Source organism: Anopheles cruzii, chromosome 3 (assembly GCF_943734635.1).
Source record: "Anopheles cruzii chromosome 3, idAnoCruzAS_RS32_06, whole genome shotgun sequence".
NCBI lineage: Eukaryota > Metazoa > Arthropoda > Insecta > Diptera > Culicidae > Anopheles > Anopheles cruzii.
Window position 1 is genome coordinate 69,614,679 of NC_069145.1, and position 141,992 is coordinate 69,756,670.

A 141,992-nucleotide genomic window follows, 5' to 3' on the forward strand; every position below is an offset into this window, starting at 1 on the left:
ACCCGGCGAACACGTTACGTTGCGGTGAACAGCGACCACACGTATCGATCCGTGTTCGGGTCGGGTTTTCTCGCGCCCCCATTGTCCATTGCTGTTTATGGCCTTCGGTGGATTTGCGCAGAGCACCTACACCTATGCGAAGGGGGGGTTTTGTTTGATGTCCACGCATCCAAGCCCTGTTTCGCTCCTTGTAGCAGTGTTGGGATGTAGCTCAAGAGCGATCCTGTCCCTTCCTCCTTCCCACTAACAAGCAATCGGCCCAACCATCGGCGCCAATCACGGTGCCGGACGGGTGTCCTGTTTGCGACATTCCTTTTTTCCACCTTCACACCGCCGGTGCGGTGCTGTGGTGTCCATAATTCGCAGTCAGGCAATGTGAAAACAACATTGTGTTTGTTTGTTGGTTCAGTGCCTTGGCCAGGCGCGCAGTTGATGGATGTTTGTTTTTGTCGCTCCATATTTTTTTGCCACGGCATTTCCAAGCCATTTTCTTTTTGTTTTAATTTGCTCTTCTATTTTCTCACATTTTGGTCACCCCTCATCTGTGGCACGGTTTGGTGCGGATTTTATATCTGCCTTTTTTTGGGTCAGGATTAGTTATTGTTGGCCTCAATTTGTTGTGTATTGGATCGTTTGCTCTTTTGTTTTGCGTTGTACGTTCTTTCTTTCTAAGTGGATCCAGTCAAACCGTTGGCCGGTACGCGCCCGAGTGGTGTTACGTGTTTCGGTAACGGTCCGCCAGGGGCCCTCAGGGATCTCATCACGCCTGCCTTTTCTACTTCTGACCCAATCCTTGCTGTAGTTGTTGAATTCATGTCAATATGAAACAGCTAAATATTATTTTCTGCATTTTTTTTAAATAAGTTTTTTTGTTGTTTTTCCCATGGTTTGTTTTTTTTTGTTTCGTTTTTATTTTGCCTTCTGCTTTCAGCATTCGGTAGAACGGTAGACCTACAGGGTGTGTCTTTATATATATATATATATGTTTGTATGAATAAATATTTTTGGGTTTTTTTTAGTAGAAAATCGTGTTTGCCAGGGTTCCTCCACGGTGTCAGTGGGAGAAAATATCCAATGTTCATCTTTAACTCTTACAGGTTACAGGTTAAGTTTTAATCATCCTACTCCTTACCTCGCTGGTTTGCCAGGTTTTCTTCAGTGGTACTTATGCCTTATCGACTATTAGTTTTCGGATCCAAGTGGTGTCTTAGTGGGCGCGCCCATCCGCGGACCGATGTTGCTGTGCGGCGGACGGTGCGCGCCGCGCGTTGCTCTTAAACCTACGGTTCACTAGTTCACTAGATTAATTAGTTGGATGAGTTTGGTGATTCACGAGATGATTAGTTTCTTCTTCTCTCCCCCTTTGCTGCTAATATATAACTCTTACACGGTAGTAATAGTATTTAATATTTTATAAGTTTTTCCCTTCTTACTTCTTGCTGCATATTTAGAACTAAACATCCATTATATGTTTCTGTGTATGTGTGAGAGTGTTTGCGTTACGCGTGTACGCTGTATATTTGCTGTGTGTTGTTTCTATTCCTGTGCTAATCGACCCGCCGCTACGAGATAGAGAGCAGGGTTTCGGTTTCGTGGTTCTCTATTTGTCCAAAGTCCAAAAAGTTGGCAATCGGTAGAAGCATCTTAAAGAAGGCAATCAGGGTGCGGGTGGACACGTTCGGCACCACCCGTCCAGCGGCGTGTTACCGAACACACGGCCCCGGAAGAGTGTGCACTCCGAGCGGTCTCACCGTTCCTGTGTCAAGCCCATCGATTTCAAATGTGTTTTTATGTTGTGTAATTGTTGTGGGTTTGGTACTTGTTTTGTTTGTTGTGGCGAGAGTTCATACAATGTTTCGGTTCCAGGGGTCATCAGTGTGCGCCACATCCTCCGTCTCAAAAAGTCTTCAAGTGTACGTGAAACATATCGTCCCGTGCCGTGCTCGGCAGTTTTATTGGTTCGTTTGCTGCACACTGATGCTGGCCACTGGTCGCGGAAAATGGGATGTTTTGTTTACTGTTGCACAACCGTTTTCAAAATTGGTACCATTGTTGTAGGTTCTTGCGGTGCATCCGTGTTGTATTTTGCACTTCCTAAACTTGCGGCGTTGTGCGTGTGTCTTTATCGGAAAGTAAAATGCCGTCGGTTTTGGGTGGAATAGCAATGCACGTTGTGTATTGGATTTGTTCCTCCCTCGTTTTGGTTTGTAATTTAGTACATAATACTATTCCGTACTGTTTGCGGGTATCTGTATGTGTGTTTTTGACGTGGTTTTTTCTCGTTTTCCATTCCGTTTGTAATTAAGAAACTTTTGCAACTCTAAGTCCACTAACGTTTTACATGTATGATCAAGAAACTGCATATTCATATTTGTGTATTATGTATTTTGTGTATGTAATTTTTTGCCTCTCCACCACACAGTCTGCGGTATATTCAATGCCTAGGGTGGTTTTACTTGGAACCATAAAGCATACTTATTTACGTTATCATAAAGCTTGCTTCCTCAACATTATCGTTTATGTCGTATGTTCCGAACGTGAACGTGGAATTTATTGTTTCTTTCCCTTTCCATTATGTTCCTTTCATTCCTCGTGTACCTCGGTACCTTCCAGCCTGTGGACCATTGGTTTTGCTTCTTCTTTCGCTCTTCCAAGCCGACGCTTCCAAGGATACGGAAATAAGCGGCAAAGCAGGCTCTCACTGGTTCGTGTCCAGTGTCACGGGCGATCAATTCAAGACCGTGCCAGCGCTTCGCCATCAGAGCGATAAACTATTGCTGCGTTTACGCACAAATACACCAATGTTGCTGCAACAGTGCGCAACGTGCGCAACACTTATACACAAAAAACGATTGAAGCAAACAACAATATCTGCACTAACAGTGAGTTACACGGGAGCTTCGGTTCCGCTCCGGTTGCACACAGTCGAAAACACAACACACCGGTACACCGGGTTTTTGGTAATTATTCATATCATAGGGCGTTTTTTGAATACATTAACAACACTACGAACGAACGATCTCGATAATGTCAAACATGGATTACACAATTATAGGTGCACGATGGCACGATGACTAATTCATAGTAATGTAAATTCACGTATTGTATTTTGGATACGGTATCCCATTCAATCAATAACGCCGTCCTGTTTGCTTTTGGCTTACCGTAAAACCGAACGAAATCCATTTTGTTTTCCTAACTCGCGCGGAACGGAAACGGTTGTGCGTACGCTGCTGGGAAGTTAGCGCGTGCAATCGGTTCGCTAAAGTAACTACTCAACGGAGGGAACGCATAAAAACCGAAACGGTGCCCACGAACGAGAGTGGCCCCATGGAGTGCAGCTTCACTGGATGTTTGGGACTTACATCCACCCGCTCCTAGAAGAGTACTGACGTTCCAAGGATCTTCGCATCGGAGCATCGACGCGGAACGGTTCACCGTGGCCCGGCACGATGCAGTCCGCCAGCGCGGCAATGCGTGCCCGGTGTTGGCGCTGCGCACGGGGATCTTCACTGCCGGCCTCGAACCACAGTCGCTCGTCGTCAATGTCCTGACGGCGCTCGAACAAGTCGCCCACTATCGCGGTCCGGCCAACGTCACCGGTAGGCGTGTTGCTCTCCGCGACCAGCACCGTCACACAGGACAGCGTGTGGCCCGGTGTGGCCTGCACTTCGATGTCATCCGTCAGCCGGAATGGTGCTGAAGAAGAGAGAGAAAGAGAGAGAGAGAGAGAGAGCAAATGAACAACTGGCCACTGGCTGAAAATGGGTTTTTGAACGACGGCCAAACATGGTAATGATTGTACGCAAGGTCGCAACATCCTGGTCGGTTGGTCGGTCGATTTGGCACGGTCCGCCTGACAACCACCCGACCTGTAACACCGGCCGTACCGACCGGGCTCGGTCGTGCACCGAGGCCTGGGGGTGGCATGTTAATTTGATGTTCTTTGCGGAAATTATTATTGCATTTCGGTGGTGAACTAGGTAATACAGCCCTACACCTGCTGTAACAATACATTCTTCATGCGCCCCTTTGCTCCGAGCCGAGCCGAGATGCCATTAAGTGAAGTTCTTTAATTTATTTTCCTCAAATATTTATCTGCCCCGGCCACGCGAGGAGCCAAACAAAACCGTTGAGTGAAAAAGCCATTACTTACGGCGCTCGGCCGGTGGCTCTCATCAACATGCTCATCGGCCCACTGGCCAGCTAGCGCCGGAAATGAATCACTCAAAATCTCCAAAGAAGAACGCCACCACCAAACCGAAAGAAAAGAAAAACCGCCGCCCGCAGAAAAGCTCTCGTGGAGAAAAACTTTTTAACTTCCACCATTAGGCGCTCGGCTCCGATAAAATTAATCGCTGTTATGGCGCACCTTCACGCGAGTTTGGCCAAATCGATTTCAATCATTTTCACGCAGGTCCTGCAGCGCGCAAACCGGTAGCCTCGACCACCAACACCGCCACCGCCACCAGCACCACCGGAACCAGAAGAACCGTCTATCGGGCAGATTACCATCGCGTCTGGGCCACGCCACAGCATGTAACGGCGAGCCGGCCCACTGTCCGGACCGCGGCACCGCGAGCCGAGCCAGAAAAGTTCATTTCGGCGAACTTTTGCCGGCCGCACTGCAGGGTTTCGTGCTCGCCGTGACCGTGGCACGGCGCCGCGCGTGCGATGGTCGCCCCATATCCTGCAGTGCACATTTGCATAGAAAAGGCACGGACACGGTGGGAGATTTTTCATCAGCCATCCCGCGGTGTGGTCTTGGAGCGCGAAGGTCTCCTCCGGCGCAGCCGAGCGCTTTGTTGCAACAAATTATTACATCGCGCACATTGCACACGGTGGTGATGATGCTGACAGAGGCCGGCCGTTTTTTTTCTCGCCCATGCTGAGCTTGGGATTTTTTTCGCTTTGGAAAATAGAAAATTTGCTCCACTCTACCCGAAAACGTTAAGCAGCCCGCGAACCCGAATGAAGCTGCCACATCAAAGCCCCGGACTTCAAGTGCAGACTGCGACCCCCGACTGCGCGCCACGGCGAGTGTGTGGAAAAGCAATCTCCGGCAATCAGAAAAGGTTTTTGCTGGTGATGATTCGAAATTGAAGCGAAAAGTTAGCGGCCACAGCATTAGCGTCGAGCGTGATGCAGCTTGTGGACCGTTGATGCCTGGTAACGGAAGGCAAATTTTTAGGCAAATTAACCACAAGCTTTTAAGGAATCGGACAAGGAGTGGACAAATAAGATCGAATTTTGTCTCCGGTTTATAACCATTTAAAATCAATCATGAAGTAATTAATAGAGCATATTCCATTGCAACATGAATAAGCGACTTGGAATGAAATATAAAGCATTATTAAAAGATGTGGATCTTTAAATTACACTTAAGATCTGTAATCGTTATTAAATATTATTCGGAACGGCTGAAGGTTTTACCTCGTGTAATTTACTGTATTTCCATTTGTAATATTCATTCTTCCATGGCTCCAAGATTTATATACAAACAAGGCTTACAAACCAGACCATTTTTTTGGCTCGTTTCTTTTGTTTAGTAGAGAAAGTCTGAACATGTAGTATTTAAACCAAACATTTTGAGAGTAGATGGCGAAATAGCCGTGTTAGATATAATGAAAGCTAACAGGATATTTTTATGGCAACAACATGAAACAACATGACAGGCAAGAATTTGTATTGACAATATAAATACCACTGGAAAGAAGTACTCAATTGTAATCTATTTTAAATTATGCTGTCAACACATCTCTATAAAAGTCCTTGCTTAGAATTTTCGAAAAATACTCAAAATGTCTCTATGCGCGTGCCATCGCTGTGCTTTGATGAGTCCGTTGAACCCCCTAAATGATGACGGCTCGTCAATCAGGAAATCAAATTAACACCTTTCAACATCGCAGTGCACTCGTAAGGGCGAAGATGGCGATGGTGCAACCAAACTGCAGCGCGAGCCATCGCACTTGGCGGACCAAAATTAATTTCTCGAGCCCGAGCGCAGCATCGAGGCGACGTAATAATGTAATCCATCGCTTAACGTTTGGGGGGTTTCGGGCTGAAGTGCGTGCTTGATTAATGCTCGGCCTCGGGCTCGGCTGCGGTGGCGTCGTTTGCACCACCCTACAAACGGTCCACCCCTTGGGGTGTTGCCAGGGTGCCAATCATAACCGGCAGGGCCCGGCACGGGAATGCAAATCACGCAGGGCCGCAGGGCCGCTGCCTGATGATGCCCTGTAGCCGGTTCTCGTTTGCATGTCGATTCGAATGTCATCCTCGGGTTGAATTTGATTTGATTTGATTCGTTCGCCGTGATTTGATCGCCGATCGCTGATACGGTTGATATTTCATATTTCGCTCGTCCTCCCGGACACCTTCTGCGCGACCCGAGTCACGTCGGGCCGGGGCCAGGTTATTGCTGTTGGCTCGCTCCCGGGGCGCTTCTGCTCAGAATTTGTAATCAATATCGTCACAGCGAACCGAACCAACAGCCGATAAACGATGCAAAAGCCCGAGAGCAGCGGGACTTGGCGGGTGCCGAGTTCGATGCACAATAATTCCAACCGTTACAGGAACTCCACATCGGGGCCGTAATTAGTTTTGAAAGCCAATCAGAAACAAATCGAGCTGCCCAACTGGCTTGGCACCGTTTTCCATCCGACGACAAATGCCTTTCGACGACTGTGAAAACTTCATTTGTTTAAAAGCCAGGTAAAAATATTGATGGCGCCGATGACAGGTCACGATAAATTCATGTTTCGTCAGGGAAACCGTGGACACTTCCAGTGTATGAAAGGTTAGACGAGCACATCATGGCGCCGCAGAGCGCTTTGATGTAAGGCGATGCGTATCGAATTGTAAATTGCGCGCCGCACTCGACGGTGGCGCGATAGTGGAGAGTGTTGCGCTTGGGTAACAGCAGTAGTTCGGTCACCCGATACCCTTCATGTGGCCCGAGGACAAGGGTGCAATATTAATGTTTCTCTAAAAGCGCCCAAACAACGATTGCATTAATATTTCACACCGCGCACAGCACACGGCTAAAAGTTGTGGCACTCCGGGGAGACCGCACGGAGCCGGGGCCGGGTGGAGGCGACGGTGGAGCACGGCTGGAAACACGGTGGACAAGCTCTCAACATTGTCCTTGCCTTTCTTTTTCCCTCCCTTTTTTCGCGATTCATTTTTCGTTTTTCTCTCCCATCGCCGGGAAAGTCGGGTGTTCCGGCGACTGCCGTGGCAGTGACGACGGCGATGGGGTGTCGGCGATAAATATATGCTACAGACAGAGGGTATTTATGTTACACTGTTCGTCGCCCACCCGCCGTCCTCGGAAGGTCGGAACATACGTGTTGTCGGGGTGCTGCTTACCTGCACCGAAAGCAATACGTTGCCGGTGCCGGCTGGGGGGTGCCCAATCTTGATTACTGTTTGCGCGGAATCGGATAACACCCAATCGGTCGGTATCTTATCGGCGGAACGTACACTCTCGCACTTGGCGCCCTTGGCGGTGGAGGGGCCAAAGATCTGTTTTCGCACAAATTTCGCCCTCCTTACGCAGAACGCACAGAAAAAAACGAGAGTTTCTCTTTGGCTTGTGGGCTTTTCGCAAACTTTTCCTTCGCGCAAAAACGGTTCTATATTTCCCGGGAAATATTTATCGACACAACCGAGTTTCATGGTGGGGCGATATTTTGCGATCACTTTCGTAACACACTCTGCTCTTTGGGCGGCAGCAATCGAAGAAGCAAAACGGGAAAGAAAACCAACTTTCTTGCCGTGGGCGGAGGCTCAGGCTCACGCGCCACGGACTCAGGTGTAAATTAGCAAGCACCGCTCCCGACCGGGATCCGGGGCAACCGAAGCCGCACGGGTAGTTAATATTTTCCAGCGGAATAAATTTGCGCAGATCCCGAACCCCGGCTGTAGGCGGCCGGGCGAGTGAAGCGTAGAGAAATGGACCCCGGACCGAAAGCCTCTTAAAAAAGGGAGAGCTATTAAAAAATGGACAAACCAAAAGGGGCGGAAAAAGCACTACCGCCGATCGGGGAGAAGCACTTGCGTAAGTTTCAACCCCGGAACAACTAACTGATAAAGGTTACCCGGGACGGGCGTTCGAGGAATCAAAAATTCACAACGCTCATCGTGGCCCACCCTGGTAGCAGCGTGTGCGTCTGACAGCCACCACGGTACGGCTCGTGACGGGTAAAAAGGGCTTTTAAAGGCTTCAAAAGAGACAGTTTTAGTGATGAAAATGTTTGCTTTTTATACCAAAAAACACATTCCTGCAGTGTGCGCGTGCAAAACCCGATAACACGATAATAAACCCTTTTCCTCCTTTTACCGTACCATCAGAGCTAGGAAGCCGGAAAAATGCGTATAAAATATTTGACAACCAAACTCGGGCCAAGCATCCGCCTCCGAAATCAATTGGCCATGTAAAACTACTCAATCTCCTATTAGCGCCCCGATGCATCCCAACGCCCAACGGCACCAGGCGTCTCCATCGGCCGCCATCCAACAGCCACCAGGCGCCTCCATCGGACACAATTTTTCATCCACGCCCACTCGGTGGCCCACGGGGAATGATTTATAACACGCGCTAAGCACCGCATTTACCATTTTTTTTTCGGGCCCACCAGAACCACCCGATGATATTTTTTTCCCTTCGGTTCTGTCGGCCGACACCAAGAAACCGATCAATCGATCGTTCAAAACTGTGCTGGATGCGTTCCAAACTTCTGCGCCGGGCTGCGTGTGCTAAGAAATTGCTTTGCAAGCGCAAAATAATGAGCACACAACGTTGCGACGCGCTCGGCCGGCACATTATTTCCAATGAAGCTGCGCGGGTGCTCGGGTGCTCGGGTCCTCGGGTGTGATCAAATTGAATTCTGGGCACTGCTTTTGCTGTTGAAGGAACCGCTCCGAAAGCTCCCTTTAGACGGAATAATATCATCATCCCTTCGCCACCGCGTGGCGACGGAATGGAAATCATCGGAAGCATTGAAAACCGATTTTATGTAATCGATGGCATGACATAAATCGTCGTTAGAGTCCGGCGTCCCGAAGAAAAAAAAAGCAACGGAAGGTGCAAACGAATGCGCGATAGGCAACGAAATTTTCCCAAAAACTCACGCCCAAGTTTTGGGGCGGGCGAATGGAAGCCAAAACCGAACGGCCGATTTCCGATTGAAATGCGCTGCACCCCGGGGAACGCCCGCAGAATCCGGGGTCCGGGCGGTCCGGGGCAGAATGATTAATTATTAGTCGGATGAAAATATCATCCCTTTCAGGCGACGTTCTCCGTAACTCGTGCCCCAACCCCCGGCGGGGTGGCGAGGGGTCTGCTCTACGTGTTCCGCCTGCGAGTCCGAATTCGCCGGCAGATCTGAAATCATATTTTTTCATTACACTTTTATCATGAAAAATTGATACTTCGAGAGTGCCAGGGCCAGGGAGTTCGGGTTAGGGGTCGGAGTTCGGTCCCAGCTCTCCCTGCTGCCCTACCCGGAACCGGTGAGCGAAGCCGGAAATTTTATTTTAAACCAATAGAACACCGAACACTGAGCACGCTTCGGAGCGCACCGAACACGGGCAAAGAAAACCCTCGACTTCCGGGTTTTTTTTTGTTACAGTTTCATAGTTGCAAACCCGACCGTAAGTGGAAGTTTAGTAGTCAAACAAAACCCGATTGTTCGGCGGAACTTTGCGTCTCAATCTCGGGCGTGTCCGTTGAGCTTCGGAGGCCCCAGCAGACAATCGATCCGATCGTGGTGTCGTCCTTGCAAAAAGGCCAAAGTAAGTCGGCGACAAAGGAAACAAAAAACCCACAAACCAGACTCCGGTCCGGTGCAAGAAGTCGAACAAACTCCAACAAGCAGCGGGTCGGATATCTTCATAAGTTGTGCCAACGCCAACGAAACACGGGGCTACGAGGATTGTGGCACGAAAAAGCGGAGCGAAACTTCATCAGGCGGAAGCTTCGGTGGTGGGCGAATAGCAATGTTGAGGCGCGGTGCCTTATGTTTTGCTCTCATTTATTGATCCTTGTATCGCGTAATGTCATGTTTTATTCGATTGCCTTTTAAATAACGCTTTAAAGTGCGCTCCCAACAATTGGGAGCGACGTGGATGTGGCACGTGGCAACGGATGCACCACCCGAAGCCGCATACATCGCTGCGAAGCATAAATATGTGAACGATTTCGTCATTCTCGTTACGCGCGTTCCCGTGCAGAAGTTACCGTTTCGGCACTTTCGGCGCCGCCCAAAGTGATTTCCCTTTTTTCCGGGGTCCCGCGGGGTTCCGCCAGAGGTTAACGTAATAAAGCTTCCGCTTTTTAGCGTGCCAAAAAACGACCGGCATTACGACGGGGACCTCGTAACACAATCGACCTTCCGCGGGCTGAACTCGAACGGGCGGCCTCGGGCTGTGGCCGGCCAGCCGAACCGTACAGCATCACTGTTTCCGGCGACCCGAGCGCGAACTGTGATTGGAATGGTGGCCAGCAAAAAAATGGGGTTTCTCGTTGGGCAGCGAAATAAAAAAAAACCGGAAGGACCACGGTGATATCGTTCTCGAAATAAAATGCACCGAACAGAGTGTTTCAATTTATAGCCCTACCCGGAGGCCCTTTTGCCACCGACGGCCAACGGCACAAAAGGACACAAAATCACTCATTCAATCACACACACACACACGCGGACGTGGACGGGCCATTTTCAGAAACAAATCCGTCGGATTGAGGTTATCGGGGGACGGAAAAGGACAAGGCAAAAATAAAAAAAAGCAACCTGCACACGGCCACCGGAAGGAGCGCCGGACCGGGGATCGATTCATTTCAATTTCGACACTGACGTCGAACCGGCCACTGTGACACTCTCTCTCGCTCTGAATGCACTCGTGAATATTGATTTATGGACCAACACACTGGTCCGGAGTCATCTCGCGCGATCCATGGCGGCACTTCAGCAAAGCATAAATGGGCACCCCATACACACGACGCTAAGGTCAGGTCGGTTAAAGTGGGTTGGTTTGTCGTCCCGGGGGAGATAAAACTAAATTCAAAGCACACCAGGGGCCGGGCCGGGCTGGCGAAACGTGCACTTCCGGTTTTAGCGGCGACCGTGGCCGGGGCCACGCTGGCCCGCAATAAAGAAGTTGGCAATAGGTAATTGCTTGTGAAATGCGAAAACGAACCGGATCGAGTGCACACGGCACTCGGGAGCGGGCACCGGTAACGGCGGGCATCCGCTCCGATTCCGAGTGGCACGTTTCCAAGCCGTTCCGGCGACAGGGAGCGTGAGAGAGAAGGAGAAACTGTTTTGCTGCCTGCTTGTGTGTGGCTCGTTTCCCCCATGTGAAATGACGTTCAGACTCGGCAGATGATATCCGTTTCGGTGCCACCAACGTCGAGCGTCTTCTCGTTCGCCGCCCGCACTCGAAGACGTCCGCAGAAACTAACATCCGCTGCGGCCGGCGCTTTCGATGGACACGCAACGAACACGCCGGAACACGGTACGGTGAGTGGCCGAGTCGTAGCGATAAGGCTCCGAACCCGGGGCGGGCAACTTTGAATATTTATAGAGCACTTGCTACAAGGCAAGGCGTCGATCGGAAGGCAGCCAGCGACCGAGCGAGAGTGCGGCCCGACTGACACATATTGGGTTCATTTTCGACTTGTTGTCGCATTAATTTATCTACCGCAGCATAATCACCCCAATTGTGGACCGGACCGGATGCTGTCGTCGGTTCGTTTGAGTTCGTTTTTTTCTGCTTTGGGCTCCTTTTGTACAAATAACAAGCGATTCATCTTCTGGTCGCCTCCAAGCGCAGCAGTTTGCGACGGAAATGGAGAGCTTGACCGGTCTCACGACTAGTTCTGAGTCGCCTGTGGGAAAATTTATTCACAGCCCAAGGGACGTTATCACTGGTGGGTTCCATCATCCAACACCGGGCACAACGGCGCTGAACTATTCATTTCCAGGAAATTAATTTCTCCCCAAACCGGCCCCGAAGCTTTCAATTCGAAATTCGCAATTAATGTAAACGTGTGCGCGAGAAGTGCGCGAACGAATTGCATTGCCGGCAGCAGCCGGCGAAGTTAATGATTGAAAATGAATTATGCAAAATCATTTACGGTTGCATCGTCATCATCAGCGAAATAGCACAACACACAGAGCCGGAGGCACCTAATGCACACCGAGTTTGCTCCGACCCCTCCCGGTGGCGGCGGCTCGGATATGCATTATGTAATGTACGAGGAAGAGCACACGATTAATCTATCATAATTATCAGCCGGCCAACCGCACAGCAGCCGAGCAGCAGCAGGACAGCGGGGACACATTCCGTGCCGTGCAGAGTTTCGGTCGCGCGGAACGCGGTAAATTAGATTTTGAAGTTGTGTTTCGGGCGCGATGGCGATCGCTCGGCTGTATCCGCTCATTTGGAACTGAAATGTATTCACCGAAGTAGCGGGCCGCTGCAGCTGATGATGGATGGAGTTGCATAGTTGGACACTCGACTGGCTGGCGTTTGCAATTTTGCCTTTGAAGCTCACTGAAGTCTAACAAGGCCAACAGCATGAAAATTCGCGTGAAGCACACCGAAAGCGCCAATGGATGTGTTGAAATTTATGTTCGGAGCAGTCGCTTCGCAAGGACAGAAAACCAGCACACCACACAATGAATTGTGCCAATTCTGGTTGCATGCGATAGTTTATGAAAAAACTTTAATTATAAGTTGTTCGAAAATATACTCAAAAGTACCGTGAAGCTCGTCAGAGTCATGTTTGTTGCATAAAGTGAAGTGGTGCACATTTTATGGAAAATGTTTTTGGAATCGCACCATATTTAGCACGTACGAGAGAAATTTCTCTATACAGTGAAGTGATGTCACTGCATTCGGACATAAAATCGTCGAATTCGTTGAAAAATCAATAATCGTGGATGCTGATAGTTGACTCTCTTGGTCTCGCTGCTTTCTCCGTAGCAGCAATTAGGGTTGTGTTGGTGAAAATACTGCGTAGCGGCTTTCGAACAAGGAATGCATCTATCGTCAGGTATATGGGAAATACAGGGTCACTACACGTGAACAGCGCAGTAAGTTGTGGAAAGTTTTCCCATGTATGATGTGCTTTCTGTTGATAATTGCCTTCTCACTTTCGACTCGCTTTGAAAAGGAAGGGACTCCTATGCTGTGAATCATTCGAGTGCAAAACGAGCTTGGGAAGATGTACGAGTCTTTCCTGATGTTCGAGTCGTATTTAACTTTCGAATAACTTCACTACTTTCGAAGCGTTTTCTGTGTACAGTAAATACCACAACGAACTGAGGGAAAGACTTGGAATCTTTTCACGTTATCGTGGTTCGTGTCAATTATCATATTCTATAGCTAGCAGCAAACGAATGCCGAGCGGCCCAATTAATAGTCTAAGGCAGAAATTATTCACTCTAAGTATATCAAACATCCAATCAACGTGCAGTGATGAAGCTGCAGAAGAACAAGACGAACCTTTGTCGAGTCAAAATAAGCGATCACAAAAATCAAAACTAACGGGAAAATTTGCTGAGCATCCCCACATCCTAAGCACTCAATGTGCAAACCGGTGCCAAGCACGGTTAAAAGAATTTATTGAAACACGATTTTTCTTCCAGAGGTTCCACGATTTCTTGGGTACTACTAAGCTGCTGCCCCAAAGGATCAAACGAGATGCCCGTTACCCAAATTGCTAGGTTGGTTCCATATTTCTTCGTCCCCGTCGGACGTTTAATCTTGAATAAGCTGCTCCATCGGGCACGGGATGGGCCAAACGTTATTAAACGGCCAAAAATAGTCGTGGGCCAGTAAACCAAAAAATATTATACGCCCGTCGACGGGCGGGGGCCCACGCCAATTGCGCGATTCCTATCTCGTACGGTTTTATGAGCAAATACTTATGCACGCATAATTGCACGATAGCGCGCGCAAGATAATGAAATAAATATTCGATAAGCGGAAGAGCCCCGAATACTCGGGAGGCGTCATAAATAAGGGGGCCCCAGTTCCGTGGCCCCGACTGGGTGAGGTTGCGCGTTGTTGCATAAATATGGCATAGCTAAGCGGGCGGGAAAACTATTTTTCCATCACAAAGCTTACCACCCCTTGCCGCTCTTCCAACCGAGATTTATGCCGTAACTGCCGCACCGTAATCTGTCGCCCCGACGACCATTCGGCACACCGTTCGGCACAACATCCGACCCGGATGATCCGACCGGATCTCACGCGGGAAGTGGATGGCCCATTAGTTCCGGCACCGACGGTGTCGTATATCAAACTTAATTACAAACCCATACGGGTACTGCGCCCACACAGACACAAACTCGCCTCGGTTCACGTTCGCTTACGCCACCCAAGGGGCCGCATTAGGGCACAATTAACAGACACACGCAACGCGATGCGAAACGAAAACACTCAACCCTGCCAACACTAACCCCGGGATTGCGTGGATCCGATGGTGGCTTTCCCAAAAACCACAAACACAACGGCGGCCAACTTTCTTCAAGGGCACCGCGCCCACGGTATTATCCCTCGTTTCGCGGTTCCTTCATGGCGCGACCGATGGAGGCGCCTGGTGCCGCACCGGAGCACGGAGTAATTGAAGAAATTATGAGCACCACATTGATCCTTGAGCTCGAAGCGCGAAGCTCGTGTGTGCGCTGCCATTGCACACTGCAATCAGTAAGTACGGACAACGGACCGGAAAAATAAAACCCCCGTAACGCTCCCCGAAACTCTCGACCCGAACCGGGCGCCGGTGGCGCCGGTCGAAAAGAGGGAACGAAAAAAGAAGGTCCTCAAAGCTAAAGAGCTGCGGGAATACGACGCTGGCTGATGTGTGGCCCGTGTGTCTGTCGCGCCGCCGGTCTGCATGCGGCTGGTGCTTCATGGTGGCGGTCCTTTTTGGCAAATAGCTTCGGCTTCGGTCGGCGTCGGTCGGGGGGTTGGAGGACATCGATTCGAATGAATGGTGATTCGGCGGCCCTCGTGTTTTTTTCCCTCCTTCGAACGCGCGATGGAGCGAGTAACAGAGTGGGCCATGACGCTCAGCCCGTCCCCTCTCGCCTACTCGGTGTGTCTCCCGTTTGCTGCCTGTTTCTTTCTTGATAAGAACCGAAGTAGCCCGGTTAAACCGTTTAAAGCCGAGAAGTGTGTTTGCCGCTTGCCTTCGTCCTTCGTGGCGTTCCTTTGTCCCCCGGTGGGGCTTTTCACCACCCGTGTCCGGTGGGGTTTTCTTCTCGCTCACGCTCTTTGTTGTCGCCGGAAGTTTTTGCACCCTTTCTTTCGGAGCGACCAGCTGGAGCGATCTTCTCGCTTTGACCCTTCGCCGGGTGAGTCCTTTTTCATGGCATTTTTACCCCCTTTTTTCGGTGACCACCTTACACTGCAGGTCCCGTCCCCCCCTTCGCCTCTCGGCGTTGGTGGTGGACTGGATAAAAGAATCGTTTTTCTTTACATTTTTCCACACACGAGCACCGAACGCCGAACAACAAAGCGAAAAGCTCCCGTCGTCGTCGCGCCGGGAAAACTTGTTCAGATCACGCGGTGGATAAGCGCGCGGGGTGCGCGCCCGCGCGCCGGGCTGAAACTACTGCCACATCCGGTCGGATCCACAGAGCAATTGCGAGGAGTCATCCTGCGCTCAGAGCCCTTTCGCACGGCACAATCAACGAGGGCAACCAACTATGGAAAGCAGGAAAGGCTGCTGACGCACATGATGATGATGATGATGGCGACGGCGACGACGACGGCGGCCACCGCCACGATGATATGGTAACTAGGCCAACCAGAAACGGGAATTTTGAAAGCACACTGTCTTCAAAGCAATTTCACCCACCAACCGACCGGCGAGTTGCGCGCGGTTCCATCCCGGGCTCCCAATGGAGACGTATCGCTTATGCTGACTGTGATCGTTTCCCCTCTCTCTCTCTCTCTCTCTTTTTCGCCCGACCACCGGCAAACGGATGGACAGATGGAAGACATGACATGACGGAATTAAAATGGCACACAAAAAGGGATACGAAAATGGGACCGACCGAAAGTAACAAAAGATCTCTCTGGCTGGCTGGATGGCTGGCAGGCGACGAGTGCATCTTTGGAGGGGCTCCGAAAATCTTACCCCGGGGATACGGGGTCCGAGAAAAGAGGGCACACCACTTCGCCCTCCGTGAGCGGGATTTGGCGAATAAATCATTTCCAGCGTGCCGTAATGAACTCGGCTCGGGTTGGTGGTGGCCCCTCCGCTGCTGCGCATCGGCGCTTCACGTGAGCTTTGCTGTAAGTTGTTTATGCTGTACCCGAAAGAGCGCGCCCGCCCCGGCTTGGTGTGGTTTGAAAAGCATCCGTTTGGCCAACATCAAGCATATCGCCCGGAAGGCATCACGAAGGCGGAGCGGAGACTATCGTGAAGACTATCGCCACCCATCTGCCAGCCACCGACCGAGAAGGGCAATCGTCTTCTGTGGCCTCCGCCAGCTGGAGATGGTTCTGGAGCAGTTTCGGGAAATGGGTTTGGTGCGATTATTTACAAATAGAATTCCACTTTGCGTAGACTGGCGTAGCGTGACTCGCTTCGTATCTGTCTGAAGTAATTTGCCAACGGCATTTGTAAGCTTTTCACGGTGTTTGTGGTTTTTGTTCGGAATTTCTTTCGGAATTTGTTCATTTCATCATTTCGACGCATATACTCATCAAAGGAGCATACGTTTCGAAACCTTAAAAAATGGCATTACAATTGGCCAACCGCACACAGGTCATATCGAGCAAACCACATGGAACATAATAATTCGGCTCCGATAACGCTTCAGAAGCCACGACCATATTTACCATTGCGTACCAACAAAAAATACACACGGCAAGCTAATTTAAATCAAAATCCGCATCAATTATTGCGCAAAAGAGCGCACCGTCGGTCCGCATTTGGCTTAAGTTCGGTTCGGTGCGTTTGCCGAACCGAGGTTGTTAAACACGCTCCACAAACATCAAACACCCCGTCGAACCAATTAACATGCGCTGCAAACGTTTATTGACACACAGGCATGGCAACGCACGGCACGCCCTGATCGATTTGTGATTGCAACTTAATAAAACAAGGCTAATTTCGATCGATAATCGGTCCATGTTTACAGACACACACGACACGCCACGGTGTGCTATGGCCGGCTGTTACAACACTGAACGTCACAATAAATTGCACCGCCCCGCCGCGGCTGCGGGTCCTTAAGCTGCTGGGGGGCTTGGGAATGCAAATTGTACGCCGGAGGCACTTTGTCAACGAAACTTTTGCAGCCAGCCATGCGCGTATGCGTGTGACATTACTGAAAATATTTTCGTTGCTTTTTACTTATTTCAGCGACCTGCTGTAGTCGTGGTAGAGGGCAGCATCCGGGTAGCGGTAAAGCGCACGGGCTCCACATTTCAGCAAATAGCAAGAAAACAGCAAATTAACATCGACACGGTGGGCGGCGGCGACACAACAGCGAACCCCCAAATGGGAATTTGTTTCTGTTGGCCTACGAGGAAATAGAGGAAAGGTACAATTTCATTCGAAAACCCAGTCCCGGGGCCCAGTGATGAGTTGAAAAATCATTCCTTGCCAATTCGGACCAGCAAAGGTCAGCATAATTTCCAGGAGAACATAACTCATTCCCACGCAGTCCAGGTCAACACCATCGGAAGCTGTTTTCTAAAAAGCTAAGCGAATTCGAAAAAGCTTCGCTTTAATGCTTTTGTGTGCTAAAAGCTCTACGTAAAGTATTCGCATTTCATAAAACTTTCGATGTTTGTTTTATGATGAAAACTTCCGGAAATTGTCCTCTTAAGAAACGATACTCAAGTTGAAAATTCTTTTTCGTAATGTGGCTATGATTTTAAAATATCCTGAGCCACGCTTTATATGCCCTTTGTGCTCAGTAATCTCGACTGTTAATAAAACAAAATTGATAATCCTGTCCTGCATCGAATCGGAAAAATCGGATGTATATTGGAACCGAGCCTTACTGGGGGGAACTTTTCCATGGGCATTTCAGGGTCCTAAAGAGCCTCCCTAATCAGAAAATGAATGCATTGGCAATGAATTGCTCCGGCAGCCGCCGGCAAATGCAACGACCCTTCCCGAATCGAACAGAAAGCCCCTGGAAGCCCCGCAGTAGTCAAGAGTGATCCCTTTCTGTTGGCAATAAATTCCCCATCAAATTACCCGGTGTGCAACAACCCTTTATGCCGAGTGCCTTTCGCACGGCACGGAAACTTTGTTTGATAAGAGTGCGCTTGAAGGGGTGGTGCTGCTGCCACATCGAGTTTCCAATTCCGAAAAGCTTCTTTGTGGTCCCGTTTCCAACTTATTACATCCAATCTCAAATATGCAACAGAATTGCCACAGAAGCCGGCCTGGAGGGGGGGCCTGGGAGCCGCCTGGCACGCCGCATCGCCATCCGGTCGGCTACTAAATACTCGTTCGCAGTGCTAAAGTCGTTTGAAGAAGGTAACGAAATTACAGTGCCAAGCCGAAAATAACGCCCTTGCACGACCACGATCCTGGGACTGGGCTCCGAGTTGGTGCCCAGCCTTGGCTCGGACCAGTGGCGGAGCAGATACTTTGTTAGGGGATTTAACGATTCACTTTATTTGCCAAGACCCCGAAGTGGTGGCACCTGAAGTGGTTTTGGCCAAGGGCAACCACCTCCGGCGGGCAGGCAGGCAGGAGTTACGGCGAAATCGAATGAGCTGAGCCGGATGGCCGATTTGGCACAATGTTGGGCCACCGGCCGTCGAGTCGAGGGGAACGTAATGTTTAATTGCATATGTTGAGTGTGGGTAGAGCCGTGATTGTGCTGTCCGTCGCAGAGATTGCATCAGCACCGACCCGCAGCCGGCGGCCAAACTCGCTTCGCCAAGTCAAGCCAAGTTCCAAGAAACTTGCAACTTTCTACACCACGCTGCTGCATGAAGTTCACCGCCCGGTTCCGGAGGTGCATCGCTGTCGGAGTGATGTTTTTACACATCGTGCCTGCGTTCGGGACGCCCGAGACAGGTTACATAATTTTAATTAAATGACTCCATCGGACCGTTTTGTCTCGAGTCCGTTTTTCATCTCCGCACAGTCTCCGCAAGTTATAGGGGTCTTGCTCCTGCCAGTGACACAATGTACACGAGTCCCCATCGATACCATCGTTGGGCGGGATGCTTCTGGATGCTGATCACCGTCGCCTGATCGAAGGGGATCGGTTTTGGAATCGACAACCCAGGGCTTCGAGCTCACCTTTTCTGCCCACGTCATGGGCAATATTGGAGGTTTTTGTTGCATGCGCATAATCCGGCTACAGGTCCATCGGTGGCTGCTCGGAGCCCGGCCCGGCCACAGCCAATTTCAGTAAAAACGATCACAAATCTAGCCAACTGTGTACGTGTGTGTATGTATGTGTGTGGTCGTACCGAGCCTAATGTCTTCCGCCAGGGACGACTACTAATCGATAGGTTCGCTAGGCCACAGACACATCCGGCCACAGCAGCCATCGGCTCTGCTGTCGAAGCGAGTGTCAAACAAATGTGATAATTGATGTTAAAATTTCCATTTCACAGGATTTTAGATATTCGGCCTTTTTACTCTCTCTCTCTCTCTCTCTCTCTCTCTCTCACACGCTCTCTCTCTGTCACGCTCTCTTTCACTCTGCTGCGAAAGGGATATTTTTTGCTTCATAACAAAAGCCACCATTTGGTCACAAAGTCCCTGCTCCGGGGCTCCGTGAGAGATCGTGCAGGCGGCGAAAGGTGGTCCGAGGGTGGCTCTGCTCTCACCGCATCCACATCCTACCCCCGCTCCACCGGGGCATAGTTAGCGGTTTGCCTGCGCCTGTCGAATGCGTCAGCATATTTATGTTTTTATCGGAAAAATCCTTCCGCTTGCTTGGCAGTGAGCTGGCAAAACCCCCGCTACACACCCCCGGGGTCCCCGGTGTGGTCCACAGACTCCGCCGCCGCCACCGCACACCGACGTTCACAATCCTTTGGCACTCCCAACACCCACGGTCGGGATTTTGCCCCGTTTTTCGATTTTGCAAACGAAGAGATGATGACGGGCGGCAATGGCCGGCCAGCTGGACAACTGCCGCTGGTTGGAGCTGGAATGCGGGCAAATACTGAACACCCGACACGGTCCCCGGTCATCCCATCCCCAGGCCCGCGTTCTAATGGGCCGAGAAAACCGAGTCCTTTTCGAAACGAAACGAAACGGCGACGATTCCGGTGGCTTCGGTTTTTCTTTCGCTGGGAAAATTGACATTTGTTGGGTTGGGTTTACTTTTACCCCTTGCCGCGGCAACCCTTCCCGCACCGGTTCCTGCCAGCTCGCGGCCCGAACTGAGCCGCCACAGTTAAGTGGCAGAGGTTTGTGCCTTTTGCCCGATGGCGCTTGCAGCGAAATTATGGGCCGAATTGCGTAATCGCCGAAAGGAAGGAAAGGATACTCCGGCCGGATGTCCACCCGGATTCCGCTACTGTTCGACACTCCGGTGGGCCAGCATCCACACCCAAACGCTCGGGTTGTTTTTTTATGATTTTATTTTATTGTTGCAAACGGATCACGTTTTTGGAGCGCCGGGCGCGCTTAGCGATAACATTATTTGCCCCGACCGCCATCGCGGTAACCGAAATTCGCCCGGCCCAGCCCCGGCGCGAAATCAATATTTCGTTCCGCCGAAATAACGCCAAATAAATAGGCATCGGGATGTTAGCCTACGATACCCTACGATTGCGTTCCGAGCGGCCGCAACACGGGCGACCGCTATTTATGCGCCCGTGGATCAATCCGTGTTTTTTCGAACCATTTTCGATTATGAAATTCAAACATCGAACCCCACAAGCCGCAACATTATTGTCACCGGGACACCGAGCCGGAGAGATTAATGCGCGCACAATGCTGTCCGCCTCTGGCTATATCCATAGTCATCCGTTTCCGTTTTGGCGGAGCAGAGGGGACATCTTGCGCTGGAAATGAGCGGAACCAAATTGATATTACAATCGAACGCGAACGGTCCGGGGTCCGGAGCTGCACGGAGCTCGCTGAATTATTTATGACATTTGATAGGACGATAATGGTGCCTTTAGCGTCATCTGCGCGCGTTCTCTCGTTCGGTGGACGAAGCGCGTTCGCGCGACTTTGGGCCCACCATCCGATTTTTCCACTTTTGGACCATCCAACACCCGAAGAGGCACACACTAACGAGCCGTTCGTTCGGCGTCCAAACGGATGAAGTGGTTGAAAAGGAAAAAAAGGGAACCGAAAGCCGGATAGCACGACAAAGAGCAGCGCGTGTCCCGTGTCGCTTGGCCACGGGGCTCTCGAGCAGCACGATCATCGATTCCCAATTCGAACACTCGAACACTCGAGGGTCCAAAAGTACACCCAATCCCGGATCCCCACGGAATGGATTCAGAGGCCTCGCGCGCTTCTGAAGGAGCCTTTCGAGCCGGATATTTGGCAAATCTGGCGGCCCAGCCCGACCCGGGCCGGGTGCTCGCATGCGGACGTGAAACACTTGGAAAGTGAGACATTTTGTTGCACGAGACACCATCATTAGCTTCGTCCGGTGGCACGTGATGCTTTTTTCCCGGGTGCGCCCGGTTTCGTTATTTCTTATGTTTCTTCGGCTCCCGCCTCTAAATATGCTCAATCAAGAAGACGGTGGACGGTGCAGTGGCCACGCGCTAGGCGGAAGCAGTCCCGTGCGCACGACACACGAGACGACACGACCACTTGACAAATGGACTCGAGATCCTCCGCCGTGACTCGGACCGTTGTTGGCAAACCGTTGTTCTTACGTGTTCGAAAAGGAACGGCTGAGCAATGCTCCGCTCGCTTCCGTACTTCTTTGCCGGGCAGCAGAGGTCTTTCGTGAACGGAAAGCTGCTTCTTAAATTTCAATCAACGCGATTCCGGCTTCAGGCAGCGTTTCGTGTCTCGGCACCTGTTTTCGTTACGATGGCCCTTAACCCCCAGAACACAGACACTTTGGAATTTTAACAACAATAAAACACGGCCGACACACAAAGATTGACGTAATTGGAGAGTGGAAAACAAAAAGCCAAATAGCGATATCGATAAGTTTTGCTAGAAATGTAAAAGTTAGGATGGAAAACATTAAATGTAAATTATTATCTAGAAACATTGTACAGAAACATAATAATGATTATCAGAGAATAAAATGGTAACAAATTAAGTTATTTCAGCAAAAAATTTTAAACAGCAGCGCTTTCGAAAACTCGTATTTACCTAATTGGTAAATGCCACCATTTGAGCGATTCGCAAAAAGCTGGCTTTAGTGCTTCGCTTGGCCTATCAACCCTTGCCACAAAGCGGAATGCAAATTTCTCATTAAATGCAAAAGTGAATTAAACCGACTCGGCCAAAAGTTCCCAGGTTCGGGTTTGCCGACGTAGACGAATCAGCGTCAAAGTGCACAAAAGGTGCAACCTGCAAACTGCATTAAAATGCAACGTTCCACCTTTCAGCACGGTTCATCAGCATCAGCTACCGTCGGGGGGTGCACATTTTATCTGCAATTTAAATATTTGCTCTTAAAATTCGGCCGACAGGGCTTTCCAACAAACACCATCGCGGCACCGTCTTCAGAATGAGTGAAGATGACATACTCTCCAGGCCGGGAGTTTCGCTGACGTCAGCGAGCGAGAGGCCCTTTAAGCCATCACCCGTCGTCGTCACCGGTGTGTGCAAACGTGCAGCGTCAGCGTTTGGCTCCGGTCCGGAAACCCGAAAAGCCCCGTGCAGGCGCGTTTTGTCGTTATTTTCGTTCGCTCGTTCCCATTTTAATGTACCACTGTCCCACGCGCCCCTTTGGCACGATATATTTGTCATGCGACCACTCCATTCCGTGCAGGGTGAGGGTGCAGCGGTGTGGGTGTGGGCGGTGTGGCCGGTCCCTTAATTTGTTTCCTAACTTTATTGCCGGTCACCGCAATCATTCGGCTCTCGTTCTCCTCTTTCGCGATAATTTATGTCTGTCCGCCCGATAAATAAAGTGATGCCGAGGCGGCAGCACCACCAAACCGGACCCGGCACCGGAACCGGAAGCAGACGAGTCCGGGCCCGGCCCATCCCGGCCCCGGCCGAGGACACCCGAAAACTTCCGTGGCGAAAAGTTTCGCTCTTCACCGAGATAAGAAGCTACATTCTTCACGACAGCGAACTTCTTCTGCTTCGACAGGTCCGTTATGCTTTTTCCGGGCCCGTCCTTCCACCGGGTCCGTCTGCAAGATTTTTATCCTCACTCCTGGCCTGCGTGTTTAGTCAGCCAAGCCCAGTTTTTCCTCGGGCTGATCGATTAGCATGCGTTATGGTTCATCAAAAGTGTAATGAACTGGACACAGCTGCCATTTATTACCTGATCTGGTGCGGTCCCTGCCCAAGTCGACCAAAACACGCCGAACCTTCTGGGAGTCGGTTCTGGTCGGACAGCCAATCGAATTATCTTTCTCGGCCGCTTAATCACCGTCACACGGTCTGCTCGAGGTCGCTTGGTCCCAGGACCAGGGACACTTTGGTATCGACATTTGTCCACAACATCACCATCGGAACTTATCAGCAAGTTTTCGAACGATCCGTCATCGGTATGGAGCGACGCAATAGTGCTGAGATTACACGAATTTCAATATATGGGATTAGTTTCCTGAAGGAGGCACCCGCCTTTGAAGTGGACTGAAGATGGTTACTGAGATTTAGAAAAAGACCCTTCAAAGCCGTAACGTCAGTAATTCGCTTTCCAATGGGCAATCGTAGCAACCCTTTCCTGGGCAAATACAAAACCAAGTTAAAATGGGAACCGAGACTCGCCTAACTAGAAATTAGAAAACTTCCTCCATCTGTAGCGCACCGATGGAGCGAGTGATATTTAAAGACATTTCTTGCCAGGTTCTTTAAGTTTGCCGTTAAATTTCAAACGAAAAAAGGACGCCCGTTCATAAGTTTTTAATTTTTAATCTCTACCAACCGGGACCGAAGCGCGTCGAAGCCTACTCGACGCCAGTCGAGTCACTGGCAAGTTCGTGCTTTGCAATTCGCGAAAACCCGAAGTAGATTGTGTAAAAGCGGTTTCAAACAATTTTCTTTTCCTCGCTGAAATAGTTTTTTGGCACTACTGGATCTGCATTCTCTCATTACATGTTTCGCCATTGAATACACTGCTATTCAATCGTTAGCAATTCAAGGATGATAAGGTTCACTTAGCTTTCAGTGGGTGAAGAGACTACTTCGGGCTACTGTCAAGTAATGAAGCCAGTCTTTTTGCAGGAAAACACTATAAAGTGTTGTTGAATTTAAAGCACATAAATTTATGGGATAAGTTTATAACCTACAAAAGTGTGTTTCCGAATGACACTTCTTCTGCATGGCCCCGGAAGCCTGCAGACTAGCAGTCAGCATAAGCCCTTTCCCAACAGGTACACGGATTAGGTGATAAGATACGGAAACCTTTTCAAACCTTCAAATATTGATAATCAAAACCGGCACACGAAGACTGCTTCGAACCTCGAACCTCGACGAAGAACCTTCGAACGGCATCAAAACTATGCTTTTGAATGCTCAATCAAACATCCTTTTCCGAAAGTAGCAATCTGTATCACTCATCAATTCAAACAAGATTTATGATCCTTCCGATCTGCGCTGTCCCGATTCCACCATGGCGGAAAGCAACGAAAAGCCCACCAGCCCTTCCTTGAGAAGGAAATTAAATCATCTTCGCGGCGCAACAACCATAATGCGCTTTACCATCAGCCATCACCGTGGACCGTGACGGTGCATGGAAATGTTGGTTCTGATGATTTTGCATCTTTCCGTTGCCGTAGCCGGGTTGTCTTTTTCTTCGCCCGCCTAATTTCCCACGGTTTTTCCGGGATCAAATCAAAGCACCGCACTGAAACAATTTTTTTCTTTGCCCCTGTTATACACACTTTTGTAAATATGAAAATATTTACATGACCTACGGCCAACGCAAAACACGATGGGCCGGCGGCGACGGTGAATTGCGTTTTAGCACGATTGATTTTCGCCACACGGCGCGTCTCTTGTGGGGAACCACAAAACTGGGGCCCATCGTTTGTGTGTGGAGTTCTTATTGCTCTTCCATTTCCTTCCCGTTTCCGGTGGAGTTCGAGCGAAATGCGAAAACATTCCAACGAACATCCTTGCCCTATGATCGTGTTTTGCCGGCGTGCTGGTTCGTGTTGTTGCCGCACAAAACGCACGCAAACGGTCGATTTCTTTTATCTACTCGCTGCCGACGGCTACGACGATGACGACGCGGGCACTCCTTTCGGCCGCAAGACTCGGCCTCGGTGGCCTCCATCGCCTGTGGGCCATGGAAGAAGTGGATCAAAACTTTGCCCCGGATGGAACGGATCCTTTCGTGCTGTGTGTGTGTGTGTTAGTTTGTCGGTCCTGGGACCGGAACGCCGTGCCGCAATCAATTAAAAGCTTCTTAGCCTCCACCCATCCACCAACCCATTCGCTTGGGTTATGTAACTTGCTGGCCAATCTTTGGCCGGGAGGATTAAGTTCCACCGAAGCCCCGAGTGTTGAAACTAAAAATAAATCATTTTCGCCCCAAAGGACCTCCCCGTTGGCTCGCGTCTCCTGCTCCCTTGGTCTGGTGTTCCTTTCCGTTAGCGTTGGCCCTCGGGGCGAATCACTGGGGACCACCACGATAAATATCAACATCCTCCTCCTCATCATCATCGTCATCATCATCATCATGCAAACCGACCGTCCATCATTATCTTATTGAACCCAACGAGCACCAGCATCAACAGCGTTTGCCAGCGCGGAGGAGCCCTAATTCCAATTGAGTTCGACCGGAATTTACCTTCCCAGCTCTGGCGCACACACACACACACACGGGGCAACAAATTTCTCTCATTAGCCCCACCATAGGGCCTTTAAATGCTATTTTCAGTCCCCTTCTCGGGTCCGCCAGTACGGTGCCCTATTATCGTCGCCGCGCCATCAGATTTGGCCAGAATCGGTTCTAACGTGGCCACCGGACCGTGAAAGCCAAAACACGTGTCAACCGGATGGATCGACCCCGGAATGCCTGCTTGCGGGCTCTTCCCTTGTCCCTGACCCCTAAACGAGCCACCCTGAACGGCCACCGACACCGAAAATGGCGCTGCTCAACAACGGCCGTGTGTGATCCCGTGAGGCTCCTAAGCGCGCCACCCCGTCTGTGTGTGTGTGTGTGGACCTCTAATAGATAAGCCGCTTCATTAGATGACTCCGTTTTAATTGATTTTTTCTGTCGTCCTCAGCATAGCCCCGCGTCGCGCAGCACATAAACACCGCACGGCGAAATGGCACGGGCTCTGTCGGCTTTATTGTTTCCATTTGGTCAGCATCAACCGGCCCCGAAGACAATGGACTATGATGGTCAGCATGGAGCACTAGGGCCGGCTGTTTCCGACTCGCGGGTCCGGCCCGAGTCACATCTCGCCATCGCAGAGAGCTTTTGCAGCGTGAACTGCACACATTTCGCTGACGACAACGACGATGCCGCCGCCGGACGGACGGACCGGCTCGGCTGCCCCCCGGATCCGGACAAGGGTCCTGAGGCGGTGAGGTGAACTCGAAATGAGAAAATGCCATCTCGCCCTCGGGAGTTTCCAACTTGGACTTGCTGGTGCTGGTGACCGGAAACAAGCGTCCGGGCGAGTGTGTTTGCGCTTCGGCGACAACTAAAAAAAATGGCGAAACAACAAGGATAATAAAAAAAGCTGCACAAAAATCCTTCAAACAGACTCCACCCGGACATCGTGTGGTTCCCCTTACCTTGTGGCCGCGGGACCGGATAAATGTGTTCCAATTTCGTCCTCATCCTCTCGCTCTCGAGGTTCGCCATTAGGTTCGGTGGTGTTTTCTATTTCTTTTCGCCCAGCTCAGGCCGTCGATCCCCGGAGGGGAAGGAAAGGAACGTTCCCGGGTCGGCCCCGATGGCGAACTCCCGCGGGAACGATCCGCCATCTCGTGTGAATCGCCAGCAGAGCAACACACAGACAGACACACACAGCACCACTCATTCATTAAAAGCAATCTGAGTTAAGGGAGCTGGCAGCCAGCAAACCTGGAACCCGTGTATCGCTGCCGGATACAGGGAAATGCTCTTGATGGAAAAATGGGAGCGCCAATGCAGCGTCTGTCCGCCGCGTCCCGACGACCGGCACCATCCGTCACATTAGCGGTGGACGTGGTGGCTCCGGAGGTAAGGCTGTTCCGGCCCAGGGTCCGGCAGCACCGGTCCAAGGTAACGCCCTCCATCGGCGGCGGCATCATCATCGTCATCATCAACAGCAGCAAACCGCCAGCTGAAACCCCGCCGCCGGACTAAGGCCGGGTTTATCGTCTAATGGCTGGCCCCACGCTCGCCTGACCGTGCTCCGCACAGTGGTGCGCACAACTGGCGAGGTTTTATTGCAAAAGGCATTAAATAGTGTTTCGGGTTCATTACTTTCATAAATCTCGGAACATTGCGCGGAACTGAGTGGAGAAAAACGGCACGGAACGTGACTCAGAGGTAACGCAGAGGTTGGCGAAGATATCTTTAAGGAGTTTTGTTGGAAATCTGGAATGTCTTTGTCCCTTTTAAGTTCCGTTCAAGTTTATATATTTAAAAAGTTTAATGTTCTGAATGCAGGCATCAAGGACTCAATTTGGTGCTTCAGGGCTCTAAACACTATTGACGAATAAATTGAGTGGACTCGTTCACACTATAAAATGTGCTTCTATATTTTAAAATAAATTAAGTCAGATAATTCACAAAGCTTTCATTGCGAGCACAACTGTCCGGTTACTCGCCATCCTTCGCAGGAGACGATCGGACACGATGTATCGCACGCTGTAGACCCTTCTCTACCTCGGCTCGGTCCGGTTACACTCAGGGTCACTCTAAAAAGCATTGCTAAACATTTCCCAGTTCCGTTTCACAGCACTCCATGCAGACTGCAGACTTCCGCAAGGCACACAACACTGTCACGGTCACCACCAACACGGTCCGACCCACACACACACACGGACATGTATCCTGCGCGGTGGAGAAAAACACGAAAAAAACACTTCCCGAAGCATGTCCAACATATTTCCCAGCGCTCCGTCGGCTCCGTTCCGGTAATCGGAACGACTCGGACGGATCTCGGAGCGTCGTCTGTTTGTTTGGTGGGAAATTTGATCAACTCTAATTCCTGCGTGCGTTTTCCATTTCGCGGCAAATGAAAAAAGAAACGCAAAACGAGCACGAAATCCAGTCCCAGGACTGCAGGCGGAAAGCTTTGTTTATGTGCTGGGACTCGTGGGAGTTTGTGCTGTTTTTTTTTGTTTTTGGTTTTGCCCCCTTCGGTTCACTTTTCAGTGAGCAATTTTCCAACCAGTACGTGCTCCTCCCTGCGGAAATGGCCGGCTTTATGGTGCAGGTAGCGGATTCACTTTTTTCGGCCGCACAACCCGTCAGACCAAATGTGTACTCACGACGTCGCACCGGGCAGGGCAAGGTATGAATCCGCACTTATTACATTGGTCATTTCCCACGGGGCGAGGACGGGTGAAAACCCGCCCCGCAGGAGGGAATGGGACTGAAGTTAAATTACAAACCGTTTACCGCGAGGGCAGACCGACCGAGCGGACGTGCCTTCCGGTAATGGTATCAATTAAAGGGAAGAGTCGAAAGTGCAGGTGTACCGCTAATGGTTACTATTAAACTTTATGATCCACAACCACACACGGAACGCACGGCGAATGCATAAATGAGGGGTGGGCAAAGGTTTAGTTTCAACGGGGCCCCCAACCTGGGCGCCCAATTTGTGCTGATTCCGGTTGCTAATGACGTCAGTTACGGGAACCGGTAATAATCATCCGGGTCACATCACACATAAACTCCTTATCAGACGCCCGGGAAAGGAATAACTAAGGCCAAGCATTAACCATCGACCTTACACTGCTGAGTTAGGCCGACAGCACAGGGATTGCCATGGGGTGCTCACTTGCGCGACTCACAGTTGCTTAAAATATTCACGATTAATAGCATTTTAATTAAACGCCACCATCCCGCGGCGGAGGAAAAAGGAAAGCTTCGAGCAGAAAGGAGCCAACTGCCCACAAAATAATAATCCAACTCAATCAAACCGTTGAAAAAACATGAAAAACACATTATTACTGTTGTGCCCGCCCGAGGGCGGTCCCGTCGCTGTGTGCGTCCCACGCTGAATTAGAAAAAAAAGACGCCGAGGAAAACAATTCAAAAGTAACCAAACTCTCTGCCGGCGGCAGAGAAATTGGTTCCGCTTCGCTGGCGGCTCAAACCGAGCGTGAAAGTTGCTCACAAAGTCCCCGGCCAGGGCAGTGGGCGCCCACCGGAAGCCAGACCGTGAGCTTTGTGGGTTGGCACGGTTCGCAAAAAGCGATCTTCACAAATTAGTATGACTGTCGCTTCTTGACACACGTCACAAACTTTTGCGGCCGCCACCGTCGGTACAGGAGAGGCAAATGAAACGACCGGCCGAAAGTGAGATAAACGTAAAATCAGCAACGTGTATCGAAAAGTTCGCTCGAAGCGGAGCCGGAAGCTGCACACCGACTCCGGCAAAGTTTCCCGGTAACCAGGGGACCAGCTGGGTTGTCGGGCTATCGTCGGCGGAAAAGGTGGTCGCCCGTGAACCAGGTAATGATTCGATTCGAGTCGATCGATTCCGACTCCGGATGGAGCACATGCTCCGGAAAGACTCCAGAGACACACACACACACAAGTGAAATTCAGTAGCAAGGCAATGAGTAATTTCGTCGATCGTCGAAGCCTTTCCGGGAAGCGGGCCGAGACTGGGTAAACATTAGCAACGGTACCGTGTGTCCTTTGAAGAAGGTTCCAGCAGATACGTGGCACTGATAGAGAAATCAAAGAGCCAGAGAGCACACATTTACCTTCATCCCGTTTGATGATTGATTAAGCTGGAACCGTAACTTTGTCCGGTCGGGTTCGAGAATGCACCTCTCGGCCATCGCATCGCACGAACCGCGTCGTCCGAAGGCGGGCCACTTCATTTTTGACCCTCCGCAGCGATGGAAGATATGGATCGGGCGATAAAAAGAAAGGACACCACCGTCACGACGTCGTCGCTTATGAAGTCTTCTTCGGAATGCACGGCCAATCAACGTCCGTTATTGTGCCCCATACGTGGCTTTATGGAGAGGCGCGCACGTATATCGGACCGCGTCCTTATTTATCAACTTCCGGCCGGTCGGATCGGTCCTGAAGGGCGCGGCGCCATTTTGATGTGGGTTCATCGGGTTTGACGAGACGATAAAACCATCCACCCACGAGTGCGGGTCGTCCCACATCTCTGGAACATTGTACCGGGAGGTTTTATGCATTCATTATGCGTGCCCCAAACGGACGGGGAATTGGACACCACAACATGGGTCATAATTTTTATGAGCATCACATCGATAGATATGCTGGCTGCACATTTCGAAAAACCAAGAGGCTACGGTTCGAGATCGGTCGTCGAGGTCGAGATTGACATGAGCGTCTTCGTTCAAACGAATGCGCAATTAATTTTACGAGAATTAAGCCGCACACAAATGAGCCGTTCCTTGGTTACGTTTGGGGGTACATTTACCGATTATCTGTAGGTTGGACTGCCAAAAATAAGTTGGATTGATGGTGACGAAGATCTGTCCCTGTTTAATCAGCGATTAGTGTATGGAAATATCGGCTCAGCTCGTTCTCGTCTCAAGATAAATTCCAAAGAATCAGCCAGCCCCGACAGAAATCCTGTAACATATTCCCTGCGGTCCCTGTTTCAACAGAAATGCCTTACAATAATCTTTTTCAATTTGTTCGCATGAGTTTCATACTTATAGATACTTATCGTATTTTATCCCCGGTATTGGCAAAATTGAAGAAAATACTTTTAGTCGTCAACAAAGTCTTCTAATATCGGGAGATTTATAAACAATCAGCAACAATGAAATCAATAACAGAAGTAGTAGGCATCATCAAAGCAACATTGCGGTGAAAAGCACGAAAATCATTATCTGACGACGGCCAATTGTTAGTTAATTTTGCATAAATTTTCCTGGAAATTTTATTTATTTTCCACCACCTCTTGGCACGCGCTTTCTCTTCCGTGAGAATGTAAACACCGTCGGAGCTTGTCCGTCACTCACTTTGCCACGGTTTCGCCGGCATAATAACTTACCGTGTCTCAGGCGGCCGCCAGCGAAAGAAACAATTTAACACATTTCACCATCCCCCAACCGGCACCGGTGCTCCAAGCCGGGGCAGGCCAACCGCCCATTCTGCACGCAGCATTAGACGATGCTGTCGGCAACAACAACAACGCGAAACCCAAGCGCGCCAATAAAACGCCACGCCGTCGACGCCGTTTAACCGATAGATGGCTGCGAGCCTGGAGATAGACGGAACGATACAAACGCAACGCCTCCTAGGATGCCTGGAAGCATTTGGGGAGCGAAATGGCAGTTACGGCAGAGCGCTCGCTCTGTGTCTTCCGCGCGAAGGCGGTGGAGGGCAAAAAATGTTCCGGCATAAAATACTGGCAGACGTCAGGTTCACGGTGGCCATTGGTCCCACAGTTCCACCTCGGGCAGCAGCCGCCCCCGGGGAGCCTGAACAGCAATATTCAGCATCTCTTCACCGAGGGCGGGACGTAGGTCGCCATTCACGGTAGTGTCGCCACCGCAACACCGCAATCGCCCACAAGTTGGCTACCTCCGGTGACCCGGTGACGGTATCGCATCGACCGTCGCCCACGGGTTCCGAAACATTACAACGAATGTCTCCTGGGGAACGCCGGCAGCTCTCGGTGACCGAAATGGCTTTATGCCGTTGCCGTTTTGGGGTCGACGGCTGTGGAAAGCACTGAGCACCACCGCATGTGGTGGTCCTCACCTTACGCACGCGCACCACAATGCAGTGCGATGGCGAAATTTATTTGATCAACGTCAACTTAAGACCCCGGTGCCCGGTTGAAGCGACGTCCCATGCGCCTCCATTTCGGGAAAAAATTAGGTTAACCACAATTCCCGCAGCACGCACACACGCAGCGCACCAGAAGTGAGGATGAATAAATGGGAAAGAAGTGAAGTGAGCGAAGCCTGGCAGTCCCAGGCCCTTGTGCCCTAAGACCTAATCCACCTTTTCCGGCCCCGACCCGACTAGTGATTGTGTTTTCATCCCTAGCGCCAAATTTAGGCGTTTAGGTGTGATCGACCCAAGTGCCAACGGCAAGTCCTGGCCGTCCCAGAGAGACACCTCCCGTTAATTTGGTTTTCGGGGGGAGCGCGTCCCGTGCGCGATTGTACACATGCCACACGATCCGCTCGCGAATGCCACACCGTTGTGCGGGGAATTTAAATTAATTTCCTTCCATCAGGGGCTCGGGGCCCGCTTCGGACGCGTGGAAATTGCCACAGCAAACCGGGCCAAGGCGTTCCCGAAAAAGGAAAATCAAAGAATGAATGATGATAATGAAAATGCTCTTTCGCATAATAATGTGAGCCGGCCCGGCCGGACTGGCCAACCTGGTCCGGTCGCGAATCGCACGAAACGCATTTTCTTCCCACTTTCTGCTGGTGGGCGTGTGAGAGGAAGAAGAAGAACCAGAGGTAGAAACCAAACTCCGAAAGTCCGTTTTGATGAAAAGCGCAGAAATTCCTTCGCAGCACCACCGCCGGGGGCATTGGACGCCGGGATGTGGCATCATTGATTCAAATGCCTTTCGGAGCTGTTCCCCCGTTCGTCGTTTTTGCTTCTTTTTTCACTGAAACGATTTTCTTCCACTTTACCGACCACCAGTATCATTTGCTGACCAGTGCCCCAGGTGTCCTTTGGCCACGCTTTTCACACCCAGTGCTGGACCCCGGATCCCGCCGGCAGCGCCGTTTCGCTCGAACACGCACACACTTACTCGAGCAATTATGTCGGATGGTAGGTTAAAGTATTAATGCCTCCGGCGGATTCACGATTCGCTTTTTTCAGTCACTCGCTTTACGACGTCATTTGAATTTTCCTATCATTTTGGCTCCGTGTGTCAGTTGGCGGTCCGGTGCTACAAGAAAAGAGCAGGCAACTGAGCATTTCGACGTGTTTTTATCTACTCCCTACCATAAGCCGACGGGAACGCCTGGAATGCCCATTACGTTCGCTTCCCATTCGTCCGCAACCTTCCGGTGAAGAGCTGTGCGGGTTGCGAAAGAAAACATCCCCGAGGCGAGCGGCAAGCGGAGCGAGTCTGAGAAATGGATACAAATTAATTTCGCCATGTAGCGCCCTCATCTTCCGGCGGCAGAGGCAAGGTTGCTAAACCACAGCAAACAGCCGGTCCCCACTCTGATTGAGACCATCCGTTTTCTGCGGAACCAGGTGAAACGGCATTGGGGCCGGTTCGTCCACCATTCTGCCGGCTTCTTTTTTGCATTCCATTCCATTTCCAAGGGCGACCTTTTGGGCGGCTGTTCCCGGCGGCGGAGCAACCCCAGGAGGGAGACAGGGCAACCAGCAAAACACACCACCATTCGTTTGGCCGAGGAAAAATCGGGAAATTTCTCACGATCCGTCCAAAGGGAGCAAAACAATGGATGGATGGATTGCGCACAATTTTGCTTCGAGCTCGGTCCCAATCTCAATAAATGCCCGGTTTTAGTCACAGTCACTCTCTCTCTCTCTCCGTGGCACGAATATTTGGCGCACTCCAATCCGGGACTTTCCCGGAAGGCCATTTCTTGAGCCGTGGGACTGGGGCGTGCGGTTCGGACGGGCGGCTCTCGAGTGAAATGGCCGCTCAAGTGCGCGCCTCTCGCGGTTATTTGGGGTCGGGTTGTTTTTCAAGTGGCCTCTTCACTTTATTGCCCCTTGTTACATGCCACCGGGCGGGAGGTTTGGCGAAACAGGAAGTGCCACCAGCACTTGGGTGCATCTCATCTTCCCAGCTACTCCTTTTTGGGCGACATCGCGGATCCCGAGGCCCGAGTGTCGTAAGTGTTCTGTTGACGTTTCGTCAACGGTGGTCGGCGGTGGTCCCAATTTAAGGCGAATCGTTTTTATCGTCACACCAAGCACCTACAAAAGTAAGAGAACCGGGTGGCTACAATAAACGCCGGTGGCCATCGTACGCACACGAGGCGACGGGCGATGGCAATAAAAGATTCGCTTAAAAAAACAACTCACCCTCATATAAGGCCGCCGGCCATCTTGTGTGCCGGACATCCATCTTTACTTTGCTTGGTTCTCGTTCGCCGTTCTCCGCAGTCGATCCATTGCTTGGGTCTGGGGTCTTCTGGCCGAAGAAGTCATGCGTGCGCGGCCCGAAATGATGGAGCGACTGTGGAAGGTCGTATATTTTTTGTTGTGGCCCACCGTCAACCCGGTGGCCCACTCAGTACGAGCACCAAAACTCAACGGCTACTTTGTCGGAATGTGGAGGTGACAAGTAAATCTGTTTCTGTACAGGGCCCGACCAGGGCCTGGGTCCGGCGCCAGAAACGGAACAAACACAAAAGCCTTATCAAATTAGCGTATGCTCGGGCCAGTCGAAAGGGTAGTGGCGCACCCAGTGTATGGCCCGGCAGCAACTCGGAATCATAAGTCAAACATAGAGATTAGGCAGCAAACAAAGTGCAAGGCGTGGTGGTGCGCTCCCGTGTACCAGGTGTGCCACCCCCCGGTGGAGGATTATGTTTACCGCTCGCCCAACAGCCCAAGTTGCGCTCGCGGCAGCCACCACATCTGGCACTAATGGTCCTTCGCCAGCCCAACACGGGTACGGGTCGCCCGAAAAGCTGCCACGTCCATCCATCCTGGCAGTAGCAGCTCTCCCATAAAATACTTGACGATTGCTGGCTGCCGGTGGCCCGTTTGTTTGGCCCGGCGTCACGAGCAGGGCCCACTCTTGTTTCTTGTGTTTCTTTTTTGCGAACGGGACTAGTTCCGGTGTGTGCCGGAGCCACCACCCCCCATATGGGGGGACCCTCGGGGAGGGTTCAAGTTTTGCGCCTCTCGGGTGTAACCGGGTGGCCCGGGTCCGTCGTCGGCTGCTGCCGGTACTTCTCCCCGGCTCCGGGTTGAATAATTAATCATGACCATCGGGTCGGAACCGTTGCAGCGGGCCGCGACTAATCCGCTCAAAACGTAAGTTTGTTCGGGCGTCTCCGAATCTCCGGACAACAAACCTCGGGGAATCCATTATTCATCGCTGTCTCGCAACAGTTGAGAGGAGGCTGGTTGTTTGGTTTTTGACTGGTACCACGTGCTGGCCGGTGCCTGGTGCGGCTGGTCAGGCCCAAACATAGACGGCACCCACAGAAATCAGCCGGAAGTCGGCTATTCTCGGCTTGGCGGCGAGTGGTGTCCGATCAGTTCCGTACTTAATTGAAGGCATATTCTTAATTTCTACAGACACGATGAAACAATATAATTTCGTTGACACGACGACGACGATCGGTATAGACCCGTTAATCTTTTGCAAACGAACTTTGTTCTCTGACACAGCGGAGGAGTAATGTAGACCAAGAAGTGTTCTACCAACATTTGCATGCCAAGTTGGAAAAGGCTCTGTAAACGAAGCGCTAATGGTTGATTTTAAAAGTCACAAAGTTATGGCTTGTCCGTGGATCGTTAGAACCGTGACGGTGACATGAGTGGAAATATTTAAATTAGAACTCATAATAAGTCCTATTTAAATATACGAAGCATGCAAATGAATAACTAAATCAATAAAATATAGTTGGCAAAGTTAAAGTACCCGCCGATTGTCAGACTGTGTTGGCAGGTGGCAGAAAATGGTTTACATTTGCCACGGCAGAGTACGGCGGGTAAGCTTTGTCACATTTCGAGCCAAACTAATGGACACAAAGTTAATAAGCACATTATAAAGAGCATTTTTACTCTATTCTTTCGACAGTAATCACACACTCACGCCGGGGCGCCGGGCGTACCGAATGAGTTCCAAACCCATTCTGCCGTTAACCCACCCGAGTTTCGAGAAAAAGCGGGACAACGCAAACCTCGGGCGAGGCACCGTTTTCGGGTCACAGAAAACGGTGCCGTGCGCAGAGCGTGTGCCGTGTCACAAAATGAGCAATACAAAAGGACCGCCGACCGAATTCCGTGCTTTCGATGAACAAAGCTGCCTGCCCAGGAAGCCCAACATTGTACAGAAAGAAAGCATCGCACCAAATTCACGTGCACAATACACCCCCGCACACACACACCCACACCAGCACACAATACAATTTCTATTCAAAACCCCAATCAAAGAAAATTTCCTTTCGGTTCGCTCGCAGCCTCCAATGGCGGGCGGGTGCGTTGCGTTGTGGAAAGGAAGCGCCACACGGTTAAGCAGATAACCGCCCCGGGGAGGTTATGCTTAGTCCTGTCTCTCCGGAGCGGCACCGGGTGCCCCGCGTGACATGCAGCCTGCTTAATTAAGGTAGCTGTCAGCGCGAGCAGAGCGAAGAAGTACCTCCCACCGGCGGGCTCGCTTGGGAGGAAACGGAAACCGGGAACAGAATGGCACAAAAAACAACGGCCGGAAACGAACGAATAAAAGCCCACGCCCGGTACGGTAGGCAAACTGTGCCCGTGACAAGACAGCGAGATACAACAAGGAACCGAGAGAAAGAGAGGGAGACACGCTCGAATCGGATCGTTAATATTGCACCTTTTTTTCGCCATTTGAAATATGACTTGTAAAATTCATAAAGTCACAGCCTAAGACCCGGGCAGACGGCCAAAGATGGCGGCCGCGGCTCAACCATAAACTTATCAAACATTCACCAATCCGCCCTCCCACCTTTAAAGGGCCCCCAAGACGCACACACAAATCTTTCGGCACGCCACAAACTGTCGCCATTTTGGACCCCCATCGTTCGCTCTCTCTCCCTCCCGCTTGCTTGTTATTTTCACCGGGCCAAAAACCACAGAATTTGATTGCCGCAATAAGGGGGTCCCGACCATGAAATGGGCGCTTGGCGTAAAACTTCCCCCACAAAATAACCCCCCCCTAATGCACTCGGTGTGTTGGTTGGAAAACAGGCAATTTCGGTTTGGTTTCTTCATCTCTTTCCATCACCAAGGGCCTCGAAAGGGATCTCGGCCCTCGGCAAGAAGTGACAAATGGTTTCGCAACAGAAGCAAAAAAAACCCATGGACCAGGTAATTTCAAGTGATTCGATAACGACGATCGAATGGCGGACGGCCAAAACGTCAGGGAACGCCAGCCCTCAGGCGGACATTAATTCTGGCCCAGGCCGGCAACACCCGGCCGGGGCTGGGGATGGGGCAAATCGTTAATCGACTGCTAAAAGTTAATTTCCCGGAAAGTCCATAAATATTTTCATAAAACGGACCCGGCTCTGGGTGCCAGGGCCATGCTGGCTGTACCGGAACCGGAACGGCCCAACCGAGCAGCAGCTGCGCCAAATCAAAACGGACACCCGGCCGGCCAAGCTAACGGCCAACAGTAACGACCCCAGCAGGCCTTCACATCGACACCCCAGGGAGCGCGCGCGATGGTGGCCGCTCGAATCGGGCAACACCAAATCTACTTCCGTGCGGACAATTATCTCTCGCTCGCTCGGTCGGTCGCTCGGCGTCACTTCCGTCGTCCGTTGGTGACAGTTATTGTCTTCCGAAAATTGAGTCCATATTTCAGAGTTCAGCAGCTCGCGCAGCAATGACTTCACTGGAACTCGGTGAACCGGACGATAAGGTCCCCGGCCGGTACCGGAGACACATGTCTGGCACGTCCTGGATCGCCCACGGATCGACGGAGGTGCCAGGCCGGTGCTGGCCGTCCTGTAATGTCATTTGGAATCACCCGGGCTGGGCGCGTCACCGCATGATACGAAATCGAATTTTTGCGATAGCGAAAAAGTGTCTGCAGGAGAAACGCCCGGTCGATGATGATGATGGCGATGGTAGGTAGCAGTAATGGCCTCGAGTGAGAGAGAGAGAGAGAGGTAGGCCGACCGTTCGCCAAGTGGGCGCCATTGCCCGGAAGGAAGCCAGTGAGACTCCCAGTGACCGGAAGCCACGCCGTTAAACCTAGCCATCCGGTAAAGGTTAGTCTCACACCGGGGATTGGGATCCCTTCTCAAGGGCAGAAGCACCGGGTAGAAGATTACTTTTGGGCGACTTACGCTGCTCCGTAGGTCCGCGCAGCGGGCTCATCATAAGAGTGCTTGACGAAAACCGTCGTCGGTTAAACCGTTCACTCTGCACTCGGGCTCTGCTTCTCGGCCGCTCAGCCGCGGACACTCGGACACCGAAATTCAATTTCTGTGCGCTCAACGGAACCACATCGAAACAATCTCATTGCCCGGAGCCCGGGATATCCGGGATCTCCAAGACGACACCACCGTCCCGTCCGCATCGTTCCTCACTTTGCCGTATCGTCTTTGCCACAGAAACAGACTGCGGTTGCGGCTCGGAACTCGATTATGGAAATGTCACGTCGTGTGCCGGCGACGGCGACTATCTACGGATTCGTCGGCCGTCGGAGCTCGTCAAAACCGGATCAGCCGGAAGGAAAGTGTAGAATTTCACGCCGTCTCCGATCGGTGCTCCGACCACCGGGCCGAGTGCCGCCGAGACGTGTGCTACTTGCGCGGCGCTGAGCTGGCCGGAGTGTGGCAACTGCGGAAATCAAGCACGGCGAGACCTCCTGCTGAGCCCCCCGCCGAACAGCGAAGCGCCGAACGTGACGGATCGTCGGGCGACCGTCTTACGACGGCGTAACCGAAAACGAGAAAAACAAGGACGCATCAGTGGCGGCAGCATAAAAAAGCAAAGCACCTCCACACACTCGCGCTCGTGGCACACATGTTGACAATGAAATTACCGACCGAACTCCATTGCCGCCGCTGCCGCTGCCGCCGCCGTTGGTTGTCGTTTCCGGTCGGAAAAGAGAAGAATAAAAACCAAAAAGAAGGCGAGAAACATCGTTCGCTACCACCACCGCGTGGCAGGAAGCGGAACCGGAATCCGGTCGCTATTTGCGTGACAAAAAGATGGCACCGACAAGCGGGGCAAGTGTGTGTGCGCGCGGTTGGCTCCGGAATTCGTTTGCGGCCCGCCGGAGGTCCTTGTTCGCACGGCGCAGAGTTTCACGCCTCGCAATCAAAACGAAACCGACGCGAAGAAATTGCATTAGGTGGCTGGTGCTTGTTCCCTCGGGAATAAGAATGGGATCCTTGGGAACTGCACAAACGCTTCCCCGGCACACGTGTTCGATCAGTGCGGGAGAGTGCGCCTTTGTGGTGCTGTTCATTGAACGTTTCGATTAAAAACCAGCGATACATCGGAAACGCAAAAAGAAGGTACAGCAAGGTACAGAAACCAATCGTCCGTTGGAGGAGACACGAGTCAGGTACGCATCTATCATTCGGATATGAGTAGTTCTCCACTGGCCCGTATTATTACCATTTTCTCGAATATTTTCGTCACGAAATATTTAGATTGGGAGTGGTCAATCGGACGAGAGGAGCCAGCCAATCACGTAAGAAGAAGTCGAGTCTAGGATTCATAATAACACGAATCATACCAAAACCTAACTAGAAGCTTACAAGCACCCCAGAAGCACAGGGTTATGGGCGCCGTCGAACCTTCCATGGGTCAGTGTTACCTTGGCGGCTTGACCATGTCTGACCATTTTCATGTGAATCGAATATTCAATTTAGCCAAGCAGTAGAACTCAAAAGGAGTCATGTTACTCCTGCTCTGCCCGCTGTGTTCGTCAGATTTTGGCCTTTCCCGATCGATACTGCTCAAGAGCTTCACTAAAAGGAAAGAAATCAATAAGCAAGTTGTTACAGGTTACAGTTGAAAACAGTTTAAATAAAGCGTATTTTAACACCTCATTTGCAGGCCTGAACTGCACAAATAGCCAACTGCGATGCGGTTGTGTCTTTTAGAAGCATGTCCATCATATTTGCATGACATAAGTACTAGATTAAAGGGATAAATTACATTCTTAATCAAAGCTCGTAACTTGTTGAGAGAAACCATCATTGAAGCCATAGTAACGCTTGTCATCCGCCCGAACAGAAGCTTCTCAATCGGCACCCCATTCCGGCCGGCCTTCGTACACCGAAACTAACGTTCCATCCGCTGTTGGCTTAGCGTGAGCGGGTTCATCGCACTTGCTTTTGAGTAAACATTGAGCCTTTGCTGCGTCCTATCTCTTCCACAAACGTGACACAAGGGGCCAGCATAGCAAACACAAAACAACAACCCGCACGAAAATCAAATATTCCATGCCGCGCCGGGTGCAGTGGCCCGGGCCGCTTTCTTCATAACAATGTAATAAAAACGAAACAATGGCGTGGCGGAAAACGCACGGCGAAACGGGGAACCGCTGGAGTGTTTTCTTCCACCAACATGCGCGCCGCCGCCGTAGCCTCCGCAATCTGTGTGGCCACCAGAAAAAAAGGCACACAAGGGTAAGTCCTCGCCGTGTGGGCCTGATATATGTATATGTATGGATGTCTACCCCATTGTGGGCATGTGCGCCGCAGTGCAACCCGAAAGCTAAGCGGAACTTCTTATGCGGACACGTGGCCGTCGCCGCCGCCGCGGCCCAGCCACGCCGGTCCGCATCAGTCCGCAAACTGTCACCAGCTGACGCGTGTGACGCATTTTGGTCTTCTTCATAAAATTTTATCTAAATCCATCCCCCAAAACGATCGCTTTTGTCGCGCCCACTGGAAAATAATGTTGATCGTTTGCGTTGTAAAGTTTTGACATCGATTCTCGTACGTCCGCCACACCTGCTGATCGCTTCCCCGCTCAGCATTAAGCAAACAAAATGGAGCATTTCGCAAAGCAATATTCATTGGAAAACTTGATAAACACACACTGTGTGAGCGTCGAGCGAGTCGTGCGCTGGCAATCGGGACACAGCGGAGCAAAAAACACAAAAAAGGGCCATTCTGAGGCAGAGATTCGCGCCACAGACCGACGGCCACACGGCGGAAGAGCACAAAAACTCTCGACGCAATCTCGCCAGGAGCCGCTCTTCCCGGGGTGCGACGTGGCGCACATAAAACAAACAAAACCCGGGGGCCACCGTGTGTGGGGGGGAGAAAGCCCGCGTCGCGGCAAGCGCAGCTGCGGGCGGGGCCATTAATTTAAGCGCCACGATCGTTACAGTTTAAATCACTCGCCGCCGGGAGGAAAGTCCCGATGCCGTGGGGCCGCGGCCCAACGAGAAGCACACTTCATAAAAGGCCGGCAGGAGCAGGAGAAAACGGGGGGGGGGGAGGGGCAGAAGGTGTGGTGCGGTGGCCACATTTTCCGCAAAATTACCGCACTATCCGACGCAGTACGGCGGAGCGGCCGGGGCGCTATCGAGTTCCGGGACGTTTACGGCAGATCGAGAAAATTGTGAGTTAAATTAAAATAATCGATTCCTACCGCCAATTTAGGCCCTGGCCCCCGGAACCGGAACCGGATGGTTGGTCTTGGGCCGCTCGGTCCCCTCGTTGTGTATGGCGCCGCGCACAGGACGCTAATGACGCAAATGTAGTTAAAGATTTAAAACACCGCTTCGCATCTCTGGCAGCCCGAGGTCCAAAGGGGGATGAAGGCCCCCGAGGCAACCCGTCTCGGAGAGCGTCGATAGCAGCAGGGCCATTCCTTCGCCGCCCGGAAGCGCAGCGGGCTAATAATTTGTGGCTTCCAAGAAAGGCGCCCGTAGGCGAACCGGAACTTGGCGCACCGAACACCGGTTTGCTGGCTGCCTCCCACCAGCCACCACGACGGATGATGCTCATCTGGCCGGAAAAATAAAGTTCAACTCCCGCGGTCACCGTACCTGGTGTGCCCACGGAGCGCCGCCGGGAAAAAGCACAAAAATGTCATCGGGGAAATGAGGCGAAAAGTGGAAAATAAAAGAGAAAAACCTTGAAACTAGGGCCTCCGGGACTAGCTTCCCGGGTGAAATGAGGGGGCGGGCGGACAGAACGGTTATCTATGTGTGACCTTACGGAAGGGATACATTTCTACCCCAAGCCCAAGCCCTCCATCCTCCGACCGGTGCAAAATCTGTCGCAATCCGAATTCCGGAAAAATGAGAGCAATCGCGGAAAGCATTCCCCGGCCGGCCGGACAAGCGAGCGTCGTCGCCGCCGTGCACGGGGGATGATCTAATTTTGGGGGGATTTTTTTCCACCTCTTTGCTCCTTCTCTCTCTTCACACCCGCGGTGTGATCCACGGCCACGTTCCAGGGACGGGTCGCGGCGTGTCAATTTTCTGTTTATTTATTTCGGTAAATAAGTTTACGAAAGCTACGAAAAGACCGCATCGCGAAGCCGTCGTGGTCTCCGGCCGTGGGCAGGATCCACCAAGTTGGGACCAAGTCGCCTGTTAACCACAGGAAAATTCACTGAAACGAGATATCCATTTCCAGTGAACGACCCCGAGCCGAGAGGACGGCCCTCGGCAGATCGCCATCACTTGAGCCAAATCCTGGAACTACGGCGTGGGGCTTCCAAAACTGATTTAGCATCATTCGGTACTGTGAGGCGTACCCGAACTCCGGCGGTTCCTAATCTCAAACAATCTGGCCCATTCTAGGCGCCTCCGATCCTCACAAAGTAAATCTGTCCGATTGTCTCCTCGTCCGCCTAGGATCCTTGGCGTTTGTTTTAGGCATTTATAGAGATATCGTTCATTTTTGTTTTCTCCGTCCCAACCTCCCGCCGTCCGGAGGGTCGGCCACTCGTCACCGGATCATCGGCGTCATGTCGAACCGTTCCGTGACGGACGTCTGCTTGTCCACTCGCTCCACTTACCGTTTTTGAAATCATGGACGTAGTAACGATTCCGGTGGGAAATGTTAGTCCCAACGATGTGCCGCTTCGCCCGCAGGAAAAGATTATTATTCCCCAGATGGTCGGAGTGTCCATGTGTGCTTACGACGTAGTCGATGTCGTCCGGATGCAGCTGATGCTCCTTCAGCCCTGTTCGAGGGGCGACGATGAGTGACCAGGGCCAGCGAAGGAATGGAAGAAACAAAATGGGACGCATTAGTTTGTGGATTGATGTACGGGATCAAACAATGGCGGGCGGGCTACACCTTGCCCTGGCCGAGCGATACAATGTTGCGAGCCCGGGACTCATAACCCATCCTCTGCAGTAAATCCACAAAGGACCTTGCCGAAGCAAGCAGCGATTCATCAGACCAACAGCACCCGCCCAACTCCCAAGGCGGATCCACTCCACCCCCCGGGGGGACTGGGAGTCACCGGAAAGTAATCCCCGGTCCCGAAACCGGGATGCGTCAGCCCGTGCTGCCGTCTATCGATTTTCCTTCACCAGCCCCGGAGGAGGAAGCATCAGCCCGACACGACACGGTTCCGATTATAAACATGGCCTAGCACCACCCCTCATCGTACCCTTGTCACAGCATCCCCACTGGCAGCCGCTCAGTTACCCGGGTTGGGCGGGTGGTTGGGTAAACACGGCCAAAGCACATAAATCCGACAATTGCTCCGTATCGTGTCTTTTGTGAGCTTAAAAATCTTCACCATTCAACGTTCCCTCCACATCAACAACGTTATCGTCTTTCAGTCCAACCACTCAGCGACCCGACCCGCAGACTGCAGACTCGGCAGAGTGTCGTGCGGCAGAAGCACCATCGCTCTGTGTGTGTCTGTGTGTCAGGTGTCACGTTTCAGCCATCCTTCTCCGGTTACACAAAACCCGAACGGCTACAATTATGAGCCGCAGTTCACTCGAGCTCCGGAGGTTTAACACCTCCACCAGCGGACGTTCGCATTTTGGGACGTAGAGTGGGGTGTGTGGGTGAGGAAAGTGGCACTAAAAACGGAAATCAACCTCACCGTTTGCGGGGTATTGCGTTTTCCAGCATCTTCCGGTGAGCGCGAGCGTATGATAATCGATATACATCTTCTCACGTATCTTCCCATCTCACGCTGTCCATTCATTTTCTCACGTCTCACCACGCCAACACACAGTCGGGCAGGCGGCGTTGCTATAGTGATTGGTCCGCGGTTGGCTCACTGCGGCGAACGCTTTCCCACACACGCCATCCTCTCGATTGGTGAGAAGACTCTCTCACTGAATCACAGCGCAATTCACTGCGGGCCATGTGTTCTTTGTCCCTTTCGGTTCCGGAACAACTCACTCTTACTCACGACTCACTAGCGCACACACACACGCGACGAATCTTGCCAGAACGAAACGGAAACCCCGATCAAACGGAAGTAGAGACAGAAATAGCCAGCCAATCGGCGGAGAGTGCATGGACTGCAGCGTGAGCTGAGTGCCGTACTCCGGAGTCAAGTCAAAAGCCGGACCCGGTTCGCTATGACCGACCGACAAAGGAAGGCTCATCTGACCGGGAACAGGACACCATTTTGCTAAAGGTAAGCCCCCGAGCAACACACTAAAACTCGCCGCGCGCCCGGTACCGGGCAATGGAGCGCCCTTGAGCCTAGAGCGCTAGAGTTGTCGGCTAAATCCGGATTCGGTGAGCTGCACCGAAGGTCCCCGGGGGGGCACTAGATCCCGCAAGGTAAACCAACCGATCCTTTGGGAAGGAAAATTGAATGAAGATATGAAATGAAAACGTAAGCCGCGCAAATCCTGATAATCGGACATCAAAAGGGATTAACCGATGTCCCGAAAACCGGTAAGTCAGCGGGGCTAGCCGGCCCCGCTGGTGAAAGCGATGCCGAGCTGAGGCACCGTTTCTCGACTTCTTTCTTCTGCTGCCGAGCTTTCAGGGCTGGTGCCTGTGACATCATCGGGTCCTCTCTCACCGAGCCAGCGTTTGGCTTCACAATAGCGACGGCACCGGGCGAGATATAAACTGTCATGTTAAAAATATCGATCAACAGCTGAAAACTCAAGACGATGGAGGCGCCTAGTCGGGCACACCACCGTCGGCCAGCCGGCAGCGGAGGGCGATGGAATTAGCATACTTTTGGCCGGTTCGCTGCTATTGTTGGCTCCGGGTAGGGGATGCCGGCGGATGTAGTGCACAATCGACTCATAATACGGTTCAATGGACGACCTGTGCCGCTTATAATCAGCAGTTAATAAGATTATCAGTCTTTTAGGCGTCCCCGCCGGTACGGCAATGCAGATGCCACGGAGCACGGAGCAGGGACCACGGGTTGAAGGTCTTGGAAATACGTCATCTAGATGTGCAAAAATTTAAAACGCCAATGAATATTCATCAACATCGCGCACTTTCTTCGGCAAAGTTAAGACTGTCGATACCATCTTCTTTCGAGGTGACTTTTAAAGCGTCCGATAAGAACCGGGTAAAGTGACTCACAAAAACTAAACTTCATTTAAGCAGGTGAGCCCGACGGGACGGGCCACACTGCAAGGTGTTGGTTTTTTCCAATTTCCCCCGGTACACCATCCGGGCGGTGGAGTGTCCGAAAAAATGGAACGGGCAGATTAAACGGGCCGGATGAACTTTCCAGTAGCCCTCCACTTCAACGACGGTAGTGCCCGAGAGTCCGGCTAAGGAGGAGGAAAAACTTTTGCACGAACCCACAGCTAGTAAAGGCAACGGCGGCGGCGGATGAGGTGGCGGACGTTTGGGATTGTCCGAAACCACTCTCAGCGAAACTACTTCACTCACTGCTCGTTCCATTTCGGTCCGGAAGTCCGGAGGTCGAGCCTCAAGCTGGTAGCTTCTTTGGGGTTTCCGACCCAAGCCACACTGCACGGACTGCATATTCCTGGCCGTACAGCCGTACGGTTAATTGTGGTAAACGTTTTCATTTCTGCGGGATGTGCGCGTGCGGGCGCGCGTCCGCGCACGCGGAACACCCCTTGTGAATGGTTGGCCGCAAAGTTTATGCTCGTTTGGCTTGATTGGCGTCATTATGAAGTTTTGGGAACGCGCCACCGGCAGAGGCGCGGCTGGTCGACTGACTGACGAGTTCGACGTCGGGGAACTTACTAGAAGGCGGTCGGAAGTGACAATCCAGCCCCGGAATGTCGCTCCGGAAGCAAAAGAATCGCATAGTGAGTGCCGGTTACTTATCAACAACAATATTTGAATACTGAATACCGTTGGCCAACAAATCTCGATTGCAAATTTATGAAAGAAACAGCTTCAAAACAGATACGCGAGGTATCGCTGCCAAACTAATTTAGAATAGGAACCAATGACACAGCACAACAAAATCAAAATAAAGTTTCTAAAACGAGCAGTCCTTTAAAAACATTGATAGCAATGCTAGGTACTAACACTATTTTAGATGTTCTTAAACAAACATAAGTTACAAAACTGCTAATAAATGATCATCATTTGCGGCCATTGTTGGTTCGCATCACTATAAAACTAAGTTGGAAGATTGAATTGAAAAATAAAATCGTTTCGTTTCATGCCGATGCATTACTTCTGCTCCGTCCGAAAAGGAACCAAACTGATTCCTTCATAAATTACTCCCCCCAAAAATGGGGAAAACAAAATAAAAGACACATTTTTCTTGCCACAGTCACAAAGGCTGAGTGAAAAATGTGTGACAAAAACTTTCAAAATTAGTTCCGGCCATTTCGTTTTTTTTCTATTTCACTAAATTACTTTTTCTCCGAGCCACTGGCCAGGCGGCCGACCGCCTGGTTCACTGGACCAACCGCGACTCGGTCTCACAGAAACGGAACGGAAACGAAACAAATGAGCTGAGTGGAATTGTTTTTGAGCTATCGTTCGAGTCGACTGCTTTCCAATCGATTCCCGGGTTTTTTTTCCCCCGGTCGGTAGTTACTGTCGGAATCACAAATTTTGCCCCACCCCCGGGGTGGGGCAGGGTGTTTCGAATTATATTTTATGCCGGCCACCACCGCCCCGGACCTTGCAGAGGCGGATGAGCCGAGCGCAAAAGTCAAACGCAAACGACGTCCGATCGGTAATCCGGGCCAGCTCCATTCCTGCTCCTTTGGAACTGCTGGTGATCGACCGGTACACAGGGGGACGACAAAAAAAATCCACTTTAGCCCGCTTCGACTCGATCCAATCCCGATGCGGTCCGCGAAAAGCGATTCAAATGACCACCGAACCGAACCGGCATCGCTGCTCGCTGCCGCCGCGGAAACGCGCAAAACGACAAAAGCTTAATCAAAAGTTCGACGAGAACCCGACTGAAGCAGGAACCCTTGGCCCGAAGGGTTCCCAGTGCAGGGGGAATCGCAGAACTCCGTTTTGTTGCGCGAAACTCCGAACAAACTCGCGTCGCAAACTTGCTCGTCATTGCGTGCTTGGGCGATGTTTTTACCTCATTCCGGAAATGTTCGGTACAAACCGGGCCCCACGATACCGTTCCGGGCGCAGTGTTCAACTTCAGCCCAGGCCCCAGGGGACCGCGTGGAGGTCCTCGCGCGACAACCCGACCGACCCCTCGAGACTGATTTGCTAACCTTCGAGCCCGAACATTGATCGGGCTGCGGGCAAAAAGTTGAAGGGAACTGCGCACCACGCGAATCCACTGTTCGCGCCCTTATCTTGGGCGGCGATTTGGAGCGCAAAGAAAAGTAGGACCGTGTGGGCACCGTGGGACCGCGGCGTTAAACGGGCGGATCGGAGGGAAAACTATTTCCGAAGAAGTACACAACCCACCATCGCCGGAACGCCGGCGGGTTTTTGGAAAATGCGGTTCACGCTGCTATCAGCCGCACAACACGCCCAACATCGGAAAGCCCTAATGGGAAGGGGGGCCGGGTCGACCGACCAGCGAAGCGGATCGTGATGTTTGATGCGTATAACGCGTGTTCTTTTGTCACCAATCGGGGCGTGCGTGCATGGCTATCGGAACCCCATCGACCCGCCGGTGGGTGGGACTGAACCGCCCGCCGACGGAGCGCCGAGAGTCAATGGACGTAGTAAATGCGCATCGAAGTTCGTTTTTTATGTGTAATCCTTTTTATGCGTCCCGATCCGATCCGAAACCGCCAAAACCCCGAGGTGGGCCCAAAAGAGTCTGAAGAAAATGAGAGTTCGATTTGGCGTTTCCTGCGCCGAAAGGGTACGACGGAATCGGGGGCTTGGATCGCATCCAGTGGAAAGTGAAAATGGGGTCCACATACTTGAAACACATCATGAACCAACCCTCGTCGTCGTCGTCGTCGTCGGTTGCCAAGTGGGCCACTGGTATTCGCGGTCGCCGAGGGTCGGCTCGTAATGTCGATTGCGCTATCGTATCGGCGTAAATGGGCCTCTGCCCTTACGCTTATCCTCGTTCGGTCATAAAAATAAATCCGTTTTCCGCCGCCGCTTCAAGGACTTCATCGATGGCCCCTGAAAAGAGGGAGCCAAATATGCTAATCAAAGATACTTACGTTGCAAAAGCAGATCGCCGTCCCAAGGTGTCATCGTGTCCACGATGACGTTGCAATCGCGGCCTTTGATCAAGGTGCAGGTGCAGTTGGCCAGCATCTCCGGAGGTTCCTTTTCCTCCTCCTCGTATCTCGAGTAGCCCTCGTTTAGGACGATGATTTCGTTCATTATTGTTCCACCCGGCAGATTCCGGGATGCGTCCCTAGTGTCCCTTTCCAAGCCGTACGTTTCTAAGAACGGTGCAGAAACGATCGATGAGTCTCCTTGGGCGTTCGTGGGGTGTACCGAACTAATCGACGTGTAAGACGTTAAAAATCGCCAACGCAAGACCGTGTGAATCAAAGCATATTCAAAGCATGTATCCTTTGCATCCCACCGTCCGATTCCTTGGCCGTGCGTAACGACCTAGCGGTTCGATATCGCAACCGCATTTCACACGTTTCGCACACGTGGCAGCGTGCGAAAAGTCTTTCAGGAAGATTACCGACAGGAGCGACCGGACCGCAGCGACCGAGCAGGACGACGCACGTTTGACGACGTCGCAGTACGCGTAGCTTGAATTGACCCCGATGGTGGCCGATTTTTCCGCCGCACGATTTTCTTCACCTTACCAACACCAAACGCACACACACACAGACACCCGCGCGCGCACACGGCCTCCTGCACACTCACGCATCGCCACAGACACACACCGCCACAAACATGCTCGCACACTCACACGCAGGCGGCATCCGTTCCAGCTGTTTTGCGATTTCTTGGCCACCGCGTTTTTCCTCCAGCACCCCCAGTAGGCTGTGCGGTGAACGCGAAAGGATCGATGGCACGATGGGCGGCGTTCGCAGTGTTTGGGACGTTTCCTGCGCTATTTTTGCAAACACAACAGACGCACGGCCGCGTGATTAGCGGCCGCGAGCACCGGAAAGGCGAGCATTGCGTTAATGGCCGGTCACGCACATAAACACGCACGATTTATTATTATTTTCCATCACGCTGCTTCTCTCGCTCTCTCTTTTTCGTTGGACCATTTTCTTCAACGGCACTGGCGGAGGTGGCGTCGTGGTGTTGGCCGACTGTCGAATTGCAGCTTCGGTTTCGTTTTTCACCCCGCCGCCACGAAAGTGCAACGTGCACGCGCGGGAACCGAAATTTTCACGATTTCTGTCACACGCCTTCCGGTGGCGCGGAACAAATTTGTTTGTTGCCTTTTCTTTATCCACACCGCCTGCAACACAACCATCGAAACAAGCTGCTCCGGTTCCGTGAAAACACACCACCATTCCGTATGGTCGTTCCGGGCGTCGGGGGACACAAGCTACGCGTACCGCGGCGTCATCGGCCGGTCATCCGTCCGGAAGTCGCGCTCCGTTCGCTCCTGCCGAGTGATCAACCTTGACTGAACGCACACCGTCGGGCAAGGAAGTCGGCCAAAAAAGCGCTCCCGCTGGTGCTGCGGCCACGCACCGAGCGCATTGCAAAATTTTCCCACGGCCGTGGGGGAGGGCGCAGGACGAATCCCGCGCCACCCCCGATTCCACGGACGTTGGTTCGGACGCCATTCGGTTGCGTTCGGTTCGCTTCGGTCCGCTCCGTCCGGGGAGTGAGAAAGAGAAAGAGAAACAAAAATCACCGTTCACCGGTGGGCAACGGTGATCTGTCCTCACCCACACACACCCCGGTGTGTGAAGAGAACCGGATGCCGGTTCTCTCGCTCGTCCCCGTTCGATCCACATTCGGTGTCGGTCGGTCGGCGTTCGGTTCGGCGGTTTCCGCTCCCTCGCCAGCGACAGGATTTGGTCGATACGAACGCCAGCAGCCGTCGGTGGGTTCGGCAAGGAAAATGCAATGCAGACGTGATCGCTCTCACTCCTGCAATGACTGCGAACTTTCTCGCCCCGGCGCGAACTTCGTACCTCGTGTACACAAATAACTCACCGGCCGCCCGCTCCGGCGTCGGCGACCGGAAGGACCGGGGGGACCGGGGGAACGTTCTACAGTTGCGCAAAAGCTCGCAAAAGCAGCACGGCGCGCTGAGGACGAAGGGTTCCTCTGTTCGATTCCATAGTGCGATAAACTCGTGTCTGGCGGCTGAGGGAAGGCAAAGTCCCCGCCGACCAGTTATGTTACACACCATGAGGTCATTTTGCTTTATGCGTTCCGAGCTTTGGCTGACTAGTTTCAAGGAGCTCTTTCTTGGCGAGCAGCTGGATGCTGGATCTCGGACCATACCCGAATATTTACCAAATTAGTTAGTTAAATAATACTGCAATTAGATTTAGCAAAAATTTACAATCATTACCCGAAAAACGCGAAACAGTAAAAAACACTTTGTCCAAACAAACCCAGTTTGTTTTGGTTCATTTGTATGACAATTTGCGTCATGAACCGTCGAAATGATCCTGAGCTGTCACTTTTTCAGACGTTAAACTTGTTCGCGATACAATCAAGAAAACAATCGGCTATTCTGTACGAACAGTGAAGTCCCACTAAATTTTAGTGTATCCATAAAATAATTAGACCCATAACTTAAACTTTAATAGGTCATTACAGTCAGGTCGAGGTAATATTATAAATGTAAATTCGATTTTAAAAATCCACCAACTTGCATGCAAATTTCACACAGTGAAAAATTTCCGCTCACCAGCAGATGAAACATTTCAAATACTTTCTATTGGATCAACCGATAAAACAAATTTTGCGAACACTACTTTTTACAAATAGACAATAGAATTAGATAGAATTCTAATTCTAAAATTACTAGGGGTGAGGCGTTGTTTTCGAGCCGTACTTTCGTATAAAACTGCAAGCCTCGTATTAAAAGAAATGTAATACAAAGTGAACTTGTAAATGAAATGAAAATACGTGGTTTCGCGACTTTTGATTTTTTCAAAAAATATTGGTTTATTCATGAATATCTATTTTGTTCCCTTCAAAGTAGATTCTATACACTCAGATTTTATACACTTGTGTCATCTAAAGCTCCACACACGCTCAACAGCTGATTAAAGTGATTTAACATGGCAATCAATCAGCCAACCCGTTCAGAACACCAATCGTATCCACCGTGCGCTGTGGTTACCCAATTTTCAAGCATTCAACCCGCAACGACATGTCCAATGTTCGTCCTTCAATAAATTTCGATTATTTGGCCCTTGTCACGTTTGAAGTTCAACAACGAGCCAAGTCTTGGGCACGTTACAACATCGCATCGCTGCCCCTAAGCCTGCCGATAATTTTTACGCCGTGCCCTTGTCCCACCGGTGAGCTCCGTGCGTTGATTGAATGCCCAATGAGACAGTGAATGACTTCAAGAGCCGCCAGTGTCAACAGCCAATAATCGGTTAACCCTATGTACCCCACACCCCCACACGAGGTGTGCCCCTCCGGCCAAATCATAATCTTCGCCGTTCGCCTTTCCGTCGAACCTTACCAACACACGAGCGGCACAGGTGGACTAATTTTTAATTACAGTTTTGCTCCAATGCATCAGCACCGATGCGCGGCGCAACTGAATTCGGTCAACAGACCCTTAGCTTCTGGAGATCGGATGTGTCGCTCCCCTGCCGAATGCACCGCGCTCAACGCAACTGCACTTTACGGATCATGGCCGCGATGGCACGAGCCGATTATGGCTGCATTTACGCTTGGCGATGCGGGCCCGTAGAACCCCTTGCCGACGGTTACGGACCTACGACGAGGTTCCAACGACAGCCTGCAACGGCACTTGCCGCCGTGGCGCCATGTGCAATGCGCATCGAATTAGCGGGTCGATGTGCAACGCTTTCGCAATCCGATCGGAGCCTAAGTCTCCAAATCCGCAACGGCCGGGCGCATCGTGAGACGCCGCCGACTCATCGCGCAATCGTGGCCGCGGCCCGGCCACCATTTCCTGTACGCCACTCGGAGCCCACCACTTGCCAAATGGGGCTCACGTGTTTACGCGCGCACGATTATGGCGCCCTCGGGCGAAGGGTCCGTGCGGACCCTACGCAAATGGACAAAGCCTCGGAACGCGCGCACACTCCGACGGTCCCGATTGCATCACGGTCGTCGTCTCATGAACCCTTCGCCGGGGCAGCGCCTGATATAACTAGACCAGACAATAATCGATCTAAACGTCAACCGATCGCAGGGTCGGGCGGCTGCGAATACACGCTCCGGGCGAGCATATCCTGTTCCTGGCCCACATCTGGGAGACGATCATGCCGCGCCGAAATGCCGTAACCACCCGGCCATCATGGCGCCAAACCCGCCTCCCAGCGAGAAAAAAACGCCCAAAAAACAAACGACAACACAACGGATTCGGCGAAAGTTCAACCTTCGAAAGTTGACCAACCAGCCGCCGGCAATCACGTGCGCCGGTTTGAGGTTAGGTTACGGGTGCGATAATCCAAACATCACCACTCCACGCATCGTCATCGTCGTGAGAGTGATAATGAACGGCTCCAAGCTCTCCTATCCACTGTCACCTGGGCACATCTCGCATCTCAAAGTCTACACGTCGCCGGCATGCACCACCTTCCAGCGGTGCGTTAAACGATATGATGGCGAGCCCGGTGAGTACCTGTTACATAAATGTTGATCACTTTCAGTTTTGCCCGGCGATGGCTTTGCTTCCCAGTGTGCAGGTTACCAGCTGAAGGCGCCGGCCGTACAGCGAGGTACCCCGCAACCGCAAGAGACCGGATTTAGTTTCCTGTTCATAGGCAGGCCTTGCGCTACTCAGTCAGTAGGTTGTGGCAACCGGGGTTGGCATGTGACGCTACGCTTTGGGTGGCTATAAAAGAAAAAACATTACCTCCCATCCATGCATGATCTGGAGCCCCCGCGTGGATCGTTTCGATGTCCCGAAAGCCCGAACTAAACGCCCCCTAATGATGCCGCTTAGATGAATGGCTCATCCTTTTGACAGTTCAGTTGTTCGGGTTGTTGTCGGAATTAGATCATGGCCCCACGCGATGAAGGCAAAAGCCGAGACCACAAATGGCCGACTTTCTTGAATTTAAGAAGGCCATCTCTTTAAGTAGCAATCTGGCTTTTAAAGCAATAAAATGTAAGATTACCACGAAATGATAGGTTTAAAGAGCCACCAGATCGTTGAATAAGCATGCGAAATCCCTCTATTTATCACCCCAAAATTTACATAGCAAGCCAGTATCCTTCAACTTTGGGCAACAGTAAATAGCATTAGCGTCGTGTTAGGCAAAATAAAAAAGTCAAATATTTTTCGATCCGATCACACGCAATTTGGAATCCAGGCTCGGATCATTGTTCGAATCGAAACTACGCTAAACAGCGCTTTGCGAAGCACCCTTCGCAAACGTCTAAATTACGGTAGAGATCCCCCGGTTGGTGACATGAAAAACCATTGCCCAAACATTGCACCATCCAGCTTCCGAGATGTGTTAATTGCTATGGTGCTCCGGCCCGGCAGGAACGAGGAAGCGCCCCCGGAGGCGACCGACCGGCCATCGCACGGCCCTGTCCGTGCGAAACTGTCGCACGTTTCTTGTGCCCATTCAGGGCACATAGTATCGGGCTACCGGGAAAATCCGGTCGCGCAACAGTTGATTGCAGCATCGATTATGGAGGTTAGTCGGTGAGAGCGCAGACCACAGTTGCGGAGCGCGGAGATTAGCGGATCTCGCGGCTCGCAAGTGCCCGTGCTCGTGCAGTGCCTCTTAAGGAGCCACCCGAGACCGGACCCGGCGCCGATCGCAAATTATGCAAAGAAGCCGAAAGGAAACTCCAAAAAATGGATCACCATTAATTTTCGCCGCGTCCAAAGATCAATCTTTCGCCGGACGACAAAACGAAAACGGCCAAAAACGGGCGGAATGCAAATGACCGAACAAAAAGCGGGGCGCCAAGCGAAAGGTTTCCCCCGCGCCACCCACCGGGGGCTTCCTGCTGTCCCATCCAGAAGCCTTGAAACCTCCCTGGTGGCTGGCCAGGGCTCACCAAATCGACACCGCAGCACGAGCATCACTGGTTGCGCAACGTAACGTGCCACTTGGCCACTGATTATGACATTTCTAAATCACATAACCTCATCACCTTCCGCCCCGGCCGATAGTGGCCAACCCGACCCCATCTGGCCCGGGCCCGGGGAACAAGGTGGCCTTTTTCTGCTTCTGCTTCTTCTGCGCCATGGGCCGCATGGGGAGATAAAGTTCAGCGGCTTAACGCGAATTGCCGCGCTCGTTGCCGCGGCCATGCTAGTGGCTGGCTGGAAGTGCTTAAAAACAAAACAACCCCTCGACGATCTCGAACCCCCTGGCAGGCTAGGCACCGAGCAGTAGGCAGTAAGAAACCAAACCACCCCGGGATCGTGAGGCTTGAGGAAACGAATGTGCAACACACTGGCCTTCCATCTCGAGTCACTGCGATCAGCAATCTCCCAGTCCACCGTGGATCCCGATCGCGGTGTTCCGCATTACCAGCGGCAACCGACAACACACCGAAAGCAATTACTTGCGGTTGGCTGTTAATCTGCTTCGTCTTTGCATTCGCTCGGCCCTTTTTTGCCGCCCAGCACCCCCCGGAACATGGGGAAACATGGGACACGGTCGGTTTATGGTCGCCACGCTAACGCTAACACCAGTGACACATAAAACGATGCAGACGATGGGGCGCCCGGGCGGGGGCACGGTTTTATGCCTGGTTATGCGCTCGATCGAGCGCGCATACGAGAGGGCCCTGCTATGTTGCAAGTGAGTGCGCTCACTTGCGCCTTCGCTGCGCATCTTTAGACCGTGTTTATGTTGCCCGGTCCCGGCCCTTCGGTAGCTTTGTCACTTTATTTTCCATTTATTTTTTGCTTCGCTCGCTTAGTTTGCTTCTTTGCTGCCGCTGAAAGGTAGCTTCCTGAACCACTCGCTTCCGCGGTCCGCAGGCTAAGAACGGCTCGGTGGGGAATTCAATCTCAGCCATTTTGTGACGCTTCCATTTCCGTTCAACGTCGTCCGTCGACTTTAATCCCCTTTTTACAATGGGCACTCATTTTGTTGTGAGTTCAGTGTTAAGAAGAACACCGCCAGCTTCCGGGACACAGCTGTCGGTCACGCATGCACTAAAAAATTCACGGCGATGTGACTAATTTGCGAAAAATGTTTAGAAAGACGATCGGAATTGGAATCGGAGGAGAAAGCGAATGGAATCCATGATAGCTATATTATCACGTGCGCACGTGATCATACCTCCTGCGTCAATCGGGATCATCAATCATCAAAGCTCGAAGAAAAGAAAAAGTTATTCGAATACAAAATAAAGGTGCGAAAGGTATACCCTGCGCAGATTGATTCAATTATAATTAAGAATTCAACCATCTAATGGAGCAAAATGGCGATACTAAATCATCAACATCGCCAATTTTAGGCTTTAAATCAAACAAAACCAATGAACGGGGATCGAAACGAGCCCATAACTGCCGTCTCGTGACCACGTGACCACCTGTCGGTGAAATTTGATCGATAACGAACGAACGGAAGAGCCGTCCGAAAATCAGCGATCCATCGAACGGCATTAGATCCGCTTCGCGCATGGCGCAACCGTTACAAAGCGCGACACTCGAAACCGCTCACGTTTCATTAGCGAGTTTAGCATAACACTCGTGAATCAACTGAATATGATGAAACCGCGCTACTCGTGATCGTAACGTGACCGAACGCATTAAGAACGTCACCAAGGACCTAAGGATCTCATCTCGAAAGCCCCCAAAATCGATTGATAAACATGCTACAATCAGCGAGCATCATTCACCAATCAAGCCGCGCCGAAGTGGCCCACATCGAGGTCAAGTTTGATGATGCCGACTGCACCCACAAATCGAAATTATTTATTCAAACGCATAGGAAAGTAAATAAAAACAACTCCTTGTAGAGGCGTGCAAAAACATCTTCGTCCAACTGCTTCGGGCTTTTAGCAACATTAGCCGAACGGCGGCACTGTTAATGCACCGTTGTGCAACTCTCTCCACGGCTCTCTGCCGTTCTCTCTCCCTCTCTCTGCGACGGGTTTGTTATTAATTTTGTGCACACCCGCACGCACACACGCCAGTGGCACCCATTTGGTGGCGTCTTCGGTGCACCAGCGAGACTGGTTTCCGTTCCGGTCCGTGCCCGGCTCCTGAGCTCACTTAGAAGTGGTCACGGTCGATTGGTAGCATCTTTAGTTTTCACACCACCGCATCGGGCCACCGGAGGTCATCGGGGGGTCTGGTCCTTCGGTGTGATTATCATACTGAACTTCTAATCAATTCCACCATAAACTTTTAAGCACATTGCATTTTGCACCAAAACGGCACCGGTTTATCGTCCGGTTCGCGTTAATGCGTTGGAGCTCTTTAAGAGCACACTTTACACAAAAGTTATTGCAAATTTGCATACCGTTGGGACGGTAGCAAACGAAAAACCACAGAACAGGCGTATAATCTTTCCAATTGGTGACCACTGGCGACGTCGCAGCACGAACTTCAGCTAACGTCGCAGCACGAACGTGACACCACATCAAGCATATCTTATCGGTAAATGGGGCCTCGACTCAACCACCGAAGGCAGGATGGGCTGAATTAATTAGAAAACTCTTCATTCACGGTCACACACCTTCGGTAATGATCGATTAAAGTTTAAATGTTAAACAAAAACTGTGCCGCCGCAATTTTGTGGCCAATTTGTGCCATCAGGCTCTGTGTTCCTTGTTTAGATCCACCTCCGGCTCGATGATCCTGTGTCCTTCAGGGCGCACGCACGCAGTCACGTGATCCTTGGGCGTCACCGAAAGAACATTATTTCAACCCCAAAACAACAACCCCACGATCATCTCCCTATGAGCTCCGATCACTCGCCGAAAGCTCCGATCGCATCTTCGAAACTTTCTCCCCCCGCCGGGTCCAGGCACTCAGCGCGAAACTTTCGCGTGGTTTCGTTCGCGCCCGATCCAGCGAAAACCAGTTCGTCGCTTGTGTACGCAACGCGTGGTGCAGTCTTCGAGGTTCGGGGTGCCACTCACGCGCTCCTGGCGCTCGTGGGAGCTCACTTTTGGTTTCATTAAAGCACGATCGGCACCGTCGATCGGTGGTCAGTCGCAGATCAGTCGCTAGGCAGTGTCGAACGTCCGGTCCGTCGAAGCGGTACGCCGTTTTTTGCCAAAGTGGGAAGCTGCCAGCAGCAGCAGCAGCATCCGCAGTGCAGTTAAATTGCAGGGAGCGCGAAAGAAACAACAAAACCGTGCCAGAAACGAGTGGAACGGGTGGTGCAGTCGCGTGCCTCTGGGCGGAAATATTGGTGGATAGGTGATCGTGCACCGCGGATCCGGTTTGCGCAGTGTGTAACGTCTTCGAAATCGTGACTCAACCCCGATCGCGAATTAAGCGAGTGTACAAAATTATCCCCATTCTCAGGATAAGTGTGAATCGCAGTGAATCGTCGAGTCGCGCAAATATTTAGCTGAAAACTAATAGTTCGGTGGTTGATCTCGTGCGGCCCGGAGTGTGCCTTATGTGCTGGTTTGTGCCCACCGTGTGTCCTTAAAGCACACTAAACCAAGTGGCAAAATGATAAAGCCAACCAACAGATGCTCGAGGTGAGTTCAGAGCGTAAAGCATTCGCCGGAAGTTTATGCTGCATTGTGTGAGATAATTTATGTGACAATAAAATTCGGTTACCTTCGGCCACCGGAAAAGCGCAGAATTATGGTTTATTTGGTAAAAAAGGGGCGAACCCGAAAGCCGAAACCATTGCTGGGTGACCAAAAAACAATCGTAATTGTTTGTAAAACAGCCCACCAGACCGTTGCATTCTCGATCGCGACGCACCAAATCGTATTCTTTTGCGAGAATGGCAGTTACAGCCGAGCAGTTGCATAAAGTTGGCGCGATCCACCGTTTCCCAAAGCACTTCTCACCGGAACGAACGAAACCTGACATCTGACAAAAAGTTTTTCTCTCTCTCTCTTTGTGGTCCTATTTTGCGCTTTTAAGGTTTCATAAATTATTACCCACGCAACGTTCCCCAAACGAACAAGGGAAAAACATTAAAATTGAAGATTGTCCAAAAACCTACCATGTGGCAACTTCACTTCTTCACCCACTGGATCATTGTTCAGCCCGGCGGTACGGCCCCCGGGGGTGCGCTTGTTCGCAAAACACGTTCACGAAAATATTTTCACGTCTTTCACACGGCTTCATCGACGGCGACCCCGGTCGGGCTTCGAATGCTGCACGATCCCCACGTTGTTTACACACCCACCAGACACCCATCGGGCCAGACGGGCGACGGACGGGCATTTGGTCATATTTCTGCCGCATCTCGTTTGGCCTCCTGCCGGCGCGCGCCGTTCGTCGGGTTGCGTAAGTTGAAAGGCAATTTTTATTGAAGCCTCGAGCGACTCGGAAGTTTCACCTCGCTCACTGGGGCTAAGACCCAATGCCGGGTCGAGGTTCGGTTCCATGCGCTTCGCATCCGGACACGGGTTTTGGGTACGCGGGACGTCGTACCGGATACCGGACCGCAAATTGCATGCTGTTTTAAAATATGTCATTGTCTTACGATACCTCCGAATACTTCTTGTAACAATCCAAAATGTGCCCCTGGTGATCACTGATTACGTTGCTGACCATCGAACATCGAAGTCTTTCGTTGCTTGTTTCTTCACTGCTTTGTTTTACACCCCGCAAAAGCCCCGTTTTTATTGCATCCAAATGCAGCCAATGGACTGGCTGGAGGATCCCAGCAACCGATGCACCGAGTCCTTTCGAAATCTTGCGTCCATTCGCTTCGTTTCAGTCGGACCAATGTTTTTTCCGGACTGTAGATTTTCGGACGGCCATTCAAGTCAGTCAATTTGCCAGCCATTTCCCTCAATCGAAACCGCTCAGCGAAACAACGGACCGTCCCATACGACAGCAAACCTGTTCGTACCGAGCTCACTTCCTGGAGGATCGGCTGACGAATGGCTCGGGCCGTGGCTCGATTCCGGCAAAGCCTGTTATCCAATTTGATGCAGACCTCCAAAAAAGACCCGTTACACTTGAACACACACACCTGTCTGACCCGAAAGACCTGTCCGTTGGGCGGTTGGGAACAGTTGGGTCCCCGGCTTGCGCTGCGGTTGATGAATCTTCTCTGTCGCCCGAGTCACCATCGCGAGATACGAACCGAGAGGACACAAAGCATAACGACGACTTGTAGCGCCGTGTCGCCTTGGAACCAGGGACCATCCCCCGGCCGGAGTCCTTCCCGGTGACAGTGGTTCATTAATAAAACATAAGCAGTCCCGCAGGTCACAACAACAACAACAACAACAACAACCGCTGGAGCCGGATTTTGCGCGAGTAGACGCGCCTTCCCTTCGGTAAGCCTTCGAGGCGACCGCCGCCGTTACGCCACCTCAGGTGCGCAAAACCGAAAAAAACCACAAGCACACTTCAGCGCAAAACGCCCCGAATGGCTGCCGAAACCGAGCCATTTATTATGCATTCGGACGTTACTCGGTGCTGGCGCATAACCGCGCTCCATGAGCATAGCTTGCCCAACACACACTCCTATGTTACGCGGTGTAACTCTTTGCCAACCCACCCGCAAGCCGACACTGTTGCGGAGGCCCGCGTCTGGCCCACGACTACGTGTGCAACACCGCAGCAACCCGATAAGGATCATCACCCGGACACTGGAACCTAGCGGACGTGACGTTACCCGTGGCACGACGCCCGAAGTGCAAGGGCACGGGCGGGCACGTATCACGGGTGACCCTCCGCGAGGCCTGGTTTGCAATAAAACTGGAAAAGATTTAGGCCAATCGCCATCCTTGCCGCTCGGCTTGGGCGCTCCAGGTCCGTCTGTGGGTTTCAAGTTTGAAGGGCATTCGACACCAGCGAGCCGCGAACTCATTAGCACCATTTTGGTGAACGCCTTCGGGGTGCAGGCCACTATGCCACTTGCCCCGCACGAAGATGTACTTCACGGACCGATCCTCGGGCTATATGATCAGCACGCCGCGCGCGTTTTTATTACAAACCATCATCACCATCGCCATCGTCGTTGGTCATGCGCCGGTGGCTGAAGGATGTGTATTATTACCCGTTGCGGCATCTTTGGTGCCGATAAATCCGATTTCAAATCGTGGACGCACGTGTGTTTTTTTTTCGGCGTGTGTTCCACGGTGTCGATACAAGATACGCACGTCGCGATCAGTCGACTCAAACGATTGTTTTTAATAATTTCGAATGAATTTTCATGAGCCACCGTTAGGCCAGGCGGAAGATCATCAACGCAGATCCATTCCGTTCCGATTGGGCGACGAACAATGCGGGTTCGGGTGCGGGTTCGTCGCTTCATACTCAAGTCTTTCGTTCCATCCGATCGGATGATTGCGAATCTGTTTCCATTTCTTCTCGCACCGGCAAGGGGGCAAAACGTGGCCACCGCCTCACGCACATACGCACACACACACACAAGTGCGCGCTAGCGAATGTGTGTTGGTGTACCGGGGGAAAAAACACACGATCGTGCCGTTAAATTATACACCAAATGAGACGCGGCGAGTGAAAGTTCAACGATGGCAAGATCTGCGCGTGCGTGCGTGGCGGGGGACTTCACTTTCTTTCGGGGGCTGCCCTCCCAACTTGCATGGCTTATCGAACGGGTCATTCTGGTTGTTACCCTGGGGCGTTCTGACGAAAACAGGTTAATTCCAGTGGCCCATTAGTCCCGCCACTTTAGCGAAGGTAAATGAATTCTCCCGATCATCATCATGAGCTGGGTTTTTTTGTGGTACGAAAATCCGCCAACCGGTCCCGGGCACCTGGACGTCGACGACGACGAGTCAGGAAACTAGTTAACCCCCGGGTCGCCGGTAAAGGCGTAACGGATTTGCGGCTTCCCAGCTGCCGTTTGGCAAACGCGAAGCGTCACTGCTGTGAGCCACCTCCCACGGAAGCCAGGCCCGGTGTGTGGCTGCTCCGGCGGCTTAGCCAATTAACATCATTAACCTTTTTCGCGGGCACTCGAGACGCGCCGCAACCTTCTGAGACGCGCGGGCTGTACGTGCGCACGAGTGGCGCGCACGTTAGTGGCACTCCTCGTGATGCTCCCGGATTCTGTTCTCCGTGGTGCCGTGACGTGCGGGCTGTGTGCGTGCCGGTTGAACGTTCGCATAAAGTGGCCGCCGCTTCAAGTGTCGTTGTATATTTCGTTTATGCGATGCGGGGTCGCTGCGGTTATCGCGATACCGACGACGTTGGTTGTCGAAGATCCGGGTTGGTTGTTGAAGATGTGACTCAACGGGGTTTGCGACCCTACCGTCGCAAGCAACGACACAGCCACAGAACTCGGACTACGGGCGGTGGCGGCGAAAAAGCATAATTCGGGAGAGGCACTCAGCAGCGCCGACGGGAACAACCGGCTTCGGAACAGGTATTTTTCGTGCCCAACACACACGCACACACGTTTTGCGGTTTGGTAATACGCGCACGTGGGGACAGGCACCAACCTGCGATGGGAGCCCCGAGACAAACCGGCAAACTGCGGCTCACCACCACCACGGGCCCTGACATCATCGTTGTCGGCGCCGTCGTAGCATCAACCTGCTGCTGGCGGGGCTGGCGGTTTTGTGCCAACGCCAACCCCCCGGGGCCCCAGGGACGTCCAGGCACGGCCGAAGGCTTCCTCACCTTTTGTTCGATTGATTTGTCGCCATATTTCACTTTCTATCGCCAACTCGGCTCGACTCGGCTGAGATCCGATCGCAGCTCCGGCCGTGGATCCAGGGTCCCATCGCCGCCGGAGACACATCATCTGTCGCGCGGCGAATGACAGATGTAGCCTTCGCGTCGCGGCAGCATGGCGTTTTGGAGAGACCATTTCAAACGATGCCTCGGCGACGGCGACGACGGTGATGGCGGTGCATTTCCTCATTCCGTCTCTCATTAGCATACAAACCGGTGCGGGGGGCGGTGTAATGAAGGCTGCAAAAGTAAGTGATCTTCGCACATCAGCCGTACCCAGCGATGGCACTGGGCACTGGGTGATTGATGGCCACGACTCGGCCCACACACACACAGCCAGAAACTCTAGGCAAAGAGGTCTTTACTCTTTCGGTCTTAGCTTTCGGTTAAGTTCGGTTCGGTACAAACGAACCAGGATATTCAAGACTGCACCGCGGTTGCATTCGATGCCCCGATGCCATTCCAGGATCATTCGGGAAACCCAAACCCTCCGAACCTCTGGCCTTTTCCAACCAGCGACGTGAGCGTAGACACATAAATTTGGCGATATAAATAACTGTGTCAGGTTATTGCTCCGTCTGTGTGCTCCGGAATGTTGATTGGCGGCAGCAGGATCGTTCAGGCCAATCGGCATGTTTATCGAACCCGCACGGTATTGCTCAAGGAAAACCGGTCCGCCGAAGATGTGCGACCACGCGCCAAATGTCCCCGGGCTGGGCGACGGACAGCATGGTCTGCTTTTTTTTGGAGGAGTTTCGGAGGAGACATCGCCTGATGTCTTCATCTTTCGGTGCGATTCTTTTTCTTCTGCGGGCCGCAAAGATGCTGCGGGCCGTTGCTTGACTCTGCGATTCCGGATTCTACCGGTGTGTTCTCCGAGCTCCGAACGAATGATAATAATTGGTGATGTTGGTGGTTGCACGGTCGTGCGCCACAACATGGCACGACGATGTGATATATGGGCTACGGCGATGGCAACGTCCAATTAGTGCCATAATGAGACAGTTTAATTTCACTTCTCACCTTCACACCGATCCGAAAAGTGAACCACAGGATAATTCAATATCATTAAGCAAACACCGATAATAAGGGGGTTTCTCGTCTGATTGATCGTTGCTGTCGTTCGATTCCGAATGCATCCAGAACGAGCCCCAACCGATCGACGCTTGTTGATCGACCATCGCAACGTTGTGAGGTTAGCTCTTTCAAAAACCTAACACAACTAACGTAACATGTTTAGCACAACCACTTAATAATGAAATGGTTTGTGTTTTTTGTACATAAAAAATTACTAGTTTAATGTACGTTGATCGATTGATCGAATCGTCGGCAACTCTATATTTTCCACTTACTTCAATCGCCAAATGATGGCCAACATTAAAACGGACAGCATTTTTCTGCAAACGTAACGCAAGCCAATCATTCGCTAATCAATCGATGGGTATTAAAACGGAAGCAAAGGAAAGGAGCAAAATCGCAAAACAATCTCATCGCCAACGCATCCGACCGACTCCGCGTCTGCGGATTCGCTCGCGCGCCTTTCCGATTTCGATTACGACACGTTATTAAATCGCTTAACATAAAACGGCTCCAGCGGCAAACTGAAGAAGCCAACCATCGGCATGGCAACCGGTCTGGATTGAACCGGATCGGGCCGGCCGTCCGGATCGGAAGTGGTACCATTTCTCCGGTGACGTTACCAAATACAACCTTATTTTATTGCTTTCGGCTTTATTAAACGTAAACGTTGTGTCCGAACGGACCAGACGCTGAATGCCGCCGGGTGCTGGTGGTAATAGCAGACGCTGCCTCACACACACACACGAATGCTACCCTTTGGCTAGTGAAAGAAACGGCAATTCATTTACTTTCGCGATCGCTCATCCCTTTCGACATCGGCTTCTCGGCGAGATGAAGTAAGATCGAAAGTGAACGCTGCGGCTGCGAAAGTGTGCGTTGAAGCTTTCGTTTCAACCCTCCCGGGGGGGGTGCAGGTCCGTCCGGGTGTGAAATGTGGCTTTGCGCCACCGTTTGGGTGCTACCACACACGCAGTGTTTGGAAAATGCGTCGCTGTATGCAAATCGCCTCCGTGCCATCAACGGCATTTCATCCAAATGACCTTTCTGGGCGCTCCACCGTGCTGGTGGCCAATTCTACTGTGGCCAAGAAGTGTTAATGGGCACAATTGGTCTGTCTGTTTGATGTGTTTTTGGTAATTTTTTCGTAAAACCGTTTAATGGCTGTCGTTTTCGATCGGCAAATCCTTACCTTAGGGTGGTGGGGCGAAAGAAAGTGGTTAAAGTGCCGAAATGCGCCGTAAATATGCCGCCATAAATTGGTTGCTTACATAAACCAACAACAGCGGACCGGTGTAGGGGTTTTAATTAAAAAAAAAAAATTTCACTTCCTCCGGCCGAAACCGAAAGCTGCCAAGAGCCAAGGAAGACAGTGAGCGGATGAATTAAAAGAAAATAAAATGAATTTCAATTGTGAGCGATGATAATTTAAGCGACCGACTGCTGGTCGCCGTTGCCGGTCCAACGGAACCAACAACGACCCCATGGCGACCCCACCGGACCGCTCTCTACCGCATCGCGAGAGCCACAGCGAAAGAAGAAGCGGCCCAAAAGCCACCCACCAACCAATCAGGAACTGGCGGGAAGCCAATGCTGCCCCGTCGACGGCAGTTTATTGAAAACGAAAGTTTCTCATCCCGAGAAACGAAAGCTCCACTTCTGATCGCTACTTCCTGTGGGTCCCCTCCCGGGCGATGAGGGGGGAAGTACTTTCGGTTTCTGTCCGTCCGAGTGTCGCGAGCCCCGGGCCGGAGATGATCTGCGAAGGGAGGATACCGATTGGTGCCACAACGCACGGTGATGAGATCGGTCCTTGAAACTTTCTCCGCCAACGCGCACACGTCAAGGTATGGCCTCCAGAGGCCTCCCGCTGGAAAGCTGATGCCGATATGCCGATGTTCAATAAACGGTCACGAGGCGCTAGCCCTACAGCATAGCCAGGGCTGCCTTGGCTGGGTGTGTGTGTGGTTTAGACAAAAGTTTTAAGCGAAACCATGCTGGCGGGGTTCCGAGCACGACACTCGTGGCCAAACCCACCACAACAGTTGCCGAAGCGTGGCCGAAGTTCTGCGGTGCTGGGCCCTAACGATACGCGCCTGCCGAAGGTTGTTGGCGCGATGGCGAAATGTGCACGCAAATTTGCGTCAACCTACGGTTGACCGGCTCGCCACTCGGGCTCGGGCTTTTGGGGGGCCCACAACTGCTGATTATGAGCTTGGTGTGGGACAGAGTCGCCAGATTTCACCATGCAGCGCATCCGTTAGAGGTGCACCGAAACCGGTGGCGCAGACGGCACTTAACCCTGACATTATGCGAGCGCTAGTGAGACGCCCTGGTGGTAACCGTGACGTTGTGAAAGCGGTGAGCTACTCCTCTTTAATTAAACCGAAACGCCGCATTGCTCATGCATCGATAAGGTAGCACCGCCGGGCTGGTTTGCTAACAGCTTCTTGAGAACAGCGGCCCGTTTTGGGCAACAAGCCGCTACGGCCCCGACAAAGATGCTGCGGACTAAATTAAGCCGTGAAATCGCCACTCGGAATTTATTCCCAGCCTCCGAGGCAACAGAGCACAACAACCCCAACCGATGACAGTATCGTCATCGATCGCCGTGATCGTCGGGTCGAGCGCCAATTAGACCGGCTCGGCGAGCCTGGGAATGTTGGAGTGCCAGCTAGCAGCCGTGGCGGAAGTTGCGGGAGCCAGCGAGCTGCTAACAATTGCATGTTGGAGCGCACGTGGAGGGTAGATCGCACGATATAAAATATTCAAATACACAGGCCGCGTTTTACGGGCCCGTAGCTTGGCGGGCTGGCAACTTCCTACAATCACCTCTCGAGTCGAGTGAATCTCGCCACGGACCGAACCCCCGGGAAGCCATTGAACCGAGTCTGGGGGGCGAGTTGCCACGTTTATGGCGCCCAAACGGCGCTGTGTCTCGTGGCTCAACTCCCATCCAGTCGAATTCGTCGCAGGCGTTCGTTCGGTGGCGAGGCGAGAAAACTAATTGCGTGGAAAGTGATAAAACCTGAAGCGGATCCCAGGAAGTGGCCGGGCCCGGGTTAACAATGATACTGACATTGCATCTAGATAACGATGGCCTTCGGGCGGCATAAATCGGGTTTGCCACTGATTGCGGATCGTTCGATGAACTCGTCGCGTGATGCTGAATTTTATCCACGTTGTCGAATTTTTTAACGACACCATCAATGCCCATTAATTAGCTAATGGGCTCGATGCAATCTAACGGCTCGTTCAACATACTTGTGATGTAAAGCGGGCTAAGTAGCAGCGTAGCAGCGCCACGTAAGAAAAGTCTGGCCCGGTCCGAGTGGTTATGCTGCGCGTACCGAGCTTCGTGTCTGAATGCGCTTCCTTCTCGCGCGCTAAAGCCAACATATTATTTCACCACAAGCGCCGCTACGTGAAGAATTTACCAACGAACTGGCGGGGGCTGGCCGGGGGGGGCTGTGAGTGAGAGTGAATTGCAGCGCCTCGTTACCCGATCCGACCTACTGCTCCAGAAAAGACCGATGTCATCAAATTGTCACGCGTTGGCCCGAAAAAGGGACGACACATCGGGCCCTGGCGTGACATGATCGCGTGATTAATACTTTGCGCGAAGCCGCGTTGCTTGCTTCTCACCCTTGACGGATGGCACTCGAAAGGGCACTCTCGGGAAGCGCGAGGGGACGTGAAGCACTATTCAAGAGCGGCGGCGTCGCTACATCGGTGACGTCCTCGTCCTCCTCGAGACCGTATGCACCACGAACCGTCGGGCAATTGAGCCGACAATTGAAGACATTAATGATCGATTCCTTTCCACCGCTGGCTCGTTGGCGTCTATCTTGGCGATCGGCACAACTATCGGGGACCACGACCGACACAGTGCCCGCTTAATCCAACTCGGCCCGGGCCGTCCACCAGGCGATAGGAATGCCAACTGAATTCGTAAAACGAGGACAACTACTCACGGGGATGCCGATGATGGTGCTGATGCTGATGATGCTGCTGATGGTGACGGTAAAAAAAATAGTTTCATCATTGAGTTGGCACCCCTCCAATACGGACTTCGGTTCGGTTTTTGATGGCGATGCGAATTCGATCAATCGATCCCTTCGACGTTCATTCCTCATTCGAGTGAGTGGATGCTTTTATTTAAATGAGTTCCCTTGTGTGACGGCCACTTTTGTGTCGATCGCCGATGCGCGGCTCACAATACGCTAAGGTTACAGCCGAAAACCCCAGCCAAGGACCCCAGCTAGTGGGAGCTACATTTTCATCAAAAAAGCTTTCTCGTTACACTTTGTTAATTACCCCGCTGTATCCGGCGGCACCGAACATCGGAACGTTCTGGCCGACCTGAAAGGTCATGAGACAATGTTTCCTCCAATCCGCGGGTGATTATTGACAGAGCGGTGCCACCGATCGGCAGAATGGCTTCCAGGTATTTGGCAATGAACTTTGGGACCATCCCAGAACGTGAGCGCTCGTGTGAACGGCGGTTTGCGCTGCCAACAGTGCGGCGTGGCGTGAAGTGATGAGCAAACACAGAACACGGCGTAAGAAGCACGGCAAACAGCACCGCCGACAGCAACATAACGACCCCCGTCCTTCTGGCGGGTCCGTTCCTCATAAACTGTCTTTGTTTTCATCGATGCTCAAACAAGCGCACGGCTAACGAAAACAAAATCCCCTTATCAAGTTTGCTTATTTGGTTCCCATTCACCATCCCGGCATATTGTTCCATTGTAAAATGTTCGCAGCACCAAAAAAGGAGGTTCGTCGCTTGTTCACCCGGTGGCCGCGGCACAGTCTTTTGTTTGTTTATTTTTAATACAACGCTGATTAACGTCACCCGTTTAATCAGTAAATCATTCGCGCGGACAATGTAACGATACACAAGCGCGGGGCAGCCGGAGATATGATGATTTAATCAAACCGTCGGAACCGTGTCATCGCAGCACGTAGATCTTCCCCACCGAGCGGGCCGGCCGGTGGTGGCGGTGGTAAAAACAAAACGGCAAACACCTTCTGCCAAGAATGTGGCGAATTAGCATTCCGCACCATCGCACCTGTGTGTGGGGACGAAAGTGGGCAGAAGCCGGTCAGGGTCTGCTGAACCACGACGCGGCACGACAGCGGTGGACGATTTACGATGCGCGACGGTGGCGGCGGCACCCTTAACACGAACCACAAGCTCTCCGCAACGTGCGTCCCTTCGGTGGCAGCAGATGACTCTATCGGAGTCGACCAGCCCGCGCTGTGTTAGATAATTATAGTCCTACGGCCGGCCTGCCTTTCTGTGGCACGATCGACCACCGGCCTGGCTATGAGAATTGATAGTCTCATAAGGCGCCGCGCTCGATCGCACTGAAACAGGAGCTGCTGGGATGGGCTGGAGACTTACTTTCACTTTTTACCCCCTCACCGTTTGACCGATCAACGGCGGCGGCCACATTCTTGTCAACTGCACGCTATCCTTAGGCTTATTATTTAGGCCTGCTGCACCTAACGACCGAGTCGGAGTCAAAGCCGACCGGTCGTTCTGGGCAAAGAAAAAGGACGACGATTAGGTGGCAAACGTCCGCACGTAGGAAAGGTCACGGGTGATTGTTGGCGCCTGGGCGTGTACAGATTGAAGTGCTTTCGGATTTAGCGTGGTTCTTTTACTGCACAGGTGCACCTAGACTCCGAAAGCCACCCCGGGTATACCCAGACTTTCGGGGATTTTTTCTACGTCCATTCGACTGAACTGGCGAAAACCGGTGCGTACCCGGTGGTTCCACCGTAACACAATTATCACGCCAATCTTCGCCGCCCATCGGCGCCGTTCGCGCCACCCATCCTGGTAGGCGTCAGGCTAATTTGCGAACCATCTTCGTAATGGCTAACCGATTGGTCGTTTTGCATTCAATCCGCCACGATGACGGAAGAATTTGTTTTCAACCAAAACTACGAACCTTTGAAAAGAATCCCGGGGTCGGACGCACCCCGCGGGGTTCGTCATATCTGCCCGGTCATCGGTCAGCGCACGAAAACACTTCAAACACTCCGAAGGTCGGCGCGGGGTGGTGAGATCACACAGCGCCTGAAAGGGGAACAAAAAGGCCCTGTTGGCCACTACAAATCCGACGGTAACTAGTTTGCACCATGAAAAAAGGATCGAACCAACAACCGGAGATCCGGGTCCTGTTGTGGTGGTCGGGGTTTTGTTTACCATCGCAGTTCTTCTCGTGATGTTGGGTTTTTTTCCGGATCCGGAGGTGGTCGCACGATAATGAGAGATTCGCAAAATCGTCATTCCAAGCCCCGGATGAGCCTGGAAGAAAAATCCGGCTCATTAGCATCGCGATTCTGTATTATTGGACCGGAGATTCCCCCGTGGGCCAAAGTGATGTCCGGAGCGGAAGCGGTTATGTTATTTGTCCACTGATCCGGAAGGACCCGCTCAAGTCAGAGTCAGGCAGGAAGATTGGACTCTGCCAGTTAGGCTGGCAAGTGATCCGATTGACAAATGACGATTCACTGCTTTAGCGCCCTATTAATATCATGAGCGAAAGATGTTTCTTTCTGCAACGAGCACATCATGGACCGATCATCTGTAAAGCAAGACTTCATACGAACAGGAAACCAAGATCGAGAGGGCAGGTTGCGAAAAGGAGTTCCTTCCGACGGAGGTAATCCCGCTCAGTGACCGTATTTTCGCCCCGAAGGTCGCAGCGATCGAGATGTTAATTGGACTGTAAGCCCTCCGGTTTCGGACGACAAAGGCAAAGCGTGCTGCGAACCAAAAAGACACCTCGTGGATTACGTGACGCGACGCCCATCCGGTTACTCAATCGCGACACGCTGATCAACGCGCTGGGAACATGAAGAAGATCAAGCCAGTTCCGGTTGACGGATCCTCACCACTGCCATAACCTCCGACCAGCTTGCCCACCCGGCTGAGAAAGTGTGTTAATTCGTGACGGACAATTTGAGCCCCATTTGGGTGCGGCAGTGGCAACTGGAACGTACTCCTCGATCTCGCTCCGGTTCCTCCTTTCGCCTGCGCCACACTGTGCTTGCTCCACGCACGATTGATCGCGAATCGCCGGGGCCGGGTCGGCCGTGATAATTGCTTACCGGCGGCGGTGGCGGGCATAGCGGCAAGTCTCGTCGTAGTAGTAGGCCTTACGTGCGCGCGCCTTACGAGTGCGCCTTACGAACGAAAGTGAAATCAAAACATAACCTAATTTCGTTTCTGCCCATTTCGCCCCGTCCTAGTGGCGTAAGTGGCGGACGCCTGCCCGCCCGCCCCTGCGCATCCCGATCGCAGTTGGAAGGAGTTGGAATATATTTATAAGAAAAGCAGTGGCCATCTCCAAGCCGCTGCTCCACAACTCAGGCGCAGGCGGATGGAATTCGCAAACACGCGCATTTACGTAACGGCATTTCGCCCGTTCCGATGGCCTTCGGCTTCCTTCCAGCGAGGGATGATGGCATCGGGTTATGGACCGGGTCCACCTGAGCGCATTTGAAATTCGTCGGTTGATTAGCGAACGATAGTCCTCAGCGATTTATTCAAAGCCATTCGTCTCCACCACCGGCTGCATGGAGTCACGCAAAGGTCACAACTGGCGGCTCGCCCTGGGGATTTTAACAAAAAGCATGCTCAAAACAGCGTGGAACCACCATTTGCAGGTGGTGAGCAGGAAGTCTGGCACCAGGTGGCTCTGGTGGTCGCGGTCAGGATGCACTGATACTTAAGCCGAGCTATACGAGAATGAGACCTTGAAACGGAATGGAGGCCTTCTCTGCTCATTGTCATTAACCATCCATCATTGCGCGGGAATTAACATTAATGTACAGAGATCAGGTTTCCACAACGCGATCACAATTAAAATGATTTTTTGCATGTTTTCCCATAGGCTGACTGCACGTACTGTTCTGATTTCGGCAATTCCGTGTTAATATTGTTTAGTTTGCAGCTCTATCCATTAAAAAAAGGTCTGAATCCTTTTCTCGAAACGGGAACATAATTGTAGTCAATGTTTCACAACGTTTAGAATGAACAACATGATACGTTCTCGCTTTTTGATAAAATGGTTGTAGACTGTACATGTTACAAACTGTATTAACCAGTAACTATTGGGATTAACTAACGAAAATAATGGGCCAATTCCGTTTGCTAATCAGTGATCGTTCTTGACGACTCGTTGGAATGATGACATTTGGATAGAAAAAATTAACAAATTAACTAAAAAATATACTGGAAGTGAGCGTACAATACAGGAATGCAATCAGCTTCAGTTAAAATCAGCAATCAGCTACACTAAAAAGGCAATCGCCTGGGGGACTCCGATTCTGCACCGATCACTGAATCACTGAATTATCAATAACACAATTAAACATTTAGACAGTTAGAAATAGAACGATAGAGCGATCCACATAAACCTGTTTCCGTAGCCAAACCTAAGCCGGTCGACATAAAAACATTAACGAAAACATCTACTCATGTACATTTACGCCAAATGATCAAACGATAACCTTCCGCAACATTGTTTGGTCTTTGGCCACAGCTAGTGAATCTGCCCGGATCACTTTCCAGGTTTAATAAATTCCGGTTCCGGATAGACGCAAAACGGCTGCAATCAATTGGCGAGCCACTCGCGAAAGCAATTCAGAGGACCGAGCAAACATTATGCACCGTTCATATCCTTCCCAGAATCGGCCAACAGCAACTCTGGTTTGGAAACTGGTTTTGCTCGCGACAGAGAAATTACATTCCAACCGTAAGAAACTTTGCCCTCGCTCGGTGGCGTGGGGGACCCAAACACTTTCGCCTCAGCTATGCTAAGAGAGACAAAAAGGGTCTTTCGAGGGCACCAAAGGGAATCCAACCTCCACGTGTCGCAGCGTGTTAGCATAATTAAGCCAAAAGAATAGGTTCCATTTTGAGCGGTATTAGCATGTTGTTATCGTTCGCGGGGGCCAACCCCCGAACCGGATTCCTGAGTGGATGATTCTGGCGCCATATCGCGCTCATAAGCGACATTCCGTGCGGATTCCATCTTCACGCGTAAATCAGGCGCCACGCTCGGATCCTTGCTGGATTAATTAGTTATTCAAAAAAGATTACCGGCCCTGATCGGTGGTGACCCATGCGAGTTGATGACGATGGCCGGCAGGACCGGTTATCGGAACGCAGATCCACCCCGGTTCTGACCTTCGTTTCATCTTTTGCAGACCGCTGCTGTCGCCTCGGTTGCTGGTGACGACCTGGAGCCTGCCGCTATTGCTGTTGCTAGTCCATTCCAGTGGTGGGGCCGATCTGAAGGCACGTGCCCGTGCGGCGCTACTGCTCGAACGGCCCGGCGGACCAGCCAACTGTCAACCGGAGCAACCGCGGCCATGCCCACCGAGCAAGTTCCGATCTGCGTCGGGCGAGTGCAACAACATCAACCACCGGCACTGGGGTGCCCGCGGGGATCCGTTCATCCGGCTGCTCCAACCGTCCTACGCCGACGGTCGGGTGAAGCCCCGCACATCGACCGGCTCGCACGCCCTCCCGTCCCCGGATGCTGTCGTCGCCCACCTGCAGCGGTCCGCCGACGATAAGGCGACCCACCCGCACGTCACGGCCATGCTGCCGGCCTGGGGCCAGCTGTTGGCGAACGACCTGGTGCAAATCCTGTCGCCCAACGCGCGGTACCGCTGCTGCCACAACGCGACCCAGGAGGCCGACCCGGTAAAGGACGAGCTGGCGCAGTGTTACGTACGGCCAGGCGACGAGTGCCGCGAGTACAAGCGCTCGATCCCATCGCACGAGCCGACCAGTTGCGACTTTGAGTACCGTAACCAGATGAACGCAGCCTCCGGCTTCCTGGACGGCTCGGGACTGTACGGCACGACGGAGAAGGAGATCCACGCGCTGCGCTCGTTCCTGAACGGCCAGGTCGACACGGGAGCGTGCCTGCGCTGCCAGGAACCGGGTGCGATCGGAGCCCTTCACACGGTGCTGCTCAAGGAGCACAACCGCGTGGCGGAGCAGCTAGCCCGCCTCAACGCGGAGTGGAGCGACACGACGCTGTTTTACGAGACGCGCCGCATCGTGATGGCGCAGATCCAGCACATCACCTTCAACGAGTTCCTTCCGGTCGTGCTCGGCAGCCAGATCACCGAGAACGACGATCTGCGGCTGGAGAGCGGCCGCCACTACAGTGGCTACTCGAGCGCCAACCGGGCGGGTATGTTCAACGAGGTGGCCGTCGGGGCCCTGCCCGCGTTCCTCACGATGCTGCCGCCCGACATGTACAACGAGAGCATGTCGACCGAGATGCTGCTGGCCAGCGCGGCCATGCAGCAGACGTTCATCCCGGAGCACGCCGGCTTCAACAACGACTGGACACCGATCTCGCTCGCCGTACAGCGGGGCCGCGACCACGGTGTCCCGGCGTACTACAAGGCCATCAACCTGTGCGAGGCTCGCTTCGGGAAACCGTTCGGTGCCAAACTGAGCTTTGACGACATGGCGTACTTTGGGTTGAGCCGCGCCAAGCGCTCCGTTCTGGAGACCCTGTACCAGTAAGTACCGCGCCTTCAGGCTGTGTGGCCATCCCTTCATTGTGCTTCCTTCTTACAGAGAGCCGGAAGACATTGATCTGCTGATTGGTGGACTGATGGAGACACCGGCCCTCGGAACCGTGTTCGGGCCCACGCTCACCTGCCTGCTGGCCATTCAGTTCGCCAGCATGCGCAACAGCGATCGGTTCTGGTACGAAAACGATCTGCCACCGTCGTCACTGACCCTCGACCAACTGCAGTCCATCCGACGTGTGACGCTGTCCGGGTTGCTGTGCCAAACGCACGACATCCAGCGTGCCCAACCGAAGGCCTTCATCCGCGAGGACCCGTACCTGAACGCGCGCCTTAACTGCGAGCAGCTGGCCGGGCTGGACTTGGCGGCCTGGCACTCCTCGGAGCAGCCGGAGCTGGTGGAAGAGTACATGCAGGACGAGCAACCGACCCCGGCCGAGTTCGAGGAGCTCAACATGGACCTGATCGCCCAGGCGCTCAACAAGGCCAAGTCGAAGCTGAACGTTCGCAAGCAGCACGAGTACGAGGCTTGGATCAAGCGTAAGTGTTTGAATGATTTGTGTGTGTGTGTGTTCCAGTCTTGAAACGCCATTTTCCACCGCAGAGGGAGGTGTCGACGCCAAGTCTCCGGACGGTACGGCCGCATCCTTCAGCAAGGCGAACCGTAACGCGCTGATCATCGCCAACACGTCGCTCTTCTACGAGCTCGCCACGAACGAGATCGTCAGCTCGCTACACACGTAAGTGTCCTTCCTCCTCGGAAGCTGCCCGCTCATGGCCCCCAGTCCTATGCAGTTTCACCCTCTTTCCTCCGCAGACTTCGGCGGCGCAAGCGGCAAGTGTTCGACAACAATCTTGGTGGGTTCGCGAGCGACGACTTCAGCAACGCCCTGCAGAGCGTCGACGTGAACCAGTTCATTACGGGCTCGATCTCGCCGATCAACCTTGAGCCGCAGTGCGAAAACCTGGAGGCGGCCTGCGACACGGACACCCCGTTCCGTACGCTGACGGCCCACTGCAACAACCTGCGCAATCCGGAGCTCGGCCAATCGCTGACCGTGTTTGCCCGCCTGCTGCCCCCGGTGTACGACGATGGCATCTCGTCGCCGCGGACCATCTCCGTCACCGGGACGGCCCTGCCGAACCCGCGCACCGTGTCCTCGCTCATCCACCCGGACATCTCGAACCTGCACACGCGCTACTCGCTGATGGTGATGCAGTACGCCCAGTTCCTCGATCACGATCTCACGATGACGCCGATCCACAAGGGTTTCCAGGAGTCGATCCCGAGCTGCCGGTCGTGCGACTCGCCCCGCACCGTGCACCCGGAGTGCAATCCGTTCCCGGTGCCGCCGCGGGACCACTACTACCCGGAGGTGAACGTCACGAGCGGTGAGCGGCTGTGCTTCCCGTTCATGCGCTCGCTCCCTGGCCAGCAGACTCTGGGGCCGCGTGAGCAGATCAACCAGAACACGGCCTTCCTGGACGCGTCGCAGGTGTACGGCGAGAACGGGTGCATCGGGAAGAAGCTGCGCGGGTTCTCGGGCCGGCTCAACTCCACGATCCACCCGGTCCAGGGCAAGGAGCTGCTGCCTCTGTCGCCGGTCCACCCAGAGTGCAAATCGACGAGCGGGTACTGCTTCATCGCCGGCGACGGCCGGGCCTCGGAGCAACCGGGGTTGACGGCGATCCACACGACGTTCATGCGCGATCACAACCGCATCGTCGAGGGCCTGCGGGGCGTTAACCCGCACTGGAGCGGCGATCAGCTGTACGAGCATGCGCGCCGCATCGTGATCGCCCAGAACCAGCACATCACCTACAACGAGTTCCTGCCGCGCATCCTCAGCTGGAACGCGGTCAACCTGTACGGGCTGAAGCTGCTGCCGCAGGGCTACTACAAGGGGTACAACCCCACCTGCAACCCGTCGATCGTCACGGAGTTTGCGGCGGCCGCATTCCGCATCGGCCACTCGCTCCTGCGGCCCCACATTCCGCGGCTCAGCATACAGCACCAACCGATCGATCCGCCGCTGCTGCTGCGCGACGGCTTCTTCCGCACCGACCAGTTCCTGCAGCACGGCCTGGTGGACGAGATTCTGCGTGGGCTCGTGGCCACGCCAATGGAGACGCTTGACCAGTTCATTACCGGCGAGGTGACGAACCACCTGTTCGAGGACCGCCGCATACCGTTCTCCGGCATCGATCTGGTGGCGCTGAACGTCCAGCGGGCCCGTGACCACGGCATCCCGTCGTACAACAACTACCGCGCCCTGTGCAACCTGAAGCGGGCGCAAACGTGGGAAGATCTGGCCCGCGAGATCCCGCCGGAAGTGATTGCCCGGTTGCGTCGCATCTACGCCCACGTCGACGACATCGACCTGTTCCCGGGCGGTATGTCCGAGCGGCCTCTGCAGGGCGGTCTGGTGGGACCAACCTTCGCCTGCATTATTGCGATCCAGTTCCGGCAGCTACGCAAATGCGACCGCTTCTGGTAAGAGATGATCCTTGTTGGGTCGAGATCATGCCGCATCGCTAACAACTTCCGCCCTTTCGCTCCCGATAGGTACGAGAATGAAGATCCGGTGGTTAAGTTCACCGAGGCGCAGCTAGCGGAGATTCGCAAGACGACACTGGCGAAGATTGTCTGCGAAAATCTGGACATTGGAGGCGACATGCAGCGGGCGGCGTTTGACCTACCGAGCAACTTCCTGTAAGTGGGCCTTCAAATGCCGTTCCGGGTTGGATGCGATGCTGACGGTGGTTCTGTTTGTCCTTTTTTTGTTTAGCAACCCACGCGTACCGTGCAGCTCGATGGCACAGATGGATCTCAGCGCCTGGAGGGAGAACGTTTTACAGGGTTGCCAGATCGGTGGCAAGAACGTGAATGTCGGTGACTCTGCCTTCCCGTCACCGTGCACTAGTTGTGTCTGCACGAACGAGGGGGTAAGTCAGGAGACGGCCATCCGATTCGATAGCGCGCCCTAACCTCAAACTATTTCTTTTGTCACGCTACAGCCTCAGTGTGCCTCGCTGCGCATCACCGACTGTGCACAGCTGGCCCGCGAGTGGCCCCGTGACGTGATCCTCCGGGACGACGTGTGCAGTGCCCAGTGCGGTCTGGTACTGCAGAACGGCAACCCTCAGGCACGCAATGTTCCGATCAGCCTGCGGCCACCTCCTCAACGGATCGCACGATCGCGCGTCGTGCAGCAGCAGCAGCAGGCGTCTCCATTCAGTTTCCAGGGCTTCCAGTTCCCCGATCTGTCACAGTTTATCGGTTAAGCGGGACGCACTGCGAGTGATCACCGATGAGAATCACCTAGCATGTAGAGATGTACATATTGAGCGGCCATAATTAATATTTTCAGCCCCGTTACGTTAGCGCAGCCAGCAAACTGATAGCTCTCGCGTCCTACCCAAGAACTGCTCACGCACGCGCGCGTAGTGCCGTCGATTGGAGACGCTGATCGCTGAGAATGTTTATTATCTATTTGTATCTTATCACTATTCACCACGTCGCAACCTTCTTAAGTTATGATCTGTCGTGTCGTTTCGCCACAAACTGCTGCCGCCTGAGTGCAGGAGCCGGCGCTTCTGGAACTAGCCCTAGGCTGAAAACTCCTCCTGCACATCCTGCTGGTCCGCGTACGCGCAATTATCTAATCGGCTTGGATTTTACGCGGAACATACAACTGAGCTGAGAGACTAAAATAGACAAGAATGTAGTGGCCGGCGACAACTGGTAGTGGTAGTGATCCAAGTGCTGTATTCCCATCGCGGGCTCCGGTAGTGTTATTTGTGGGCGAACTAAGGTTAGAGCGTGTTTAATTGATTTAGCGTTTAATGGAGAATAATAAAATTTTCTGAACAAATCTGAACGGCCTCCACGGGCGATGCGTGTCTAGGACTCCGCCTAAACGAAGCCGAACGGTGCGAGAACGTGGCGCCACAAGAAGCGACCAACTTCTAGTGCATGCTCTACAACAGCGCAGCGCTCTAGCCAGTCCATCACCGGACCACTGATTACCAAGCTGTTGGGCGGTTGAAACGTGAGCAAGTACTCCAGCATACATTTGGCCAGACGCAGTTCGGCTCCAAACATTTGCAAAAGCTTTCCCAGTAGGTGGAAAGAATGAATGAGGCCCTTGGCGAACGATTTGACACCCCAGAATCTGTTCGAACGAAACGTTTGGTTGAAATTCGGTGGCGCTTTTGCAATAAATATCCGCCATACTTACAAGTCATTTTCGATGGTCAATCCGGTTCCGTAGTGCATCGAGTAACGATCTCCACTGTTCCATGCTGTGGTTGAAGGTTTTGGCTTTTCGGGTGGCACGGGCCCTCTGGAATCGTGGTGCAACTCTGCGGAACAGCAGCGGAAGCAGAAAAGGAGCACGAAAATCCAACCCGCTCCCATTATTGCGGAACACAAATTTCAAGGCGAAGGCGGCTGTTGAACTGCCTTTCCGTCAGTGCGACATCTTCTCCGTATTCTGTCAAATGGAATTCAAAGAAATGCGGAAGGGAAAGAGAGAGGAACGAAAAAGGATAACAAGTGTTTGTCTGTCGTTGTCTTTCCGTGAATACGCACACACACTTCCTCAACCAAATCGAAATGTGGATCAGTTGATAAAACTTTTTGTATTTAATTTATATTTTTAATTATCGCTGCTTATTTATAACTGAGGCAGAAATACTTTTCCACTTTGCCAAGGGTTCAACCTTATCAACGACATGTGTTCTAGAAAACAACGGAACCGTTTCTGTTTGGTTCGACTTTTGAATCACTTTTTGACGAAGAAGTTCTTTATAGATCCTTGCTTCGTTTTTGGTGTCGGTGGAGTCTCCTTCGTTTCCGGTGGCACAGCATGCGCGTTGCCATTTGGCGTTTCTTTGCCGTTAACGGTAGGTTTGCCAGCTTCGTCCAACACCGGAAGGCATTCATCATCCGACACCATTTCAAACTCCTTGATCGTAACTGAGGAAAAATAGGGACAACAGCGATTGATAGTGAAATGTTGCAAATGAGAACTCAGATCCTTACCCATGTATCCGTCTTGCAGGTAGGTTTTTATGACCGGTTTCTTAACCTTTGCCCGCGTGCTGTTTGCACTGTTGGAATCATTCTCCGTGGGCTTTTCCGGTGAAACCGACTTTTGCTTTTGCTCCTCCTGCACTTCCATCGGTTGTTCGTCCGTAACGTCTTCGAAGTCCACTAATCGCTCCTTCCGCCGTTCCGCACCACCGTCCGTTTCCTCGTCGTCACTGGACGAATCGCACAGCTTGAAGATTCGTGACTTCTTCGACGGATTCGTTTGCTTCTGACGCTGTAGCACCGGTTTACTCTGGCGCTTCTTTTTCGCAACACGCTTGTCCTCTTGCGGTGTGTTTGGGATCGCCTCTCCGTCCTCATCCTCGTCGTCATCGGGGATGGTTCGTTTTCGTGAGTGTTCCTGCTTTTGCTGGGGCACCGAGTCGCCGTTAGCCGTGGTTGACTTTGAGTGTGTTGCTTCCGTGGAAGCTTCCGATTCTTGTTTGACCGCCACATCGACAGCCGGTTTCGATGCAGCCGCTTGGGGTGGTTTAGCAGCGAAAAACGACGAAATGGCGCCCTTTCCCGTCGCCGGCTTTCTGGTTTGGTCCTTCTTGGGAGATGGCTTCTTGGGCGATGTTTTCGTGGCCGTTGGTGGGCTCGTTTTCGGTTCCGCTTTAATCGCCACAGATGGTGGTGAGCTTTTTGCCTCCTTCACTTCGGCCACGTTCGGTTTGACCTTTGCGAACATATTGCTCGCTGGTTTCTTGTCTTGTTTTACCGAAACAGCCGATTGCGTTGGGAGCGCGGCGGGTGGAGGTCGTTGATCCAGCTGTCGTTTCTCTGGTTCGAGGCGCAATTTGATGACGGCAAACTCACGATCCGCCGTAACGTTCAGAGGCCTAACCTCCGAGTGAACTTCCACCGAGTATAGTGTCTTCGAGCAGCCATGGTATTTTTGAGTGATTTTTGCGCTCTTCTCTTCGTTGGCGAGCTAAACGATTGGGCATGAAGAGTGTAGTGAGTATGATTCAATTTAGGCCACGGAGAATCGGAAGGCAGTGGCGAGGTTGTACTTACGGTCATAAACACATTGCCATTCGGATCGACGCCTCGAAGAATATATTCTTGCGATAGTTTACTTTTGCCACTCTGTGCATCGATCCATTGCTGCAAAATCTCCACCGACTGCCGGCAGTCGATGTGCCAGGTATTGCTAATCCGCCTAACGGTCACCTGCAAAAGAAGGCCAACCTTTTAAAATGTTGTTCTACTCTGCGGTCTGGCTCAACACCTCACCTTTTCATTGGCGTCGTAAACGAGTTGTGCTATCTCACGGTCACACGTTTTCAACAATTCTGCGTCCATTTCGAAGGCAACAACCTGAGCAAGGAGCACTAACGGGCATCAAACAATGGCAAACAATTAATTTAAACCCTTTTCTAGCTACGTTCTACGAAACTAGGCAGACTCGATTGATTTTCAGTGTACACAATGATTTTTCGCGCTATTTTTGACGTTAGAGACCTCATATACCGCATCTGTCAAAGTTTGTTTACCGTTTGGACTGTTAAAGAAAAAGATATTTAATTTCTCGGGATATTGTGAAACCACATTGCTCTGTCCATAAAATATATTATTAATTTCTACGTTTTAAGAGTTTTCTATCCGGTGGGTTCATCTACGTAAGTCTGCATCGAACCCTGCCCTTGCTCCTTCCGGTGTTGACAACCTCCCATAGTCTTTTTCTATTCTGCAGCACGTGCACTCGGTTCTTAGATTCTCTCCGTTGATTTCGCTATGTCCTCTTCCAAAATAACCGAAATTGTAACGCTCGATGCCAAGGCCAACAACCCGGTGATGGGTAAGTTAACCACCGTTAGTGTGATCGTTCGGTATGCAGGGCTAATTTGCTGTTGCTTTCTCGGTTCTCGATCTTGTAGTACACGGTCATGTGCCGCAGCCAGCAAACGAATGCCGTGGGTTGCGGGCTATGGATATGGCCAAAAATGGGACCGGAATGGTTTTCGTAGGATGCAAGAAAAACCTTTACCGTGGATACGTGCAATCAGCTGCACAGCAGCTCGAACAGCAACAACAGCGGACCTTTGTAGCGCTACGCAATCGAACGACGGGCAAGATGCGGATGGTGGAGGTCGAAAGCTGCCAGCTAAGCAACGTCTGCCATGACGAGCGCATGCAATCGAATCAATCCTTCGACCGAGAGAGCATCATAAGATTGCTGGAAAAGTTCGACACCAAGGCGAGAACTCGTGTGCGTCGTCGTATTCAGCGGGAGCAGGTTGACTTTAGCGTGATCGGGAACCGGCTGGAGGAAACGATGAACGAGGTGGCGGTATCAAAAACCGACAAGTTGCTGGCATCTCCTCCGTCCGAGGAGCAGGCTAACAAGCAACTCGTACAGAGTGAGATCCGTTCGAAAGCAAATCCACACGCACGCTCGCTACGCGATCTCTACCGAGCGGAAGATCTGATCGGGGAAAGCGTTTTGCTCCGGATCGACGAAGCGGCTCGTAACGTGCTGCACATTTCACCGGAGCAACTCACTATGGCCAACGTGTACCTAGAGAACAAAGTAAAGACAATCATGCAGTCCAGCGAGCCGACGTCCGAAGCGAACCTTCGCACGGTCAAGATTTGTTTGTTCATGGATGTTCTGGCTCGATTGCTGGCCAACCGCAACCAACGTCGGGCAATGGAGCGCCAGCGAGTTCTAGTGTCGCCCTTGGCGCCGCTTCTGGTTGAGCCCATCCGGCAGCAATTTCTGCAGTTTCGCTGCGAGACAGGTCAAACACAGGGACGCGAGCAAGTTACCAAGTACACGCAGGACAAGGCGCTTCTCTACTATTTGGCCTTGGCGTTCGTCGTGGAAGGTACGGACATCGTGCCGGTTCCGGTGGTACACCGATCGCTGCAGGTGTCAAAGGAAGAGATGATCACATTCGGTCGGGCGATCGGTGCGGCGTATAATGCTCGACAGGATGTATTCACCAAAGCGCTAAATGTATTGAAAAAGGACGAAGAAGACACATCAATGCTGTTGGGTATTTCTGACGGTAACATCGGTGGAAAGCGTCGCGGTGGCAAGCGAACCTATGGAAAACGCTGAAGCGGTTGAAGAGCGTTTTTTCTTACAGAAAAGTGTTGGGGTTTTTACTCCGCAATTTACTTTCTACAATAAATATTTTGTGTTCATAACTCGATCAGAAATAGTGTAGAATATTATGAACAGATTGTATGTGGGTCTTATCACAAGAAATTGCAATTCTTTCGAGCCGGATGATAGTAATTGATTTATTCAAAGTGGTTGCTGTCCAAAATTCAAATACTGACTTTCAACCATGATATCAGCGAAAGAATAGTCATGAATATGAGCTTCAGATATGGCTGAGTTGTTCGTAATTTTAACTACATCGTTGAACTTTCTTGTGTGATAGAAAACATCCGTTCCAACATCGTATAACCATTTTATTCCTCCGACGGACAAAAATCGCCACGCGACCTTTTTAGTAGCATTTCTGGTTGGCGAGTTGTTTTGTTCGTGATCTGACAGCTGACATTTCGTTCTGTGGTTCATTCGTTCATGCGTAGTTTAGTTTGGAAGCTGTTTCTCAAAAAAGTGTTCAACCGGCGAGAAGATTAGTTCCCTTTTTTTACACTGTTGCTGGTACAAAGGATTGTCTGTGGTAAGATAAAACGACTCACTATCTATAACGAATGCGGTGAAATCTGTTTTCCATTCCGTTCAATGTGACCAACCCATTCAATGGTTGCTTGACGTAGATAGCGTTCGGCGTTGTTTACAAATGGAGACGAGATTTTCAGCGAAAAAAGTGTTGCCAATGGCGCGGAGTTTACCGTTTTCTGTCTTTCCGGTTACCAACAGAAAGAAAACTCGAGCAGCTTGTGGATAGATTTGAGCCGCCCTCCTGATTTCAGGAACAGAGTCGATCACCTCTCAACCGTGCCACCAACAGCGGCATTCATTGGCGTCGAGTATGTCTCACACAATCTTGCTGGTGCAGCCGGGGCGAAACCCGGAAACGAGAACCTACAGCGACTACGAGAGCGTCAACGAGTGTCTGGAGGGGGTGTGCAAAATCTACGAAGAGCATCTTAAGCGCCACTATCCGAACACACCGACCATTACGTACGACATTAGCCAGTTATTTGATTTCGTTGACCAGCTCTTTGACCTAAGCTGTTTGGTGTACCAAAAATCAACCAACACGTACGCGCCGTACAACAGGGAGTGGATCAAGGAGAAAATCTACGTCCTGCTGCGGCAAGCGGCCGGTAACACCGAATAACCCGGACCCGTGTTGCCGGAATGATGCACATCATTGGTCAGCAGAAGCGAACGGCGAGCAAACATGCGGACGAATGATTAATGGATATCTCTTGCACTAAACTAATGCATTAAACGTTGGTCTGTTATAAAGTTCGATAACACCTAACAAGATTCAATGGATTTACCTGCAGCAGAATGTAAAAGGCTGAAGCGGAACCGTAAGCGACGGAATATAGAGCAGAGTTTAAGTGTCAATAACAAACTTCATGAATAAAAGAGCATTTTTGTCATAAATGGTGTATGGTTTCGTTTATTTTCACTCTTACCTAAAAACTTCCAACAGTAATCCGCTCTAACAATCCGTCGATCCTTTCGGTTGGTCAATTCAATCTACTCTCGATAACCGTTCGGTACTGTTTGTAAGTTTTGTTTTCGTAATAGCTTAGCTTTTGAAAAATTTACTCCCTACTCCTTCAATGTCCAAACGGTGGCGGTGGTGATGTAAGGTTAGCTGCAACGTCGATCGGTTCCATTTTTCTTTAGTTTAAAGTTAACGTCGTAACCGAAAAGAGGTCCTCTTGGAGCACGGTTTCTCGCAATCTCGCACAATCGTTGCGTTCTGTCCAAAAACCACATTATCACTGGGTCTTTTCAGCTGCGTGCTACTATCTGCGAAAACGATTCGAAGCAAAAAATCTTAATGGGAAAATAAACTCGCTCGCTCCGGCGACTCTTCTTATTTTATCGACTGAATATTTGGTATAAGCAGATGTTGGGTTGTTGAAGACAAGCCAAAAGAACACAGAACCTCACTATTGCGCCAGGGAAGCATAACCGGCTGAACGGTGCGTTTCTTAAGTAAACATGCCACTCACAACGACTAGCGTTTGAACTGAATGTGGGTTTCATCAGGGCTTATATCGGGTTTATTAGATAAGCATATTTTTTCTCTATATACGAAAGGTGACAAAACATCCTCATCAACCATAAAGTAACAACAAAAATACTCGTTTCCACTGGCTTTCGAACGGTTAACCTACAACAGACCATCACCTCTGTCTTTACACTTTCTCCCGGAAAGCAACAACCATTTTCTGTAAGCGAAAGCCTAGAGCAAAATAACTAATACCGCGGCAGCGCAGCCTCACACTACGCTAAAAGGAAAGCCTTTGGCAAGCGATTATGGAGAAATTATCGTTAACCTATATTGCCGGAATCAAAACTCTTAGTCTTTAAAACGGGTTTGGCTACAAACAACACAATAGAAAAGGTAAACACAAGACTTCACAACCTGTAACTGGCTGAAGGATAGCGCTGGCGTAGCGGACTTACACAATAAAAGGTTTACATAACAGGAACAGAAACGGCTACACTTGCGCCAAGTGGAATGCTAAAAAATCAAACAGATAAGGGTAAACGGCACAAGCTGCCCCTGTTGGCCACCCGCCCCCTCATTTCAACCAAATGTCGTCCAGCGTGTCGTCGTGCAGTTCGTCGATAGGCAGGGCGCGCAGCGTTCGTAGCGTTCCCATGTAAAACGTGAGCTCCGAAACGACCACACCGTGCTGGGGACCGCCATTGTTGGTGATATTGTTCCGCAACAGTTGTTCTCGCAGTTTGTCCTTAAAGTTGCGCTGCACCGTTCGGTAGATGGCGTGCACCTGGCACTCGGGCAAGATTGGTGCGATCGCCTCGTGCAGCTTCACGAACTGCCGGCTAATGTTGCGGAACGGTTGCGACGGGACCGGAGGCCGTGCGTCCCAATTGTTGAGCTGACCGGTTACGAGCTCACACACGATCGACAAGACTTTGGCTTCGATTTCGCCGATGTGGCTGATGAAATCTTTCTCGACGCTTTCGTACCCACCGGCCATCGCCGATTGGATGGAAGTGATGGTTGTGGAAGTGGCGTTGCCGTTGCTGGCCGGCGTGTGACTGCTGTTGCTATTGTTGCTAGAAGCGGGAGGTAGTGGAAGGGCAATGTCCAGCGCCTGAAAGTGCCGCTTAACGTGTGGCAACAGCCACAGGACTAGTTGAAGGGCTCGCGAAACTAGCGCCAGGTTGCTGCTGGTGATCGTTTTAAGGCCAGCGACGTGAAGAGCGCCCGCACCGAGCACTAGCTGGCAGCAGCGCGAGTTGAAGGTGCGCAACAGATCCACGACGCTGCGGGCAAGTTGCGCGGCGATGACGGGCAGCTGGGAGGCACACCGGCAGTACTCACCAACAATCTGCACCAAAAGGAGGGCCGCGCCCACCAGAGCGAACGGTTGGCCATCTACCAGCAGCACCGACGCCGGTGGACGCGAAGTGGCCATGCTACCGTTTAGCATCGTGGTTGTCGCTATCACCGTTGCCGATTCTCCCTTGCTCCAGTGAAAGTCCCCTTTGGCGATGGAATCGATCATCGTCTGAAACTCGGCCGGAACTTCGGCCTGCTTCCAGCGCTCGCTGTCCAGCAGCAGCGCCAGTTTCGATTTGCGTTCGGTGTGAAACTTTTGTGCGAACCGGTTCGCCTGTGCACGCAGAGCCAGCTTCAGTGGCACGCTGGCAACACCACATACAGCTTCACAGCCCTCTCCGAAGCGCTCCACGATCGTCGTGAGATGTGCGATCTGGTCCGCAGTAGCGGCCGCACTTTTCTCGAGGCTTTGGTTTGAAACAAGGTTCGCGCACCGCTCGTGACAGTAGTTGCAAACGCTCGTCAGGAGGTTGGCCAGTTTCGTCTGCACCACACCGTAGTCGGCGGGCGAAAGGAATGCTTCCGTGTCGATGAAACTGACATCGTCCGTGATCTTTCCGGCGCTGGCATCGGCCGTCTGTTGCATAACGTCGTGCACCGCTCGAAGGCGGCGCAGCAGGACCAGCAGCGCCCCAGTGGCCCCTTCTAGCAGTGTGATCCACTCGGAGAGGGACAGCGATTGTGCTTCCTCGCCGGCACCGGTCAGGCAAATCTCGGCATCGCCCGTGGCGATCACCTCGATCACGAGCTGCTTCACGATCGCACGCACCGTCGTGATGGCTTCGTCGCGGTACGTGTCGATGAAATCGAGACTCCGCTTGCGCAGCAGTCCCGAAATGATGCAGATGAGTTTGTCCTCTTCCACCATCTTCTCAGAACGTCCACCGTTGAGCGGCCGGTTGAGATCGGCCGTGGAGTACCGCTCAAAGTCCGTCTTTAGCATTTTGTCGATCAGCAGCTCCATTTCGGAGAGCTGCGACGGCAGATGGCGGAAGCAATGTACCCCGGTAAGCTCCTGACCGAGGATTTCCTGCGTCGTGCTGATCAGATCCAGGGCCGCCACGTAGTCCTGTGTGCTCAGCAGCAGCTGGATCATCGGTTGCGTCTGGTGAACGGTCGCCATCAGCTTCAGCTTCTCAAGCACCCGATTATTGTTGGCCCGTACACGCTCGGCTCGTATCACTTGTAGCGATTCGCGCACCATCGCTTCGTCAATCTGATCGATTTTCTTTCGCAATCGACGCACGCTACCAAGACCGGCAGCCATTTGCTCCATGATCGCATCCTGGGAAGTCATGGCGTGAAAGAAGGCAGACGATTTGTCTGCTACCTGTTTCGCGATCAGCACTTCCACGATGTCCAGGTAGTGACTTAGCCGTTCCTGGAGCAGGCGACTCGATTGACGCGTCTGCTCACCGCCACCACCGTCACCGAGTCCGATCCCTGCAAACACGGCTGCAAAAGTAGCTGGCCGGTGCAGCTCTAGTTGGTGCTTGAGAAACACTTCCGGAATGTCCGCTAAACTGGCCGTCGTTCCGTTCGGAAGCCGATCGTCACTGGCCAGGGCACGCTGGCTGTTGGCATCGGCAGTCGGGACGTTGGCGAGCCGGGTGTGCAACCGATAGCGCACCCCGATCCGTTTCCGGTACGCCTCGAACTGTTCCCACCGGACGTCGGGCAAACGGGGTGATCCGCCGATCGAGGCATGCTCACTGAACGTGTCGCCCCACTTTTTGGTGAAAAAAATACGTCTGCTTGCCCCGGCTTGGATCGTTCAGCACGGCCGGCAGATTTTGGGCGGCACAGAACACCGACCACTTGACGTGTGGCTCCTTTTGCTGCGCGTTCACGTGGCACCGCGAGACGTGCGTCTCGTAATCACGATCGGACACGCCATCGAGCGGCAGCGACGAGCAGACGCCGTTGTAACCATAGCGACACACGAACGATCCGCCCTCCACCGTGCAATGGCTCTGCCGTAGATGGCTGTGGATGAGACGGAACGGGAAAGTAGCGGAAAAAAGGACGGTTTGAACAGGCAGGCGAAGGCAATTAAAGGTCAATTCTCCGAGTTGACCCCGGCACTGCGAGCGGCCGAAAACGGGACGGTCGAGACAACCTCGGGGAGCCACGCAGCTCCGTAAATTGGTGCTAATTAAAGCGCCGCGTAACACCGTACCTTGCGAACTCCGTGGAGCTTTTGAACACAAACTGCTGCAGGCGGGATTTCTGCTTCGGCGATAGTGGCCTCTGCTGGTGTGGCTGTTCCGTTCGTGACGTCGACGAGGGCGAAAGGCAATACTGGCAGCTTTGCCAGGGTGGTGGGTCCTTCAAATCGAAACTTCCCGAGCCGGACTTTGCCATTGGCACATATTGCAACGGGGACAGACACGTCGTGGAATTCGGAAGAACACACGGGCTGTATGTACACACGCACACCCACCTACGCTTGCACGCACGACCAGCAATCCAGTGGCCGGGACACTGTTTTGCCCAGAAACATAAAACGGTAAATGTAGGAAATTATGTGTTTTGGATCTGGCCGGTGTTCAAATTACCCCCGAGGTCTATTGGATAAGAAACAGGGCGGCGCAGCTGACACAACACCGATTTTACCGAGAAGAACAAATGATACGGCGAACCACGAAGAAGAAGATCCGTCAGAGCCGTTGTCGACACGGCAGCAATGACAACAACACGTCGACATAATAAAAATATTGTTCCGAATTAAAACCGTCGACAAATTATGACAGTTTATTTTGACGTTGCTCCGTGTTTATACGGTAGGATGAGCGAGTGCTAATGGGTAACGGTTTAACCCTTACGGAATCGTTACGATCCAAGATTTCTCAGGAATACTGATGGATTATTAACGTTGGAACTATGATTGATGAACGGTGAAGTCGTATCGATTTATTGGTTCTAAATCGATTCACACCCTCACAGTGCATCAATTATTCCTTATCAATCAATTATCAATTTGACTGTCGACGCACTAAAACTGATAACAGTACGACTAATCCTTCATTTGAACTTACGATAAAAATCTACTTAAACAAAAGTATAATTTTAATGTCATCATCGTTCAAACGAATGCTTACCTCCAAACATATTTTCAATGCTTTTATTTTATCTCCCACTACCATTACTGTGAACACCGATAAACATCCAAGTTTTGCTCAATCTTTATAAGAAGAATACTCTTTCGCATAGTTAAAACGACTTTTTGTAGGTTTTGTGTGTTCATGTATGTTTCCTCTTCTCGGTTCCTCCTGTCCTTCACACAATGCTTCGCTGGATCTAAAACATTACAAAGGGAAAATTGATCTGATATATCTTTGTTCTGCCATTTCTTCTTTCGAACATTAGTACCCAAAGTATGGTATGGCATTTTTGCAACACCAGTAGTCCGCACATGGTTTCGATTTTGTTCGCATAATCACAATGGTTACAACGGTTTTTTCTTAATTTTTGTACGACACGCGAAAAACGTGGTAGTGGGATTCCGTTTTCCTTTTAGTGCCAGTTCCGCAGGAACTGGATCTTTCTGCAGTTTTGATAAATAAACACATACGCACACGACGTTAAGGAAGTCGAAGATCAATTGAATTAATGGAGCTTGTATGAATTCTTATTCGAGTGTTTGCTCTTGTTTGCGGAGCTCCTTTTCTACCTGTTTCTGTTTCGTGTGCCTCCGCAAGAATTTATGTGTTTTATTTCTATCCCCCCTATTATGGATCTCGAACGGAAATTCTACCGTTCGAGTGAACACAACAAGAGAGAAGGCCGAATACAGCAAGAGAGAGGGCAGAAAGAGAAAGGTATAGCAAAATGAACTCAAAATGAACGGAATGAACGTTCGAGGACTCGAATCGAGTTCTATGATAGGGGGGTATATCTCAATATACTAGTCTTTTTGTCGTATCTTCTTACATATAATATACAGCCCTATTATGGTTCTCGATTCGAGTCGTCGAACGGTCATCTGTATTCATCTGTGTTCATTTGGTTATCCACTCGCCCGTTCGAGCTCTCGAACGGAAATCTTCAACTGGATGAACGCTTTCTGTTGAAAGCTTTCAACTGAATGAACTTTTCCGTTCGACAATCGGTATTATGGTTCTCGAACGGAAACTCGAATTCGACAATCCGGCTTCCGACAACTTTTTGCAACGGAAAGAGCCGTTCCGTTAGGATGTCTTTCATTTTATCAATTATTTTGTATTGTTTATGCTGCGCCGTGCAAAGATAGTGATATTTTCAAAGATAGTTTGTATTTTGGTGATGAAAAATTTAATTTGTCAAATTTACATCGCAATATTTTGCGAAGAATCTTAGTATTTTCAGTTCTTTTACTGGCACTGTCGCTAGTCCAAAGTAGGTCTGCCTGACTAAGAGCCTGCTCTACAGCAGATAGGATAAGTGATAGGGAACTCAGTAGCTCACACATTGGTGTACATCAAGAACAAATAATCATGTACACCGAGAACGCGTAAACGTTGAACCAACAAGTGTCTCGTTATTATGGCCGGCGACAGAGCCGCACCGAATCCGAACGTTGCTTGCCGATCACCGATCACTTTCATCGCGTTCGAGAACGGGACCAGCTAGCAGCCAAACTCGCTGTGTGACCCGGAACTAACCACACAGGCCGTCGCGCATTTCGTTCGCTATTTCGTGCGCAAACTTGTACTCGTGATCTCGGTGATCCGCCAGCTTACAATATTTCGAGTTACAACCTTTTACACATCTAAAAATTTCAAAAATATAATAGCAAGAATCGCACGCACAGCTGATCTGCTATCTGTGTATGTGTATCTGTGTGTGCAATGTTTACAAAAATGCACAAGAAATGACAGTTCGTACTCAAAGAGCTTGAAAAGCTTTCACATTTAAGCTTTTTAGCACATTTTAGCACATTTAGCACTCGGAGCTTCTCGATTCGACAACCATAATAGCGTCGTTCGTGTTCGACATTCGCGTTCGAGACTCGGATGAATTTTTCCGTTCGAGAACGCGGATCGGGGGGATATGCGACAGATAAAAAATCTTACTTCTCCAGGGCAACCAAAAGCACTTTCGGTCCCAAAACGAACTTTCTATACACAGTGTAAAGTGACGAAACGTAGTAAGCTTTGCTGAATGCAAAGTATAACAGAGTCCTAATTCAAAGGTGATCGATAGTGGCTATAAATCGTTGCATCGTAAGCCCACACAGCACTCGGCTAAAGCTCTTCTCTCTCTAGGACTGATTCCTAACTAACCTTTCATCCACATTCTTTGCGTCTATCTAAATTCAGGCTAGTGCAAATTCATAAGGCTTTTAACACAACCGCATTGCGAAAGAGGGAATAAAACGTTGAAATCCCTTCCATAATAAACATGCTTGCTGACTAAAACTTGCAAATGCCGCCCTTTTTTGTTCAAACTTAATACTTAACTTAACCGAGTGTCGCTCATACTTTAAGCAGCAAAAGCAATAGCAATTAATATCAACCTATACATCGTCTTTAAAATGCCACAAGAAAACACAAAAACAGATCAAAACCTTCTTACTAACCATGAACTTGAACGCTTCCCACTCAATAGTTTACACCAGCTTCCAGATTTTGCCATCCCCGTATGAAACAGTTACATTAACATAAGTTGTTCACTCCATTCACTTCAAGAGTTGCACGAAGTGTCGGTCAGAAGATGTCGAAAGCTCTCGGTCGATAATCGACGTAAACTCGGCCCCATTATTGTAGAAACCGATTTACACATCAATCGTAACGCCGCCGCTGCCATTTTCTATGGATTGCTGCGAACAGACTGGACGACGACGGCGCTCTTAAGTATTTTTGTAACGCTAAACACTATTAAACTAAACGTATTCTATCTGATATATGGGGCACCAAACAAAGCACGGCGGTTCTTATGAAGACTCTATTTTTTGTTTTGTTCGTACCTCGTTCGTATTGGTCAGTTTGTTTCACATAAATGTGAGATTACTTTCCCTGTCGACGGCCGTTTCGTGTTTGTTCTCTTAGTACATAACTAGGTGCATTATACTGTAGTACTTTTGTTTTTGTTACTGGCACACGGTACGGCACAACTTGGGCGGTCTACGCGGTTAATAGATAATTTGGATTTTGCACCCTTAATTATTTTATCAGTGAAACCTCCGCTATGACCTGTGGAAGTCATTAGAATTCGCCCACAAAATTTACGCTCGGTGCGTTCATTCGTCCCCGTTATTTGGCTATGCTCGACCAGGAGTGTGTGACCATTTTTACTACCATTCCTTTTAAACTACGTCTGTCTCTTTGTCTTCGGGTTGCAGTTTTAAGTGGCACTTTGAGAAATTGATCTATGTTTTTCCTCTTTACGTTCAGTGTTCTTTAAGCCGAAATTTCCACTCCAGAAGTGAGTGTAGGGCGAAAAGAAGATATGGAGCAACGGCATGATAAGTAAACGAAACGTTTTTCTTTTTCAGAATCTATGGTGGAAATCCTTCCATGCACTCTATGTCCTATTCTCACTGTCCAATCATTCGAAACCTTTGGGCTACTCAAAGCGAGTGCCGTACATTAGTCTACGTTTTTAAGTTTTCAACAGTAAACAGTTATCGATTAACAAAGCTCTTTCTATCAGTGCTCGATGAGGGTAAAAAACAGGCTAGATGGAGAGCCGAAGAGTACAAATTGGTCGTAGGTAGCTAGAAAAATTGACTCAGGAAATAAGGTACTGGCACCGATTTACCAACAACGAGCGTACGTTACGGTGGATGACGCAGCTGAATGCCGGGCTGGCACGTGTTTCTTTTCTGTAAGTTTCAAACGTTACTCACTTCCTGCTCGATTAAAATTTCTTCCCTAGACCTTTCTAAATAAAATAGCACATTTCGGGAGAAATAGATTTTCTCACTTTGCTCTATCAACCACTCGATCGTTTGGTCGGTCGGTGTGCGGTCGTTTCGTTTTTTCCGATGTTCTAAGTAAGCCACATCTATGCAATCACGGTACATACATTTCGATCTATTTTAGATTAGTTTCGTCAGGGACGAGGTGATTTAACTCACCAATTACACACGCTTTTAGGACCCCTTCTATGGAGCATGGGCTACTTGCAGGCTCTTTATAAGACTTTGTTCCTTTCAATCCGAAAGAGATATTTGCAGAATGTGCCCATAAGAGCGACCCAAAGCAAAGGTACACATTATAAACTCGACGACAACGACTAACGAACGGTAAATATAGCATTTCTTACGGATCACCGGTAGAAGGCGGGACAAAAGCCGCAAACATGACGAGTACATTGTGTATGGTTGTTGTGTTGTGTGTCGGTGTTGCCATTAAAACAACGTGCACCGTGCAGATCCATCTCATATTAAGCCCAATCGTGCCCGCTAATAGCGTAGAAGTTGTTATGTGTGTTGCAAAAGGGTGTTTGTGTGTTATTTTTTCTTAGCCTAAGGAACGCCTAGAACGCCATTCACTAAGATAAGATTAGCTGGTTGTTGATAAATTGCACAAAGAGTCAGGGACACAGTTATGGCAGGATTGGCAAACAGCGAGTTGGGAAGAGTGTGGTTGTGCGTTGCCTTTGGCGGCAACCTTTCGGCGGTTAGCTGCGTGCAGTCTTCTTCTTTGAAGGATATCTCACCGGCGTGTCGTAACGTCCTAGAACCACAACCTTTTCTTCAAAATCCTTGGCCTCTCCTTTTCATATGTTTGGTATTTTTGCAGTAACTACACCACACTAAAGCAGCTCTCCGTACTGGCCAATCATTTCATCAAGCTGCGTCATTAGATCCTGAAATGACGGCCGTTCGTGTGGGTTGCGCTTGAAGCACGGCTCCATTAGCTTATCGTACACGTAGGAAAATACTTCCGGAAGCTGTAATCTGTGCGTTTTTTAAATGGTAGCGAAAAAAGAAATCATGTTATTATGGACTCCCGTGTGTTTGTGTTACGTTTCTTCAGGAGACCACCAGTGAACTTACATTTTTTTCTCTTTTTGTAACAGTTGATACAACTGTTCCGCGGTTTGAATGTCTACATTCGAGTACGGGTTGCCACCGTACGTGAACATCTCGTAAAGTGTCACACCGTACGACCAAATGTCCGATTGGAAGGAATATTTTTGAGTTTCGAGAGTCTCCGGTGCGTACCATCGGAGTGGCAGCTCGCGCTTGTGGCGCACCACGTAGTAGTTGCCCCCCTCCGTAACCTGTGCCAGTCCAAAGTCGGAAATTTTTACGCAATCGACACTTTCGACTAGAATGTTGCGTGTCGCTAGATCGCGGTGCACGATTTTCTTCTCAAACAGATAGTGCATGCCCTGGTGGAATGATTGAAAGCGAACCGAAATGATTAAAAAACTGCTCGATCGGATCGGTTGCTGAAAAAGGTTGTCACTTACGTTCGCAATATCCCGCGCCATGCGCAGCAGATCGAGCTCCTCGAGATTGTGTCGTTGGTAGCCGAGGAACGAAAGTAGTGAGCCTTGTGCCACGTACTCCATCACCACCACCAGCTTGTCGTGGTCATCGATGAAGCGAATGAAGTGCACGATGTTCCGGTGCCGCAGACTCTTCATAATGTCCACCTCGCGGATAAAATCGTCCCGCACGCGCCCCATATCTGGCCGGTCGTCGTGTATCGTTTTCAGTGCTACCACCATCGACGTGTTGCCCTCTTCGAGCGTGCCACGGTACACCCGACCGTAGTTGCCCTCGCCGAGTGTTTCGTGGAAAAAGATCCGCGCCCCACCGTGTTGTATGTAGTCCGGACAGTCGTAGAACGTTTTCTCCAGGTACGAGTCCCCACTGAAGTGGTTTGCGCGGTTCGAGATGAGCGGCATAGAGCTGCTACCGCTGGATGCATTGCTACGCAACTCACTATCGCTGCCATTGCTTACGTACGAAGAAGACGTGCAATCGGTGCGAACTAGTGTGGAATCTGTAACGGTTTAAATTGAGAAAAAATGAATAAAAATGCTACCAAATATTTAAACAATGTTTTGAAACAACCGCCAAACAGTTCGCATTCACATTTTGCTACAGAAACCAAAACCTCCACCATAACTATCGAAGAACGAAAGCCAAGCGAGTGTCTTATTACGATCAGAGAAATCTGATTATGGCTAGCAGTTGTATGCATAGTTATATCTACTAAACTCTAGTGATCCGTTCGAATGTTCACCAAATTTTCGAAGACCAGGGGCATGTAAAACTCAAACAACAATTTGATGATGCGAAACGCGAGTCCGCCAAACATTGGAAAATCTCGCTGCTTGACAAATTTTGAAAACGTGTTACAAAAAACACATGCATGAACGTATACGATCTCAAATTCCAGTGAAAGAATATTTGTTCACTGTGCGCACAAAATGAAACAATAGAAGCACGAACTATTTACAGACATGTGGCAGAGTTTGCAAAAAGCATCGAATTCAATCCGCTTGAATGGATGGTGGATACTATGATCGTAGGAATGTGATATTAAAACGAAAGCAAAACTAAAATAGTTACGTGGTAACGATAGCTTGGAACGCCACAGTTGAACCGGTGGATACCGTAAGACGTCGTTTTGGTCTTTGGAGAGGTTCAAAGTTTTTGAATAAGGGCTGCTGTGATCGACTGATGACGGAATGTCGGCAAGCATTCTGCAAATATAACCCTGCTGTCGCCCGTTGCTGCGTGACGGGCCAGCACCTCTCCCATACTCACTGGTTTCCATTGACAGGATACTGTTTTTGAAGAACGACCCATTCAGCATGTTAGGGCCACCACCCGAGTGCCCGCCGTTCGCGTGACCGTTCCCGACCGTGCAGTAGCTGTCCAGTTGCCCTGCGCGAAAGAATTGTGAACCCAAAAAGAACTCAAATGAACGACTGAAAAACAAATGCACAGCACTCAAGGCAATCAAGGAGATCAGAGGTTATGAATTATCTGCGAAAGGCATTTAGGATATGAGATGGTAAGTTAGTCAGATGGGTTAGGAAGAAACTTTTAACAAGCGAGTGTATCAGAGGCATAAGCAGATCCTGCCGTCATTTTTTGCGCAAACAATCGAACGAAAGCATCACTTACGTGCGTGCACCAGCAATCCCACGATCGTTTGCGGTGCGATGCGCTTGTCCGGATCGGTATGCCAGCCGAACGTCAAACACTCGCAGATCTGTTTGCAGTCCCGCAGTTCGCCCACCATCGTCTGGAGCCACTTGCGAGTCGGTAAAAACTCGACCGGCTTATAAACGTGCATCTTGATGCCTCGGCTAAAGATTTCCCACAGCGTAGATATGCAGGCCCAAACATCGACCAGCGGATCCTGGCGCAGCTTAGCAAGGCTTTCATCGCTCAGATCCTGATACTCGTACGGTAGCCAAAGTAGATCGTGCTTCGTAAGACGCCGTTGTCCGTGCATGCCCGGATCGCTCAGTTTCGCTACAATTCGCTGGTCGTCTGCATCGAACTGCGTGACTAGCATCGACGAGCAGCGAATGTTGCCGTGGTGGATACCGTGCTTCTGTAGGTAGTAGAGCGCGCGGGCTAGCGAGTGGCCAACCTCGATCAGGGCCGTCGGCCGTAGGTTGCGCCGGGAGCGCAAAAACTCATCCAACCGACCGTACCGGCCGTACTCAAGCACCATCGTGATCGGTTTGCAGAGTGTCATACCGTACAGTTTGATGATATCGATTGAATCGATCGTTGCCCACTGGCCAGCGATCTGCAGAAAGTCCTGAAAAGTACAGAACGACACAAACCGACATTACGTTTAGGCGCGGTTCACGAACCATCATGTCGTAGTAAAACTGTACCTTGAGATGTTCGCCCTCTCTGTCGCTTTTTAGCAGCTTCAGACTAACTTCAATTTTACTGTTACTGGGAAGAAGAAAATCGGCTCGCGTTCGTTGCGTGAAACCATCGCTTTCGTCCTCCAGGGCATCTGCGCAAAGAAATCAATTTCGTTAAGCATCTGACCAACCCGTGCATTGTCGGACCGTGGTCGCGCTACCCACTTCGATTGATCACCAACTCCTTCGAGGCGTTGATGATGCACGCCCGCTTTTGGCCCAGATCCTGTGTACTACCGCGAAGTAGCCGCTTCGGGGACGTTTTGGCCGTCGGACGACAGAGCAGCAGTTTCGGAGCGGTATCGTTGTCCGAGGGTGGCAATCGGTATACGCTTGCAATGTCCGGGTTTAAACTCTTGAGCGCTTCCGGTAGACAACTGCACTCAAAGACGGTTTCTTTTTCGCGCTGGACGTGCCACTGCCCGTCGACGGTGTAGGTAAGTTTGTACGTTTTTATCACTTCTCTGTAGGGGTTGCAAAGATTAATAAATACAAACAATTAACCCCGTGAGCTTGTCGGAATAAAAAAGCTGGTGATCGATTTTTCAGCACATTCAGAGGTCTTCAAAGTGTAGGTTTTTAAGCCAAAATCGAACATCCGAAACGGCATTTACTTACGCTTCCTCAAGCATATCGGCAAAGTATGTATCGTAATGGTCCTCGCACTGCCGTACGACACACGCACCGAGACTACTGTTTTTGACCCGAATTTTATCCGTGGAATATTTACCGCTGGAAAGATAACAACAGAAAAAGGCACATTTATAGAACGCATGCAGTGTAAATTTAATGTAAAGTAATTTGATCAGCTTCAACCGCCAGCTGATAGCGTCCTTTTCATGGTATTTAAGAGAAAATCCGTTGGCAAATCTAACGTGGTCTAACGCCACTGGACTCCACTATCATTTTCTCGGAAAGTTTTACCCACGACACACACGCGCACAATGTCAGGCTAATATTACGGGGGCATTATGTTGGAAAAACAAATATTCCTCGTAATCTCATTGTCATGTTTTTCGGGGAGATTGCAAATTAATTCGTTGTGCTTGAAATAATTGAGCGACAATGCTGTGCGGTCGTGGGGTTACTTTCGGAGGATTCACCGGAATTGAGTGCGAGGCCAGGGCATGACGCCGAGAATAGCGGCGGTTTATCGTGATACGTGGAACTCGAGAGTGAGGAGTGATTAGGGAAATCTCACTGCCGGCCAGCGTAGGTGCCAGCTGTGGCAGCCGTTCCGCGTCCGAGCCGTGGTAGTTATTCTCAAAGTTCAGCTTTTTGCGCTTACTTACCCGACTGGCCCGTGACATTTGAGCTCCTTTAACCAATCCAGCGATGGCGAGGATAGATAATCCTGACATAAATACACAGTCCATTTGCACATTAACCTGCGGAAATAAGCGGAAAACGCCGCACATTTTCATTTTACGAGTCCACATTCGGCCAGTCCAGCCACTTACCTATAATAACCGGCCAAGCAAGTTACAAAAGAGTTCAGTTCAGTCTGATCGTGAAAGTCTATACAGTAGGGTTCGGGTTGGTCTTCTAGTGCCAGCTTGACCGTCAAGTTTTCCACCAGAATTGTCAGAATCTCGTCTATGTTCGTCACATGCTGCCACTGTTGTTTAAAAAGAAGCATATAGATATTTGCTTTTGCCTGGGACAACGCAACCGCAACGGCGTTACCTTGCACGAGTAGAATACTTTCAGTCCCGGACTGGCAACGGCATCGTCCGCTTCCACTAGAGCACCACCCTCGTGGTGCCCGAGTCCGTTCGAGTCGTACTTCGCTGGCTCCCGGGACGAAACCGTGCCGTACGGTTGGAAGCGCAACTTTACTGGACATTTTCCCGTACGCGACGTAAATTCGCCCTTCGGGTATCGTATGTCACCACTATATTCCTCGTACAGGTAGCCCGGTGCTATGTTGTCGATGTCGTTAATGTACACGTTCTTAACATAGCTGCAAAGAGGAACGACAGAAGACACGGAATTTGAACATTTAACCATACGGGTCACCCTAACGCTAGTGTTCACAGTATGAGCTAACTTACTTCACGTCGTGATCCTTATTGCGGATCAAGCTGAGCGATTCAAAGATTCGTTTCTGGGCCACATTGAAAAAGCACACCGAGTGCTCGCGGCTGATCTTGCGCGGGATGTACTTCTCGAAGTCGCGCCGCAACTCGTTCAAGCTCACGTTGTCCTCGATCATCTTCCGGTACATGTCGTTCACGACATAGCCGAGGATTTTGTTCTTGTACTTCCGGTAATCGATCTCCGGTATCCGGTTCTGCAGCAGGTCGCATCGCAACTGGCTGTAGTAGTAGTTGAACAGTGGTAGGTCCAGCGTTTTGAGACACGAGAGATCCGGTACCTGTTTGGACGGGGTATTTTAAAACATGTAATCTATCACCGGACACACTACCGAAACAAAATGAACTCCACAAACATTGATTATGTTCACAACAGAATTTAACAGAAATTTATTTTTACGGACAGAACCTTATCATCAAGTAACTTAAATTTTTGCACTTAAGTTATGGTCAGGGATTTTATGCCAGGCGAATACGAACGATCTGCGGATGAATTACGGGACAACGTTTGCAACCCGTTGCAGCCAGAGACACGGAATAGTCATTAAGATCAACGCTCGGATGTGAACGTCGAAATTGGGCTGGACATGAGCATACATAAACATGTAGCAGTGACGGTGTAATAAATTCTCTATCAAACGGCACCTCAACACAGGTTGCTCTAGCCGAGGTCCTGGACCATCGTTATTTCGTTGGTCAGAAGTAGGGAAGGAAAAACAACACAGAGCGTTATTGGATACGGTTGTTCGGTAACTGCAAGTCCGGTACTAGGGAAATGAAAAATCAACAAAACTCCATTGTGGATATTAAAATATTCAGACATGACCAAGTTATCAAGGAGTGCACTTTATGTCCTTCCGATAGATGGTGGAACTCATACTAAAGATATCATTTAAATTTTAAATACGGTAACAGGCCATTTCAGATATCAAAAGAGTCCAAATGGAACTTCAATCTATTAACATTTTTTTAACAGCACAATTTTCCAATTTCATTCCTTTCCACAATTTCTACGAGACAGGGCGCCATTTTATTCCACGTAGCAAAGGAAATATGCAAACCCTGCCCGTTAACTGAACCAAATTCGAACATGATCCATTAGTGCCGTTGGACGTTCTGGCAGCGAACTCTCCATTTACGAAACTCAGCAAACTCATGACACGGCCCGTCACATATGATCCATTCATAATTTCTTAGCTGCCACTTTTCTCGCAGCAATCCGCACCGCAGCCCCGGGATGCCTGGATTGCCTTTTCCCGCCAGCTCAGGTGAACAGCTGCCGTAGCATAAGGAGAGCACCTCAACTTACCTTGAATCGGACGCGAAAGTCGTACTTTTTGTCCGTCGAAGGCCGCGAACTACCGGCGACGAACCATCGTTCACCGTGTAGGCGCAGGCCCACCAGGGAAAACACCAGTGGCCGGACTTTCAGTTTCTGGCAGATCCATCGGCAAACGCCCTCGCAGGTGTCGTTCCGACCGGTGCTAGCCTGTCCCAAGCCGACCGGCACGCGCAGGAAGCTGTCTTCCGCATAGTTGAACACCTGATACGCCACCTCGTCTGGCATAGTGGCGGCGGCGGCGGCGATTCAGATCCGAACGGTTGCGAGCCAACATTCAACATTCAATGCACATCGCCACACACCACTGTCTCTTTCGCTGCTCTCTGAAGGGTCTTCTGCCTGGACGCCGCTTCAATTATCGCTCATATCGTTATCAACTTTTTTTTTTTTTTTTTCTTGCCTACTTTTTTCTCTTCCGCGTTGATAAGTAGGTTTATTTTGGTCCTTATTAAAAGTGAAACGCTCGGTTTATCAAAAAACGATGTACTTAAAGTTCTAATTAGCAGAAATGCGACACATTAAAATGGAGGAATCCTTTACACAGCGTGACACTTATATAGCGGGCACCACTTTGAACAGTTCTTCACATCAGATATCACAGATAACGTTTCGCTGGATCGCACGCGACCTAACCTTCTACCAGTTTTCCAGTTTCCGACCACGCAGAGAATAATCACCACATCGCACTAGGAACCTATAAATTGCGTTCGCTTCTGGCTGTCGTCATAACTTTCTTCCTGAAAAGAGAAAATAGGTAAAATAATTCAACCTGTTACTCGTGTTCGAGAACAAAATGCATAATACATTGTTGCGCCAATGAAAATAATGTATCGAAGTACATTCGACTGTTTCCGATTCGACACGACCGATAGTTCGAATCGATAATTGATGGCTGAATTTTCCTCGCTTTTCCAGCGCAGTTTATCACACTTTTCGCATTCAGAATTGAATCAATAGTTACGGCGCAAACCTTCATCAAATGGTAGCTGCTTTGTGATTGTGGTTTCGACGGTCTGAGCCAGCACCGAATGCAAAAGGGATTATGTGTTGTGTGATCGATCAATGTCGCCACCGAATCACACACTGATGTGCTTAGCATGCTGCGAGTTACTACGAAACCGCAACCGAATCAGCTGCTGACTTTGTGCGCGGCCGCGGCGAGTCCGCCGAATTCATATTATTTACTATTATGTTAATGAATAGTTGGAAAATGAAATAACTGACCGATTGGTGGTTCTGGGGACCTCTGTGAAAGTCTGCACAAAAACTGCACACATCCGTCATTGCACGCGCAATTGACATGGAAACGCACGCGCGTTTTCATGGAAACTGTCCCGGGACGAAATCGGATCTCAAAGCGGAAAGTAACTACGGTGCATTTTTCATACCCAATCCCATGCCAATTGTGCTGGGCATCGTAAAACACAATCTTTTCAGCCGCACAGCCCATGGCATGATTATTATCAATTACGGGACAGTTCAGATTCGCATTTTGCATCGCACATATGAAGCTTTTCATTTTATTACGATCAAACACATTTTTCCAATTCTTCGATATTCGACGATGTTCAATAGCATTCATGCAATTAGTACTGTGAAATGTGTGATAAGATAAAGTCATCATCAAATTACAATTAACGGATGGAGAATTAAAGTGCAGAGTTTCGATTCGCAAAGGGGCGGCTCTATTTCAATTCAAGTTAGCCTTGAAATGGGAAATAGAGAACGAACCCGTGTGAAGTTGCTTCACGCTGGCAAATTGGCTGTCAAATTTGGCCTGGCTCTTTCCAATCTAACGCGGTCCAATTTCTACCCAAACATCAGACTAACGAGCGAACAAGTGGTCCACCGTTTGTGCATCGATTTTCTGCCGGAGCTAAGGAAGCACGCGCTCCACTGGGCCACCGCCATCGTGGTGCGCGCAGCGCCAAAAGCCGTGTCAGTCATCGTGTGCGAATAATAATTAATGCACGTTCAATTGCAAACTGCACTCACGAACGGACACGAACCGGATCGGCTCGGCCGGCCGGCCGGCCCAGGCTAGACCAGGGGGTCCGTGCGCCACCAACTCGACCCAGCGCATCCCGTGAGAGAGCCCCCCGCGTGTGTAGTAGAAGATGGTTTATGCCGCAACAAATTCACGCCGTCACGCAATATCGGAAGGAGGAGAAGACCCAGAGGGTTGTTCTCGTCGTGTCGGGCGGGGCCGGCCCGCTCTACACTTTCTTGGAACATTTGGATTTTTTTCGAAGCACCTAACGGGTTTCCAAAGGATTACCAAGGCTAACGCAGTGCCAGCACGGTGCCAGTAGTTCCACAAGCTCAGAAGGCTCATCACGATTCCCCCCTCAAAAGACCCTCTTGGTTGGCCTTTTTCTGCAAACGCGTCGTGCCTTTGGGAGCGTCGCGTGCAACGCCTAAACACGAGCACCCCTCTGAATGCAGTCACTGCACTTCTCCGTGTGCCCGATGCACCCGAGAGCGAGCGAGACACAACGAGTAAAGTGCATCTTGCCTGGTGCGATAATGAGTCTCATTTTACAGTCGTCGTCGTCGTCGCTGGGGGTACTCGCCATTCGCTCGTTGCTGACTGAAGGTGCTTTGATTATGATTTCAACACGATTACGAGCGCGATCGCGCTCTGCTTTAATCTAGCAGCCAACTGCATCGCTTAGCAACAGGCACACACACACACTGCACTCAGCTCGCCAACCTCACAGCAGGCAATGCACTGTGCATAAATTAATAAATTTTGCATTGTTTACACTTTTGCAAGCCGACTGGGCACAGAACCCCCGCTTCGGGTTATGCACAAACATCCGCGCTGTGTTGCTGTAGCGGCAATTGTTGCGAAAGGGACCGCTTTCTTCGATAATTGCAGGGCGGCGGCAGGCGCGTGCTTCTAGAGAGCACAGGGTTCTACTTCTTGGCACTCCAATCTTGTGCTGTTTTTTTTAAATAACCAAGGAGTAAACAACCCCACGTAGCTATTGTCGCTCCCCTTCTCTCTCTCTCGCTGCCGGTGGTGGTGTGATTTCGAAGAAACACGAGCCTTCGGACATCGTTGAGTAGTTTGCGCAAACAAACGGTCGACCGGCCGAGTTCTGCGTAAAAGAAAGTGCAACGCATAACGGTATCCACACACGGGGCACACACCTCCACACCTCCCTTCCCTTCGTTGACCGCACACATTTCGAGGGCCCGATTTTTGCAGCTCAATTTCCTCGCGGTCAGGCAACGGTCACCTAACGCTAAACCCTGGGAAGCGAAAAGTCTACACGAATTCCCGCAGCCATCGCGTGAAGCATCGAACGGAGTGTTGAACCGCACTAGAAATAGATTTCTTAAGGTAGACACATAAAAGCTTTTAAAGTGTCGGTTATTAGATTGGCCATTCCACAAACGAAAGGCTAATTTAGAAGGACACCACCACTAAGATGATGCTACACCGTGCTCTTAAAATATCACGACCATCGTTTTGATTCAAAGAATGACCTTTAATTTTTTCCCATGTACACCGTCACACTAAGCTTATGAAAGTCGGATGAATACTTAAGGATCCTGGAAGATTACGTGTCGAATTATGGGTGCATCTTCATGCATTTGAAATCAAATAAATAATTGAACATTTCTCAGGCACAAATTCCATTAAGGATTCTCGTTTTCTATCATTTGACACATACAATAAATTTGACAATACAATTAAAAACTCCTGCGATTTTTACGACCGCAGAGAAGCACACTTCCAGTATTCGGAGCTGTTATCCTTCCTTCTCGCTAGGTCTTGAAATAGATGGGCGCTCTAAATGGATACCAACCGGCTACTCTAGCTACTCTATTTCTAACCAACCTAGACGACTATATTGGACGCAACAGTTCACGGAAACGATGCCTTTGGTGGGTATTTGATCCGATAAAATGATAAAGTTGCGTTTCCGAACGCACCATATTGTCAATTTAAGTGGAACGTATGCATAAGGCGACTGCCGTTGATCGTTCCTCCAACATAATGTTGCCTTTTGGTGGATCTGGTGGCCCTTTTCGGCTTGGTTCCCAGAAGTGGCTCGCAGCCAAGTGGATGGCGCGCAGTGAGAGGAACTACACAAAAGTTCGTAATTCAGCACAACATATCAGAGAGCTCCCCAAAAACCACCGAAACCACTCGCCTTCGTTTAGGAAATTCGAACTCGGGGGGCGCGCGCGCGTGCACACTCGCGGATCAATCCTGCTGCTGCTTCTGAGAGATGTTGCGGTGGTGTGTGGCCGTTATCGAATTACCTGAGCCGCGCAACCATCGAGAAACCACGGAGTGGATTAGTTTCGTAAATGGTAAAGAGGCACCAGCGCTCCGGGGGCAAAGGCGTCTGGACGGGGTACACCGGGGTCTGGTGGGTTCAGAAGATTAGTTGCTACAGGTTCGCCCTATAATCAGGGGCTCGGGCCGGGCCGGTCCCAAAAATTGAAAACGCCAACGGACGACCGACGGGCTTAGAGGGCACCACCACCCGCCGGGAGAAGGCAGCAGAAGGCCGAACTTAGCAATGCAAACCAGACCACGGGAACCTCCTAACCTTTTGCCGTCGACAAGCCAAGGCCCCAGAGGTAACGATAACACGCTGCCTGGACAATCCCTGGTCATGGTCAGGAAAGAGAGAAAGAATACTTGTATTGGTCAAAGGCACGTGTGTGTGTGTGTGTATGGGGTTGTATTTGTATGGGGTCTTCGAGGTCCCAGAAAGAGGGCCAGAAGCCAGAATAGACGCGATTGAGGGAATGAAGAAAACCGAAACGGAACATAAGAAATGAAATGAACGACAAGAATGGGAGAACGAGTTGAAAGATAGAGAGAAAGCGAGAGGCAAAGCACCGCAACGGAACCAGACACATAAATATCAACAACCGTGAAGTCGGTGGCGGCGGCGAGCCAGTAGAAAAACCGGACGGAGAGGTCGGTCCCGGCGGGAAGGACCCCGGCGGATAAGCAATTAAATGTGTGTGGCGGGCGATGGTTGGCTCTTCTGGATGCCTTCTGCGTCGTGCCGCCACGCATAACCCGGCCGCAAAAGGGCGTGTGGCCAGGAGAGGGACAGGGACAAACCACGAACCGGTACGAGGGGTGGTGGAACACAACGGGAGGAGAGCTGCATTTAAGCAGCCGATTATCAAGTCACAGAGTCGCGCGTTGCGTTTTGGTTTATTTATTTTATTTTAATTTCTCTCTACCCTCTGCTTCTGGCTGAAGTTTCGCCGAGACTCCAAGATCCGATGTCCGACGGGAGACGGTGGCGGTGGCAACGGGCCACGCAGAACACGATCGCCCCGTCGTGACAGCCGCTTTACTGCGATCCACTGACCATGAACCGGGCCGGGGGGCTATGGGGGTATCGGGAGGAGCAACAGCAGGCAGCCCATTGGGACTGGAATCTGCCAACTCGTCAGAAGAACATCCGCCCCGAAGGAAGGGGTCCGCGGACATGGCGCGCGTCGACGAGGTGGAGGCAGGAGAATCTTGCGTTCAACCCGTTACAGTAGCAGCGAAGCACCACGGAGCGTCTTGTTTGGGCCCCGCCAACTCAAACGGGACACCTCCCTACTTCCCCCGGCTCACTCGGGCAGTCCAGTGGCCACTGCTTGAGTGACATCTGAGAGAGTCTCCCAAACAAGGCATGGGACGACGCGCGCAACAGGGCCAAGTAGCAAGAGCCATTCTCTGCCCGTCCGTCGTCGTGACGTGTGTGTGTGTTTTAGGGCACACGTCGAGCTGGGAGATACTTTTAGGTCTACATACATCAACAGCATACGCGCGACCACCATCATATGCCTTCACGTAGTTGCAGATAAGAAATAGATACAATCCCCGGGGCCGTTGCTGCGCCCTTAGATGTTTCAACTAATGTACTGTGCATCGCCAGGCACCGGGACAGATGATACTTTAGGTGCTCGTGATCCGATAGGACGATAACACGCACGAATGGCCGGCCACGGGTTAGATAGGGCGGAAAATGGCGGAATATATAAACATCTCACAGTTGTTATCATTTTATTACCAGCGCGTTGGCTGGCCGCGGTCGGGTGTGGACCAATTCCCAAACGACGCCTATCCACACAGGTCCGATGGAGGATTACTTCATGTTGTTGTTGAGAAGTTGATGGAGCTTTGGGTGGAGTTGAGCTGGATTTGAAATGTAGAAAATGCTCAGCGGATGATCGGGCTCAAAAGTCGTTCCGAACCGAAGTCTCCATGGCACGACAGCACCGAAAGAGCCTCTGACGTCAACCGCGGCAAAATGAATGCAAATAAATAAAACAGGTCCCCGGACGCCGCATACTTGATATTCCGTCCCCGAAATACATGACACACGGCCGACCCGGCCCGGGGCCTGATGTTTTAATTCAATCGCAAACAATTAATTCACCAGCGCATGAGGAGCGACTTTTTGCGACGGCCCACGGTCCGTCCGATCCTCATCCGCGGCCGCCGAAGAAAACCCTAGAACCCCACCCCATCATAATTGCATTCAATACACACACATTTGGCCACACAGCGGGATACGGACGAAAGTATATACAAATACATTCATTATGCGTGCCCGGGTTGGCCGACCCTCCTGTCATCAACATTCCGGCGCGGCGTCGTCTCACACGCACGGGCCGGGACGAAAACATGCCACAATTAGAGATGTTATGCTACGACGTTAGCAGCACAGCATTCTCCCACAAATCGCTCTCATGTCTCACTCTCGGCGCGGGTTTTGAAAGTACAATAGGAGTCCCTCTCCTCACGGGCCCCGGGAGAACTCGTGTTGAGATGTAGGCACAACTAACGGACCTAAGCTAACACGGACTCTGGGCAACGCTGGGACAACAGCCTACAACAGTTCCTATTGCTTTGTTTTACCCTATTAGCAAGCGTATAGGTTGCTCCCCGTAACAACGGGGCCAATCCTGCTGCTGTAGGTTTTGGCGTCGTCGTCCTAAGTTCACCCTCCACAGAGAAAGGGTTCTACTCTGGAGAAGGCCGCCTCCTGGTGGAACCTTTTCATAAATTCATCACCGCACAACACGCCTCCGTCGGACGTGGACGATGATGATGATGATGATGATCGGAGAAGCGACGGCTTATGGTAATGAATACTCAATGAGCCAAAACCAGACGAGACCAGAACCGGCTGGCTGGCTGGCCGGCCGCGTCCGGTCCGGGTCGATGATTCTTGTTAGAGGTTGGAGCCCCTACCCCTCCCTTTCGTACGAAGGCGTGTTGTTCTTGGCAATTCAGACACGGTGGTAGAGAACCCAAAGATGTCCGATACTGACTGCCACCCGTCCAAGGGGTGAGATTGGAGCTGGGGTAGTTGCTCCAACCGATAGAGTTGATGTTTTTTTCGTTCCCCTGACGGTAGCAGTCCTGGGTGCGGGGTGGCCACATACAGTAGCCACCAAGAATCATCGTGCCCAGGCACCAGGAGAAGGCGCATGTGGTCCATAATTCAACATGCAAACACAGCACACAGCTCGCTTGCTGGTGAGAGCATAGCAAACATAAACATAAACTGTACGCTGTTTTTTTTTTTCGTCTCTCTCTCTCAATAACAACTTTCTTCTGCTGGACCCTCTGTGCGGACCCAACAACGCACGTCCCTCGGCGACTCCGAATCGATGAACTCAGAACACCAGCATGGCAAAGGTTGACGGCGATCGCCGGGAAAGAAACGAAGCATCACAGCAACCTCCCGTTTTTTTATGGTGCTTGTTACGTTCGGAAGGAAAGTTGTGCGACGCGCTTGGGCTGCGATCCTTCACACAACACCACGCAGGGGCAATGGGTTTTTTACTATTCTGTTGCCTTTCGTTCTACGTTTATCTTATGCTGCGCCACGGATGCCACTCTCCCGATGGCTAATCGCGCTAAGCTTTCGTTTTGCGTCGCAGAGTCCCCGCTCCACACGCGGTGGTCTTCTACGTTTTTAAGCGTTTTGTTTTTGCTGTTTGGTTGCCCGGCGTCCCCCGGGAGACGCACGCCTTCGGGCCCCCTAGTCGAAGCCCCCCTCTGGAAAAGGTGCCCTTTTTACGGTTTCAACAAGAAACAGAAGATTTCGTTCGACGCCATAACAAAAAAAAAACCCGAACGCGCTCCTTTTCCAAAGCCTACTCTCTACGCAACATGGATCCAAAACGTAATTTCGACTCCATCACTCAGCGGGAAGACTTTCCGCCACCCCGTCGCCCAGCGCGCCAAGGGCCTTTTGAAGTAGAAATTTAAATTTATTTTCTTTAAGATGGTTTCCGTTTCGACTGCCGACTAATTCGTTCAGTCCTGAAAAAATGGGTTGATGATGTTGAAAACTGTTCAGTGCCCCGGGCGAGATGGACTCTGGTTGGCGGACGCGTTCGCTTTTTATTTTTAAAACATTACGATTTTTGAGATGGCAAGCAAGGTAAGCCATGCGTTGGTAAGTGTAAAACTTTCAACTTTAATCTGTTTTTATGAGACTGATCGATAAGCAACATTTTATAGCAAAATGACATATCGAATGAAACAAGTTCAATACATTTGCCAAAAGTCTTTGAATTAGTTTTTTGTACAAGTGTGTGGTAAGTGATGTGTCTTTTATTTATCAAACTAAGACGGACTAAGGAAACAGCTGCTTCAGGTTACACGGGGACAGTGAGTGAAACTGAGAACATGGGTCTGTGATGAAAACTACAAACTTTCTAATTCCTTCAACCTTTTGGCAGACCTTCGAAAAAGGTGAAGCCCCCGAAAGAGCCCCAAAATGATCCCCAATAAATGGGCAGCTCTTTTTTTGTGGCCACAGTCAGCGACAACGTAATCGAAAACGTGTCAAACATAAAAACTAGCCTAACTCTGACTTTACCAGTTGTTGGAGTTTGCTAATTATTGACCGACCTACTATTTGACAGCACAGGTTCCGTGCAGGATATTTCACGCTGAGACGATGGAGCAACATCCCGCAAAAACGAGGAAACCCTGTTTTGAGCCGTCATGAAAAGAGATCCACGTCAGACCGTGAGCCAATAACAAAAAAAAAAACTAATTCTACGTCAAGTTGAACAAATTAACGGAGAGCAGAAATTAACTGTTAGCACGAACACAGCACAACCTGCGCAACGGAGGAAAAGCAATAAACGACGCCACTGAGGACCCCAGGAGACGCCATCGTTATGTGATGGGGCATTGTTCATCGTAAAAGGTGTCGGCTAGGTGAGGCGGCGGCGGGGTTCGGCCTTTGGGGTGCCAATAGCGGGGACAATAAAAGGTTGGCACCAATAGCTCTCTGGAGTCTGACGTGCGGAGCAGCGTAGTAAAATTCATCCCCTGGTGTTCCTATGGACATTTTGGTCCAGCGCATTCTGTGGGCTTTTGTTTCGCAACGGCAGGACACTTGATGGGTGTGTGGTGGGGCCGAAACAACAGCGGCACAGAGGTGCATTTATTGGAATGCTTGAGTGCGTGTGCTCGTTGAAGAGCTTTCAACAGAATGGCCCTGTGCAAAGGCAAACAAAGCAATTAGGGACCAACCGTTTCCGGTGTAAATGAATGCGTCGCAATTACCTTGTCCAGTTGTGGAGCATACATAGGACACACGCAACCCGGCAGCAGCTGCTGCACAGAGTACCGATGGGGGTCCCCTAAAGGACGTCACTTTCTTCGGGGAAGCATAATCCGTGCCGCGCAATACCCAGAACCTCGGTGGGGCCGCCGTGACGTCGAACCAAAACAAAGCCCTCCATTCTCGAACCGGGCGCCCCCATACTCTCGGGGCAAGTTTATGCTTACTGGCCCCGGACGTGGACGTATCACATTCCGATAAACATGGGAGCGAAAATTCAACATCATAACCGCGGCGCGGCGTGCCATCATTTGTTTATAGAACCTAGCTAGAGCCTAGAATCGTTTGTTTATTGAAGAGCAGGCTTTTCTTTTCGGCTTCAAACTCCGGAACTTATGCTAAAGTTTATAGGAGTGGTTTGTCCGCCCTTTTTTGCACGGTCTCCGCTGGGCGGAAGTCCAACGAGTCCAACTTTGGTCCTGAGCAGCATCCCCAGGCCGCCGTTGTGTGCGCATGTGTCTGGGTGTGTTTTGGTTTGCTACGTCACACGCGCTCCCCGGCAGAATCGTGGAGAAAAAGTGCCTTCCCCACCCTTGGGGGGGTGGGCGACAACAACCTGATGCTTCTGTTTATGTGACCGGGCGGTGGCGGCGAGTGGCGACCCCAGAATCCGCTCCTTATCACCGCCGTTTGCTCAATTTTTGTTTTGTGTCGCACTCCGGGGCTATTTTCGCAATTTAACACACCACTGGTGGCCAGGAATAAAAAAAAAGGAGCGGGGTGTTGGTCAGCACCCGGTTGGCGCCGCCCGAAAAAGACGGCGACGTTTCATTTGATTTTCTTCTCCGGAAAAGCATGATCGCCTCGGGCTGGAAAATCCTTCCCGGGCCGGAAAGACATCGACGGCGACGGCGCGGCAATTCCCAGCAGCAACAGAGAGAGAGAGAGAGAAACCTTCCACCGCACTTCAACCGGATCTAGGGTTTGTGGAGCAGCGGCCAAAGGGAGGCCGGCTTGCTGAGGTGTTTTTCTATTTTCTCCTTTTATTAGCTCGTGAGCACGCACGGCCGCCTTTTTCGGGACTCGCGTGTGTAGCAGGCGCTGCAAAGAGAGCTTCTCGGTGAGAGAAAGACAGCGCGGAGAAAGAGACGATTTCCTCGAACACGAAATGTTTACGTCCAATTCAAGGAAATTTTCCAACGTCCTCTCGGTGCTGCTGCGATGCTGGGACCGTTTTTTTTGGTACCTTTTCTTTTTCAAATAATGTTCTATTAGTATTTTACGCATACGTACATTAACTTAGAGCGGACTTTGCACGCGTAGGTCGACGGCAGACGATGATGATGGCGATGCAAAGTGTTCACCGAAGGATGCAGGGATTTTTCCTTCGTTTGAATTGCGCCTCATGCACCTAACCACAGGGCACACACATTGGGGCTATTTTCCAAGGACCTTTGGAGCACTCATCTGCTAACGATGCGGGGTACATTTAAATTGAACGATTTTTCTTTCACAACATTTCACAACGCCTAGTTGAGGGACGGCACACGCACAGAGGTCACGGAAACGAATCGTTAAAATGCTTCCTTTCGAGCTGATGGCCTCCGAGAAGCACCCCCGACGGCGCGTCCGGGAAATCCCATACCCAGGACGAAACACATTTGCTACACGGCCGGGTCCTGGGACCGCGCGGAGTTCGCCCTAAGCCTGTTTTCCAAGAACCACACACACAGCCAACTAGCTACGGGGAATGCACCCAACAACAACGTGAGATTCATTCACCATTCGACCGACTCCAGAAGCCAATTACGCACACTTGGCCGCCGAGGAAGCGGGTGCAGCAAACTGCATGTGTGTGTAGAGCTGCAGCGGTGCATCTTCTTCCTGCACCCACGACCCGGACACACTCACACACAATGAAGTTACGAAACAGGATTGGGTTGTGTATGCTTTGGTTGCGTTTTATTACTTCGACGACTCCAAAACACAGCACTTTTTATGTTTTATCTACCAGAAACAACACAACAACACACCCATGTGACGCACTTCTATAAGCAGCAAGGTTGATGGTGACGATTGGTGGATGAGAAACACAATCAAAAACCGGTAGCACTTGACAACATAAACAATGGTTAGTTTTCGAACTAATATTTCTCGACGTATTTTTAGAACGATAACCGGAACCGACAAACGTAAACTTTACCCTCTACCGTGAAATGGTTCTGATTCTGAGGGTGCAAACCGCACAAAATCGCTGCGAAAAGAGCGACCACCTCAACAACTTAGAAACCGAACGAAACACAACACAACTGACTGAGTTTTTGTTGTTGTTATTATCTTTATCTCAATGTAATTGTTTTGGATTTTTGTTGTTAATTTGTTTTGACCTAAACACGAAACGTCAAAATTTATGAAATGTTGTTTTTATGAATTCGACCGATTTTGGAACCTAACTAAGACACTGCGAACCTAACTTTGATGACGAACCTGACACCCGAGTCAACCTACGAAAATCCCGAAAAAAACCGAGTCAACCTACGAAAATCCCGAAGGTGACACATATTTAAAATGTTTTAATCTAATGCCTTATGAATGTAAAAAAAAGATACGAAATGATCGATGAGCGTCTGTGGGAATTTTGAAACAAGTAATTTTTACCATCCAAATTATTACCCCTGAACTATTATTGCAACGTTTGATAGAATACTTATTAGCCTTTTTTCATCCAAAGCGATATTATCTACTTGATTAAATACATGATCAATCGCGATATCGTCGTTAATGTTTTCCTCCATGATAAAGAAATCTTTTACAAAAAAAGTAACTTGTTAAAGTTGCTTTATTTCCGCCATTTACCCATAGTGCAAAATGACGCGCAGTGAACAAAATTGAGTGCCCGATGAGTGCCAAGAAAGTTACTGGCACTGTACTTTTGTCAAGCAAGTTAGATAGTTAGAAATAAAAAACATTTACCCAAACGCAGATGCGAGCGCCACCTATTGGTCAGCAAATGGAAGTTTTTCTGAAAGCTCGCCAATAGAGCTTTTAGAGGAATGATATTTAAATAACTGTTTCGCGAAGGACACTAGAGAATTGGAGAAAAGAGTTATGAATTATTATAAAACATCTAATAATTGTTGTCAGCAGTTCTGTAGATCGGCATCACAATGGGCCGGAATGTTCGGACAGAATCCCGAACACGGACAATCCAACAAACGGGCTTTATCCGAAGTTTGTTGTTTAAAAAACGGAATATCATCGACAAACTGTTGCATGTTGTTGTTTGTTGGGAACAAACGACTAGTAACACAAGCAGAAAAACCGCTACATGTTCATTAACGTTTAACGTAAAAACAACAAACCGAGTTTACATTGTTGACATTTCATTCGGTGCTGCCAAGCGGGCTCCGCGTTCCGATTTGTGGTTGCATTTCTGAGCGCTGCAAAAAAGCCGGTTACAGAATATTAAAAAATGATGTAGAACGGACCTGCCGGGCAATCCGGCGGGACGGGGAATAAAATTAAATCGAGAACCGAGAGTGCATATGAAAAAGTTTATGTTGCGTTCAATATTTTATGGAGAACCGACCACCGTTCTCCGGCTACACTTGTATCGTGCTCTGCAAACAGGACCGCATCGGCCACTCCGTGTGTGTCGAGTGGCCGCAGCGTGGAAAATGTGAAAATGAATATGAAAAACACAAAACAACACTGCCACCCGTTCTCGGGCACCTTGGGGATGAGCTTTTGTTTCTAACATATTTTACGACTCGTAAGTATCTAGCGTTTTACGACTTTAAACATAATGAAGGTTGCTGGCGGTGGGCGGGTTCTTTTATGCGCCCGCCACCGGCGTGAGTGGTGCGAAGTGGCTTTTTTCGGTCTTCTTGTCCCCTTCTTCGACGAACGAACTCGCCCCGGGTACCCGCAGGCTTGCCGCGACATGTGCGAATGCTTCCATTTGCGCGGCCCCCGGGATTGCACCGGAAACCGCTCGAAAGTGTGTACATTGTAACCACTTCCAGTATTCAGCCGAACCCTTTTTTACGATACGAGGTCCTCGTCCTGGAAGAACCCGGAATGCATCGAAGGGTGGCCAGTTCTTCATCATATTTTATGATCATTTCAGCCACACATAAAGCACGGCGAAGCATAGCTTGCCGCTCGGTGCCCGTCGCGTTCCGTGGTCCGGTAGCGCTCTACAGTCACCAAATTTTGAAGATTGATGGTCGAATCCATGGCAAAGGACCCAGTTTGGGGGGGAATAAATGGAAATTTGACAGACTTCAATATGTGCCTGGTTCCGTGGTCCATGGTCGCGTTTCCGGGTTACTGTTTGCGGTATTTGATAATGCAATATACTTAGGAAATTTTTACGACACGTTATGCACGTTTAGAGCGAGGAGCCACCAAATTGGCGTGAGATGGAAAATTGGAAAACTCCTCCTAATTCTGTTTCCATATTCAAATTCACGTCCTGCCAACAGCTGACTGTTAACACAAAAAGTAAGGCAATAAACACAAGACGAATGCAAATATTCGCCCCATCGCCAAGACGCGGCACGGCGCAGGCCAGTTTAAATCCAATTGCATTTGATTTTATGGTTCCCCCAAAGTTGGCGCCTAATATTTCCAACAAGTGCAACGATAAAAGTAAGCATCTCCCTTGGCATGGGTTGCGGCAAAGGGGCCACTTTCGAAACCCGGCACCCTTCTTTATTTCCGGCAGAAAAGGCCTCCCCGAAGAAAAAACACAATGCGCAGCGGCGTTCCCGCTTATCTTCCAGGTGGGAAAAGTGGTCGGCGGCCGGAAAACGCCTCCAGGAGGGAAAAACAACCGAATAAAAGAAAGTTAAAAAAAATCTCAACCATCGCCAATCTGAGCGGCTAGGACAAACGGCCAGCGACAAGGACGGCCCGGAGGGAAAACTGGCCCAAGAAGCGTACACCTTCCGCACCCTGCCAGTAGCCGGAGCCCTCGGAGTAAAGTGGGGAAAGTGGCCACAAAATAAAATGGATGGTGTGAACTTTGGTGTTTCGCTGCCCCGTTCCGATTCGCCGCGGGAAAGTAGGCCCACCGGGGTCGGGCGTTCCCCGCGCCACACTGCGGCGGTACTGCTGGTTGGCGGCTCCATAAGTGATTTGTGGGATGCGGACGGAACGTGCAGAAGTGCGTTATGTTTCCCGGCAGCATCCCTGCGGAACCGAAAAGTTTCCCTCCGAAAACGGGCGTCCAGGAAAAATCAACAGACGGTCGGGCGGACGGAAATCTACTTCGAAACAGGGAGTCGGGTTCACTCCGGAGGGGCCCATATTCTTACGGGAAACGGCCGGAAAGGGAGCCCGTTGGTCCCGTTCGTACGCACAACACACAACACACAGCAGCAGAAGACAGAGACGTTCGGGCAAATTTATTGACGATGAGATTAGAAAAATTATTTATTTATTTATTCACACAACAAGACGCTCCCAGAGGCTGAGAAAGCGCATCTTAAGCATTTCGATCATTGGCTCTCATTGCTCGTCCTTTCGTTGGTTCTACGGAGGGCGTCCTATCCGGATAAAAAAGGACAAAGGACGGAGCACGGTGTGGCATGGGAAGATGATTTCTTTATCCATATTTAATATTGTAATGGGATTTTAAGGAACGGTTTATTACCTTCCGGCTTGGTTCCTCGCCCTTTTTACCGGATTCGGATGGTTTGACTCATTTTTCGTCAGGACGACGACGGTAAGTTGATCTTTGGCCGCCTTTTTCTCCGAGTTATCTGATCCGGGTTTTCCGGGAGGTTTCAGAGCACAGAGCGTAAGAGAAAATATCCAGCGGTCGATAGGGTTAATTGTTGGAACGTGCCTCGTTTCCGGCCAGCTCTTTTGACCCGTGACGAAGGTTCCGATCACGATAATCGTGCCCTGTCACGAAGGGCAGACACGACTAATGGATGATATAATCAGCTTCCGTTTTGGAGCACCGATGCAGGGGGATGAGCTGGAGAGCATATCGAAAATGGGACAGTTTTTCGCTGTCAACAATTAAGGTTGTGAATTGAGAGAGTTACCTCAAATTTGAAAAAAAGAGGCCGCATGCAATAAACAAACCGATCAACTTCTAGCTTTCTACTCCATGTTTATTTTAATGGCATAATAATGGGCATTTCCATGTGTATCGCATGATTGGTATTATTATGGACATCGATCGTTTCAATTTAAAATTGGACTGACCTTCGTCGATGTACGTGCGGTTGCGCCAGAAAGCGACATAACCAACGTGGTCACAAAAAAGAGACCCAAAAATTGTGGCTTTTCAGCACGTCCGGATGCATTTTGGTTGCCAAAATGATTCCATTATTTGTGCATCCTTTTACCGGATGAAAACGAATCCGGCGTGGAAATTGAGCTTCTTTATGAATAATGAGTGACATACACTGGCTGAGAGATCATGTTTATTTCATTATTTCATACTATAACTGATGGTAGATTAATGATCTTCCATGATTCATAGGTTTTAAGTAAATTTAGTCGATTGTCCTATGTGTTACGGAACACAAATACGGACCAGTCTGATAAAGAAAACCCCACCAACTATTATAAATCAATTGATAAAATTGTATTTTTGAAATCTCATAAATCCCATTTATAGTACAAAGGAGACATAAATTATCACAAAAATGTTACTTTGTTCTGTTATTGTCTGAAAATTGGACGCAAAAATGGGCAAATTAACGCCCCCCGGCGCGGGTTGAGCATAAAAAGTGGAGGCACGACCCTTTTGGCGCATATTTTTCCACCTTTTGCCCGTGCCGACCCAGACTCGGCACGCCATGCCGACCAGGGGTTCGTTCGCTGGAAGCTTTTATGCGCCTCGACGAAACAACACAATTGGCCCCATAATCTTATCGGACGTCAGTCAGACGGTCAGGCATCGGATAACAGCGAGCGAGTTATTTGTTGGACTCTGTGTTTGTGTTTCGGTATTTTTTTTTGTAGGCCTCCGTTCTGTGTCCTCTCTGACAACGAAGCTTTTGAAATTCATACATGAATGCAAAATTCCGCCAAAAACACCGCCGTAATGTGCACCACCACCGTCGGTCGGGAGAAAGATGCTGGAACGTAGCCACAAACGACATCGATGACATGCACATGTCTGTTGGTCTGCCCCGCTCGTGCCCGATGGACCCGGGACGGACGCAATCCAGCATTATCCGTTTCTGACCCCCGCGCAGGTTTTGTATCTTTTCGGTGAGCCGGAAAACCCCCCGAAGGTCCGTTCGCTTCACCAGGGTGCGCCATTGTTTGGTGCGTTGGTCGAGAAGTCAGCCAGCAATTCACCATACGTCCGTAAGGATCGGTATCTACTTTTTGGGATGGAGTTGTACAAAAAGAAATGTACACAACGGCCATCAACTCGCGACCACAAAGTGCGACTAGTTTTGGACGAAGGTCGGAAAATGTGTGCAAAAACCAGTAGCGATGATGAACGCACGGCCCACAGCCATTGCCACCTCATGCGCTACGGTGGATGTTGAAGAGAGGCATAATTTGTAAAAAACACTAGGTATTGGTAAAAAATAACACGATTGCTATATTTGATCATAAAATAGTTTACGTAGAAGTTTAAGAATAATAAAGTAGTTGTTAAACCCGTTCGGAAACAATTTCAGTATGAACATTTTTCCAAGAAGTATCACATTTTCCATTAAACCTAACCTATTTTTGCTTATTACTAAGTCTAAACCTAAATGTAAGCTATTTGCAGTTTATTAATTAAAGAGTGTTCACGGAACGGAACCGCATCAATCGGGTGAAACCGATAGCTTCTGTTTCTGGGTCATTTATTTTAATTTTCCACTTTGAACAATATGTTGAATTTAATTTTGTAGTTTTGTTTAAGCGCTTCATTAAAAGATCAGCTTAGTAATGGGAATTCATCAAAGCCGTGAATAGAAGTAACCACAGGTTTGTGTAAATTGCGAACAGAAAAAAACTAAAAAATAACAATGCTTGAATCAAACGTTGAGCATCTATTCCGTACCCTAAACCTTACTGGACATACCGTTCGCTAGTAGGGTACATCTCTTAACGTAGTAGGCTTTGTGACAAGCGCCCGCGCTTATCTTGAAGTTTTTGGAACAGGAACCTCCGAGTCGCGGAGTCCATCCAACCAAAAGCGGAAGCAAAAGAAATAAATCCGAACCAACCGAGTTCCCGGATCTCCGCAGGGAATCGATAGCAAGCGGACCGAGGGTGCAAGAGAAGCAGAGAGAAAGAATACGGGGATACCGGGGTAACAGGAGCCGTTCGCCTGACTAACATCAAAATGACATTTATTGGACGCGACTGAAATCAGTGGATGCGTTGCGTGCGTTGTTACGCGTGGTGATGGTGCCGCGTGGCCTTTACATAAACATGCTGTCGTGGAGTTTTGGACGTGCAGCATGCACCCGACAACAACCGAACCCACCAGGCTAGGTGGCGGGGCATGTTCGGCGTGTACAACCTCATCTCCCCGCACCGGCTCCGTCCTGACATGGCCAGCCGAGCCGCAGACCACGGTAATGGAGTTAGATAATGTCACTCAGCGCAAATGCGCCGTGCTAATTGTGCAAATGTTCATTAAAACCGAATCCGAACTCGGTCCCGTTGTTGTGCGCGTCTGCTTCGGTCCGGGGGATGGTGGTGCGGATTGCGTGTTTTATGCTGTTGTCCCCGTTGGCCTCAACATACCGAGCCTGCATGGCCGACAAAACGCGCGGAACTGGGATTCCGCCATTCGGTCCATTCGGGAATCGGGGACGTTGGCTCCCAAAAAGGGTCTGGGCTGGGCGTCACTTTGTGATTTTGGCTCTCCAGTCGATGCGGGCACAGTTGAGTCGGAGATGAAAAATTCAAAACATTATCTCCGTAGGTCAATAAATCAACCACACGTTTATGGTGCACTCGCAACGCGAAAGGATGCTGGGGCATGGGTTGGTCAAAATGGCATTTGTCTTGGCTCCAACTGTTTTATCGCGCGCGCAGCATAAACGATGTTGAGCGGTCGACCTGGCACAACATATTGTTATACTCTGTTGTCGATCCGGCGTGACCCGGCGAACCGAGCGACGGCAAAGTCAAGGCAAGAAACTGCGCTGCGCACGGAATACCAAATGCACTCGCGTTACAACAATCGAAACAATGGAAACAGGCCGCAGCAGTTCATGCATAAAATACCGTTCCGGATTCCGGCGCACGTGGGCCCGCCATAGCCCGACGACAGTACCCGCGGCCCGTCCGGACTCACCGAAAGTGAATTAAAGGGCGCCTCGGTGTGCAGCCGCCCTACCGGGCGATGGAAAAATAGTTTTCCCACTGCCCTCGTAGGGTGGCCTCGGTGGGAGTTTATTTTCGAACGGCGTTCCCGGGTTTTTTTGTGTTTCTATCAGAAGCTCCCAAAACTTGCTCCTCGCTCGCAAAGCCACCGCGCACCGGAAGTGGCCTGCGGGAGGCGGCGTTAACAATGGCATTGACGATCAGCGAACAGGAATCGAATTAAGTGGCAAAGTTTTCCCATTAATATTACACACTTGCCACACTGGGTGCAGTGGCGCATAATTTGAAGGGCGGCCCACCCTCGTTCGGTGTGCTTGCCTGTGTGTGTGTGTGTGTGTGTGGCAGAAAATACCATCGGTTCCAGATGGTTGACAACTTCGCGTCGCGTCGCCACCAACAAACCGAAATCGGAAGTGTAGGGCGCCTTACACTTGGCTCGATGCCATCGGCCACTAGGCGTCTCCATCGGCGCTTTTATCTTCTTCACGAACCGGGCATCGAATCATCTTCTCGTGGGAGCAAGTGGAGAAATTTAGCGAATCCACAGCTAGATGCCTCCGCTCGAAAAGGATGGGATGAAGACAAATTTCACGGATCGATTGCGTACAGTGCCGTTAGTGCCGGGCGGTAAGTGTGCAAAGTTTTTCGATTTTTATGTTCACACAAATGTCCCGAGATGCTTTACTTTTGCTCCTGGGGATGAAAACAAAAATCCGCTACTTCCGGGTATGCTATCGCCCCACTACAAAAGTTCGTACTTGAATCTCTTGAGCCCTCCAAAATGGACCCAAAGCAGACACCAAAGTCCGCTCTCCATTCAGCAACAGCAACGCTAGTTGGAACGCAATACGCGGACCTATGAAGGTGTCCTTAAGGACGTGAATTCTGACTTCCTGACTATCCGACAATTATAAGTGGACCATAAAATGTCTCTGACACTGACCTAAGCTAAGGAGCCCAATAAGCAATACATGAAACAAATGATAAAGAAAAACAGTCCCCTAAATATGCATCAAATTTTAAAACCACGCATGGCGCTAGTCTTATTGCATTCTCCGCTTTTCAATCAAAACAATGGAGAATTTGCTATTTTGTGCTAAAAGATAAATCGTTCTGCAAAAGTGCTATTGAAATGTTAGAGCGGCGCTAGAATTGTGTGACTCTTGATAGAGATGATGTTGATGAATAAAGCCAAGTCTGAACAAAAAACACATTTTCTCAGGCCCGAGATTTTTAAGCCCATGTGTTACATATTTGAACATTTTTAAGTACAGTCATTTAGAACAAACGGCTAAACAACTGCGACGAAGCGAGCATCCGTTTAGAAGATATTTAAAACAGACATAATTAATCAAACCGATTACAAGTCTCAAAAGCGTGATGAAACTAATTAAACACGAAAGAATCCTGTTTAAATCATAAACTCTTTGCAGGGTATTTAATATCAATAACCTTGTCCGCGCACCCAGCCACCGACTTCAGGGTCTGTTCGCTACCATTTGTCGATCTGCCCATCAAAAATGATGCTTTTCATTAACGTTGAACCCTTCCGGTGGGCACCACTTTTTCCTCTTGCCCTTTTTTACCGTCGACTTTTCTCCCCGGCAGCATCAGCGGCAGGTACTAATTCAATTATGCACGTTCAATTTGCCAGCTTGCAGGGCCGGAGCGAAATAATTAATCTTTCGGCCCGCCAGAAATGCGCCCGGGTGAGGTGAACAAAACACCGGCCAAACTCCGCTCCGGTCGGCTGCGGCTTGGCTGTTCGTTTTGCAGGTGGAAAGCGCCATTTGCTTCCACAATTGGCGCTTTCCTTCCGAGCAAGTTCCACGGGGGCAAAGTTGTGGCCGGAAACGTCTGATTTTCCGACGATTGTTTGCCGCGCGCTCCGTCTTCGGTGGGGCCGCCGCCACCGGCCAGCCAGCCGGCCGCCCAGGAGCATCACTTTACACAACTGTCTGTCTAAAAAGTTCTTATCCACCGCGCCCGGGGCCACCGCGTCCCACTAGGGTCGGTTTCGTCCTCTGTTTTGTTCGTAAGTCTTCAATTTACTGAAGGGTTTTCCACTGTTTATTTCAGCACTTCGCGGCACTTGGCTTGCCGGTGCTTGGCTTTAATGGACCGTTCGAAAGAATGAAGCGATTCCTCGGCGGGATTTCCCGGGCGGACCAGGGATTTTCACCACAATTCAATCCCCACCTCGTTCTCTGCCGCGGGCCCACAGTGCCCGGTGTAGATAGGCGTAAATTTCGTTTGAAGCTTTGTTGCTTCGGAGGCCTATTGTTTTTACGGAGGTAAGCCCCGGTGGGTACGCGCGAACCGTCGGGCGGAGTGTTTCACGTTTTTCAAAAGTTTAATCGAATGGACTATCCGGCAAGCGCCGGGCGCACGGTGGAGCGAAATATTCAAATCGTTATCGCTTCACTCCCATCATCATTTATATGAAAATCTTTAAATTTATGGCTTCATCGATTTTTTGCCTCGACTCGCTTTCCCCCGGCTGTGCGGCTTGTTAAGGGGCGAGTCGGGAAAATCGGGAAAGTCATCTTCCCGCTGCCGCTGCTACGATGGGGTCCGTTTATCCCCTCCCTGCCAGTAGATAAGCCACATGGCACGACATGGCCGGAGACGAAGGTAGCCGAGATTTGGTGCACCAGGGACCCTGCGGTACCCGGGCGGCGGCCCCGGCCGGGTCGTAAGATATTGGTAATCGATAGCGAAAAAGCCTCCCATGGCCCCGCCCGGTGCCGAAGACGACGGAAACGAAATCGAATCCAATCAATTGTCATTTTGCCTACGCCCGGAGCTTGGCAGCTTGAATTTGTGGGGCCGCACTGTGGGCGAGCGCTGAAAACACTCACGAAATTTGGTCATCAGACTTTATTGTTTCTTTACGTTTCACTAACTTAGTCAATGAATGAACAATTCTGAAAATCTTGTAAAACACCTAATAACTTATCGTAAACAAATAAAACAATTTGTCTACATGTTTAGGTCATATTTTTGTGGCTACTATGCACATGCATTCGGAACATTCGAGAATTTAAAGGGTTCCATTTTTCCAAAACATGCCTTCCGAATTAATTCCGAAAAATATCTTTTCTTAAAAAAATCAATTGTCCAAATTTGGTATTTTGTTCCGTTCCGATCCCACTGTACGGAATGGTGGGTGACAGAGGCCGCAGCGAATTGGCGGCCCCACAGTCGGTTGGTAGGCCATTTGCATGGGCCAAGAAATCGGAACGGAAAACTTGCGCACCAAGCGCCAAACGGTAGCCGGAGGCTCTCCGGCCAAGGACGTTCTGGTAGGCGAAAGATGTGAACACGAACTCGTCCACCCCGACCGGAGGCGGCCGAAGTGGATGGAAAATCGAAGAATTACCATATTTCAGCAACAGCATCCTCACGTAGTTTTGATATACAGCCGAGATAAACGAGGAATACATAAAAACAGCAAAACATTTCAGCGAAACGAGGATCCCGGGACCGGATTAGAAGGACGGCGGGCATCTGTCTCCGCTCCGCTTTGGGCCCAAAATGCCAATCGTCAGCCAGTTTTTATGGCGGGGCTGAGCGGAGCGGCGCGGTAGGGCGAATCGCCATTACCTTGAATCGAACTTCGCCGACACCGGAGCAAAGTGGGGCGGCGTAGGCAAACGTGACGGTTTGCTCTACGCGGCACATTTGGGCGTCCTGAAAGTACACGCACCGGAATCGCTTTATTTGGCACCGCTCTGTTGGTTGGCTTTGGGTTTGTTTTATGTAACGCCCGAAGGGTGGCCTGGAACTAGTATTGTGGGGAACAGAAAAAAAGGCCGTTGGCAGCGGCGTCCGTGGCGGTGTCCATTTGCTGGTGGAATATTTCAAATGAAATTAACCGATAAATTGGACCGTGTAACCTGCCGCGAGGTCGTCCTGCGAAACGATGACGGTGCCGTTCGTTGCCCAGGACTAGCCCAAACCCCAACACACGCGCACCACGTCGCATTAAAAGGCGCATTCTTCACAGATAATTAAACAAATTCGGTATTCAGCCTGGTCTTGCTCCTAGTGCCACCGGAAGTGCGCCACTAGCGCACCGACCGTGAGCGACCAGGCGGTGGCAACAAAGTGAGAGATTACACGGGAACGGGCGTTGGGTTCCGGCTGGCTGCAGACACTGCTCAAGTCGAATGCAAATAATGCCAATGAAAATCTCATTTAAATACAGATTTCGGTTACAGTTCAAATACAGCCTTCAAGCCAGAACCCACAAAGCAAGCAAAGAAAGCGGAGAAAGGCGGACAAGCACACCCGATTCACAGCGCACGACCGGCTCCCGGCCGGGTGGGTTCTGGGGTTTCATTGTCAAAGTTTGCCTTCGACTGCGGAAGACCAAGCCACCGACCGCGCTGGCTGGAGCTGATCCAATTGCAACCGGATGCCGAGGACACCTTCCTCTTCGGGTGTGGAACCGTAAGACTTAAGTGCGGCAAGTGAAACCCGGTGATGAACCGCACGGCTACAAATTTGAACCACACACACACACAGACTACGGGCTGCTCGGTGAGAATTCAATCGTTATCCTTTGCGCCCAGATAGTTCGCCCTGAGACCGGCGGCGTCGGCGACTTCCGACTTGGCGAGCTCCGAGCTCCGACATTCAGTAGCAACAGCAGCAGCAGTAGCAGCGGAAGGAAGATAATTTAAATTACATTTCAAATATTTGCCATGAAGAGGTGCAGCGGTAGGCATCGGTTTCGCTGCACCCGGCTCCGGTTAGTTCGGTTAGCTGGATTGTTAGCGAATTTACTGAGGAAAATGTTTGAACCAACATTGACTTAGAGTTCCCCGTGGCGGCGCCCTGTTCTCGGTTCGGCAGTGTGAGCGAGGACTCCACGGAGTGACGTCATGTGCTAAGAGAATGGTGCTCGGGGGCTTTCGTTAACCTACAAACAATTAATGTGATTGAGCAATTGAGTTTGTGGTGGTCTTATTACACTTTCCAACATACTGAATAAAATTATATTACAAGAACTATGGCGAAGTATACTTTAACCAAAACCAAACCAAGAATTGAGCTATTTGCAAATGTTTAGATTTGGTCAATTGTGAGGCATTTTTTCAAAAACTAGTTGGCAACTATCCATGTAGTAGACAAATTGTTTCTACTCTTATCGACGTAGCTAATTAGCTCACATAATTACCTGAATAATGGACCATAATAAGTGCATCGAAAATCCACTGCAACCCAAAACCCGTTTTATGAGATTTTCTCCTCCGGCATCTCAACCGCACGACCGAACCGAAAGCCAGTCTTGTGGTTTACTTGCAATATTAACTCTTCAGACGACCCGTCAGTTCTGGACGATGATGTACCTTTCCTTCATGAAGAACCGGAGTTCCAGCCCGACTCGGTAAGCTCCGGTCCGGCAGCCGAACTTGCACCGTCCAACAGAGATAAGGAGTCGGCAACGAGGCAAATAGTTGCCGAACCGCAACCGGACCCCAGTGCGGAGGGGTCTCTCGACCTCCGGACGAAACAATATCCGGTAATTAGTGGGGAATAGTTTTGGGGTTTGGACTTTACACAGCGCATAACATAACGCAGCGCCAGAGCGGCACGCTATTCATTATAGTTTTATTCGTTGCACCGAACAGGGCACACAGGTGCTGGCGCTGGGAGCTGGACGTGGGGGCCCTCCGGACCAGTGTGTCCACTGTAGTGGAAGTATCGGATATCGTGCTGCACGATTAGTAGTAAGCATATGATGCTAGGGCTGTTACGGATTACCGCTGAACTGAGCGACGATTTTATTGGCAAAAAGCATAATTATCTGACCGGTGGACCGGTTGATGCTGGCTGTGGATTAGTTGCGAATTACGCTGACCAGCTCGGGTGGACGGGGTAGCCTGGGGGATTTGGTTTTTGGTCCGGCTAATGTTGCCATACTGATAATCTGGCCTATTTGTTGCTCTCGTTATGTAGCCGAAAGGGATTACGCTCATAGGCGTGACACGTGTCAGAGTTCGATTTGATTGATCTAATTCCGGGGCCGTGTTATGATGGACGTGAGAATCATTAGTGAGTGGCGGGGAAAAATTACCATCCCGTTGGCTAATGGAATTGTTTTAGGGCCAACAATGTGCTATGCAAATCATAAAAACTGCGCTGCGCTCTGAAATAACAGCAGTAGTCGCCTGGCGTCGTGTCTGTCTGTCTGTCGGAACGTGGCGAAGCCAACCAACAGCCACATCGATTTACATCGTGACCACAGGGCCACTAAAAGCAGCATCACAGCCAGCGGTAGGTCAGTTCCGGTCCGGTTGGATGAATATCCAAATCAAACCCATTATCCGGCCCCGGCCCAGCTGCAAAGTGATTTCTCGGTCGGTGCAGCCAAACCGCAGGACAATTTGATGCCCAACCGCAGGACCTTATCGAGCGGTCTTTCTTAAACCCACTCTAGCAGCGTGCGTCACAAAGGCAACATGCGTCCCCCCCGGGACGAGTATTGTTTCATCGGTAACCACAAGACTGCTCCCCACGAGACTGAGAAAGCCTTTCAAGTGGACCCCGGACAGGGTGCCCAATCTAAAGCGGACCATTTATGACTGCGGTTTCGGGGTTGTGTGTTCTGGGCCTCGAAGGAAGAAAATTAAAAATTCTGGGTCTTTATCCGGCTACTTTCGTCACAAAATGGAAGGGAAGCTGAAAATCAAGCCCTAGGGAAGCAATCGAGAGTGGCAGGAATGCCGGATAAGATTCATTGTGGTACAACGTTGGTCCCTCAGCGTCAGATGTCAATCAATTATCGTACGCTGAAGTGAGGCATCCGGCTTCTCACAGCACCGTATTCAAGGCACTGTGCCCTGGACTGTGGCTTTGATTGTAACTGAAATCTGGTAATGGCGGTATTTCACTCTCTCGGAATGCGACCGACGTCGACACGGGCTGAGTACCGAAAGGTAAATGTGGATCCTGATCGACGGTCCGGACCGCTGCGCAGCTGGGCTGCCCGAGAATTAATGAAATATTTCAATATGAGAATACCTCGCATCGCTCGAGGACGAAGACGCGACCTCGGGACGGGCCGGACGTTAGCGTTCCGCTGCAGCGCGACCACCGGTACAGGTAAAATTCAGGTCTGCATACTTCTCTCCGACTTCTCGGATTCCTTCTTCGTCATTTGCGTTTCATTACAGAAATTTAGCGTACCAGCTATTTAATTTCAACCAGCACTGGGCTGCTCGCTTTGGGGGCTCTGAAGTCCTGAGCGTACTGGGTCATCCTACAAAACGTCTTGTTCCAGTGGCAGACCACAAACTGGGACTCTCTACAGCAAAGCAGTGTTATGCATAAAGTAGCACGTGTCACCGTTAATTATGAAATTGGTGTTCAAGCACGAGTGTTGTTGCTTTCTCGCTCACTCTCTCGGGCGTTTTACCCATCTAAGGACATCTAAGTAATCTGGCCCACAGGAACCACAGCCTCTCTGAATGGCACAATGATGAAAGGAATGAAAAGTTTCACGCTTGCTCTGATGTCCTACTTTTACGCCGTGCTGGCGGCACTGTGTGTGCCGCCGCTTTGCCGTCTGTTGTGAAACTAAACTTCGGCCGAAAGAAAAACATAATTTTCCTTGTTCGCGTTCGCTGCTTTTCACTTGCTTACCGACGCTTTGCATAACAGTTTTCCGGGCCCCGAGAAAGGACGCGATAATGGAAAGACGGCAGCTCGATGCACATGCACTGCCTTTCCCATTCACGGTCCCGCTTTGAAGTCCTTCTTTTGCGGTTGTGCGCAGAAAATGAAAAGTTGTCCTTTTTGTGGTCCCCAAAGTTGGGCCCGTGTGTTCGCGGGCAGTGCATAAGTGCAGTGTAATGCTGGTAGCCTGGTGGGTGATGTGGTTCGGGATGATAATAAAAGTGGTGCGCAAACAATTCCGTTTCGGTGTTGGGCGGGCACACGGGGAGACAGTGCTGTCACATCGAAAGCATTGATGGGCCCCGTTGGCTTTGATGCCTGTGACCTCCACAGCGGAAAATTGTTACTTGCGGTGAGTTATGTTTTAAGCAATGCAACCAATACCAATGTAGCAGTGCGCCACTAGAGACTAAAAAAGGACAAAAATATTTTCACTAGAAATTATGGACAATGAAATTGTACGAAGCCCTGGCGGTGCCTGGCTCGAATCGGGATTGTATTTGAACGTATTAATTGAGCAACATGAAAAGGAACAGGATTTATTCAATCAACGGTGCCCGCTCAGCATTTAACGGAGTATTGCTTAAAACTTTGTGGACAGAGAGTAAAGTAGGACTAGGACGCAACAATTGACCCAATTTGGGAAGCCTAATTATGGCAGCCCCCAATGATGCTGGTGACCCCCTCCGGGCGCCAGCCTCATCATGCGCTACGAAGGCTAGCATGGCTCCTGTTTGCCACTTTTAATCCCTATTCATTAGGGAGTTAAAAACGGCACCAACCTTAGCGGCAGACATTTTTTCGTGTCTTTATTTTAACGAAAGTTTGTTAAAAAAAAAATAGGTGCCTCAGGACTGAGCAACAAAACTGGGTTAGCTAATTTAACCATCATCTTCCTTGACTCGGGGCCGGGCGACCGTATTTTGGTCTTCTCCTATTCCTTCTCTTTGAATTTATTTCCTGGCCGCGCGGCCCGGCCCGGCCCGTGTCCTGTTCTGCCTGACAAATTGCGGCCCCTTTTTTGCCCACCGCGGCAAGGGCCATAACTCATTTGCTCGGCGCAAAGTTGGAGAGATCAAAATGGCGTGCCGCTCGAGCCGGGGGGTGGTTACGATAAAAACTGACCATCAGCCAGGGGAGGGCGCACATCCTTTTTGTGCTGTGCGATAATGTTATCAGCTGCAATGAAGCTGCTTCCGGCCGGCGATTAATTTGTCAATCGCTGACAACAGTGGTACCCATTTAGTACTTTGCGTCGGCCCCGACAAGGGAGATGAACAAGGGAAGCATTACACGGTGCCCTGTGTCGTGCCTTCTGCAAACAGTGCTGCCCATTGGTTGCTGGGGGACACACTTTTCCGGCTAATAGAATTCAAGTCACTTTTCTCGTTCGGCGCCGGGTTTGCAATTCAAAGAATTGTCCCGTTCAAAGTTGACTAATTACCGGGCGCTCAATCGCTGAATGGTGCGAAACCCGCTTTGAAATGGATGCAAATTATTCATTTTTAAATGCTTTGTTGGCTTAACAGTGAAAACTCATTACCGGACGGGCAAATGGTAGATTCCCTCGGGGAGGAAGCGCACCGGAACGCTTTCGGAGTTTGTGGGAAAACTCCGATCGGAAACTGTACGCCCGTCGTACGTTTAGCCGTGCCGCTAAAGGCGCCGGCTTCATTAGCATAAATTATAATTTCATATGTGGCAAACAGGGTTTTTGAATTATCGTTTTGTCACTTGTTTTTCCACCGCCGTCGCCGCCTGTCGCTGCCCAGCTTCCGAGCGGCTCCGAGCATGGGGTTGATGGAACCCGATGAGCATAAATATCACTTCTCGTCCTGTGCTGCAAACGATGCAAAATGGAGCGAATGTGGACCGCGAGCGTAAGCGCACTTATGAATTGTGCATGATTTTTAGCGAACAAGTGCTTTACGGTGTCACTTTATGGTGGAGCGCGGCAACATTATGCCGCGAACCGAGCACTTAATGCATACCGGCAAGATGGTTCGTTCCATCCATCCATCCAAAAGCGACATTTCCGGTTCGTGCGTGCCGGCGAAGTGGAAAGACGTTAAAATTGCTTCGAGTTAACCTATTCAGCCGAGTGCACGTTGGCAAAACGTGTCGTTACGGGCGTTATGTTTATGCAAACAACGGGGCTGCGATCGTCCGACCAGAGGCAAGTGGCACTTTGCCGGTTCATGCTCCACGCTTCATTGGGTTCGTAAATTTCGCTTCACGTCGAGTGCGGCCAAAGTTTATAACGGTGATCACACCACTGATGACTCATTTTCGCGTTTTGATGCGCACAGATTTATGCGTTTAAATCTGTACATTTTTGGTGTATGAAAAACCATGCCAACAATCTGCTGACGGAAGCAACAAGTTCTAGGTTCCGGTCGCCGTCCCGCAAAACGTGCTCCGCACACGAACCCAAAACCCGGGCTTGAATTTCTTTTTACTTTAAGCAATGCGTTCCCGAGTGTTGCCACGTTAATCTTCTGAAATTACCAAATCAGATAAATGAGTGCCCCAAAAAGGGTCGTAAAGGAGTCCTCGAGAGATCGGGGTGCTCCAACCGGCCGCCGGCTTTATCGGTGGCGGTCCACAATTTATCGGTCCATTTTGTTTTACGGCCGGCCCCCGGGGCAGCCGGCACTTGAGGAGCTATAAAGTGCGGAGTTAAATCAACTAAATGCGACCGGAGTGAGTCCTGTTGCTGGACTGGGCGGCCCGGGTCCGGGTCCGGGCATTCATCAACATCGCAACCCAACATCGCAGCACACGAGAAACCTTTCCGAGTCAATTGCCCCGACAATTCGATCCGATTCCGAAGGACCAATCCGAGGCGCGCTGCTGGGGTTCTCCGGCGTTGACCGGGGCGTTGATTTCGGATTCGGACTTCACATCATTAGCCTAATTATGTGCTGCTGTGCCGAGGCCGAAATCTTGGTCCGTGCCGGCCCCGGCTGCTACGATTTCGGACGGAAGCAGCAGGTTCCTGGCGTTCCCGTAATGGAAGTGAGTTGTGGCTGACATTTGCCAGTGCTGCTAGACACTCGGCTAGATGGCCCCTCGTGGCCACCGGAACCCGGAGTTGGTCTGGGGGTTTTTGCTCGAATCGAAGAAAGGCACCCCGGTTGGGCTTTAATTTCTTTTTGCGCCGTCGGAAAGTGCATACCTCGGAGTGGTCCCGCTTCCTGCCGGGTGATCCTAATGAATGCATACGGTGTGGTCGTGTTTGCGGACCACGTTTGCCCATTCTGACCCGGCTAGGGTGCATAGATGATTGATGTTTTTTGCGAGGTCCTGCAGGCGAGCCTCACTTGCACGATGTTTGCCGTGCCGAGACGGAAACATGCAAACACGACCGACTGGTAAGGTGCCACCTTTTTTCCAGAGATCGCATGATTTTGGCTGCCACCCCGATCGGGTGAGGGGTGGGTCAACATAAATCCAGGTACTTAGTTTTTGTTTTCCGCACACGCTTTGTGGAGTGACGTCTTCGGGCGTATCGACACGCAAACCGTTCATTAAAGATGATGGATGGTTCGGTGGGCCGATTGTGAAAACATAAGGAAATGGATACAGCGTGTAGCTTTCACCTTTCACGGGCGATGTTGTTGTTTTTCCACGTGTTTGCACCGCGCCGATGATAAAGGGAAACCGTTCCGGTGCCTCTCGAAGGTTGCGTGCACTGCCGCCAAGGAATGTCGTGTGTTGCAGAAATGATTGCTAATAATTTATGAACCCTTCAAACGCAGCGCAAATTGAAATACCGAACCAGCATTAGTGCTGGCGCTCGTTTGGGTGATAATGGTTGCAATTTAACGTCACTTAAGCTGGCTAGATTTAATGTATCGGCATGCTATTAAAGTTCAGTTTGAAATTTAACATGATGAACCTCAGAGTTTCATGTTTTTATTGAACGGACATGTTGGTTCATTGAATCATTTCGTTCGTCTATTTTTAAATCTAATGCATGGATTATTTATGTCTATAATGATGGACTTTTTCAGGATTTTGTTTTCTTAAATCTTCAACAAAACCACACACTATTTGTTTTTGTAAACCATTTTCATGATGCTGGGTGATGGTTTTATTTGAATTGCAATGATTTTCGCTGAGGCTCCTTCCAGTCCTGGTCAGCAGCTGCTGCCGAACTGGCACACTGCGCGAAGGGTCGTGAGTAAATTTTCCCACTTTGTAATTTGTAATCGGCTAGCACGGTGGCCACGCCATAAAACGGTAAAACGCTTAGCGAATCGTCGAAAACCGATCAAATCACGGTTCGTTGTCGTTTGCGTGGGCAACACCAGTGGGCAGCATAAAATCAGTGTTTTATTGTTTCGTTTCGATTCCGCGCCCGGGATATTGGATGGCCGGATCGTAAAAAGGAGTCTCGTGCTTTTATTTATCAATCACTTCGGCAGCTTAACGTGTTCCGGCGGAGGGTCGTTTGACGTACGACAGCCGGGGACGCGTCCATTGCCGGACGGTCCTCGCTGATTCTTTTTATTTCCAACCGGCGGTAGACAACGAAGGATGTTTGGTGGGAGGGGGGGGGGGTCCAAAAACGGGCAGCTAGTTTCGTGGAAGCGCCGTCTCGTTTAACCAGCTTAATAAGTCGTGAAAAGTCCGCTCCAGCAGTGGAAAGGGGCTTGGTTCCCTGTCCTTGCGGACGCGCTTCGGAGACGCTTAATCGCGTACGATAAAGTGACGAAGAGCAAGTTTTTATGCTCGATCGCCATATGGCAAGGGGAATTTGCGCCAACGCCAGCTGGAGTCTGGCAATCCCTTTCCTTCCTGGGAGAGCAAGTTTCATATGAGTAGGAGGAACGCCGCGACGGACAGAGACGGAGCAAGGGGCAATGATTCCGACGAAAGAGAGACAGAAAGGGGCGAAGATGGGCAAAAAGAGCACTAGCAACAGTGGCACACACAGTGGGGCAAATAAATCAAAATGTAATAAAATACGCAATTTACGCTAGACTACTGTCAGCTGCGATTCGCGTAAATCACGCGGATGGGCGTAAAAGTTTCGGCTCCCCTCTCGGCGGGCAGGTCTACAGGGGAAGCGCGTGATGTCACCGTCGGTGGGGACCGGGGCCAAAGGACGGCCAAGTCGACAAGGGCGGCGCGGCTAGAGTGTTATGATGCTGGTAATTAATTTAGGAACTTTCACCTTCGGCTACAGATGTGTCCGGATGGCCATGGGAAAATGGAAGAAGGTAGACATTTTTTTTTTCGTTTCGCTTTCGAATGCAACATTTACTTTAGAGCGTTAAGCGTGGAGTCTTTGGTGCGATGTTCTTCGGTTTGTAGGTAATTTATCATTGATAATTAATACAGTTTTTTCTCCGGCGCTTGGTTCACTTACAGGTGTCGTTCTTGACGTCTGACATTGTGCAGAGTGTCCCAGGGATTAGCATTAAGTTAGCTGCGGGCGACGCACAAATGAAAAAAAGGAACTCTCAAAAGGATTTTAAAAATCCTTTTCCATTGATGGGAATAGAGTATGGGAATTGAGGATTTTTTTAATGAGTATCATCCCTGACTAAATTAGAAAATGAACCGTGTTTGATTATTCAACTAAATGGTAGTATTTGAACGAGTACAAAAAGAGTCCAAACATTTACTTGAAACGTTCAACGAGATCCCAAAAGTTTGCGGAAAAAATTACGAACGCGTCGCGTCAGTTGTGTTTCGGGCCCCATCCACGGACCGGTGCCATATTTCTTTTCGCTTGATAGCTTAATAAATTAAGGGCCACCCCGAAGTCCCCGGAAGTTCAATTCTTCCCGGAGATAGAAATAAATTTTAATGTCCAAATGCAAACGACGCGCCGGGTGGAGGATGTATTTAGTAGCACCGAGCGTTGATAGTAGGAAAAAGAAAACGTTTAAGGAAGGGAGCGAGAAAAAAAGACGGTCGATGCAATGGTAATGGCGAGTTTCACACCGGACCCGGCATGAAGCAATAATCGTAATAGACAAAAGTTTTCCATTTCCACCGACTCCCGTTTCGGGCCGGTGAAGTGTTTTCCTCGGTTGTCGGTTTTTTTTTCAACCATCCCGTGATAACCTCCGTCAGGTTGAGCGAAGGATGTCTGAGGATGTTTCCTGCGAATCGCGTCCCCCGTGCCAAAGGGCCAACAAGCGAACAAAAATTAAGTGCCTATTACGGTGTTTAAAGAAATGATAATGCTTGACAAGTGGCCAACGCCCAGCCCGGTCCGGCCAGGACGCTTGATTCGGTGTTCTTCGTTTTCAATTTAATTCTAACTTTCTGGCCTTGCCTCGGCCTCTGTAGGTGGCGTTTGCGCCTCCATTGCGCCGCCTGCCTCGAAGACGAGTTGTTGATTCCGGCCCCCGATTCCTACGCGTTGGGTGGGTCCGCGGGGTAGTATTTGCATAAAAGTGAAATAAAAATATTAATAAAAGCGCACGCCAAACGTGCCGGTTCGGCCTAACGTTGCATCGTTCACCGTGGGGGGAGGTCGGGCGGTTCATAATTGTTTCTGATAGACACCTCCGGGAACCCTAAGGAGCGTCCCAACAAAGGGCCGGTCAAGCGAGTCGCACCGGGTCGGTTTGCTTCAACTTTTGGAGAAAACTTGGCGCTACTCGAAGGAAACGCTGGCTGGCGTTGCGTTTTACGAGGCTCATCATCATAAAGCGCGCTCGTTTTTATAGCTCCAACCACGGAGAGAGAGAGACCGAGAGAAAGAGAAAAAATGGCATCCAGAACCGGGAAATCCTGCCGCCCGGCGGTGTGGGTGGGCATGATGGAACAATTGTTATTAACGACCGTTGTTTACACTTCCATGAATCTCTAAGGTGCCACTTTAAGCCCCTTGTCGTGGCATGGTGCCTAAGTAGGCCGAGAGAGTCACCGAAGATTGCAGGGCCTCCGTTGCTCGCATTTCTTCATTGCGCCCGGTAAAGCTAGGCCCGGATGACGACGACGACGACGTAAGGTGACAATGCTTCGTGGACTCAAGTGGGCACAATAAATGCACCCATAAAAAAAGTACATCCCTGCTGGAGGAACGCTTAGCTGCAAGTGTTGCCATTAGGAAGATTGCGACTCCGGTGCGGTCCGTCTCGAGACGAGAAGGCCGACATAAGCGGGCTCGCAGAGAATTACTTCCCTTTGCCGTCGTTCGTGGAGTGGCGGGCCACATTTCTATGAGCAGGGAGGCCTTGATGCATATTAGTAGTTTCGATCAATTGTGACCCCGGCACACACGCGTTCGACGGTTAAGATCCCATTTTAAATACTACCTAAGCTTTAATTAACTGTATTAACTTTATTGTTCACCTAAGCTTTAATTCTTCAATTTTTCAATGGTTTATTGATCCAAATAAATACCGAAATGAACAGCATAGAGTAATTTATCAGCTGAGCAATTGATGTTGATATGGACACGTCTGACAGGAATCGTTATAAAAGGCAAAGCGTGCGTTGAAACTAATAGCATAATGGAACTGCAAGGACATAGCCGGAACGCATATTTAAAAAAACGCTCTATCTACCGTTTGGTAGTTTAAAGTTAATTTAAATGAAACCACGCAGGTCACACCAGGTACTTCTTTCTAGAAGCGGAACAATTCAAAAATCGCGCAGCGCACCGTTAAATCTCGAGCAGCGTGTGTGGGCAAATGTTTGCCCATAAATTCACCCAAACTCTAGACCGTTGGATGGTCTCGCTATTTTCGCCATTTCCGTCCACATCAGCACCGCAGAGGACCGGGCCGTGCTGTTTTCCACACCGGAGTGCTGCACTTATCTGCAATATTCATGCAACCGGCGACCAGGTTACAATGTTGCATATTCATCACCACACTACGGGGAGCGCGAGTGCGGTGCAGGTGAGAAAATAATAAACAAATATGCTGCCATGCTGCCCGTACGCAGGAGCTTCCGGTCGCACGGGATGCACGGATTGAGGGCCGGTGAGTTTCAGCGAGTGTAAAGGATGCAATATTTATCCTGCAAAGGCGAGGCAAGCCGGTCGGAGCTTTGGCAGAGCTTTGGCCTGCCGAGAGCAGTGGATACCGCCAGTGCCTGATAGCCTTGCCGAGCAGGTCCTGCGCCAACGGCAAACAATTTCGGGGAAATATTTTCTCGAAAACCACAAAACCACTGCCACCGCCGGGCCGGATCTGCGCCAGGCAGCGATTCGGCTTGGCTCCCGTATCAGGGTCGGGTTCGGGCAATAAATTTTGTAAAAGCGAATGCTGCTTTACGGGGAAGCCTGAGAAGTCGTAGTGTAACGGCCCGGACACCGGAAAGGCAGGCATCTTAGATCAAAACGGCCAACCGGCCAACGGTAGTGGGCTGATCAAATATTCACGACACGAACCGACGACGGTTGCCGGGACGTGAAAGCTGCAAACCGGAAACGGCACTACGTTTTGGGTCTACTGAGCAGAAAAAAAGGAACAAAAAGAAAGTTGTTACGCAATCTACTTCCGAGCCGGCCAATCCGTCGGCCGGCTGCTGCCGCTCCGGGAGAAACAATCCAACAATTATGTTATCTACTTTCGACGTACTTTCGATCCAATCATAATCAACGAAATTGGATCAGAAAGTTTGACCGCGCGGCCACTTATCGGAGATATAAACTGCCCGGCAGTGAAGATGTCGGCCACAATCGCTGTCAAAGTTGCGGTACGAAACCGTAGAAATAATTTAATACCATCGTTACACTGTTATAACTTTTATTTCGGTTCAATTAAGCAGAATTACAGAGCCGTATGTGACCTCACATAAAACTGTGAACCTGAACAACATTTAATAAAAGCCTAGTAAAAGGTCTTGTTTGATCAACAAAGGTACGCGCGAGATGAAAACTTGTTGAACTGTCCTTACTTTGGAATGAAATGTTTTTTTAATCTTAGTTTAATAAAAAGCAACCGCGGAGGCTCATATTGCCACCGTTTCGAAACATAGTTTGCCTCCTGAGGCCGAAGACACACATTATTTTCATTCAATCAACCCGACCATTCAACCAGCAAACTGGCCACTGTGCGGTGAGAGAGAGCGAGTCCCGGACGTGCCGAGGGGATCCCTTTGATGACTTCTGGCGCTGGACAGCCGCACTAACTGGAGCAAGGCAAAAAGTATGTTGCGAAACAACTTTTTGCAGTCACGGAGGCTTCATCGCTGGCCGCCGAGGGAGTCACGTTGCAGTGTCGAGTTTTGATGTGTACCCGCTGTCGAAGGCTTGCGTTTGCGGTCGGTAAGCGCGTCGAAGCACCAGCAGTGTTATTAGCTATTGGAGGAGGACGACGCAAAAAACCCGCAAGAACTTGCGGGATGCTGGATGGAAAAAGTTGATAAATTTAATTTGTGGAAGCCTCGTCGGCTGCCACCGGCGCAGCCATCGCAGCTTTTGATAGTTGGGTTTCGGATTGATTAATTAAATTATTATGTTCCGTGGCAGCGTCTTTGGCCAAGTTCCATCAGAAACTACGCAAGCAGAAGATTAGACTTCTTCGCGCTTTATTACTACACACATACACCAAGTCTTTACCGCCGTTTGACTAGTTTCACCGGGATGCCGGTGGCGGCGGGACGCAGCACTAGGTCCGTCTTGAGCCGAAGCCGGTCGATGGACTCTCCGGGCAGGATGCGGTAGGCGGCGATTAGCTTTACGATCGTAACCTTCATCTCGAGCAGCGCGTACCGCTGGCCGACGCAGTTCCGGAACCCGGCGCTGAACGGAATGTAGTCGTACGGGCCGCGCTTCACTTCGTTCTCGTCGGAAAACCGTTCCGGATCGAATCGCTCCGGGTCGGGGAACACCTTCGGATTGCGGTGTACATTGTAGATGTTGAGCGAGATCGTGGTGCCGGCCGGGACAATAGTTCCATCTAGGTAAGGAAAACGGGATGTAGTAAAAACCACCAAAAGCTGGAATTTCTCGTAGGCCATACTCATTTCCATATCCTCCAGCAGCTTTCGGCCGATGAATGGGACCGGTGGTCGTAGGCGCAACGCCTCCTTGATCACCAGGTCCAAGTACTTCAGCTCCTGGAGCGAAGCGCTGGTGAGTACGGTGGTGCTGGCATCCGACCCGAACGCAGTATTGATCTCCTCGAACAGCTTCTGCTGGACGTCCTGACACTTGGCCAGCTGAAGAATGGTGAACGAAATCCCGGACGTAGTCGTATCGTGTCCCTCGAACATGAACGTGTCCACTTCCTCGCGAATGTCTGCGTTGCTGAGCGGCTGACCATTAACCGTCACCTTGAGCAGCTGATCGAGAAAGGTGTCCCGGCGCTTCGAGTACAGATCTTCCTCGTCGCGATTGAACTCGACCTTGTTGAGCAACTGTTCGTTCTCCAACTGCCGGCGCCGTTTTTCGATCACCGAGTTGGTGAAGTTGTGCAGCTTCTTGATCACTTCCTCCTGCTCCTTAGCGAACGGGTAGAGGAAGAACAGTGACGGGAAGGAACGCATGACGCTGAAGACACGCCGGAAGATGAACTCCGACATCTGTTTTACGCTGCGAGCGTACTCGTTGTTCGGGTCATTCTGGGCGTTAATCTGCACGCCCATGGAGGTCTCTGTTGGAGAATAGAACGAAAGCCAGATAGGAACGTGGGCAGTTTTAATGGCGTACCGGACCTACCGCAAATGCTGTCCAACGCGTACAGCGTGATGTAGTCGTAAATGTCAAACTCCTTCTGGTTGACTTTGTTCTCGAGTCTGGCCACCAGAACGTCGGCCTCCCGATTGAACACGTCCATAAACTGGTCCAACATCTTGAAGTGGAACGCCGGAGTAATGATCTTGCGCCGCTGGAACCACTTGTCGCCGAACGAAAGCAGCAGCCCGGTGCCTAGCCATGGCTCCAGAAACTCGTACGGGAACGACTTCTTGGTCGTCTTGGCCAACAGAACCTTCTCCACGTTTTCGGACCCGGACAGGTCCAGCACAAGATCGTTAAACGCACCTATCATGCTCACATCCGCCCCGTACTTCTGGTGACACTCATTCAGGACATCGAATATGTCTTAAAATAAAGTTACCATCAATTCAATCGCCAGCAGGTGTACCCATGCGCGGACCTTACCTTCGACCGATTTGTTTTTGAACAGATAGTAACACCCCAGAAAGTAGTGTGGATACGGCCCGCTGAAGTGTTTCGAGATCTCCAGCAAGTGTTGGCGCCTCTGGTGATACTTCAGTAGCAGATAGCCAAGGCAGAGCGCCACAAGGGCTACCAGTAGAAACATCTCGTTCGGTGTAGATTGGTTGCGGTTCCCGGTTACAAACGTCTCTGGCACAACATAAATACCGACTGTGGCGTACCGGTTGACTTTAGCACCCGCGGCACGGGCCACTCAATCTCGCTTATCGCGCCGATTTCGTCAGCCACGGACTTATCTCGCCCAAAGTAAAACCTCCGCTAATCTGCGTGACGCGTGTGTGTTGGGGTTCCGATAGAGATTGGCGATGACGCCGATCGAGCAAAAAAAAAACAACCGAAAATAATGCAGGTCATGATGACCAAGCAATTACGGTATTTCATAACCAAAATAAACAAAACAACATTGTAATTTCGCTAATTTCGCGCCGTAATGGTGACCCCCGCTTTAAATCATCGTACGGCAGTCGGTTAAAATAATTTAAAATTAATTACGCGAACGGGTTGAAGTAGTGGATCTAGTTCACATAGCGTTACTGGCGCAAAACTGTTTGACGTTAGGCAGCACAGATTGGAAGAAGTAGTTTATCCCGGGCCATGTTGCGACTTCCGTTAAGGCGACTTATTGGCCAGCGATTTGGGTGGTGGCCACCCCCAAGTAGTCGGACTTTCACTAGCGTTCCCGAAGCGATTGAAGTGTTCGTCGACGACCGATCGGTGCTGGTGGAACCGGGCACAACCGTGTTGCAGGCCGCGGCCCAGATCGGCATAGAGATCCCACGGTTCTGCTACCACGAACGGCTTGCCATTGCCGGTAACTGCCGTATGTGCCTGGTGGAGGTGGAAGGATCGGCCAAACCAGTCGCGGCCTGTGCAATGCCGGTGGTGCCAGGCTGGCGCATACAAACCCGCTCCGAGATGACCCGGAAAGCGCGCGAAAGCGTCATGGAGTTCCTGCTGATGAACCACCCGCTGGACTGTCCAATCTGCGACCAGGGCGGCGAGTGCGATCTGCAGGATCAGGCGATGGCGTTCGGATCGGACCGATCCCGCTTCACCGACATCGATCACACCGGCAAACGGGCCGTCGAAGACAAGGACCTGGGGCCGCTGATCAAAACCTACATGACGCGGTGCATCCACTGTACGCGCTGTATCCGCTTCGCGTCCGAGGTGGCCGGTGTGGACGATCTCGGTACTACCGGGCGAGGCACCGACATGCAGGTCGGAACGTATGTGGAGCGGCTGTTTCTGTCCGAACTGTCCGGAAACGTAATCGATCTGTGTCCTGTCGGGGCGCTCACCAGCAAACCGTACAGCTTCGTGGCGCGTCCCTGGGAACTGCGGAAGGTCGATTCGATCGACGTGCTGGACGCACTCGGCAGCAACATCGTGGTCGGAACGCGCACCGGAGAAGTGTTGCGGATTTTGCCACGCGAGCACGATGCCATCAACGAGGAGTGGCTATCCGACAAGGCGCGCTTCGCTTGCGACGGCCTAAAGCGCCAACGGCTGGTGGCGCCAATGTTGCGCCAACGGAACGGTGACTTCGCGGTGGTTGACTGGGAAGGGGCGCTGGTCACGGTGGCCCGTGCGTTGCGTGACACACTTCCGACCGGCCAGGTGGCAGCCGTCGTCGGTGGACTGGCCGATACCGAGGCACTCGTGGCGCTCAAGGATCTGGTCAATCGACTCGGCTCGGAGACCCTGTGCACGGAGCAACGCTTCCCGGTGGACGGGCCGGGAACAGACTTTCGGTCCAGCTATCTGCTGAACGCTTCGATTGCGGCCTGCGAAGAAGCGGACGTGGTGCTGCTCGTGGGCACCAATCCGCGCTACGAAGCACCACTCCTCAACAGCCGGCTACGCAAAGGATTCATCCACAGCGGACAGCACATTGCGGTGGTTGGACCGAGGGTAGATCTTTCGTACGAGTGCGAGTACCTGGGCGCCGATACTTCGGTCGTCAGTGATATCGTCACCGGTCACCATCCAATCGCGCGGAAGCTGCAGCAGGCCCGTAGACCGCTGATCATCGTCGGTGCCGCGCAGCTTGCACGTCCCGATGGCCTCGCTTTTCTGACGGCCCTTTACGGCTTTGCCAACGCACTGTCAGCGGCGTCGGATCCGAACTGGAAGGTGTGGAACGTGCTGCAGTCGAACGCCGCTCAGACGGCAGCCCTGGACGTAGGTTATCGGGCAGGCGCGGATTTGGCCCTGGAAGTGAACCCGAAGGTACTGTTCCTGCTCGGAGCCGATGCAGGAGTCATCGAGCGTGGAAAGCTACCTCCGGATTGCTTCGTCGTCTACCAGGGACACCACGGGGATGCTGGGGCTCAGCTAGCCGACGCCATTCTGCCCGGTGCGGCCTATACCGAGAAGCAGGCCACGTACGTCAACACGGAGGGCCGTGCCCAGCAGACGCTAGCCGCCGTCACACCGCCCGGTTTGGCGCGTGAAGATTGGAAAATACTACGCGCCCTATCGGAAGTCGCTGGAGTTCCACTGCCGTACGACACTCTGGACGAGCTGCGGGCACGCATGGAGGACATAGCGCCGCACATTGTGCGGTACGGGCGCCTTGAGGAGACGAACTTTTCGGCCGTCGCGGAAGCGGTCCTGAAGCAACGGACAGTGTACTTCGAGGGCGGGCCCGTCGAGGTGTCGCAGAAACGGTTGGAGGATTTCTTCATGACCGACCCGATAACGCGAGCTTCACCGACGATTGCCAAATGTGTGGCGGCTGCCAGGAAGCAGCCAGCCTACTAGGGACCGTCATTGGAGCAGATATTGTTAGATGTGGGTTGCTGTTTTGTAGGATTGATGAACAACTGAACTGACTGTTGGTCAGTTACCAAGGAAACGACAGCCCATCGCATTCTTCAAGAAATGCTGCCATGCCAGATTGCTACTGTGATTACTGTTTCTTGACTGGCATTGCGCTATCCGGCGGACACTAAAACGGGCCAGCTTGGCGCATCGGACGCTGGGCGATTCCGATCGCAACGTAATGCCGAAATACATCCGCAAAACACTAGTCAGTATGAGGCACACTCTCCGACACCGGTCCTAAAACGAGAGTCATGATCCGCGTCACCTTCTGGGCGTGTTATCTGGCCATTTTGGAAAAGATAAAAACCCACCCGAATGTTGCTGCGCAGGAAAATCCCTTGTCGAGCTGACCCGCCGAATAGCCAGCGGGGCACAGGCCCGTGTTCGAAGCGATTGGCAGCTCCAAGTGGGGCCAAGGCGCTATTCACGGGGTTGCATGCTCACCGATTGCTATGACCGGAACGTGACAAACCAAATCCAACATAATCCTTTGCTCCAAGCCGCCCTTGGCTGGGTGCGGAGCTCGGGCAAACCGGGAACTGTAAACGGCTGAAGCTCCTTGGCGTACACCGGACCGGAGCGGAGGGTATTATCATGTATCGTGGCAATTTCGATGGCTTCTCAGACCCCCGGAGAAAAACAAAGACTCTTTGCTCAGCAGTTTAACGAGCCATGTTTTTAATGTGATTTCGTTGGGGTTGCTTTTTTGTGCTCGGTGCCCGGGTATTCCGGGAAGGATGGCCCGGGTGGCCCAGAAATCTCGGTTCTCGGTTCCGCCCCTCGAGCACTGCGATCTGGTTTCGTTGTTTACACACGACCATTTTCACGGAATCACCGTGAACACTTTTAATTCACAGCCGTCGCCGGGTTTGAGGGCGGGCTGCTCTCGATAAAAGCTTCTCTGGAGCCCACTCGGGAGCTGCCCGGTTGGTTCCCGCTATCGGTGGTTTGTATCGCTATGGCGCGCGCGGATGGCTTATGGTGTGTTACGGATTGCAGACAAGTTCTTGCCTAACCGGGCCCTCCCCAGATCGAAGGATGAGACGCACTTCACCATTCCATTGCGGTGCCACTTTGGCGCTGATCCTTTCCGGAGACGGTGGTAAATCCCCCGCCCGGGCCGGCCCGGGATTAGTTGCGAGTGCGAACTGGCGGTGCGGCGTTTAATAGTTGCTGAAAGCATAAATAAACGGAGAGATAAAGCTAAAATCTATTTTAATTTTATTGTCCTCAACCGGTGCTGGCAAAACCGGCAGCGTTGCCGGTGGCGGTGAGAAGCTGCTGTTAATGGGCAGGATACTTATGGATCGTAAGCGGGAAAAGTATTTTCCGCTTCTCGGACGGCTCGGGGGGGCATTTTGTGGCCGTGTTCCCGTGGCGTCCCGGGGGGTCGTTAAGACCGGGGACAGTTTTATGGCACTCCGGTAAGCAGATGTCCACTACGGGCTGTGCGAAGTGTTTTTGTTAATGGCACAGTGGATCGGGAGTGGATATCCTGCGGTGGCGTACGGGTTTCAGTTTGTACCATAAACCTTTAAACCGTGGACCACTTCTGGAAGTTTACTTTAAAGGCCTTCAACTTCATCGTTTAAAGAAGTGTTGCGAGCTTGTTCGGGAGAAACAAACAGGAACAAATCAGAAGGGTTTCCGAAAACTTTAACCTTCCATCATTTCCTTTGGTACCAGCACATTTGTCTCCCAATCAGAGAATGAGAAATGGTGGAGTCCCAAAAAGGGCATCTTTGCACGCATCGCATCTCGCACCGA

The 141,992-nt window shown here is 50.9% G+C and overlaps 9 protein-coding genes across 9 annotated transcripts; 4 read left to right on the forward strand and 5 right to left on the reverse strand.

The window, feature by feature from the left end:
• Positions 1–3,361: 3,361 nt before the first annotated feature.
• Positions 3,362–48,595, reverse strand: LOC128270877 (metallo-beta-lactamase domain-containing protein 1). Its single transcript, XM_053008303.1, has 3 exons — positions 48,430–48,595; positions 42,900–43,067; positions 3,362–3,699 (listed from the first exon to the last, which is right to left on the reverse strand). Exons 1-3 carry the CDS (start codon positions 48,593–48,595, stop codon positions 3,362–3,364), a joined length of 672 nt encoding a protein of 223 aa, XP_052864263.1.
• Positions 48,596–52,859: 4,264 nt separating this feature from the next.
• On the forward strand, positions 52,860–77,667 carry LOC128270878 (uncharacterized). The gene is made up of 8 exons (XM_053008304.1): positions 52,860–52,951; positions 72,456–73,793; positions 73,852–74,345; positions 74,410–74,545; positions 74,623–76,299; positions 76,372–76,518; positions 76,595–76,751; positions 76,824–77,667. The coding sequence occupies exons 1-8, from the start codon at positions 52,860–52,862 to the stop codon at positions 77,088–77,090; spliced, it is 4,308 nt and encodes a 1,435-aa protein (XP_052864264.1). The 3' UTR covers positions 77,091–77,667.
• Positions 77,668–78,484: 817 nt separating this feature from the next.
• On the reverse strand, positions 78,485–80,208 carry LOC128273396 (DNA polymerase delta subunit 3). Its single transcript, XM_053011343.1, has 4 exons — positions 80,140–80,208; positions 79,921–80,076; positions 78,853–79,834; positions 78,485–78,786 (listed from the first exon to the last, which is right to left on the reverse strand). Exons 1-4 carry the CDS (start codon positions 80,206–80,208, stop codon positions 78,593–78,595), a joined length of 1,401 nt encoding a protein of 466 aa, XP_052867303.1. The 3' UTR covers positions 78,485–78,592.
• A 415-nt stretch (positions 80,209–80,623) lies between these two features.
• LOC128270879 (uncharacterized) lies at positions 80,624–81,970 on the forward strand. The gene is made up of 2 exons (XM_053008305.1): positions 80,624–80,704; positions 80,784–81,970. The coding sequence occupies exons 1-2, from the start codon at positions 80,641–80,643 to the stop codon at positions 81,968–81,970; spliced, it is 1,251 nt and encodes a 416-aa protein (XP_052864265.1). The 5' UTR covers positions 80,624–80,640.
• A 716-nt stretch (positions 81,971–82,686) lies between these two features.
• On the forward strand, positions 82,687–83,433 carry LOC128273229 (enhancer of rudimentary homolog). Its single transcript, XM_053011163.1, has one exon. The coding sequence runs from the start codon at positions 82,860–82,862 to the stop codon at positions 83,169–83,171; it is 312 nt and encodes a 103-aa protein (XP_052867123.1). The 5' UTR covers positions 82,687–82,859; the 3' UTR covers positions 83,172–83,433.
• Positions 83,434–84,210: 777 nt separating this feature from the next.
• Positions 84,211–87,755, reverse strand: LOC128271572 (vacuolar protein sorting-associated protein 54). Its single transcript, XM_053009153.1, is given in 3 exon segments — positions 84,211–87,135; positions 87,137–87,377; positions 87,571–87,755. Coding segments are annotated over 3 exon segments (2,958 nt in total). The 3' UTR covers positions 84,211–84,603.
• A 4,914-nt stretch (positions 87,756–92,669) lies between these two features.
• On the reverse strand, positions 92,670–99,893 carry LOC128270880 (tyrosine-protein kinase hopscotch). Its single transcript, XM_053008306.1, has 13 exons — positions 99,636–99,893; positions 98,285–98,607; positions 97,917–98,193; positions 97,691–97,848; positions 97,523–97,618; positions 96,849–96,962; positions 96,396–96,694; positions 96,195–96,322; positions 95,467–96,115; positions 95,089–95,223; positions 93,795–94,333; positions 93,376–93,713; positions 92,670–93,276 (listed from the first exon to the last, which is right to left on the reverse strand). Exons 1-13 carry the CDS (start codon positions 99,891–99,893, stop codon positions 93,132–93,134), a joined length of 3,459 nt encoding a protein of 1,152 aa, XP_052864266.1. The 3' UTR covers positions 92,670–93,131.
• Positions 99,894–135,769: 35,876 nt separating this feature from the next.
• LOC128273752 (cytochrome P450 4d1-like) lies at positions 135,770–137,481 on the reverse strand. Its single transcript, XM_053011786.1, has 4 exons — positions 137,319–137,481; positions 136,875–137,258; positions 136,177–136,809; positions 135,770–136,113 (listed from the first exon to the last, which is right to left on the reverse strand). The coding sequence occupies exons 1-4, from the start codon at positions 137,479–137,481 to the stop codon at positions 135,770–135,772; spliced, it is 1,524 nt and encodes a 507-aa protein (XP_052867746.1).
• Positions 137,482–137,990: 509 nt separating this feature from the next.
• LOC128270881 (NADH-ubiquinone oxidoreductase 75 kDa subunit, mitochondrial-like) lies at positions 137,991–140,162 on the forward strand. The gene has a single exon (XM_053008307.1). It carries the CDS (start codon positions 137,991–137,993, stop codon positions 140,160–140,162), a length of 2,172 nt encoding a protein of 723 aa, XP_052864267.1.
• Positions 140,163–141,992: the final 1,830 nt, after the last annotated feature.

Coding starts and splice junctions, on each gene's coding strand:
- LOC128270877 (XM_053008303.1), bottom strand. CDS start 48,595: ATGAACGAAATCATCGTCCTAAACGAGGGCTACTCGAGATACGAGGAG. Junction 43,068..48,429: donor CGGCGATCTGCTTTTGCAAC/GTAAGTATCTTT, acceptor CCCCTCGAACAG/GGCTGAAGGAGCATCAGCTG. Junction 3,700..42,899: donor CGTCCATGATTTCAAAAACG/GTAAGTGGAGCG, acceptor TCTCTTCTTCAG/CACCATTCCGGCTGACGGAT.
- LOC128270878 (XM_053008304.1), top strand. CDS start 52,860: ATGAACGGCTCCAAGCTCTCCTATCCACTGTCACCTGGGCACATCTCG. Junction 52,952..72,455: donor GCATGCACCACCTTCCAGCG/GTGCGTTAAACG, acceptor CATCTTTTGCAG/ACCGCTGCTGTCGCCTCGGT. Junction 76,519..76,594: donor GACCTACCGAGCAACTTCCT/GTAAGTGGGCCT, acceptor TTTTTTGTTTAG/CAACCCACGCGTACCGTGCA.
- LOC128273396 (XM_053011343.1), bottom strand. CDS start 80,208: ATGGACGCAGAATTGTTGAAAACGTGTGACCGTGAGATAGCACAACTC. Junction 79,835..79,920: donor ATGGCAATGTGTTTATGACC/GTAAGTACAACC, acceptor CCAATCGTTTAG/CTCGCCAACGAAGAGAAGAG. Junction 78,787..78,852: donor CCTGCAAGACGGATACATGG/GTAAGGATCTGA, acceptor ATTTTTCCTCAG/TTACGATCAAGGAGTTTGAA.
- LOC128270879 (XM_053008305.1), top strand. CDS start 80,641: ATGTCCTCTTCCAAAATAACCGAAATTGTAACGCTCGATGCCAAGGCC. Junction 80,705..80,783: donor GGCCAACAACCCGGTGATGG/GTAAGTTAACCA, acceptor TCGATCTTGTAG/TACACGGTCATGTGCCGCAG.
- LOC128273229 (XM_053011163.1), top strand. CDS start 82,860: ATGTCTCACACAATCTTGCTGGTGCAGCCGGGGCGAAACCCGGAAACG.
- LOC128270880 (XM_053008306.1), bottom strand. CDS start 99,893: ATGCCAGACGAGGTGGCGTATCAGGTGTTCAACTATGCGGAAGACAGC. Junction 98,194..98,284: donor AATAAGGATCACGACGTGAA/GTAAGTTAGCTC, acceptor TCCTCTTTGCAG/CTATGTTAAGAACGTGTACA. Junction 97,619..97,690: donor TGCTTGGCCGGTTATTATAG/GTAAGTGGCTGG, acceptor TTATTTCCGCAG/GTTAATGTGCAAATGGACTG.
- LOC128273752 (XM_053011786.1), bottom strand. CDS start 137,481: ATGTTTCTACTGGTAGCCCTTGTGGCGCTCTGCCTTGGCTATCTGCTA. Junction 136,810..136,874: donor CGCGTTGGACAGCATTTGCG/GTAGGTCCGGTA, acceptor ATTCTCCAACAG/AGACCTCCATGGGCGTGCAG. Junction 136,114..136,176: donor GCTGGAGGATATGGAAATGA/GTATGGCCTACG, acceptor TTCCTTACCTAG/ATGGAACTATTGTCCCGGCC.
- LOC128270881 (XM_053008307.1), top strand. CDS start 137,991: ATGTTGCGACTTCCGTTAAGGCGACTTATTGGCCAGCGATTTGGGTGG.